This window comes from Tachysurus vachellii, chromosome 7 (genome assembly GCF_030014155.1).
Source record: "Tachysurus vachellii isolate PV-2020 chromosome 7, HZAU_Pvac_v1, whole genome shotgun sequence".
Classification (NCBI taxonomy): Eukaryota; Metazoa; Chordata; class Actinopteri; order Siluriformes; family Bagridae; genus Tachysurus; species Tachysurus vachellii.
The window spans coordinates 5,319,362-5,463,540 of record NC_083466.1 but is presented as its reverse complement, the minus strand read 5'-3'; the positions used below and the strand labels follow the sequence as shown (position 1 = coordinate 5,463,540).

Below are 144,179 nucleotides of genomic sequence, written 5' to 3'. Positions count from 1 at the left end.
ACCACCTGTGGCGCTCCTCCATCTTGGGGTGGTGCTACCTGAACTGCAGCTGGGGCGACCATTACTGCTGCCTGTTTGGTGTATTCTTTATCCTCCTTCTTCTTCTTATCGTGGCTTTCTTGTTTGTTTCTTGTCAGTTCCCCCAGTTGTGCCTTGTGCAGTTGCACCAGCAAGTTCTCTTCAGCCTTCTTTGCCTCCCTTTTCCTTTTCCTGTGAAGTTCTGTATGGTGTATCACATTTGCCTCGAAGGTGGCCCATGGCAAAGTGTTCAAACCCACTACCGTCTCCAGCTGGTCTTGAACTTCTGCTGGAAGTGCCCTTTTCAACATGAGCTTGAACAGAGTCATACTTGCGGGCGTTTCATCCCACGTGGCTCCCATTTCCTCCCTCCAAGACTCCTGGAGTTTCAATATAAACTGGGCAACTCCCTCTTCTTCATCCAGCTTTAGTTTCTCCACTTTGCCCGGATCGGTTTTAGTTGGGTATGCTTCCCTTAGCTGGTCCCACAGACGTTTTCTGAATGGGCCAAAGGTTATTCCATCTGCTCTTGAGTCATTCGCTTCTTTTCCTAGTCCAGCGAGGCCGAACATTTCTATCATTTTGCCTTCCCAACTGTCTGGTTCCCATTGTCTGTTCCTCAAACATTGTGATCCATTTTTGTGCCCCTTCACACACACTTGGCAGTCTTTTTACTAGTCCAGTCACATCCATGAAGGTCCATGGCACATAATGTATTTGCTGTCCTTTGACTATTAGAGGATACTGTGCTGCCATCTTTGGCATTGTGTATTCGTCCGGCTCGGCTGCTGCTGCTCCACGCGACTCAGGCTCATCTATCTCCCCCTCTTCGTCGCTGGAGGTTTCAGTTTCTTCTTTGTCCACCTCCCTCTGTTGGCTTTGAGCCTGTGACCGTGTGATCACACGTCTTCGGCCCTGTAGTAGTTTCCACTTCGCTTCATCTCTTTTGTCTCTCATGGTGGGATTGGCCCTCTTTCCTCGTTTTACTCTTTCGGTTGCTTTGGCTATCTTTTCTTGTTGTTCTTGCAGCCTTTTCTCCAAGCCTTTGCATATTGCTGCTGTGGTTTCTTCTTTTTCATATTGTAGGCCTCTTATCCTTTGCTCGGCACGCTTCTGTTCTTCCTTTAGGTCTCCTCTCAACTCCTCCACCCGCATTTCCAGGTGAGATGTGTGTTCTTTCAGTTCCTGCATTGTCTCATCTGCCATACAACTTTGTTTCAGAGCTGCTTTAATTGCTTCGCCTTGTTCTTTGTCTGGCCATAGGTTTACCTGCTCTAGTGAGGTTAATTGCACTTCTCCATCTATCCTCACTTTCATGCTTCTGTTGCCAGGCTGAGACTTCTCGTCTTCTGGGCCCATCCCTTGGGATAGTTCCTCCTCATTTTCTGTAGCCAGGGAGGTCTGTGACTGCTGTCCAGCATATCTTTTCACCCTTTCGTCCACCGTTTCCGCTCCTCCTTTTTCTTCCTCCTCTCGGTGGTGCTCTCCTTGTCCTCCCTGGCTTGCCCTGAGGGCCTTATTGGTGCGACTTTCCAGCTTTTTTAGGGATTCGTGCATTTTATCCATCAGTGCACTCTGTTCTTCCCACTGTAGGTCCTGCATTCGCCTTCTACTCGCCCAGTAGGCCTCGTCCATCCTCATCCGATATTCTTTTGAGGTTGGTGTGCTGAGTGCATGTATATATTGCGATTGGGGATGCCCTGCCAGCCATTCCGTGTTTATAGCTTCTGTCTGTTGGTGAGATAGGTGAGGATGTTCTTTCCCCCACTGGGTATTAATATCTTCTATCTGATCATCCCAGTGCAACTGGTATCCACCGCCTTCGCCCATTTCCTGTTGATTTTCTTTTCCTTCTTCTTTTGTAGTCCCTTTTGGGTGTTCTGAGCCCCCCTTTTGCTCATCTTTGTGTTTTAGAATCTCATTCTCCTCCCTCTGGCTACCTTCTTCTGAGGAAGGATGATAGGGCCCTTCATACTTGTTCTTAATATCTCCTTTTCCTGCTGACATTTGTCGGATTACTCCTTTGACTTGTCCACCCGTGATTTCCAGTTCTATTTCTTGTGCTTCACCTTCTTGTCCCGTATTTATTACGGGGTATATTCCATGGTAATCGGGCTTCTTTTGTTCGTTGTACGGCGGGGGTTGGAGCTGCTCCACCCATTCACCTGATGCTGTAGCCTTCTCTTTCTCCTGTTCTTTACTCTGTGGCTTTTTTAGCTTCTCTTCCCTTCTTCTCTTTCCTTCCTGTTCAAACCACTCCACTATCTCCCGTTTCCTCATAGTTTTATCTATACTCTCCTTTTTCGCTTGCCCCCAGCACTCTATTCTTTCCTTCATCTTTTTACATTTCCCTTCATCAAATGTCCCACTTTCAGGCCACTGCAATTCTCCCTTTGTCCGGTCTTGCCACTTTTTCATGTACTTTCTGATTTCTTTTTCAGCATCCTTGTGCCTCATTATTATAATTGCAGCTGGGGTAATTAGACTTTTTCCCTTCTCCATCATGCACCCCTATCTCGCCCTTGTGGCACTGTCACGTGGTACTGGATTTCTGTGTACTATTGACTACTTCAGCTGAACGTTTACTCTTTTTCTGGTAAACGTGGTTGTGCAGGATTCCTTCTAGTATGGCTCTCAATAGAAACAAGGCAGATATTAGGATCTCAAAGTATACATACAAAAAGTACAACTTTTAATTCAATAGTTATACTTAAAAATGGATTAAAATCAATCAGCTACATAATCAACCAAGTATTGACCCATCCCATAATTTAATTCACTAATCAATCAGATAAATACCAGTTATTCAATTAATTAATTAATCCAATCCAGATTAAAATTAAATTGTTTCAGTCACTCGGTAATTTCTCCCAACTGGTTTATTATTCCTCATCTAACGCCTCATTTATAACATCATGTAATAGTGTGTCCTCTAGTCGGTTAGAGAATGCCCCAGATTGGAAAGAAAACAATCTCTTGTTTTGGTTACACGTATCAGGGCGATTCAAGGCCTTACTGGCACAGAGTTACAGTGGCTAGAATGGAGGTTTCATTTCCACCAAAATAATTTTGCTGTAATAGAACACTACAGTAAACACAAGCCATGAGCTAATGAAGAACTCAAGATCATAGCCACACGTCTTAACTTCCAAAAAACATTTTTTTTTTTCTAAAGTCACAGAGACCCAAGAGTGGATTTTATACGAATATTTTACACTAAGCAGTAGTATTTGCTCAAGAAAATACTTCTTTTGTAAATACTAGGATTGCGCAATACACCTTAAGAATTGTTATCACTGGCAGCCCCCCCCGCCAGATGGCCCTTATCGCACCTCAACTGCCACACACACACACACACAACTGCCAAACAAACGGAAGGTGTTCTGAATACAATGGAGAACCGTCATTGGCCTTTAAGCTGTCTATCTCTACTCTACGGGCACCTATTGGCTCACGTGGGGCCTTGTTTGATTCCTAGGAGTCTGGACTACAAATCTGACACCGCATTGTAGTTTTCTGATCCTCCAATGAGAAGTGAGAGATGAACTTCTACTTACGGTTTTCGGTCAGAACCGTGATGATTGTGAGGCGAGCAAAGTGATGTGGATAATACGGCTGAGATATTCCAACTCCCATGGATTCTTGGGAATCTAAAAATATGAAAATCTATAATATTTGTTATGAAAGAAATCACTCCAGTGAGGAAAAAAAAGGAAGAGCTTAAAGGCAAGTTAACCAACTGAACTAGCGCCGCCTAGTTCAGGTAACGATCAACTTGATCACACTTGTACGACCACTATAAATCATATTATGCTTTGTGTGTGGGCTTAATAAATAAAACATGACCGTGTATTTAGAGGATCTAATGCACAAAAGTTACAATGAAGTTAATGCAGCCTCATCCCCTAGCGGTGCTCGTAATACTGGGCGAAGCTGTGCGTGTCCGTGACGTTGTTACTAAGAGGAATTATAACTCAAACGCAGGATGATGATGACTGTTCTTGACTATAAAATGCAACAAAATAATTCTCTTTTCTCGTTTTACTCAGGATATTAACTGCTCTTCATGCAATCCTTTGTGTGTGTAGCCGGATGTGCTGAATCGTGCGTATCGTGCCATGTTCTACTGTAACAGAGTACAAGAACTTCTTTACATACGTCCGAATTTTTGAACTTACCCTTTCCACTTTTATTCCGTTATATTTCCACTAAGCATCTTCGTTACTTGTTACTACAGACTAAAACCAGACAAATGCCATAAGGGAGATTACACTGCTCCTAGACTGGATTGCATTACGCACGTCCGCACGCTCCATGGAAAAGCACAAGCGCACGCAGCGTGCACGCGCTGTCAGAGCTGGAAAGAGCGCAAAAACACCCAACCGCGGTGAAATGTCACAATTCTTGTTCCTACAGTTACAGCACAAACAAAACATTAATGCAAACACTCCATGCAATACTTCATAAACATAATAATCATTACTCTGGTCTTTGTCTTGTCGATATTATTATTTGTTCATTTTATTTATTTATTCATTTATTTTTTTGATGACTACATACTGGACACACTGTGGAGACTGCACACATACATGAACTGATCTATTCAAATTTGTCTATTCTGCCCTTTTACATAATACCATAATTTTTTCTGACTATGTAGTCATATAATATAAACCTCTTGTTTAATTTCACACTGAGGCCTAAACCCTGCTCCTAGCTTGCCTAAAATCACTCTCAATCACAATCAAATTCACAATCACTGAATTTTACTTCTTATTTCTACTTCAGCTTTTTAAGTACAGTATATATCAGATACTTTGAGACGTTTTGCTTAATTATCATTATAAAAGGTGTTATATTATAATATATGGTAAAATATTCTACCAAAATCTTTTTCTAGTATGATACTTACACTTTTATTCAAGTATTGTTTTCTACTACTTTATACAATACTGGTGTCGTGCTTACTTACCTCTGTTCTTTACTTACCCACACACCACACTTTTACTACATCAACCATCAATCTGAATCGTCATTCGGTTCAGCAATGTTCATGACCGATCCACACACAGTTTGCACACCACCGCACACCCATCACCGTACACTTATCACGTGTGTACTTGTTTGTTCATGTACACTTATCACGTGTGTACTTATTTTGTGTACTTATCTATGTACACACGTACACTTATCACCGTGTACTTATATTGTGTACTTATCTATGTACACACGTACACTTATCACCGTGTACTTATATTGTGTACTTATATTGTGTACTTTATCTATGTACACACGTACACTTATCACATACACTTATTATCCACTTATTATCATACACAGATTCTCATACACAGATTATCATATACAGATTCTCATACACAGATTATCATATACAGATTCTCATACACAGATTATCATACACTTAATACCGGGGGCCCCCCCTTTTTTTTTTTTTTTTTTCTTTTCACCTTCCCTACCAAGCAGACCTGTCTTGACCAACAGCGTTATCTAGGGTTTAACGCGTTTTCACCACCTGCCGTTCTGACCCGGTCCGTGAGTTTAATAGCACTCACACCGGCGGTACGCTCCAGGAATTTTTACCGTGCACTTTACCACCTGCCGTCCTGCCCCGGTCCGTGAGTTTAATAGCACTCACACCGGCGGTACGCTCCAGGAATTTTATCCAGGCCTAACCACAACATAGTACACTCATGAGATTTTTCCACCCACACACACACACACACAGTCACACATCAAAACTTTATCTAGTTATGGGGCTTTTCCTTTGCTTTTTCTCATCCAGCTCTTTATCTCACCCTTAGGAGTTCTTATCTCGAGGGCGGCTGTCCGTTCTCCTTCCCGGGGCCAATCCCCCCGCTCAGGCCACAGATTCACTATACACAGACATTTGAGTTTAACAGGCGTCTGCTCACCTTGTTATTTATGGCCGGCCTCTGTAGCCTGTCAGAGAGAGCGGTCCCGGTTCTGGAGGCAGTTCACACCGTCCCTACAGAGGTCGCTTCGTGGTCGCCATTAAATATGTGGGAACTTAGAGCCCGTCTCCAAGTCGGCACATATCAGGGTGAATTATACTGATATGCTTTATAATACTTTTATACTATATAATTGTTACTAAAACTTAATTTACTAATAACACTAACATTAATACGAATTAAAACAATGGGAAAGCTCCTCAGACCTGGATGAGAATGAGCAAACTTCTTTATTGTGGTCAATCAGCCAACAATTCTCTAAGAGAAATTGCCAAGTGGAAAGTAACAAAAGAAATCCCAAAAACCCAAAAGAAAAAGCATCTTCATGAAGAGCATCGGCATGCAAAAACAAAACCCTCCGGACGGTCCTGCAAAGTAACGGGATTTTTTTACGCATACACATTTGGCCCCAAAAATTCTCCTCTATATATACGCTTCCACGCGCCTCCTTATCGGTTCCCCCCCTCACAGACCGGTTTTCATATCACCTTTTCATTATGTCACCTTATTTACCGGAATCATCTCATATGTTTTTGTAACGTCCTGTTCCTTGCAATCCCCTTGTTTTTCCTTCACCTTTTGCCCATATGCCCATTTATGGATTTTCCTCCCCTTAGTTCCCCGGGACCCAGGTCCGGGAGCCCAGGCCTGTGACCCTGGGTCTTCTTCATTCGCCATAACAATTATGTCTAAGCAACAATTTTTGTTATTAAAAAGTGTGCTCAAAAAAGAGCTTCACTCCCTGGTCAATGTTACATTTGCCTCTCAGTTTTTCCATGCCAGACGTCCTGAAGATTAATCCTTCATTCAACTACAATGGGTAAGTTTCTTCTTTGCTATTTTCTTCTACACATGATTTTTTAATAATTATAAGTCACTCTATGAGTCTGATTTATGTCAAAAATTATTATGTTAAAAGAAAGCTCTTATCTATTTGTCCTCTTATATTGTCACTATTGCTAAACTCTTGCTAAATTCTTGCTAAACTATTGCTTCTATACTGTTGTCATTATTGTTAAGCTACTGTATTTGCTGCTATAATGTTACTTGTGTACAAAAACAATGGAGTTCTTTGATGACTCCTCAAATCTGCTAACTGCTTGAATTTTGATATGATCTCATGTTATGATCTCATGTTATGATCTCATGCTATGATCTCAGCCTGTCCTTGCTCAGGCTGGGCTTGTTTACACTTATCTCAAGCTCCCGTTCCTCTATCTCCTCTAACTCCCCTTATCTCCCTTCAGATCCTTCGCATCAGCCAGCTCATCCTGGTTGCCCCATCATGTCCTCACCTCACCATCCTCGTCCGTCTCCCTACCCAAGGCCAGTGCCCGCTGATGTCATGGAGAGCTATCGCCGCTTCCAGCTACTTCATATCACCCATGAGCCCATTACGTGTCTGGAACAGCTCTATTCTATGGCCCTGAGTCCCCTGTTTACACTCTTTCTTCTCCTGTCTGCTGAGTTACTATAATAAAGAGTGCCTCTTTTATTCACCCTCTGACCTCTGGTTAATAATATATAATATAATAATAATATAATATAATAATATAAATATATTCTCTTAAGGCTCCAGGATTTTTCACAACAGTACCCTTGGGGGTAAACACCTTTGAGGCAACACAGGTGTCTTTAACACTGGTACAGGTTTCAATAGAACATTTTCCAGCAGGAGTACACTTGTGACATTTAAGGGCAGAACCTGTGGAGACCAGACACGGTAAAGGATTTAGAGATACAATGTTTAATTTACTGAAAAATGTAGTAATTCTTTTCTAGATTTTTAAACTAACATTCTTTCCTAACTTCAAGATCCGTTGAAGTTTTAGTTTGAACCATTTTCAGAGTCAAGACAATAGGCCTTGACTTTAAATGAACTTGAAGCTCAGGTCACTCACCACTGGTCAGCAAAAGGGCAAGAGCCAGAGTCACAAGCAGCATCTTCATGATTCTGGAAATTTATTTCAGCAGCTCCATCAGATGGAAAACTGTGAAAGCTTTGCTAATGTTGCTCATACCTAGCTTTATATTGTTTTATTTGAGAAAAACTAAAAACACATTCTGTCATAACCAATGCAAATGCACGCCAGAAGAACTTACCTTGATCGTTACACACTACAGTATGAAATTAGTCTCTGAGCTTGAACTGTGCACCTGTTCTAAATCCCACAGGTTCATCATTCCCCTTTTAAATAAGCCTCTTGGTCAGGTTCCCACCCTCCTGGTCACATGCTTCTCTAGTCCTGTGAGTTATAATATTTATTATTTCTAATTGTTAAGTTTAGCATGGTGTGATGTACCTGAGGGGCTAAGTGTTAAATAAATGTTAGCAATAGGAAAATGTAAATATTTACAAATCTATATATTTGTTCAGAAATGTGTGCACGCTGAAGATTAGCCTAAGAATATGTAGATAAAACAGAGCTAATCGTGACTGTACTTGTCTTTGAATGCACACCTATTGAAAGTTCCCACCCTCCTAGTCGCGAGTTTCTCTAATGTTAATTATTCATTTCACATCAATTCAACTTTAATTGTGTAGCACTTTTCACACTGGACATTGTCAGGAATCAGCTTTATGGAGAGAAATTAAGCAGATTTAAAATTCTAAATGAGCAAGCTAGAGGTGTTGATGGTAAGGAAAGACTCCCTGAAATGATATTAGGAATAAACACCATGAGGCATAAATAGAAATCTTTACACTCCTATAAATCTATGAAGCAAGTGGAGAGAAATTAGCGTAGCTGCTGTTCATAACATTAGCAAGCACTAGATGATAATGTGCATTTGATCAGATGTACTGGAGCCCAAGGTTATAGGATGTGCTATGTGTATGCCTGGCTAAAAGGATATGTCTGTAACCTAAATTTAAACTGGGACAGTGTGTCTGAACCCCGAACAATGTCCAGAAAGCTGCTGCAAAGTTCAGGAGCTAAATACAAATACGCTCCACTGCCTCAAGTAGACTTTGGTATTCTGGGAACTACCAGAAGTCCAGAGTTTTGTGACCTCAAAGAGCGTGACTGGTTAGGTATATGGGAGATAAACCGATTAGAGCATTGTAATTAAATTGGAATCGTTTGTCATCCATTCTAAACTTAACATGTAGGCAATGCAGGAATGATCAAATTGGTGTTATATATTTTTTTTTCTCTCGACCTGGTAGGAACTCTGACAGCTGCATTTTGCACTAACTGTAGCCTGCTAACTGAAGATCCATAACAAGCACCCACTGATCCATTAGAATATACCAGTCTGGAGCTCATGAATGCATGAACTAGCTTCTCAGCATCAGAAAAAGATAGGATGTTTCAAAGCTTAGCAGTATTTCTAAGGTGGAAGAGGGCTGTCTTTGTAATATGGGCAAAGGGATATTCAAAGTACGAGTTGCTATCTAATATAAGACCCAGGTCTTTCAGTGTCGAGCTAGTGATAACAGCACATCCCTCTAAATGCTAGTTGAATTGTGAAAGCCGTGGACTGGTTTTTGGACCGATAAGTAATATCCCTGTCATATGTACCACTGGGCCACTCCTTCAAAATTAGTTGAAAGAGAAACACTTCAAGTCACTCAAGGTACAAAGATTTATTACAAAACTAGGACATCAAAGGATATACAAAAAACACAGACATAAAATGATTTATGTAAATAACTCATCAAAAAGTGGTCCCAGCTCTCCAAGATGTTAACAGCCAACTCACACTCTAACTATATTAGCTAGTTTCCTAGCATGTGGCAGGCCCTTAAAGCGTAAGGTGGCATCTCCCTGATAATTCACACTGAAAAGCAAAAAACACCACAATTCGAATAAAACTAACAACTCAAAACATAAACCTTCACTCATAACCAGATCAAGAAAACATGGCTAACATAGATCCCATACAAGAAAAGGCCCACACACATACAGAAAGCAAGCACTAAGAATCAAGCTGGTGACATAAGGCTGGGAAGGTGTTACAAAAAAGAAATACAAAAAAACAAAACCCCAGCCAACCGGACTCGTACACAAACAATCCACAAAATACACGTGCTGCCACCATGCAGCACACCCCTCTGAGACCAGCCAGCCAGGGAACCAAACAAAAACGATACAGGAGTAACAGCAAATGACTTAAATCCTTAGAGAGATAAAAGACTGGATGAGCTACAATTTTCTGTTATTAAACTCTGATAAGACAGAAATACTACTTATAGGTCCAAAAACCAGTACATAGAAACTCTCACAATTTAACTTCTATTTAGAGGGATGTACTGTTACTAGTAGCTCAACAGTGAAAGACCTGGGTGTTTATTAGACAGCAACTTGTCTTTTGAAAATCATATCGCCAATATTACAAAAACAGCCTTCTTTCACCTTAGAAATATTGCCAAGCTGAGAAACATCCTGTCTGTATCTGATGCTGAGAAGCTAGTTCATGCTTTCATGACCTCTAGACTGGACTATTGTAATGCGTTACTAGGTGGTTGTCCTGCATCTTTAATAAATAGGCTACAGTTAGTCTAAAATGCAGCTGCCAGAGTTCTCACTAGGACAAGAAAGTATGACCATATAACCCCAATTTTATCATCTCTACACTGGCTACCTGTTAAGTTTAGAATTGATTACAAACTGCTGCTACGTACATACAAGTCTCTTAATGGTTTAGCTCCCATGTATCTAACTAGTCTTCTAACACGTTATAATCCTTCACGCTCTCTGAGATCACAAAATTCAGGACTTCTGGTACTGTAGTTCCCAGAATATCTAAGTCTACTAAAGGTGGTAGAGCGTTTTCTTATTTAGCTCCCAAACTTTGGAATAGACTTCCTGATAGTGTTCGGGGCTCAGACACACTTTCCCAGTTTAAATGTAGGTTAAAAACTCATCTCTTTAATCAGGCGTACACATAATACATAATACATCCCATCATATCGTGCACTATTACACTAGATTTGCACATTTTTTATGAACAGCAGATATGTTAATCCCTCTACACTGCTTCTCTCTTTCTACCCATGCCGAGGCATCCAGACATTGTACCAGCTCCGATCGTCTTCCGCGCGATGAAGATGTTGGACCTCCACTGTGATGAGGCCGACTCTGTAAGAATCCTGAGACATCTACAGATCTACCAGCTCCAGTTGGACTCTGTGACACTAAGAGGAGATCTGAACTCCATGCGATCCTTACACCAACATAACATTTGTTACTATATATTTGTAATCACGCCCTTACACCAATACAACATTTGTTTACTGTTTATTTGTAACCACACCCTCTAATGTCACCCATTTGAGGATGGGTTCTCCTTTGAGTCTGGTTCCTCTCAAGGTTTCTTCCTCTACAAATCTAAGGGAGTTTTTCCTTGCCACTGCTGCCTGAGTCACCTCAGATTTGCTCATTGGGGATAAATACATATACATACATACATACATACATACATACATACACACTGAACTATATACTGTACATCTTGAATTTATTATATTAATTCTTTATACTACTCCTTATGTTTACCTTCTGTTCTATGTTTATGTTCTGTAAAGCTGCTTTGAGACAATGTCCATGGTAAAATCGCTATACAAATAAACTTGAATTGAATTTAATTAAATCTTCTTTGGCAGATAGCAGATATAACCATCAGTCGATGTTTGAGCATTTATTCACATCTATACTAGCAGCTGTCAACATACACAGTCAGCATTACTTAATTAATCTGCATCTCATCTGGGGCAAATTCAGACACAACCAAACAAAGCAGCATTATATCCCATGTGCTTTTAAAACAAGGCCCAAATTTCGAAGCCTCTTCCCAGTGCCTGCTTAAAAAGTCTTGGAATAATTAGTCTACCACCCCACCCCCCCCCCACCCCACCCCCCACTGGTAGGCACTTGCCTGGTTACACATAGATCATCCGATCTTTTTTATCTTTAACACACAATTAACCTAGACAAGTTATGTATTTCATCTGGTTTTGATGGGATATATAACTGGGAGTCGTCAGCATTGCAATGGAAATCAATCACATGGATTTTAATGATGTTTCCCAAGAGAAGCATGTATTCTAAAGAAAGCAGAGGTCCTAAAACTGACCCCTTTGTGACCCCATATTTCACAGGCATTCACCTGGATAGTTCTCCAGTTAAATCTACAAAACGGTATCGATCAGACAGGCAGGACCTAAACCATCTTAATCCCTGTCCTTGAAAACCCATGTAATTTTATAAGCCGTCTAGTAGAATGTCATGAGCTATAGTGCTGAATGCATCACTATGATAAAGTAGAACTTATTTTCAGATGCACTCTTGGTCCCAAGGCTAAGAACAAGTCATTTGTGACATTGTTTCTGTTCTATGATGAGTCCTGAAACCAGACTGGAACTCTTCAAATATATTGTTCTCCTGTAGGAAGGAGCATAACTGAACAGACACAACCTTTCCTAATATGTTGTACATAAACAGCAGGTTAGAAATTGGCCTGTCATTTGATAGTTCATTAGGATCTAGTTTGGTTTCTTAATAAGAGGCTTAATAACCGCCAACATGAAGAGTTTAGGGATGCGACCTAAAGTTAACAAGGAGTTAATAATATTGAGCCAGAGGTTCTCCAGCTGCATGTAATTCTTCTTTCGGTAGATTGTCTGGAATGGGATCTAAGAAACACTGAAATATCTGTAGTGATAAGTTTATATAGCGCTTCCTGTCCTATACTTAAAGCCTTAGAGTTGGACTTGTGGAACTTTAGGCATAGTTGTTTGTGCATTGTGCTGCTGCCATATGATTGGCTGATTAGATATATTCATGAATGTTTAGGTGTACAGGTGTTCCTATTGAAGTGGACAGTGAGTGTATTAACACACTTGTAAAATCTTCATTTTCTCAAATTGCACAGAGTTGTGTTTTTACCAAAATAATTTTATTTCAACAGCACATCACTTTCACACTTATACACTGAACATTTTGACTAATCCCATGTACAGGTAAAGCTGCGGGATACAAAATCAACAGGAAAACTGCATTAATGTAGATCATTAATCATGATACTTCCTATGAGATTTTCATGGAACAACTTTATTGCAAAGGTCCGTCCCACAGCATGCAACAGGAAATTTGTTAGTTTTCTGCAACTGCAAACACTGAGCCCGTGTTGAGCATTTCTTTCCAATAAATGAACCTGAGGGAGTTAAGAGAAGAAAGATATAAGTAGAGATTCTCTAGCAAACCAGTTCAAAACTCATTCATGTAATTAAAAGATTTAAAAAAGCTGGGAGACCTTTATTTTTAAATATTTTCAAACACACACACCTATTACAGAGAACCTGATGGTATGTTGAACGTTAACAGGTCTGGCAAAAAAGAAAACAATAAAATATTTCGGTGCAACATTAGACGTACCCTTGAGGGTAAACACCTTTGAGGCAACACAGGTGTCTTTACCACTGGTACAGGTTTCAATAGAACATTTTCCAGCAGGAGTACACTTGTGACATTTAAGGGCAGAACCTGTGGAAACCAGACACGATAAAGGTTTTAGAGATACAATGTTTATTTTACTGAAAAATGTAGCAATTTTTTTCTAGATTTTTAAACTAACATTCTTTCCTAACTTCAAGATCCGTTGAAGTTTTAGTTTGAACCATTTTCAGAGTCAAGACAATAGGCCTTGACTTTAAATGAACTTGAAGTGCAGGTCACTCACCACTGGTCAGCAAAAGGGCAAGAGCCAGAGTCACAAGCAGCATCTTCATGATTCTGAAATTTATTTCAGCAGCTCCATCAGATGGAAAACTGTGAAAGCTTTGCTAATGTTGCTCATACCTAGCTTTATATTGTTTTATTTGAGAAAAACTAAAAACACATTCTGTCATAACCAATGCAAATGCACGCCAGAAGAACTTACCTTGATCGTTACACACTACAGTATGAAATTAGTCTCTGAGCTTGAACTGTGCACCTGTTCTAAATCCCACAGGTTCATCATTCCCCTTTTAAATAAGCCTCTTGGTCAGGTTCCCACCCTCCTGGTCACATGCTTCTCTAGTCCTGTGAGTTATAATATTTATTATTTCTAATTGTTAAGTTTAGCATGGTGTGATGTACCTGAGGGGGCTAAGTGTTAAATAAATGTTAGCAATAGGAAAATGTAAATATTTACAAATCTATATATTTGTTCAGAAATGTGTGCATGCTGAAGATTAGCCTAAGAATATGTAGATAAAACAGAGCTAATCGTGACTGTACTTGTCTTTGAATGCACACCTATTGAAAGTTCCCACCCTCCTAGTCGCGAGTTTCTCTAATGTTAATTATTCATTTCACATCAATTCAATTTTAATTGTGTAGCACTTTTCACACTGGACATTGTCAGGAATCAGCTTTATGGAGAGAAATTAAGCAGATTTAAAATTCTAAATGAGCAAGCTAGAGGTGTTGATGGTAAGGAAAGACTCCCTGAAATGATATTAGGAATAAACACCATGAGGCATAAATAGAAATCTTTACACTCCTATTAATCTATGAAGCAAGTGGAGAGAAATTAGCGTAGCTGCTGTTCATAACATTAGCAAGCACTAGATGATAATGTGCATTTGATCAGATGTACTGGAGCCCAAGGTTATAGGATGTGCTATGTGTATGCCTGGCTAAAGGGATATGTCTGTAACCTACATTTAAACTGGGACAGTGTGTCTGAACCCCGAACAATGTCCAGAAAGCTGTTGCAAAGTTCAGGAGCTAAGTACAAATACGCTCCACTGCCTCAAGTAGACTTTGGTATTCTGGGAACTACCAGAAGTCCAGAGTTTTGTGACCTCAAAGAGCGTGACTGGTTAGGTATATGGGAGATAAACCGATTAGAGCATTGTAATTAAATTGGAATAGTTTGTCATCCATTCTAAACTTAACAGGTAGGCAATGCAGGAATGATCAAATTGGCGTTATATTTTTTTTTTTTTCTCGACCTGGTAGGAACTCTGACAGCTGCATTTTGCACTAACTGTAGCCTGCTAACTGAAGATCCATTACAAGCACCCACTAATCCATTAGAATATACCAGTCTGGAGCTCATGAATGCATGAACTAGCTTCTCAGCATCAGAAACAGATAGGATGTTTCAAAGCTTAGCAGTATTTCTAAGGTGGAAGAGGGCTGTCTTTGTAATATGGGCAAAGGGATATTCAAAGGACGAGTTGCTATCTAATATAAGACCCAGGTCTTTCAATGTCGAGCTAGTGATAACAGCACATCCCTCTAAATGCAAGTTGAATTGTGAAAGCCGTGGACTGGTTTTTGGACCGATAAGTAATATCCCTGTCATATGTACCACTGGGCCACTCCTTCAAAATTAGTTGAAAGAGAAACACTTCAAGTCACTCAAGGTACAAAGATTTATTACAAAAATAGGGCATCAAAGGATATACACAAAACACAGACATAAAATGATTTATGTAAATAACTCACCAAAACGTGGTCCCAGCTCTCCAAGATGTTAACAGCCAACTCACACTCTAACTATATTAGCTAGTTTCCTAGCATGTGGCAGGCCCTTAAAGCGTAAGGTGGCATCTCCCTGATAATTCACACTGAAAAGCAAAAAACACCACAATTCGAATAAAACTAGCAACTCAAAACATAAACCTTCACTCATAACCAGATCAAGAAAACATGGCTAACATAGATCCCATACAAGAAAAGGCCCACACACATACAGAAAGCAAGCACTAAGAATCAAGCTGGTGACATAAGGCTGGGAAGGTGTTACAAAAAAGAAATACAAAAAACCAAAACCCCAGCCAACCGGACTCGTACACAAACAATCCACAAAATACACGTGCTGCCACCATGCAGCACACCCCTATGAGACCGGCCAGCCAGGGAACCAAACAAAAACAATACAGGAGTAACAGCAAATGACTTAAATCCTTAGAGAGATAAAAGATTGGATGAGCTGCAATTTTCTGTTATTAAACTCTGATAAGACAGAAATACTACTTATAGGTCCAAAAACCAGTACATAGAAACTCTCACAATTTAACTTCTATTTAGAGGGATGTACTGTTACTAGTAGCTCAACAGTGAAAGACCTGGGTGTTTATTAGACAGCAACTTGTCTTTTGAAAATCATATCGCCAATATTACAAAAACAGCCTTCTTTCACCTTAGAAATATTGCCAAGCTGAGAAACATCCTGTCTGTATCTGTAAGGACTCTGCCCGGACTCTGGCCATGTGCATCTGTTTATGTTTCTCGTCACGTGTCTGCCCCGCCTTCGTCTGCTCCTCCCTGTCATCACACCTGATCCTTATTGTGTCATTGTCTTTTTGTATTTAACTGTGCCGCGTTGCTTCGTGCAGCACGGCATCTACTGTGATTTGTCCTGTCTAGTCTGCGTCCTGTTTTATGTTTTCATTTATTAAACCCTATTTTGATTTATGCTATCCTGCGTTTGGGTCCGCTCTGTTTCGCATCCGTTACAGAAGATGCCACCACATGAGGACCCAGCGGGATAGCAGCTACCTGGACCGGCTGACTGGGAGTACTTTTTTCGTGTCTGTGTTTTATTTTTTTCCCCCTCTGGACTTGGTGCGTTTGGCTACGTGGGTCCGCATTTTTTCGGTGAGGGACGCCTCCTCGCTTTTGGTTTTTTCGCGGGGGGCGCCGCCTCACTTCCTGGTTGCGGGCCATGTCGCCAGCCCAAGGTTTGTTTTGTTTTTCAGTGTCCTGTGACATCGCCCCGCACTTTCCTGTCCGCGGGGGGTGTCGCAGGCCTGTGTTTTTTCCTGTTTTTTGGACTTCCCTGTTTTGTGGAGGATTTATTTTTTTTTTTTTCCCTCCCGCCCTCCCTTTCCTGGACTCTGGGGGTGGATCTGGCCGGGGTGCGTCAGGGGTTGTGCTCGGCCCTTCAGCTCGGCTGTGGACGTCGCTCGGCCCTTCAGCTCGGCTGTGGACGTCGCTCGGCCCTTCAGCTCGGCTGTGGACGTCGCTCGGCCCTTCAGCTCGGCTGTGGACGTCGCTCGGCCCTTCAGCTCGGCTGTGGACGTCGCTCGACCCTCTCTGGCTGCGCCGCCGTGTGCCTTGCTCCCCCCACCTGCCTCGCCGTGTGCCTTGCTCCCCCCACCTGCCTCGCCGTGTGCCTTGCTCCCCCCACCTGCCTCGCCGTGTGCCTTGCTCCCCCCACCTGCCTCGCCGTGTGCCTTGCTCCCCCCACCTGCCTCGCCGTGTGCCTTGCTCCCCCCCCACCTGCCTCGCCGTGTGCCTTGCTCCCTCCTCCCGGGCCCGTCGGGACTGCCTGGACGGATTGGCGCGTCGGGAGCCGCGCCTTGGGGGGGGGCTCTGTAAGGACTCTGCCCGGACTCTGGCCACGTGCATCTGTTTATGTTTCTCGTCACGTGTCTGCCCCGCCTTCGTCTGCTCCTCCCTGTCATCACACCTGATCCTTATTGTGTCATTGTCTTTTTGTATTTAACTGTGCCGCGTTGCTTCGTGCAGCGCGGTATCTACTGTGATTTGTCCTGTCTAGTCTGCGTCCTGTTTTATGTTTTCATTTATTAAACCCTATTTTGATTTATGCTATCCTGCGTTTGGGTCCGCTCTGTTTCGCGTCCATTACAGTATCTGAAGCTGAGAAGCTAGTTCATGCTTTCATGACCTCTAGACTGGACTATTGTAATGCGTTACTAGGTGGTTGTCCTGCATCTTTAATAAATAGGCTACAGATAGTCTAAAATGCAGCTGCCAGAGTTCTCACTAGGACGAGAAAGTATGACCATATAACCCCAATTTTATCATCTCTACACTGGCTACCTGTTAAGTTTGCAATTGATTACAAACTGCTGCTACTTACATACAAGGCTCTTAATGGTTTAGCTCCCATGTATCTAACTAGTCTTCTAACACGTTACAATCCTTCACACTCTCTGAGATCACAAAACTCAGGACTTCTGGTAGTTCCCAGAATATCTAAGTCTACTAAAGGTGGTAGAGTGTTTTCTTATTTAGCTCCCAAACTTTGGAATAGTCTTCCTGATAGTGTTTGGGGCTCAGACACACTTTCCCAGTTTAAATGTAGATTAAAAACTCATCTCTTTAGTCAGGCATACACATAATACATAATACATCCCATCATATCGTGCACTATTACACTAGATTTGCACATTTTTTATGAACAGCAGATATGTTAATCCCTCTACACTGCTTCTCTCTTTCTACCCATGCCGAGGCATCCAGACATTGTACCAGCTCCGATGGTCTTCCGCGCGATGAAGATGTTGGACCTCCACTGTGATGAGGCCGACTCTGTAAGAATCCTGAGACATCTACAGATCTACCAGCTCCAGTTGGACTCTGTGACACTAAGATGAGATCTGAACTCCATGCGATCCTTACACCAACATAACATTTGTTACTATATATTTGTAATCACGCCCTTACACCAATACAACATTTATTTACTGTTTATTTGTAACCACACCCTCTAATATCACCCATATGAGGATGGGTTCTCCTTTGAGTCTGGTTTCTTCCTCTACAAATCTAAGGGAGTTTTTCCTTGCCACTGCTGCCTGAGTCACCTCAGACTTGCTCATTGGGATAAATACATATACATACATACATACACACTGAACTATATATATCTTGAATTTATTATATTAATTCTTTATACTACTCCTTATGTTTGCCTTCTGTTCTATGTTTATGTTCTGTAAAGCTGCTTTGAGACAATGTCCATTGTAAAAAGCGCTATACAAATAAACTTGAATTGAATTTAATTAAATCTTCTTTGGCAGATAGCAGATATAACCATTAGTCGATGTTTGAGCATTTATTCACATCTATACCAGCAGCTATCAACATACACAGTCAGCATTACTTAATTTATCTGCATCTCATCTGGGGCAGATTCAGACACAACCAAACAAGGCAGCAATATATCCCATGTGCTTTTAAAACAAGGCCCAAATCTCGAAGCCTCTTCCCAGTGCCTGCTTAAAAAGTCTTGGAATAATTAGTCTACCACACCCCCCTACTGGTAGGCACTTGCCTGGTTACACATAGATCATCCGATCTTTTTTATCTTTAACACACTGTTAACCTAGACAACTTATGTATTTCATCTGGTTTTGATGGGATATATAACTGGGAGATTACAATGGAAATCAATCACATGGATTTTAATGATGTTTCCCAAGAGAAGCATGTATTCTAAAGAAAGCAGAGGTCCTAAAACTGACCCCTTTGTGACCCCATATTTCACAGGCATTCACCTGGATAGTTCTCCAGTTAAATCTACAAAACGGTATTGAACAGACAGGCAGGACCTAAACCATCTTAATCCCTGTCCTTGAAAACCCATGTAATTTTATAAGCCGTCTAGTAGAATGTCATGAGCTATAGTGCTGAATGCATCATTATGATAAAGTAGAACTTATTTTCAGATGCACTCTTGGTCCCAAGGCTAAGAACAAGTCATTTGTGACATTGTTTCTGTGCTATGATGAGTCCTGAAACCAGACTGGAACTCATCAAAGATATTGTTCTCCTGTAGGAAGGAGCATAACTGAACAGACACAACCTTTCCTAATATGTTGTACATAAACAGCAGGTTAGAAATTGGCTTGTCATTTGATAGTTCATTAGGATCTAGTTTGGTTTCTTAATAAGAGGCTTAATAACCGCCAACGTGAAGAGTTTAGGGATGCGACCTAAAGTTAACAAGGAGTTAATAATATTGAGCCAGAGGTTCTCCAGCTGCATGTAATTCTTCTTTCGGTAGATTGTCTGGAATGGGATCTAAGAAACACTGAAATATCTGTAGTGATAAGTTTATATAGCGCTTCCTGTCCTATACTTAAAGCCTTAGAGTTGGACTTGTGGAACTTTAGGCATAGTTGTTTGTGCATTGTGCTGCTGCCATATGATTGGCTGATTAGATATATTCATGAATGTTTAGGTGTACAGGTGTTCCTATTGAAGTGGACAGTGAGTGTATTAACACACTTGTAAAACCTTCATTTTCTCAATTGCACAGAGTTGTGTTTTTGCCAAAATAATTTTATTTCAACAGCACATCACTTTCACACTTATACACTGAACATTTTGACTAATCCCATGTACAGGTAAAGCTGCGGGATACAAAATCAACAGGAAAACTGCATTAATGTAGATCATTAATCATGATACTTCCTATGAGATTTTCATGGAACAACTTTATTGCAAAGGTCCGTCCCACAGCATGCAACAGGAAATTTGTTAGTTTTCTGCAACTGCAAACACTGAGCCCGTGTTGAGCATTTCTTTCCAATAAATGAACCTGAGGGAGTTAAGAGAAGAAAGATATAAGTAGAGATTCTCTAGCAAACCAGTTCAAAACTCATTCATGTAATTAAAAGATTTAAAAAAGCTGGGAGACCTTTATTTTTAAATATTTTCAAACACACACACCTATTACAGACAACCTGATGGTATATTGAACGTTAACAGGTCTGGCAAAAAAGAAAACAATAAAATATTTCGGTGCAACATTAGACGTACCCTTGGGGGTAAACACCTTTGTGGCAACACAGGTGTCTTTACCACTGGTACAGGTTTCAATAGAACATTTTCCATCAGGAGTACACTTGTGACATTTAAGGGCAGAACCTGTGGAGACCAGACACGATAAAGGTTTTAGAGATACAATGTTTATTTTACTGAAAAATGTACAGTGGTAATTTTTTTCTAGATTTTTAAACTAACATTCTTTCCTAACTTCAAGATCCGTTGAAGTTTTAGTTTGAACCATTTTCAGAGTCAAGACAATAGGTCTTGACTTTAAATGAACTTGAAGCTCAGGTCACTCACCACTGGTCAGCAAAAGGGCAAGAGCCAGAGTCACAAGCAGCATCTTCATGATTCTGAAATTTATTTCAGCAGCTCCATCAGATGGAAAACTGTGAAAGCTTTGCTAATGTTGCTCATACCTAGCTTTATATTGTTTTATTTGAGAATAACTAAAAACACATTCTGTCATAACCAATGCAAATGCACGCCAGAAGAACTTACCTTGATCGTTACACACTACAGTATGAAATTAGTCTCTGAGCTTGAACTGTGCACCTGTTCTAAATCCCACAGGTTCATCATTCCCCTTTTAAATAAGCCTCTTGGTCAGGTTCCCACCCTCCTGGTCACATGCTTCTCTAGTCCTGTGAGTTATAATATTTATTATTTCTAATTGTTAAGTTTAGCATGGTGTGATGTACCTGAGGGGGCTAAGTGTTAAATAAATATTAGCAATAGGAAAATGTAAATATTTACAAATCTATATATTTGTTCAGAAATGTGTGCACGCTGAAGATTAGACTAAGAATATGTAGATAAAACAGAGCTAATCGTGACTGTACTTGTCTTTGAATGCACACCTATTGAAAGTTCCCACCCTCCTAGTCGCGAGTTTCTCTAATGTTAATTATTCATTTCACATCAATTCAATTTTAATTGTGTAGCACTTTTCACACTGGACATTGTCAGGAATCAGCTTTATGGAGAGAAATTAAGCAGATTTAAAATTCTAAATGAGCAAGCTAGAGGTGTTGATGGTAAGGAAAGACTCCCTGAAATGATATTAGGAATAAACCCCACGGGGCATAAATAGAAATCTTTACACTCCTATAAATCTATGAAGCAAGTGGAGAGAAATTAGCGTAGCTGCTGTTCATAACATTAGCAAGCACTAGATGATAATGTGCATTTGATCAGATGTACTGGAGCCCAAGGTTATAGGATGTGCTATATGTATGCCTGGCTAAAGGGATATGTCTGTAACCTACATTTAAACTGGGACAGTGTGTCTGAACCCTGAACAATGTCCAGAAAGCTGTTGCAAAGTTCAGGAGCTAAATACAAATACGCTCCACTGCCGCAAGTAGACTTTGGTATTCTGGGAACCACCAGAAGTCCAGAGTTTTGTGACCTCAAAGAGCGTGACTGGTTAGGTATATGGGAGATAAACCGATTAGAGCATTGTAATTAAATTGGAATAGTTTGTCATCCATTCTAAACTTAACAGGTAGGCAATGCAGGAATGATCAAATTGGCGTTATATATATTTTTTTTTTCTCGACCTGGTAGGAACTCTGACAGCTGCATTTTGCACTAACTGTAGCCTGCTAACTGAAGATCCATAACATGCACCCACTAATCCATTAGAATATACCAGTCTGGAGCTCATGAATGCATGAACTAGCTTCTCAGCATCAGAAACAGATAGGATGTTTCAAAGCTTAGCAGTATTTCTAAGGTGGAAGAGGGCTATCTTTGTAATATGGGCAAAGGGATATTCAAAGGACGAGTTGCTATCTAATATAAGACCCAGGTCTTTCAGTGTCGAGCTAGTGATAACAGCACATCCCTCTAAATGCAAGTTGAATTGTGAAAGCCGTGGACTGGTTTTTGGACCGATAAGTAATATCCCTGTCATACAGTATGTACCACTGGGCCACTCCTTCAAAATTAGTTGAAAGAGAAACACTTCAAGTCACTCAAGGTACAAAGATTTATTACAAAAATAGGACATCAAAGGATATACACAAAACACAGACATAAAATGATTTATGTAAATAACTCATCAAAAAGTGGTCCCAGCTCTCCAAGATGTTAACAGCCAATAAACATGACTGACAGAAAATGTATTTTTTTATGCATTTAACATAACAAATAGAAAGAAAAGTTACAAACACAGGTACAATGAACACCTCTACATAAATCATATGCACAAAACACAACCATGATTGGTCTTTTGATGGGACCACTATGTTAAGGCAATTTACATGAAACCACCACAATTCACACTGAATCTGAGAACAAAAAGGACACGTTAGATTTGTTCTTTTTTTAAATTCACTTCCTATTTTGTCACTACTAAAATCATGACGTATTGTTTACCCAAATCTCGTCCTTTTTTGGTTTAGATTTTTGCCCACAGATGGAACAATATTCTTCCCTTAAGACTGAAATAATTAAAATGAAGATAGGGATATGCTTTTAATAAATGGTCTGTCAAACAAATAAACAGGACATAAAGCTATAATACCTGATGCTGGTAGAATGTCTTTTGCCATATTTCTCCTGCAGTTCCACATCCAGTCCTTGCTGGGATCTATGTCAATGCTTTCCGGAATTTTTGGAAAGTCTTCCACAACCTGTGTGGCCATCTACACAAAAAGCATTACATATTAATATTAGAAACACAGTCTGATGTGGAAAAAGCTGAAAACAAAGTTCAAGTATACAACTCTTTATTACCTGCATCACAAACACACTACAGCTGTAACCATCATCCTGCCATGTATGGTCTATTGTGCCAGGCTGCCATTTGGTGCCTACCCAGTCTTCTCTTCCATGCCGATTTCTCCTCATTTTGAAGAATTCCCTGTTGTTGCACAAAAACAATGCACTGTGATTTTGGTGTTCTTCTGCAAACGTCCAAATATACCAACAACAGTGTTTTGACCGAGCAGAAGTTACAGGTTGTTTGAAAAGAAAGCTAATGTACCCAATTTTTTTACAGGCCCGTGTGGCTGCCTCCTTTTTATTATTTTCACATTGAGAGTCAAGCGCACAAATTTGTTTTGATACAGCATGGACATACTAAAAAGACAAAAGTATACGTAATTAATTAAAATGTGCAGAAACATTAATACTGTAATGTCTTAATGTGTAATACTGTATGTATTTTTAACAAGATATTTAATTTCTACTTACCACAAACCTCCAGTGTACATTGCTGACATTCACAGCAGCAATTATGCCATCATATTGCTCAAAGTTGACCTGTATAACATTCAAAAATATAATCAATGTTGTATGTATGACCTAAATACTCAGAATCTTAATAAAAGTTTCACTCACATTTTAATCCTTGTTGGGCCAACTGCTCTCTTGTACTATTTAAAATTACACCTGTAGTGTAATGACTCAGTTGGTAGAGTTTAGCAGATGCACCCTTTTCAATAGTCTGAAAATGCACACATACAAATTGTAATTTAACAACTTAATTCAGTTAGTAAATTGAACATACATTTACACTGAGTGTATTTGCCAAAAGGTGCACTATTTGCCATTCATACTTTATTCCCGATAGACATACCTCTCCAAAATACCAGTCATGGGGCCTCAATCTTTGGAATGCACCATGATGAAAGAGGTACTCCTGTTTGTGATCAGGAGACCTCAGATTGGCAACAACCTGAACTGTGGAGGGCTCATCTTCATTAATTAAATGTAGTACACAGTTTTAAATATTTACATTAATGACAGTATTTCCTCATCTTCTACGGATATGATCTCTGCACGTAGAGAATGCTGGTCCAGATTTGAACCTGTTGCCTGGCTCTTTGCCAGGTCCTTTCTACACTTCTGGGTCCTTTTTTTTTGTGGAACTGGTATGTTGTGTGGTGCTGAAAAGTATTTGGATTTCCTCCCTGATAATTGTTTTCCTTCACTTCATCCATGTTTCCTGGGAATGAATGACTGTCCATTGTTGGCCGAGGCTTTAGCAAAGAGGGGAGGTTGTGCTGAATGATGTGTTCGGTGTATCTTGATTGCAGGGAGCAATGCATTTTTCTGAGCTTTTTCTTTGAATTCATAATGGTATGTTTTACAATTCCAAACCACCTTTCCACAAGGCAATTAGTGTCTCTTGTTTTGTGTGAGTTTGTTTTTCTGTCCTTCTGATCATGTGATGCACATTCTAGATGTCTTAACAGCAAACCACTCCACATAGAAGGTGCCTGTGGAGGTGTGGAAGTGTATAAAAAAGACAGTAGTGAAGTTTCTATCTTGATTGTTCAACAGGATTTTAGAAAGTGAGAAGATGCCTGAAAAATGGAGGTGTTCTAGTGCCGATCTTTAAGAACAAGGGTGACGTACAGAGGCAAAAAGTTGATGAGCCACACAATGATGCTGTGGGAAAGAGTAGTGGAAGCTAGCCTAAGAAAGAAAGAAGTGGATATTTGTGGGCAGCAGTATGGCTTCATGCCCAGAAAGAGCACTGATGATGCAATATTTTGATGTTAATGGTGAAGTACAGAGATGGTGAGAAGGAGCTGCACTGCGTTTTTGTGGACTTCGAGAAAGCCTATGACAAGGTGCCGAGAGAGGAGCTATGGTACTGTATGAGGATATCAGGAGTGGCAGAGAAGTACATCAGAGTAGTTCAGGATATGTATGAGAAGAGTATGACAGCAGTGAGATGTGCTGTAGGTCAGACAGTGGAGTTCAAGGCGGAGGTGGGGCTACATCAGGGATCGGCTTTGAGAACCTTCTTGTTTGCTATGGTGATGGACAGGTTGACCGAAGAAGTCAGACAGGAATCTCCATGTACAATGATGTTTGCAGATGATATTCTGATCTGTAGTGAGAGTAGGGAGCAGGTGGAAGAACACCTGGAAATGTGGAGATCTGCTTTAGAAAGAATAGGAATGAAAGTCGGTGGTAGCAAGACAGAATACATGCGTATGAACGAGACGGAGGGAAATAGAACAGTGAGGTTACAGTGGGCTGAGGTCAAGAAGGTGCAGGAGTTTAAGTACTTTGGGTCAACTGTCCAGTGTGATGAGGAGTTGGAAAACAGGTAAAAAGGTGAGTACAGGTCGGTTGGAGTGGGGGAGAAAAGTGTCAGGAGTGTTGTGTGATAGAAGTACACTACAAGACAGTAGTGAGAGCAGCTCTGCTGTATGGGTTAGAGATTGTAGCAGTAAGAAAAAGACATGAGGCCAAGATGTAGGTAGCAGAGATGAGGGTATTAAGGTTCTCTTTAGGAGTGATGAGGATGGACAGGAACCAGCACATCAGAGGGACAGCTCAGGTTGGCTGTTTTGGGAACAAGGTCAGAGAGACTATATTGAGATAGTTTGGACATGTACAGAGGAGGAAGATGGTTATATTGGTAAAAGGATGTTGTAGATGGAACTGCCAGGTAAGAGGTCAAGAGGAAGGATTTAATTTCATCAGCTGAACTTTCTGTTGTGGTTAAGAATATAAAAAAAAGTTACATAAATATCAAAACATTCTAAACACTTTCAGAAAGTGTTTGTGTAATAGTCAAAACATTGACCTAATTATTCAAATATAAATCAATTAATTGCATAACACATTTAATTAGTTAATATCATTAATAAACTGCTGAAAGTTAATGACCTGTAATTACAGTGAGAATCAATGGTGTGTATCTCACTATGTACAGTAAGTTGTATAGTTGAGCCATTTCTGAACACAGCTCTGTGACGATTCTGTATAATAGTGCTGTATGTGCTGAACTTTACACGTCTCTAGAAGACCACACCCAGGAAGTGACACTGTTGTAGTGTAATTGTCTGTCTGAACTATAAATTAAGCACCTTTTTTTGCATCTGTCTCTGATCTCCATCACCTCTGTTACATTACAGAGATATTAGTGTCCATTAGTCTGATAATGTTTCATTTTAATGCAAAGTCATAAGTTCTGTCACTGATATATTATGTTATAGATTCAGATGAATCTGATTTTTTAACAGCTGGATAATAGATGTCTGTAGGCTGTAGGTACTAGATACTCAGAGTCCTAATGCTGTGTGCTTTTTATTGGGACATAGTACTGTTTTCTTCTCTAAATGTTTAAATATTTGACTAAAAAGAAAAATCTATTTATCTATCTATATACATTTTAGCTTCTACACTCAGAGGTGGTGTGTGTATTCTCTGAAAGTGTCTAGACCAAAGTATCCTATACCAATATTTACTGTGACACGACTACATCAAATCCAATTTTTGCTTATCCTGTATGGCCTATAAATAAATAATAGAAGACCTGGGAATATCCACATTAACACATTAAATCATCAGACACAATAAACAAAGACAATTTGATCAGAAGAGTTTACTCTAATTAATCTACTCTTAATATATTTACACGTTTTGCACATAGGTGAGTTTCAGACATGTGAACGTTACACCCTCATTTAACTAGCTACCTGTTACCTCACTTATACTGTTGAGACTGAAGGTGTCAGGACTTTTGCTTGGACATTCTCTGCCGTAACATTAGGGGGCAGTGTGTTTTGTGTCACATGTCTCGTCAATACTCACCTGTTCGTAATGGACTCATTATTATGTCTATTTATCCTCGTCTTTTGTGTGTCGGTTTAGGTATCATGTTTTGTTGGTTCTTGTGCTCCTGAATTTGTTCCCTGTCTCGTTCTTTTGTTAATAAATTGTTTTGTTTTTTTAAACTTGTTATCCCTGTGTTTGGGTCTGCTTTTATCCCTGCTTTCCTGACAGAAGGATTCTCTACCTTGAGGTTTTACTGAGCTCGCTATCATGTTATCTGTTAGCTTGCTCCATCAAATTTTGTCTGTATTCTGATCTGAACTAATACACAACACAAACAGACCTCTGAGAAAGAACACTGTAACAAAATACTGTAAACATAGATGATGACTATGTGGATGAAGAACTTTGCTACTAGATGCTATATAGCTGAGTACTTGTGATAATTCACCAAAAACCGAACACATAATTGCTTTCTGAGCTTATTACTATGTCCTATATAGTTACCTTCCCATATAGAAATGCTGATATTAGGACTGTTTTCAGAGTTATGTTACCTACTGACGCTACTAAAATCGTTGTAAAGGAGTAAACATGCACCTCATACACTTATTCATATATACATTAATTATGACCTTAAAGTTAAGTTTTTTTCTTGCAGAACCAGGGAAAGTCCAGTGCTAACATCTGACAGTGTTTTATACACACAATGTTTCATGGTGAAACCTGTCGAATGTCATCAGTAAACTGTGTGCACATTTAACTGTCTACACTTTATGTTACTGTATTACATCTTTGTTACATCAGGGGAATTAACAGCATGAACCTTAACCAGGAATTAAGTCAGTAATCATTTAATACAGTTTGTTTTTCATGAATTGTTCAAACATTAAGCTTTATCACTTTGGGTAAGAAGATGATCAAAATATAGAAACTGGTAAATGACTCAAGCTTGACTTTTTGTACAGTCTGTTAGAGTTTTGTGTCACTGTGGGCTCCATGGCACAGTAGTACAGTGCAGAGTCTGATACTGCAGCAGGAAAGATCTCCAGATCTACTTTCTTCTCATTTTTACGAAGTTTGGTGGATAGTCGTGGGTCAAGCTCATGTTTAGTTCTAGTGTCTGTGGATTTAAAAATCTGCAGCAGAAACTCTGGTTCTGATTGAGGTTTTTGTCGATACCAGTAGAGATAGAGAGCTGATTGATCATATGTGCAGGTCAGTGTGATGTTGCTGCCTTCACTTGAAGATATGATGGTTTGGTCTGGTGTAATTCTGCTGTCAACAGCACCTGCTGTAAAGACAATGCAACAACACAAACATTTCTTTCTTTGCTTAAGGACATTCATATATAAATGTTTTTGCTAAATGAATCATGTTTAGGTAGCAGTACAAATCCACCTAAAGGTTATGTATAATATAAATGACTTACCAATATTTTTGACAATTATCAATACAAAGAAGAATAACATGATTGTTCTGTGTGTCTCTTGCAGTAGATATAAATGTCAGTATCTCTGTGAAACTGTCTAAACTGTATCTCACCACATCTAGCTCCACCTACTGAGGTGTAGTCATGTCAATTCTGACATCAGTCTCTCAGCCTAGAATTGACTCCTCATGGCATGATCTCATTGATTAATTTAATGATTCATGATGTCTTTTTCTTCTTAATGTTTCCACATTTCGAGGGATCTTCTAATAATATTACACAGTTCAGAACTATAAGGACTTTCTTAGATTAATGTGATATTAGCAGTGTGATAATCTTACTGTATAATGCTCTCTGACAGCACGTCCTCTGGGTCTAGGGACGTGCCCAGTGCTACCCCTAACGTCTGTCGTAAATTTCCAACATACTGTATGAACGTGAAATTCAGTTTCGTGAATTTCAAAGAAAATGACATCCGCTGTTGCAGATACACTATTAGATCTACTGAAAACACCTTTTTCAAGGCATACTTTTGCAGCCAAAAGAGAAATAGTTGAGAAAGGAAGACTTACACCCAAACTGGATTCACTAACAAAGGCCGGCAAAGGTTTTGTGCGCCATTTTAAAGATTGCCATTATGAGTGCTATGAGTGGCTAACAGCTAGCACCCAGCACAACAAGTTATTTTGTTGGCCGTGTTTACTTTTTAATATGAGTAAAGGGACATAGAATGATTCTGGCTTTGACAGTGTGAACAGACATTTCCAGAGGCAGAGCTCAGGAGACTGATGGAGAACTACGGTGCACAGTTTGACCTGTACAGGCTCAAGGCTGAGCTCAATATCATGTATAGCATGTCAAACTTTCGTGGTAAAAGTATAAGCGATCTCCTAAATTTTCTGAGGACGACAGGCCTTGCAGACAGTAGGACAGAACTTTACACACTCACATGCCTGATCCTAACAATACCAGTGCCTACAGCCTCTGTGGAATGCTCGTTTTCGGCTCTCAAACGGATTAAAACCTACACAAGGAGCACAACTGGATAATCAAGGCTGACATCTTTGTCAGCCTTGAGAAAGAATCTCTCTCTCCCTTGAGAAAGAATTGCTCAATCAGCTGAAGCAAAAAGGACAACTGCACAATGAAGACAGACGCATGAATTTTATTTACAAGTGATGGATGAGTGCTTTACTATTTGATGAGTATTGTATCATGCAGATTGTGTTTCGCATCTGATAATAAGCATTATTAATGGCTTATGCACATTGTTATTGAGCGGTTCGTGTGGCATTGATATTAGCCTACTGTGGCATGTGGATGTGAATGTGACACTGTGCACACTGTGTGCATAGGGGAATTACATTTATTGGTACATGCAGGGAAATTTAGTCTGAATTCAACCCACCCTTACCTAGCCTACTGTTTTACGCTAATTGTTGATCAGCTGTCATGTTGCTGAGTGCCTGTATGTGCAGCCGAATATGCACATTATTTGCATATGGCCGCGTTAGTTGTAACAGATGAGTATGTATGTGGTTTACATACTTACTGAAGGCCCTTACTGAAACCCCACGGCACGCCACTGAGTATGACTGTCTGTATTATATATTTACAGATTGCATATAATAATGTCTAAGTGTGTGTATAAATATATGTATAGTGCAGTGATGCCCAAAACAAGCAGAAGCAGCTCCTGTTTGTCTGGAAAGAAAAGCTGCAGCCACACACAGAACTGAGAGCTGTAGGAGAACAGATCAGGATTCTGCAGTAATACAAATAATAAGTTTATACAAGTGTACTGTTAATATGTAATTAAGCTAAAATTAAGTAAGTATGCTTATACTGACAAATACACAGACAAGGTTAAGTATATCTGGCCTATACTTGGTACTTATACTTAAGTACACTTGGCTTGTACTGACAAAAAAGTGTATTTTTTCAAACTTGATGGATATTTGTATACTTTTAACTGAGTAGCCCTTGTTTTTCCACACATTAACATATCTGATGTAGTATTCCAGCTTAACCTTAACACACTATCTTGTAAACTTACTTATTGAAAGTATTATTAGTAGTACTTAGCAATAAGTAGTACTTATTGCTGCTTCTCCTGAATAGAGAAATGTTTCTCTGTGTTTTTGACACAGTCACCCACAATCTCACGATATTTGACCACAAATACAGGATAAAACCAAAAACTAGGGATAAGACAATATAAAAAAAAATACAGAAGTCTGAGGCATCGCAAAACACAGAAACACAAAATTGTGAAAAAACACAACAGAAACATCAAACAGAGACACAAAATAGATTCTTTAACAAAGACTCAGCAAAGACTAACACAAAACAACATTGTAACAACAGGTTTAAACAGGCAAGCAATCAGAGGAACAAGTGTGCAAATGTGGGGAAACAGGACAAAGGAATGAGTGGGCAAACACACATGAAAACACAAAATATAAACAAAATCACATGGCACAAAAATAGCAGTGACAAAGTAAAAGGGCTGCTCTGGTGGTCTGACAGGGAACTGTCCAAGCAGTCTTTATTATTTCAAGTTAAAGATGTGGAAATTGATTGGATGAATACTGAAGAACAGATAAGAATAATAAGATAGATGGATAAATGTAAAGTGGGATAAAGTCAGAAAAAGAAAGATGGTCCAGCTTATTTTCCTGCAAAAGTTTTAATATTCAGTGATAACACTAATGTGAAGTCTGTTCCATAACTGCAGGGCTTTGTAAGAGAAAGCTCCACCACCTGCTGTAGACTTTACTACTTTAGTTACTACCAAATAACCTGCACGTTTTGATCGAAGTAGGTGTGGTTTTATAGGTCAGTACTAGTATTTTATAATCAATGTGAAATTTGACTGGGAGACAATGCAGTGTGGATAAGATAGGTGTGAATCAACTGATTATTCTTTTGAGATACAGCATTGATGCTGTTCTGTGCAGGACATGTGGACTGTGTGTGCTATAGCATGATGGATCTAGATAACCAGGTTGTACAGAAATATTGAATAATATAATTCAATAATATAAACTCTTTTAAAATCATGAAAAAGAAAGACTTTCCCAAAAAATGCATGTAAATGTATTTAGAATTTATCTAAAGCACTGACAGAATTGCTTCCAATATAACAAAACTGTGTGTTAGTTTTTGTACAGTGCAGCTGGATTTCCTGTCACTGTGGGCTGCAGAGCACAGTAGTATAGAGCAGAGTCTGATACAGCAGCAGAGGAGATGATCAGATCCACTTTCTTACTCTTTTTGTCTTGATCATTTTCAAGTTTTATGGACAATCGTGGATGAGGTGGTTGAGCTGGTGTGACATGTTTACTGCTTTCAGCAATGAGCAGCAGAAACTCAGGTCTTGATCGAGGTTTGTGTCGATACCAGAGGAGACTGTAAACTGATCCAGTATACGTGCAGGACAGTGAGATGTTGCTGCCTTCCGTTAAAAATACATTGGTTTGTTCTGGTTTAATGCTATTGTCAGCAGCCTCTGCTATAAAAACATAACAATATTGAGATATTTTAATCATAAATGACACATTTCACATGGAGAATTGTGTGTCTTAATTAGAAGTAAGAATCCTTTTGTGTGCAGTGTATATGACTTACCAACAGCAAGAGTGAAAAACACCATGTAGAGGAATAACATTGTTTTCCTGAGTGTTTACTTCAAACCTCTAGCTTTAGAAATGAATGTCAGTGTTACTATTTGATGTACATCTCCACCTCGAGCTCCACCTACTTGTATTTATGCATATTCATGACAACTGTGCTGTTCTGTATACATTTTTTAAGTAATAACTGTAGAAATATGAGAAGAATATAAGAAGCCGTGGATTCACCCATACCATAGACCACAGATTTATTGTGATATTCTGAGATATTTTAACATTTTGACAGGTACATCCCTTGTTTTTGGGTCTCTCTCTCTCTCTCTCTCTCTCTCTCTCTCTCACACACACACACACACACACATTACAATACTTTGCACTTGCAATACTTGCCCTTTATGTGTTATATTCTAACAGAATATAGCTAGATTTGTTAGCTGTTAGCTTGCTAGCTATTCTCACTGTTATGTCAGAAAACAAGAGAGTGTTAATAGAAAAACAGAAGGAATAAACTCATAAACAACATAATCATGGTCCTTGCAAGCTGCTAATCTGATAAATTTGTTATAGTTCTGTTTATAATTAAAATTTTGCTTGTGTTTATTTTAGACAGTTTTGTGTTTAATTCTGTCATAGCATTGATTTTTTTATTAAGTTAAATTTAAAGAACTTTTCAAGAACAATTAATATAAGTTAATGCTGTTTATGAATTTGCTTAGTAGACCAACACCAACCCGCTCTGGCTAGTCAGTGTTATCATCTCAGCTAGTTAAATTGTTAAACATTAGTTAGCATTAAAAGCTAACTGTGCTTTACCTTTGAAGACTGTATCATAAGCATAAGAAAATATGATATGCTTTTATTTATAACTGTAATGTTACCAGAAGTGACTGAACCAGCATTGTATAAATAACTAAGTGCTAGTGAACTAACAGCTGTGAGAGATTCACAGAGACAGAAGGATTAGATTATATATGAGGAGGTTTTAATGAAGAAAAGCCAACAAACAAATACAAAAAAAACAGGCAATAAATCAAGATGTCAAAAAAAATAACTAAAAAAACACAAAACAACAAAAAAAAAACAGTACAATAATATCCCAAAACAGGAAAATCCAAAATACACAGTAACACAATTCGCATGGTACTCCCACCTAAAATGCAAATATATTTTACCTCATTTCCGGGGTAATTGAAATGGAACACCCTTTGCTGTATGCGGTTGCTACAAAAAACAGCATTTACTGTTTGCTGCATTTTCGCTGGCGGAAGCAGTGCATTTTAAGACCAAACGAGACACCTGGGTGAAAGATCGGAGCCAGCAATGGTGGGAAAACATATTTGTTTCTGGCGCGATGCACGACTCGTGAGTCACCTGCGAGTGGCGTACTTCCGTTTGGGAGGAGTATAATGCTGACGTATGTGGCTTGAACAACCATATGCATTTACACCTGTCCAGTTTCATCTGAAATGCGTCCCAGACCACCTCCTGAAGTGGTTTGAACGATTGGATTTATATCCGTCTCGGAGGGCACCTGGTCTTTTTACGATTGGATAGGATCACAGAAAACACATGAAGTGACCAGGTGTAAAAAACCCTTAAAGAACTGACTGTTAAATACCAGCAGTGGTGGGAGAAAAACCGGAAGTGCTTCAATATTCCGGTGAGGGTTCCCTCTGGTGGCTTGAGAGGAGAACTGCAGGTGGTGTTGTTACAATAGCGAGCTAACATTAGGGATAATCTTAAAGGTTGAATTTAGCCTCCTCTCCATTTTAATGACCTGTAGAAGAGTCCATTATTACTGACTGTAATAATGTCATAGATAATTATAGTGTAAATGTCTTATAGTAGTTCTGCAGATTTAGTGGACATTCTTATTATTCAGGACTCAAGACCTGAAAAGAAACACGTGTTAAATCTCAATTACAATAAACAATAGGTGCTCATCAAATAATTAACTTTTAATATCATTATTCATTTAATGATATGGCACATTGGGGTATTTCTGTCATGATACCTGAGAATTTAAGAAAAGCCTAAAGTTTAGATGTAAAAAATTGCTCTTTCATGAGCCACAGACAGGAAGAAGCAATGACTTACTACTATTTTTCATATCAACTGCAAACAAAGAAAAAACAAACAAACTTATAGATAAATGAATAGAAGAAAGAGGAAAACATGCAAAAATATGCAATTTTATAGAAATGTAAATAAATATGTGTGAAATAAATGTGTGAAAACAAAGAAATAATAGAAAAAACACCAATAAATAAATAAATGATTTTACATAAATCTTAACAAAAATCTTAGTATTTTTTGTCACTGTTTTTTTTTCTCTTTTTTCAAAAACAAAAGGATACATCTACATTAATAATGAATAAATGTACAGATTCATCTATATATGTATTCATGTATTAATATGATTATAAATAACCCTGATTAATGATTAATATGATTAAAGATTATGATTAATAAACACTTCAAAACAATCCAAATAAATAAAAACATTCACACACAAGAAAAATCGTGGCTACGAAGCTATAAGAGATCGAGAGACCTTTGAAGATGTTAAACTTTTACAAAACCTGTCACTTGCTCTTACTTTACTTTCAACAACAGCTGCTGAGCGGATATAATAACAGCCTCTTTCAGAGTCATGCACGGGTTTTGATCCCGAGTGTCTATGGGCCAGAACTCATAGACGAACACGCTAACCATTAGGCTATGGGCCAGAGATACAGTATGCAAACCCTGTGTAAAAACGGAGCTTGTTCACAAATAACAACATCATTGACACACGAGTCCTGTCACTATGTTGACCTACAATTTACTACACAGCAGGAATTAACTTTCTGATTGTCATTTTCTCTTGTTTCACTCTGATTGGATAAATCCAAGCGCGCGCTTATTCAATAGTTTTGAATGACGATGAATAGTTAAAGATAGTTTAATTATCAGTCAATATAATTCTATTATATATCGTACAAATACAATGTGCTTGCCTGAGCTGTCTAGCATCTATTGTAGTACAAAACACAAAGAATGTAAAAATCACATGAACCTGTACACTGTATTGGATGCAGAAGATGAAATGCAGGTCAGGTTATACAGAAAGTATTATTCTACAGTTAAGTCAGATTAGATGATTCCCCATCATTAACACCACCTGTGCTAATAGTGTGTGTGTGTGTGTGTTTTCTATTTATTCAGGCTGCTACTTTCTTCACTCTGCCCACCAATGACATCGTGAAGACAATTAATTATCAAATTAATTATTCTTGTTTTTTTAATCATTTCTTTAATAAAAAGGTCATAAATACACCAAAAGCTCTTGCAGAGACATTTACTGTATTAAATGCAATGTGATATTTTTATGAATTTAACATTTGTACATCAGTCTAGTCATAACTATTGATATTTAAGAATAACTATTTAAGAAAAACATTGTATGTACTGATCATTATTTTTAGATTTTCTTCTTTTTAGAAAGTTAGTGGTACTTTGACAAGTAATATTTTAAGGCAAATTTGTCTTAGCAATAAATTCTAACCATATCTTAAAGGTGTATGTATGAAACAATGCACAGAAATGTGAACCCTGATGCATGAAATATACTAAATGATTTATTCAACAAAGTAATTTATTTTTTGTAGCTTCTATCCACTCATGTGGTGAAGTATTGGAAATAAGATATGAACAACATTCTAATTTTTACATCTTTTAAAAGCAGTCTAGAGTGTTTTGAAAAGCTTTAAATATACTTCAACGAGAAGTGTATTGGAAAAAAAAATACAAAAAAAAATTACATTTCGAGTTAAATTACATTTGCAAGTTTGCAAATTAATGTAAGAACAAAAGAAAAGAACTACCACAGTAAGAAGCAACAACTCCACTTATAACCTTTCAGAAAACCTTAAACAGACATCCGTTGGGCATTCTTGATGCCCTCTGTCCTCCTCTGTCTCTTGCCCCGGTGAACCATTTTGACAGTGCCTTCTCTGCTTCTTGCTGGTTGACCTTCAACATCAGGGCATTGATCTCTGCAAAAACAAATACATTTTTAAGATAAAATATATTACAAACAGCACATTTGTGCTTTGTACAAAGACAGTCCATGGTACAAGTAAATGCTTGTGTTACACCTTATTCTTCCCCCACTCAGACACCCTAACAGACATTAGGTGTGTTCATCTTGAGGTGGCGCTGTCAACACTGATATGTATATGACAGCAAAGTACTGTGAGAGCGATTATACAGTCGATCAAACTGTCTGCTCACGTGGTATACCAATATACCAATTACCTAGAATGAAATTTTACTTTCAGGTAAGCTCCCATCTCATTACTCAGCAGAGGCAGCAGAACTTACTGCCCTTATAGAAGCCTGCAAGTTGGCAGAGGTTGAGACTGTGACTGTATACACTAGCAGGTACGCCTTCAATATCACACATGACTTTGGTACATTGTGGCAATGGGGTTTTTGGCCTCCTTTCACTCACTATGGCCTGATAGCTGACCTCCAGGATGCAGTCCTACTTCCAAAAGCAATTGTAGTCTGTAAATGCGAAACGCATATGAATAATAATGATCCTTTTCCATAGGTAATGCCAATCCTATCATCCAGGTGTTGTGCAGTCGAGTGTGTAAAGCCTCAGTCAGGCTGTCTCTATTTATCCTTCTCTTAATTTGCATGCTCTAGCCGATTTCCCTTTATTATCAAGTTTAATATTTTGTCTCCACCTATCTATTCTACATAGCTCCTCCTAATTTCCTATTATTTTTGTTTTCAGCTCGTACCTCCTATTTATTTATTCCTTTTATGGATTTACGATTTCCCAATATTTTAGACCTTGTTTCTGTGTTTTTATATATATATACTTAAGCCTGACACTTCCTGAAACCTGCACATTCCTCTCTGGACTCCAAGAGAACACGTGTGTGGATTTTAACAACAGTCTCCGTGGATTATTTGTCCTCAACCTTCTCATCTTTTTGCTTCTATATAAAGTAGTTCTGTCATCCCAAGCTTCCCAGCACTCCTGGCACATTCACCATTTTAGGCAGCTTTCCTTATGCCTCCTCGTCTCCCACCTACTTCTCCCTCTCCAGGATGTTCTTATACTTATATTGACTAGGCCTTTCATCAATAAACCTCTTTTGATCCATGTTTCTCTGAGTGATTATTTCATTTTGATTAGCTTATCTACTACAGCTAAGGCATTTAGGCTTAATTGATTATGTGCTATAAAGTCTGATTTTAGTACAATTTAGATTCAGGTAGTTAGATTGAGTTATTATATTTTTACACTTTATCACACACTCTCCTTCTCTCAGATTTTTCTCAACACTTCACATTACAAAAATAAGTTTTTATTTTGTTGCATTAATTGGAGATTAACATTATTCAGGGAAAAAAAAAAGTATAAAAATTGTCTGAATTATCCCTTACATTATTACTATTATTAAATAAACAGTCATTAATATTTTAATTCAAAGTTTTTAATTAAAATAAAAATTTAAATTACATATAAATTAACATCAAATATAATGTACAGTATTTACAATATATACAGTTTATTGAAAATATTAGATGTTCTTCTTTCTCCTCGTCCTCTTCTTCTTCTTGAGTGAAGGAAAATGCTGAAAAAAGAAATGTATTCTATTCAGCAGATTTCTATTGAGCAGATTGAAGAAATTCAATCATTGCAAAGTGTGTGTAATGACTGCAGAATACAATTGTGTAGAATTTGTCTAAGAATTATTGTGTGCATCAGAGTACTTACCACGTCCTGGCCAGCTTCCCTCGCCTGAAGCACAGCAGCAATCTGCTCGACCTGCACACACGCATGAATATGATAGATGAAAGACTGCAATTTACTATCTGATTTGTGTATGAAGATTGTCATTTGGCTGCTCCCTGTTCGGGGTCACCACAGCGGATCGCCCTATCCACATGTTTTGATTTGGCACAGGTTTTATGTCTGATGCCCCTTTTTGACTCAACCTTCCAATTTTATCTGTGCTCGGGACTGGAACCGAGCGTTAACTGCTCATTGGCTGGCTTCGTTTTGGTATGATTGAATAAGCAAGTGATATACATGAATGTGACTATCTGTAAATAAGTCATTATTAGTAGGTGTGGCTTTGTTTCCACACAAGTAAAGCTAACTCATGTCAACTGCATGAATCAGACAGAACACAATTTATATATTGCTAAACATCTAGACAATTTACTAAAACATACAAAAAGAAAAAAGAAAGAGTAACCCCCTCTATGTGTGTGTTTATGTACGAGTGTGTGTATGTGTACACGTACATGGGCACGCAGACGGTTGGGCTCTGCAATCAAGTTGACCAGGTCGTAGTTGTTCTCTCCTTCGATAACCAACCTGGTTATGTGTTTGGCCCCAGTCGGGTGGATTTTCTCCACTAGGGGAAAGATGTACTCATCTGCAGAGAGAGAGAGAGAGAGAGAGAGAGAGAGAGAGATAGATGAGTGAGATGCTGCGTTGTCTTTTGTTTGGTTTTGTTTGGCTCCATATTCCAAAAGCAAGAGGAGTGTAAAGTAGACTGTATACACTGTTGTATTTAAGGAAACACTTAACATGCTGTGAGGAAGTGTATTTGAGCTGTATGTGTGTGTAAGTTTGTATATGACTGTGAGACTCACACAGCATCCTGATCTGTTCGTCCAGATCAGCTGACTCCAACATGTAGATAGTCAGGGGCTTCTGAGCTGGTGCAGGAACAGCAGACTGGGAAAGTAAAAGATTATTATTATTATTAACGTTGTTGTTGTAATTCGAAGTAGAATTAGTAGTAGAAAAAAAATAGAATTAATTAAACATCATAGATGTAGTTAATATATTATAATATATTGCAATATTAAGCAAAAATGTTGTGTTATTGGTGTGTGTGTGTGTGTGTGTGTTTAAATCTGTTTAGCTGCAGCACTGTTCAGTACCTCAGACTGGGAGATGAAGGAGCCTGTAGACAGAAAAACATAATACAATTTAAGTTAAAATACATTTAATTTTGGGGAGAGAGAGAGAGAGAGAGAGAGAGAGAGAGAGAGAGAGAGAGAGAATAATAATAAACTATAATTAAATAAAAGTCTGTAATGTTTCCTATTAACCCTTAAATACAATATGACCCTCACTGTGCTGTTGTGTAAATGAAATGATTAGCTACATTCTACAGGTAGAAAACACATTGTAACTAAAAGTCCGGAGCTAATCATGTATGTGTCTAATCACTATGTTACACCTGCTTTACTGTAAAACCTGTAGTGAGGATTGTGAAAAGTCACCAAACAACAGAGGAAATATTTTATTGTGAAATTAAAATCGATTCTTAAGTCAAGCTCATCGATTCGATTTTTACTGTCATTTATACCTGTGTCCAAGTTCGCTAGCACAGTAAGTAGCATTGTGCTAATTCACGTCAAAAGAGGATCTCGTTTAGATAGAAAACATTAGACTGTAACACGGTGTAATTTAAACCTGCTTTATTGTAAAAACACTATGACATTAAAGTCACATTCTCTTACCGTGAGCTGACTGAGTTTGGTCGGAAGGAGCGCGGAAATCCATGGAGTTTTCTTCTAAAATCTCTTTATTTTAGTGCAGATATTCAATGTTGCTCCGTTCAGCTCAGTGTTGTGTTTGGATTTAAAATGATTCGATGGAACGCGGCATCATAATAGAGGCAGTTTAAACATAAATAAACACGACGGATATGACGTGTGCACAGGTTCATAATTGTTGATAACAAGCATTAATAAAATATATCAAAAGGAAAAATAATAAAGCTATAATTATTAGTGAATTAAAAATATATTATTATTATTATTATTATTATTATTATTATTATTATTATTATTATTATTTCATTGCGAAGCTACAACCTACTGTATTCATGCTCTATGTCAGTGTATGTTCATGATCTAAAAGGCACACAGGAGATATTACAGTCTGTAGCCTACTGCAGAAGCTTTGTGAAAGTTTTAACTGAAATGAAAAATCTCATTTAATTAACAAACTTTATCTGATCATGTTACGTGCTGTTTGTAGGTTCTGTTTTTTTTTTTTGTTCGTTCCCTCTCTACCTTTTCTCCGCTGTCTCCTCAGATCCCTGCCATTGGACATCTTTCCTGTCAATCTTGATTATCCTGTGTGACATCACTCGTCGATCCACCAATCAACACCCGATCCCGCCTATTTAAACCCACCACCATTTATTCATGGAGTTCGCGCGTGTTTCTGTTGAACTTGAGCCGCGTTTGATAACCTGTGTGCTGATTTGCTTGTTGTGGTGTTTTTCCGTTTGTATATCAGACTGTTCGTTAACCCAGTTTGTTAGTCACTCGTTCTGCGTCTGTACGTTAGTGTTCATTCGCCCTGTGTTTGTGACTTTGTTTATATTGGGGAAAATGGACAGGTAAGTACGTCACGTGACCTACATTGTGCAACACGTAGGAAATCATTACTGTATTAGACACACTAGGTTAGGAGCGCGTGCCACCCTCTGTACGTTTTGTAGTGATGGTGAAGTGAAGCTTTCTTAAAGCAGTGAAGCTTTCAACCCAATTGTATCGGAATAAGGTTCATTACTCGAAGCTTTTCAAATCAGAGCTCGATGAGGACCTCTGCTGGTGAAAGCGCTATCACAGAATGTTCCACAACCAAACAACGTATTAATTTTAGAAGCAAAAATCAGTGGATTAACAAATTAAGGATAGATTTAATAAATAAATGAATCAATATATTAAATACATGACCAAAGCATGTTCCATTGCATATGTATGCTAACTCCAAACAAAAATGTAATAAAGATCACTTTTTCTATGGTGAATGTGGACATTTTTACTGTTTTTATAAAAGAATCAAACTCATGAATGTTGAAGGTACATAAGTGCAGAGACACTTTTACACGATTATAAATCTCCCTTACAGACTACTGTACTGTAGGCTAGATGGATGCTTTGTGCTTAATTATGTTTTATTAAAGATAAGCAGTCAGCAATCAGGTGTCCACCTGTTCAGCGTGACTATACAGACACACAGTCTTAGTTGTAAGTGTGAGCTCGTGACATGGACATTGTAAGTGTTTTGAATGGGTGATGCTTAAAGTGTAAATAACCAATGAAAGTGAGTGAGATATTGCTTAAAGAAATGCATACATAGTGGGATGGAAATGAATGTTGCTATAAGCTTGGGGGGAATTAATTGTAGTGATTTATGGGTAGCTTATGTGGTTTGATTTTTATTTAGGAACAGGATTTTCTCCACAATGCTGGGGCTGAGCTTATTTCTCTTCTTGCTAACCACTTCGCCAGCCTTAGAAAATACCCGTTCACAGGGTACAGAAGAGGCAGGAGAACACAAAAAGCTCAGGGCCAGCATGTATACATGGAGGTAAATTTGCTTGTGCCAAAACTGAAGTGGATTTTCAGAGCGGGGGATGTTGGGTTCACTCAGGTAATGCTGAACCTCAATGGTCGCATTGGCAGTGGCACTCTTCACCTTTCTTGTTTCCATCACCCATTGATCAAGATGATCCCACAGTCCTGTCCCTGAAAAGTGGAAAAATTTACAAGATTTTATATGTGCAGTAAAATACAATGGGCCAATTATAGACTTTATGTCCTACCTGAGGTGCCTGCAGCTGTTCAGATGATGTTTCCCTTACCTTTGTTGCACACTCAGCTGTAAGCCTTTTGATAGCATTCTGGGCATTGGATGGATTGCAAAACCCAATGGTTTTAAAACATGGATCCAGGAGAGTGGCAAGGGTCATTTGGCTTGCTGTTTCATAATGAGCCAACCTCTCAGACATTAGTGTGATGATGTTGGTGCCAAGCTGTGCTGCCTTCTCATTAGTCACATTTTTCACACCAGGAGAAAATGGGAATTGGTTTAAAAAGTGAGGAATTCATAAACAAACTCCACTACACCACCATTATGTAGCATATAGAATATTATTATTATTATTATTATTATTATACAGTCCTGCAGTAGCACCTCTACTTTCTGTGTGATTGATTCTAGGTTTTTAACAGAAAATTCTAAGTGTCCATATCCTCATTTTCTATTTATTCTGTTGCACATAAGGACAGGAGATTTCTTGATAAATACAAATCAGCATGTACTGAGCATTACCATAGTGTAGGTATTCCACTAGACCAAAGCCACAATGTCTCAGTATAGAGCACTGTAATGTTAGCTGGATCATAAAGTCACCTTTAACATCATACTATTGTCTGATTTCTGTTAAACCCTAACACTTTATTCATTGCTGGCTATAAGGGCTGAATTAGTGCTACTGTTTGTTGGAAATTGGTGAACTGTGTCATGGTAAGCAAAGAAAACTGTCAAAAGACATAAAAGTATTTTCCCTAATGTAAGTTACTTTATCTTAAACATATTAGATGTGTAGCCTCATTTCTATCAGTGTGTCTGTGACATTACTAAAACTACAATGTATTATATAATCACATCCAAACCCACTTTACCTTCTAAACATCATAAACAAGTGCTTAGTGCCCTGCAGCTGCAACCTAACAAATGCTGGCAGATAAAAATGTGTTGATGAAATCCTGAATGTCACAGTTCTAGTGGGAACAGAATAGAGTTAACTCAAACGTCAGAGACATCCGTAATCTCACAGTCATGTTTTAGAATAGATTCAGTAACAGAAACATTGACATTTAGCAATCAAATGTACATGCAGTTAAAGTGACAACAAACTTTCTACTGAACTTTCTACTCTCTAGAGTAGTTTCTTTATTTATTTATTTCATTTTCTGTACAATCTGTACAATATTATATGTACAATCAAACTTACATCTGTTCTGAGAGGTTTATAAAAGGACATTTCTCTAGTTCACATCCTACAAAGTAACATGCAGCTGTACATACATGCATAACATAACTAGTGTATCATGGACAAAACTGTCAAGAAACAATACAGTTCAATTAACTTAATTTCATTTCCTGTGCACCTGTAACACACTGTGGAGTGTTTGCTTGTTTTCTGCTTGTTTTCATTTATACCACAAAATTACCACAATTATCTTTTGTGTCTGTGGTTAACTGATAACAGGTTGGTAAAGGGAAGATCTTTAATGTGGTTTTATAAGTTTTTGTAAAGCCTTTAACTGACTCTGTAGCACTGTGCTCCAACCCATAGAGCACAATGATAGAGAGCAGAATCTGAGAGCTTTAGACCTCTGATAGTAAGTTCAGTAGAGTCTCTGCTTGTTTTTGACTCTAATTGATGATCATCAGGAGTGCTACCATCACTACTATATGACCTTCCGCCTTTATACAATAAAAACTGTGGTGCGCTGTTAGGATATTGTTTGTACCAGTAAAGCCAAACATGTTCACTGTTTGTCTCATATGAACATTTCAGAGTAACAGTGTCTGTTTCTTTCCCCACAATGTTGGCATCTTCATCCTTTGGTCCAATTTTATCTGCAAAACTGCCTGGAGTGAAAAAGAATATAAAGAAATAAATCTGCAAAGAATTTTTCAAAAGCAAATATTAACCTGGTAAATTAGGAAATTACTATATGCTTTAAAAACAAACATAAATATTATATAATACAATAAATGACCTGTAACTAGAGTGAGAATCAGTGGTGTGTATCTCACTATGTACAGTAAGTTGTATAGTTGAGCCATTTCTGAACACAGCTCTGTGACGATTCTGTATAATAGTGCTGTATGTGCTGAACTTTACACGTCTCTAGAAGGCCACACCCAGGAAGTGACACTGTTCAGGATGAAATCTTTGCTCACTAATAACAATAAATAGAACTTGAATTAAATATAACTTCTGGATAATGAATCATTTTAGTCCTAGAATGAATGAAACTGAGCTACAAACAGAGCTCAAAACATGGAAATTAATTCAGTTTCTACATCATTTTAAACTTACATATCTGCCTATACTGTATACAGTACACTTACTGTACACTAATATTGCCTAAAAACCCTGTAGATATTTACATGTGAATAATTATTTTCTGATTATAAATACCATTATTATTTTTAAAATGAGTGCATAATGATGGGCTTGAAGTTTTATTAGATTTTGTTTCATTTATGTTAGTTCAGTTACTGAGCCTGACTGTCTGGGGGAAATAGAAGCTGGTACAGAGTTTGGCAGATGTTCTGTCCAGACGTTCTCATTCCTTCTTCCAGTCTAGGGAGGTGATGTTCACAAAACTGGTGGCTTTATAAATGTAGACTTTCTGGTAAGAATCCTTTACTGAACTAAGAGAGAACCTGATGATATTTTCAGCATCATTATCTGTTGTAGTGTCTTGTGCTGCGAGACATCATGTACTTTTCATATTAAACAGTGCTACAGCTGCACAGGATACTCTTTATATCGCCACTAAGCCACTAACCACTAAGTGACTAACCACTAAGCCACCGTGCTTTAGTTGTATCCGAACTACCTCGGGTCACGGGGAGCCTGTGCCTATCTCAGGCGTCATCGGGCATCAAGGCAGGATACACCCTGGATGGAGTGCCAACCCATCGCAGGGCACACACACACTCTCATTCACTCACGCAATCACACACTATGGACAATTTTCCAGAGATGCCAATCAACCTAACATGCATGTCTTTGGACTGGGGGAAGAAACCGGAGTACCCGGAGGAAACCCCCGAGGCACGGGGAGAACATGCAAACTCCACACACACACAAGGTGGAGGCGGGAATCGAACCCCAACCCTGGAGGTGTGAGGCGAACGTGCTAACCACTAAGCCACCGTGCCCCCCAAATATTTAAATTATTAAATATATTTTTTAAAGTGATGTCACTGTATTAGGGGCTTCAGCGTCATCAGAAAAAGATAAATATTTATATAAACAAATGAATAAATAAATAAACAAATCCTGTTCTTTTAATAATTTTTAATACATATGGTGGCCCAGAAAGACCAGGCACAAAAAAATAGATGTCATTTGTAAACCATACAAACCATACAAACAACAGCAACAAAATAAGGAGCAACTTTAAATTTACCACACTGATCGGCCTCATCCAGGATGGTGACGAGTCTGCTTACAGACTGGAGGTGGAACGGCTGGCTGTCTGGTGCAGCCTTAACAACCTGGAGCTGAACACGCTCAAGACAGTGGAGATGATCGTGGACTTTAGGAGAAACCCCCCTGCTCTCCCCCCACTCACCATCATGGACAGCATTGTGACAGCAGTGGAGTCATTCAGATTCCTGGGAACCACAATCTCCCAGGACCTGAAGTGGGACATTCACATTGACTCCATTGTGAAAAAGGCTCAGCAGAGGTTGTACTTCCTTCGCCAGCTGAAGAAGTTCAACCTGCCACAGGTTCTGCTGAAACAGTTCTACACTGCAATAATTGAATCCATCCTCTGCACTTCAGTGACTGTTTGGTTTAGCTCAGCCACCCAATCCGACCTCAGGAGACTACAGAGGGTAGTCCGGACTGCTGAGCGAATCATTGGCACAACTCTCCCTACACTCCAAGACCTGTACTTCTCCAGAGTGAGCAAAAGGGCAAAGAAAATCACTCTGGACCCCTCACATCCAGCACACTTACTATTTGAACTGTTGCCATCTGGCCGACGCTACAGAGCCCTGTGTACCAAAATGACCAGATATAGGAACAGTTTCTTCCCTCAGGCAATACATCTGATGAACACTTAACATTCATCTGATGAACACCTAACATACACAGAACAATACCTATTCTTACATTGTCTGCAAGTACGCATTTATATTTTATTTTGCACATCTACATTTGAATTTGCACATCTTTACTTTAATTTGCACACTTATATTACAATTGCACATACAACTGTCTATTATTTATATGTTCATGTCTTACCATTGCTACATGTTTACACTGTGGAGCTCCTGTACTAGGAAAAATTCCTCGTATGTGGAAACATACTTGGCAATAAAGACCTTTCTGATTCTGATTCTGATTCTGATTCTAAATGAAATCTACCAAAGGAGAGAATTAAACTTCTGGGCCACTATAATAAACCCTTAAAGGGGTGTGTTAAATATATTTTATACAGAATTACTGGTATTAATATAGACAGCTCAAATACTTTGGTATTTAGAACACAATGAATTATACTTTCATTGATTAATTCTTAATAAATGGATAAATAAATAAACCCTTAGAGCGAATATGTTTACATCTTCAGTAACATTCTTGGTTGGTCTTTGTTCAGAGAAATACTTTTATATATTATAAAGATTATAAAGGACCGGTTCACAAATAACAGTGTACCATTTAAACATGTTATAGAATAATTTATAGCATTTTTTTTTACTTACCAGTTCACTGTTTTTTTTTATGAATGAACAATATTTTTGTAGTGATGTCAGTAAGTTGGGCTTTACTGTACTCAAACAACAACAGTAGCATTTATTATTGGTCCAGAAATTATGGATGATCTTCAAAAACAAATTGACATCATAGACAGATGACTAAAAAAGTGAGTGTAAACATGTAAATAGCTCCATCTTGTGAGAAAAGCATGGCTTTGCTCCAGTCATGTGTAGTGCTTTTTGTACAGTGTGGTTGGGTTTCCTCCTGAGTTTTAGCTGTTGAGTTTATCTCTGGGGTTTTCTACAGGTACACAAAATGTGTCTATAAAGTCCTGCTTCATTGTTCTTTGTGAGAAACACTGTTAGTGATTAAAGATTATATATATATATATATATATATATATATATATATATATATATATATATATATATATATATATATATATTATTGTTTTTTCTCACTGTTTTATTTCTCACTATTTGTTTACAATGCAGATTTCAGTAGGTCCGAATAGGATTATTATGTTGGCTTTGTAGAAGCCAACATTCTGTTTTCCTGTTTAAGCTTAGACAAAAATTTATCAAGAGTAACTCCTCCTAGGGCTTTCGAGCCACATGCACCAAATGCGGATATGTTGTAGTACCCGGTCTGAAGTTTGTTGCTGTTACTTTTTTAAGCGATCCGAGTTCCGGTACTTCTGGTACCGGGTCTCAAATGGCCTTTTTTCCCATAGACTCCCATTATAAACTTTGGAGGTTTATAACGTGGCAAACTTTCAAACTATGTACACCAAACTTGGCTAGCTCCTTTAGGGTGATACACTAAACAAAGTTTTAAATTGGTGTACCGACTGGCCTTTCGGTTGTCCCGCAGCCCCGCCCCCAAAATATGCAAAATCAAAAAACTTTTTACAACATGGACATGTGACATATCAAAACACTCAGAACAATCAGGGGAAGTAATTCACGGGTATTCTGATGATGTCTCATGCTCGTCTCTACTACGTCTCTACAAATGTTTTGGCACCCTAGCTTTCTGTCTACTTCCAAAAGTAACACTGACCCTTATGTCCACTCACCTCCAAAAAGCACCGGCCTTTGCGAATACTTGCATCGTCAAAGCCAACATCAAAGTTTGTCACGACGAACTTTACAAATCTAGTTTCGGTTTTATTTTCATTTAAGTATAAAAAATTATTAAAGAGCCAGATGTTACGTTCCTTCAAGCAAGCCAAAAGTGATTGTAAGCTGTTTCAGTCATTTTTATAGGGAAATAAAGCTGTGTGTCGTCAGCATATAAATGAACACACACTCCATACTTATTGAAAATAGAGGCAAGTGGAAACATATATAGAGTAAACAAAACTGGTCCAAGGATTGATCCTTGAGGAACTCCAGAGTTAACGGTATGGCAGAAGAGGACTACTGACCTATGTGAACATTGAACCATCTATTTGTAAGATAAGAGCAAAACCATTGTAGAATAGTCCCACAAATGCCCACAGCTTTCTCTAAGTGTGTAAGGAGTATCTCATGATCAACTAAATCAAAAGCAGAGCTAAGATCTAATAAAACTAAGGCCACAGATCGTCCAGAGTCAGTTTCCGTAAGAATGTCACTTAAAACTCTCAACAGAGCAGATTCAGTACTGTGTAATGCTTTAAATCAAGACTGTAATGTTTCCTGTACCGAGTTCATGGTTAGATAAATTAGCAGTTGAGTTATAAGATTTTTTTTTCATTTATCTTGGAAATAAAAGGCAAATTTGAAATGGGACAAAATGTGAAAATACAGCAGAATCAAGATTAGGTTTCTTTAGATAAGGTGTTAGCACAGCATTTTTGAGATCTTTTGGGAAAAAGCCAGTAGACAAGCATTTATTAATAAAAGTAAGATAAATAAGAGACCTGGACCAGGACCATTGTAAATTTGTCTGAGAAATAGGGGTGGAATCATGTCCTGGGGACAGATAGTTGGTTTTAATTTACTGACTATATCCATAAGTGAAGCCAGGTACATGGGCTCAAACTCAGACCAGGTCGAAAAACACACTGGAGCATCATGAAATGTTATCACTGAATTTGATATCTGAGATCTTAGAACTGTCTACAAAATATTTCCCAAAAATTTCACCGAGGGTTAGAGAAGGCTTTAAAAAAGTATGCACAGGATGGTTTAAAACAGAATTAACAATAGAAAACAGAGCTTGAGGTTTATGACGATTTTTTGCAACAAGTTCTGATAAATACGTACATTTTGCAGCCTTTGCCGCTTTCTGAAAAGTATGATAATAGTCTCTTAAAATTTCAAAGGAGATCTGTAGTTTGTCTTTTTTACCATTTACACAGCACGTCTGCAAACCTGCCGAAGAGAGCGTGTAGTGTCATTATGCAAGGGCACTGGGGCTGGTTTATGATTTTTATGCCGCAACAGAGTTCATACATTTATAGAGTTAAATAGTGAGGTGTGAATCAGTATCTAAGGTGTCCAGGATGCTATCAGTCTCCAGAGAGTTCCGTACATTAAGATAGGCTTTGGAGAAATCCTGACTGGATCGTTGAGTAAAACAGCAAGTTAAACATACTGATGTTGAGTTTCTAGTACTATGGGCAAGGGTAGTAAGGGGAAGGTAAAAACTATGGGCTTGTGCTCAGAAAAAACAGCAATACTAAGATCAAAGCTTGTAATAGATAAGCCATGAGTTAAAACCAAGTCGAGAGTACGGCCATCGCCATACAGTGACATCGCTTCTTTGCTGCTTCTTCTCTACCTCTTGCCACCCACAGCTGGACGGAAGAGGACACAAAATAAGTCCAAGTGATGCAGTGGACAAAATGGTGCACTTTCATAAGGTACACTATTATGCCTCATTTGTAAATTACACGAGACATTTTTTTAGATATTTGCACTTGCTAGATTTTCCTGTCTATATGTTGCTTTTAAGTGCATTCCTTCTAGGGATGTGACAGTGAGGAAATTTTCCCACTGGTTAATAGATGTGTGACAACATCGGTAATACCGGTATCACCAGGGGGTGAAGCGGAGTTTTTCCCTCTTTTGCTCCTCGCTTTTAAATCGCTAACTTGAAAGTGAAAGTAAAATGAGCAATGCACAGGCATGCATAACAGTGCCCATTTCTCTTGCGTGTGAGCGTGAAGCTCAACTTTCATAAGGATGAAGAGCCCGATCTCATGAAAGTGCGTATCAATAGCACGATTTTCTGTTTCTATGTGGCGTTCTATTGAAACTCAGAAATTAATTTTCTTGCACTTCTGAATGCACTTCTGAATGCACTTCTGGCGTACATATAATATGTCCCTACCCCACACCACTACCCATTGCGTATCATATGCATGCAAAAAGTAATTTAAGTGTATAGATAGCACGCCAAATACAAACAAAAACTTGTGGTAAAGATACGCATTAGTAGGAGATCGTGTTGGAGCAAACTGAAAACGCTTGCTCCACGCCAGTGTTCACGCACCGTTATGAATGGCCGTGACCATTTTACTTTCACTTTTAAATTAGTGCCAATTAGGGGGTGGCAATTGCTTGAATGTTGGGTTAATTATTATTCTTAAAGTATAAAGACAAACTCGCTTAAATATGCGCTTTAATGTTTCGCTTTAAAACCAAATCTTCCACCATCATCTTGTCAGACTGTGAGGTGAAATCTGACTCCTGCTGTTGATCTGTGCTGTGACTCTTGCTTAGCTTACACTGCATGGAGCAGACACGTACAGTTTTTTATTGCAGTGTAAATTCTAACTGAACTGAATGATTTTTATTACTATACAAAATCAAAACGATGGTGGGGGCCGCGGTGGTCAAGTGCACTTAAGTGGTGTTGCGGCTAGTTCCTTTCAAATGAATGGGTATTACTAACCAGTATGTCCCAATTATTTGGGAGGAATGTTTTTTTCCAGTGAAGCAAATCTTAAATCACAGGGGCAGTTTACAAATTCTATTACATTAACATGGACCAGCAAGTACCAGATTCACTTGAAGGTGTACACATTTATAATATTTTTTTTTTCTTCTTTTAGTCATGCTGCAGCATCAGTGAATATGTGCAGGAAAGAGAGGGTAAACAACCATACTTCCTTGCAGTTGGCCGAACCCAGAAGACGATTGATACCTTCTACATCGCCGTTGACAAACAGCTCATCCTCTGCCAAGCCACCAGCTCATTGGGTGCTTTTGATGAACTGTTTAAATCCCACTACGTGTTCAACTTGTCTTATGATAAGTCCCTGGTCCATTTCTACACTTTTCTGCAGACAACTGTCTACAACATTGGTGTCACCACAACAGATGAGTCTCCAAGAGTTTGTGAGTTGCAGGCAAAACTTTTGAATGACATATGAATATGTTCATATGTTTCATTTGTCAAGCAGTGCATGCTACCAGCCAGGGCCTAATAACTCATTTGCAAATTGGCCACAGTTTCTATCCAGGCACCAAGTTTAAGTTAGTTTGTGCACAAGATCATTGTAGGCGTCAGTTTTCAACATTTTCAGGTTTAAATGTACGAAGTGTTTGAAAGTGATGAAAAAGATGAGATAAAAGTAGACTCTTAAAATTTACAAGCCTTTTGACTTACAAAGTGCTTATGGTGGAGATGACAGCCTTTATATTCTACCATCGTTTTCTCTGTAAATGTGCATTGAGTTGTATGGTGCTTGGATATTATTGTCTTTATTAAAAAAGTTGAATTCCTCATATGTTTCTTTTTTTCTTGTAGTGAAAAAGCATTTTCAGAACATTGAATGTAACACAACTGTCATGAATACATGGTAAAGTGTTAACACTGAATGATCTAAATGAACACTTTAAGAGTAAGGGAATAACATGATATAGAGTTGAAAATACACTTTAAAGTGTCATAAAATAACACTGTGAATGTTAGGAATTAACACCCCCAGTGAAAAGGAATAACATGTTTAGTGTAAAAAAAATACTCTTAAATGTGTTAAGAAACAACACTCTGAGTGTTACATTTTAACACTATTATGGAGTTAAAATATTAACACTATCCAAAGTGTTAATTTAACTCTGAACTGGTGTCGATTATATAAACTCTGGGAAAGTGTTAAATTTAACACTATGGGAGTTGAAATAACACTGATGTTTTTGCTGTGTACTGTGCAACAAAATTTTACCATTGTAAATACAAATACACTGACTGAACAGGTGAGATAATAAATAACTGTCTAAAAAGACTATGCGGTGCCTTCAAAAGTTTCTCTGACAGCAGTGGGATTTAAACCCATGCCTCCAAAGAGCGGCAACAGGATGCAAGCTAGTGTGAGCGTGTAAGTTTACCAGCACAGAAATATGGACCTATGGAAATATGGACAGAATAAAGTTAAGATGCAGACCCAGTGCTAGGTTATCATGCCCCACTCTAGCAGACACTCACAGAAGAGGCAGGACACTAAAACATTGGACAGGACACTTGAAACATTTCCCTGGCAGCGGTGGGATTTGAACCCACACCTCCAAAGAGACTGGAGCCTAAAACCAGCACCTTAGACCACTCGGCCACGCTACCCACAGTCATGCGGGCCTTTATAGTCTTCTGCTTTCTGCCAAGAAGGAACATTCTGTCATGAACTTGCTTATGTCAACTAACAAGCATCTGTGTCCAACCAGCACAGAAATACAGCCCAGAGTTGTGAAAGATGCAGATCCAGTGCTAGCTTATCACACTCCACTCTAGCACAGACTCAGTGAACAGTTAGGAAGCTTAATCAGTGCATTAAAAAGTTCCACTGGCATTTGTACACACACCTCCAAAGAGGCTGAAGCCTAAACCCAGCACCTTAGACCACTCAGCCACACTGCCTGCAAGCCTCAGGACACGAAGGGCCTGTGTGCAAAGACGCTTGCACGCTCGTCCCATGCAAGCTTCTTAAAAGAAATGCGTTTAAACAGGGTCTAGCTCATTACACCCTTTAGAAACACCTAGAACTAGGGCTAGATTTTTACATCCCACTCTAGTACAGACCAGGTGGAAAATATTCAGTGTGCAACAATTGAAGGTGTTGAGGTTAAGAGGTGGTCAGCGATGAGGATGGATTAACAGTCCATTGCCTTAACCTCTCAGCCACCACATCAAGCAAAAAAAAAGCTTCCCAAACACACTATGATAAGCATGGGGTCTTTAAATGTAGCAAAAATAAGTCTAGCACTAAAAAACTTACTTTATTTGATTAGTTTTAAAAGCTCTCCAACACAGAAGGAGTCAACATTTAGAATATTGTGCCATTTCACTTTATTTGCACAAATGATTTACACAAATCACTAAAACTAACAATGGAGTAAAACAAATTCACTCCGCTGCCTCGCCATGTTTCCTTTATGTAAATGTCTACATTGTTTAGCAGTTATAATCTGCTGAGTACTTCTCAAAACATTTAAAATAATAATTAAGTGTATTCTGTTTTGGTGTATACTACTATATTGTTTTATATCATATGTATTGTAATGCTTGTGTTTGTGTTTATAAGACGTGCATTTGAGGGGAACAAGCGGGATTACCCGGCGTGATATATGGACTCGTTCAGTCTTACGATATTCTAAAGATGCCCTTCTACTCACTCTATTACTACAAGAGAGCTCACCAGCTTAGGTGTGTAATGTGAGTGTATAGTGTGTTTTGTTTTGTTAAATATAAAGTTAATTGCAATAAAATCACTATGAAACATGTGTATAAATAGAGCATTTACATAGATAATAAATGGATAAAGAAATGAACATAAATGGAACATATTAACTATATAAATAGAACATTATTTGCCTCAGTGTTTTCCCACTGGTTCTCTGGTTTTGTCACGAACGCAGGGATAAAAGACCCAAATGCAGGTTAGCATTTAAAAAAAAACAAGGATTTATTAACAAAAACACGAAACATAACACGGACTAGAGACAGGACAAAACAACCAAAGACACCAGAGGATTCAACTAAATTAGAGCTCAACTAAATACTAAATCATGATTAGACACATAAGGAACAGGTGTGCAGAAGCGGGTAGGAAGAGACAAGGGCGGGGCAGACATGTAACACAAAACATAAACAAATGCACGTGGCCAAAGTCCGGGTTGAGTCCTGACAGGTTTCCTCCCTTAGGCCAAAGACATGCGTTGTAGACTGATTAGCATCTCTAAATTGTCTGTAGTGTATGAAAGAGTGTGTACTGTAAGTGCTTGTGTGATTGTGCCCTGTGATAGACTGGCATTGTGTACAGGTTGTATCTACTGGGATAGAGACTCAGACAGGGTACACTGCTTCACCATGTATCCCAGAAAAACTTCAAACCATAACAAATCAGCAATAACTAACCAGCCGTTAGCAGCAATTAGCATTGTTTAGCAACAGTTATAACCTCTTGCCAAAGAGGAGGTATATGGATGTAATTAATGAGGATTTGAAGCTAGTGGGTGCAAGTGTTGAGGATGCAGAAGATAGGTAGTAGTAGTAGTAGCCTTTATTGTAGGGGGATAGGGATAGGTGGAGGGATAGGTGGAGAGAGATGATTCGCTGTGGCGACCCCTGAAGGGAAAAGCCGAAAGAAGAAGAAGAGCAACAGTTATAACAATTAACTGAAACTAGCAGCATTTAACTGAAATAACAGTGATGAACTGAAACTATCAGAGTTTGGCAGCAATTACAGCGATTAACTGAAACTAGCAGCGTTTAGCAGCAATTACAGTGATTAATTGAAACTATTTGCTTTTAGCCACAGTTACAGTGATTTACAACAACTAGCAGTGTTTAGCAGCAGTTACGGTGATTTACAACAACTAGCAGTGTTTAGCAGCAGTTACAGTGATTTACAACAACTAGCAGTGTTTAGCAGCAGTTACAGTGATTTATAATAACTAGCAGTGTTTAGCAGCAGTTAGTGATTTATAATAACTAGCAGTGTTTAGCAGCAGTTAGTGATTTATAATAACTAGCAGTGTTTAGCAGCAGTTACAGTGATTTACAACTAGCAGTGTTTAGCAGAAGTTACAGTGATTTATAACAACTAGCAGCGTTTGCTAACAGTGATCCTAACAGAAATGAGGATCACCAATATTGAATTTTGCTTTGTATTTTGCTTTATATTTTTTAACACTAATATTACACATACAATATTGTGACTGTTTATCATTTCTTTTTCTTTTTTTATTATCATATGCATAAGTTTAAGAACTTGGGTTATATTGTTTCATGATTTCCCCAATGTCCATGTAGACTGGCTTCTCCCTCGGCTATGCCTTCGTCAACTTCAAGCATCGAGCTGACGGTAAACACCATACAGAACACAGGAGAACTCTGTTTTTTACACTATTTCTGCATTTTAATGCCAGTTTATAGCCTACTTAAGCCTACATGTGTAGTTTCTCTATTAAGCTCAGTTTTGAACCCCTTATGGATCAGCCCATGCTCATCATGTGGTCTCTGAGAGATCCAGCTCAGAGGAACAGCTGCGTAGGAAAACTGATCATTAAAAACCTGTGCAGGTCCGTGGACAACGTGACCCTTTTTGAAACCTTCTCCGGCTTTGGGAAGGTCCTGTCATGCAAGGTTCAGTATTTGAACTGTTTGGATCTGAAAGGCATCTGTGTAGCATGATTAGCATGTTGTTTTTAAATAGTAAAGTCCTGTATTAATTTTGTGTGTTGACATGGCCTGTCTCTCCTGAAGGTTACAAGGAAGAGAGATGAATCGGTAAGTTTTAAATTTGACATTTTAACAGATAACAATGTTAACAGATTCTAAGTAGAGAAAGGTCATTCACACACAGTTATAATTCACTGCCTAACAGGTAGTAAAGAGCTGTTGCAGATCACAGCTTGTAATAAAGCCTGTTTACGAAGCCCTCACAAATCTGAAAAGAGAAAAACAGACCAAGAAACAAAAAATAAGTCCTATAAATAAGTGCAAAAGAGTATTAAATAACACCAGTGATTATATATTTTTTGTAAATAAATTCAGTATATAACAGTTTCAACGTTGTCTTACAGAACTTAGAGATACCTGCACCATATATATACACACAAGAACTGCCTGGCAACAGCACACACATTCTATAAAATGTAAATTATAGGAAGAGGAACATTTTCTTTGCATACTAGTTTTGCATACTAGTTTTGCTTATTTGCTTTGACATATAAAATATAACAAAACTGTGAGTTAGTTTCCAGTGCAGTGCAGCTGGATTTCCTGTCACTGTGGGCTTCAGAGCACAGTAGTATAGAGCAGAGTCTGATACAGCAGCAGAGGAGATGATCAGATCCACTTGTTTATTTTTATCATCAACTTCAGCAGACAGACGTGGTGGCATTGGGTCACTTTTCAATCCAGTTCGAGTGATAAAAAAAGGAACTCAGCTTTAGATTTTGGAGTTTGTTTGTACCACTGCAGGTTATTTACTGAACCACTGTTTTTGTAGCTGCAGGACAGAGTAACATTATCACCTTCATCTACAGCTTTATAAGTGAAAAGTGTCTCTATTTGTTCTGCCATTGGGTCACCTGTCATAGAAAAGAGAGCATAATGTTTTTCTTTTTGAGTTACATAACTAAGACTCATATTCTGATTTTTCTTACATCACACAGACTAATCAGTCATTACCACTGTTCCTTTCTGAAAAGATCAATGTTAACTTACCTAATGAAACCCACAGACACATGAATATAAGAGTGAACATGATGACTGATGTCTTTCTCTAAACCATTACATTAATATCAACAGAACCGATAAATACACTGTAGTGTCTTCTTCGAGGAAAAAATTAAAATCCACATTTTGTGTACAGTTTCTTAAACTTTTTTTGAAAGAGACATGGTTGTACAGTGAAAGTAGCACATTTTTATCTGAGGCCGGCTTTATTGCTGTATCCTGCCCCGTTGTGGAATAACAGATTATAACTTTTTCAGAATATTTTCATTAATTCCTTCCAAAAGATGATTTTCAAAGTTAATTTCTAAATGTATTTCTTAAGCCAGATTAGTCAGTATTCTATTGGATAAATAGATACATGTTTAATTCTAAATTTTACAAAGCTAAATTCTAAATTTTATTTTAGAGACTATCCACTTAAAATACTACATAAAACCTTATAAAAGCATGCGTATAACATCTGCACAGTCCTTTTTGTAAATTTACATCAATGATTTTTACAGATGACATCATAAAACGGTAAAGTTGATCTCCCTAATGTGTATTCATGGGGACCACAGGAGCCTGTGTCAGCTTCACACAACATTTTTTCTTTTTTCCCCTTATTTTGTGTGCTATACCATTTTCTAAATTTATTTTCTCCCTTTTTTGTTAGATTTTTTTTTTTTTTTTTTTACAAACCATTTAGTTGGATTCCTTGTGTTTTTCCTGTTGCTCTCTGGATCATCTGGATTTAAGGACATTAGTTAATTAGTTATTCATTTTTAACATAAAACTAATCCTTTTTTTCATCCCCTGTTGTTGTTTATGGTCAACTGTCTTCAAATGAAAGAATGACTTGGGGTTAGGGTTCATTTTACAACTTGTCTAGAATCATTTCCTTACAATTTAATCTAAAGTTCCTCTTCGGCTCTTAGAGAAGTTTATTAACATGAGTAATGAGCTTAATCTACCTCAAATTAGACAAGTGGAGGGATGTAGTGAGTGTATTTCACCATCAACAAAAGCTGACTTATCTAAAATATAAAAGCTGATTTTTTTTTTTACTTAAGCTAAAATCAATATTTAATTTAACTATTAACTTAACTATTAATAAAGACAGGAATGTGATGTCTTTTTAAAATATGCATTACCTTTTACATTATGTGGTAAATAATATTAAAAAATGTTACTCTTTTTTTAGTATGTTTTTAAATCCTCTGCATCCTTGCTGTAGCCTTCCACATAACTGGAACATGTAATACTGTAGTTGTCTTCATCTCCAACACAGTTTGAGATATTACCAGCCATTAGGAAATGTAAAATAAAATTTCTATCAGCATTAAAACTTGGCCTAAACTTGGCTTCACAAGGGGTTAAAAGGGAATTCTACGTTTGTGCCTTTTAAACAAAAGGCACAAACGTAGAATTCCCCTTTAACCCCTTGTGAAATCAAACTGGGAAATGAAGACATAAGCATAGTATACACTAATTTAACAAAATCTTTTTCTTCACTGCACCACTACACTTCACCTGCCAAAAATCCCATGTCAATCACTGCGGCAACACACTACATTAAAAAACTATTAACCGACTGGCTCATTAATAAATTAGAAGACCATGATGTCAGTTGTCAGGGATCAGCGTGGACTTTAGGACACGTGCTAATGTTTTTGTTATTGTCACGTGTCTGCCCCGCCTTCGTCTGCTCCTCCCTGTTTCCACACCTGTTTCCCGTCGTGTGATTGACTGTGTGTGTATATATGTGAGCCGCGTTGCCGATGGCAGCGCGGATTCATTAGTGTAATTTACGTTAGTTCCCCGTGTCGTGTGGATGTATGTTTGTTTCCCTTATGTATTAAACCCCTTTCATTTGAAGCTATCCTGCCTACAGGTCTGTCTCCTTCCCACCGTATCCGGGGGCCTGACAGAATGAATCCGCCTTTAGACCCAGCAGACCCAGCAGGATAGCTTCTAGCTCGGACCGGCCTTTTTTTTCTTTTTTTTTCCCCTGGGGAAGGACGCCGCTCCGTTTCCTGTGAATCCCGAGGAGGACGTCGCTTCCCTTCCCCCCTGGACTGTTCCGTCAGTCCTTCCAGCCCTAATTCCAGTGACATCGCTCCGCATTTCTCCGGTGAGGGACGCCGCTCCGTTTCCGGTAAATCCTGAGGAGGACGTCGCCTCACCACGTTCGCGGAGAATGTCGCCATCCTGGTTATCCCCCCCCCCCCCCCCCCCCGCGCCCTTTTTTTTTGGTGCCCTGCGGCATCGCCCCGCATGTTTCCGGTGAAGGACGCCGCTCCGTTTCCGGTAAAAAATCCCGAGGAGGACGTCGCTTCACTTTTTCCGTGGGGGGTGCTGCAGGTCCGAGGCGGAGGATCCTTCCCGCCCTCCCGCCCTTTTTCTCAGTTCACCGAGGCGGGGGTTTGGCCGCGGTGCGTCGGGGATGCTGCTCGGCCCTACAGCTCGGCGGTGGATGTCACTTGGTTCCCCGTGTCGTGTGGATGTATGTTTGTTTCCCTTATGTATTAAACCCCTTTCATTTGAAGCTATCCTGCCTACGGGTCTGTCTCCTTCCCACCGTATCCGGGGGCCTGACATCAGTAGAGTAACATGATTGCACCAGTTACATATGCTAAACAATATAGCAGAGCTTGGCATAATCTTATCTTTCATAGTTATCTTTAAATGTATGTTACTTCATTTGTAGCAGACATTAAAAATTCAGGATGATTGTTATATCAATTCTAGTTTTAGTCTAGGAGGCAGTTTTTTTATGCTGGCTACTTGTGTAACAATTTAAAAATATTTTTATAGATCCATAATGTTCAAAAGGAAGACCAGAACATGGCCCATTGATGATGCAACATCATATATTCTGTCATCGAGGGACAAGCCATGGCTTATGGAAAAATTAATTGTTGCCATCAAAGGTACAGGGATGTCAGGCTCTTTAAGGGGCAACATATTACAGCAGCACAAAAGGTTCTGCTGTAATTGTGGTAAACCACTAGATATGCAGCTGCATTGTTTTTAGAGCCAGCAGAACAAAACATTGTTTTGACATAATGTGGTAATGCCATATTTAATTTACGAGCTGTTGGTCATGCTGTATGTGAAAGCTTAAGATGCCCCAATGATTCTTCTAATTAAATCTATATTGAATTACATGTCCTTATAGGAAGGGGAGTTTTTACTACCCGGCCGATCGAACAAGGTGCTTTTGTTTTCGAGTACAGGGGTGAACTCATTTCATTGGAGAAAGGCCAGTCAAGACACTACTCTAAGACTCAGAGTACATTTCTTTATGAATTTGAATGGAAAAACCAAAAATGGTGGTAAGCAATATGCTTGTTTTTTTAGAGATTAAAGCACCTTTGATTAAGATATCAAAAAATCGTGTTGACTAGCTGATGAATAAATGAAAACAGTAACTTTTAATCGTATATGGATCGTTTTAAACATATTTCAACATATTTTACTGGTTAAAAAATCAATTATTACCAGATAAAAGAAACTCAGTTTTGAATGATGTATACACTTCAATTATGCAATAACATTTTAATGAGAGTTTTTTTTTTTTATTATTCCACTTTTATTTAGTATTGATACATTTAAAAAAGATGGATCTCCTGGAAGACTAGTAAATGGCAACCATAAATCCCCAAATTGTGTAAAGGAAAAAAGTCATTGTAAGTGACAGGGCACATTTGTGTCTATTCGCTGTGAGGCATATAGAAGCAGGAACTGAACTTGATTAAAACTATGGAGATTCTAAATGGCCGTGACATCGACACAGAGAAGCGTCTCCGGAGTACTAGACACTTCCGGACTGCAGTTCCCACAATGCCCGCACCAGGGCTAATTACGCAGCCAGCTGTATCCAATTTCCCACGCTACTTAAGCGCACTTGAACTTGACCCCGGTGCGAAGTCTCGATTTGCTTATGCAGTCAGTCTGAGCGTTTCCTTATTTGTTTTCTTTCTGGTTTCCTGACTCTGTTCCTGTCTTTTTGATTGTTTGCTGCCTGTCCTGACCTTTTTGCCTGTTTCCCGATTACGATTTTGCCTGTGCTACGTTGTTGTTGTTGTTGTTGTTGTTTGCCTGCCCTGACCGTGCCTGTTTTATCTACGATTAATAAAAACTGCAAATGGATCACCAGCTTTATTAGACCGTGGCACATAAAAGTGAGTTGGTTATCAGTCAAGGTGAATAATTTTATTGATGGGAATTATTCTGACAAACACACTTTCAGTCCAGCCATGATGTCTATAGTCATACTTACACACATACTTACATTTCTAGTTTTGTCCTGGTGGGGTGCGCCTGAACAGATTTGTAGAAAGAATCTACTCCAAATTTTGTGTTTCTAACTGTTGCAGAAAAAAATTTGTGGAGATTTACCTTAAACAGCTATTTTTAATAGTTGGTCAAGAATGGGCTAACTTTCTTTTTCTTACTATCTACGTAAACAAACTGCTGAAAAAAGAAGCTGGGCACCAGAAGAATGCTCTGCAGTAGAAAGGCATTTGAGAAGGTATTTAGTGATGAAGTACCAGGTAAGAAAGACTGTCAGCAGTGCATTGCTTCAGAACCTGAAGCCCTTGGAAGCAGAGACTGGAAAGCGGTAAAATATTTCATTAAAAACCGTATTGCTTCCCACAGGAGAAAATGACAATGAAGGATTGTAAGTTTTGTCTAAACTTACAATCTATACAAGAACACTATTTTGCATTAGTGTTCTTGTAGATTTCTCATTGTTGTTCTGGAAGCTGTATGATTTTTTTTTTTTCTTCAATGGGTGCACACAATGTTCTGGACCTGAATTTATGTGATCCTTACATTTATTATTTGGTCAGGTCCTGTGATCAGGAGCACACCAGTGAAAGCTCATAAGTTTTGTCAAAGCACACTCTGATAGTGGTGTTTTTCTATTATTTTGTATTAGTATAGTTTTCACAGGGTTGATCTGAATTTTTTTTTTTTTGTACTGAAACTGCGTGCACACTACGTTCTAATTTATGTGGAACTGCCCTTTTTCAAATATAAATACATGCTTCTTGAGAGACTCTTAACTTTTTGTTAGAGACTATTTTAGGGAATGTTTGATGTAAAATATTACTTTTGGTTAGCCTGGCAAAGCCTGATTTTAACGCGGTTTGGGGTTTGAGAAGTTTGATTTGGAAATTCACCATGAATTTTGACCAGGGTCATTATCATACCGTTCATACCAGAGATGGGGGACTCGAGTCATATGACTTGACTCGAGTCAGACTTAAGTCTCAAATTTGAGACTTGCTTGACAAATATTAAAAAAAAGACTCAACTTGACTTTGACTTGACATTCATGACTTGAGACTTACTTTTTTTTTTTTAAATCTGTTTTTGAACGCATGCAAGAGCGTAATAAAACTACGTGATGCAGCAGGCAAGCAGAGCAGTGGCGGAGCCAGAGGGTTGTCCCTGACATCTGATTGGCCACACCAGGTGCCACCACGAATTTTTATTTGATAGCATTGGAAGTTTGATGCTGATCGACATCTCATTTCACCTATCAAAAGAAGTCTTCGTTTGAAGTTTGGTCGTGGTGCCGCTTAACATTTCAAATCCATCAATCAATGACAAGAAAGAATTGAGAGGTAGAGAAGTATTCTAAAACAGACTAATACTAAAACATGAAATTTCGGTAAGTTTTGAGATTAAACATCAGGATTTAGTTTTCCAGAAAAATATTTCTAAAGTTACGCCGCTATATAAATTGACGTTAGACGCTATTAACAGATTAATCAGACAAGAGAGTTCGGTTCGTTCCACATTTTAGCCATAATATACATAATATTCCTAAAATTGCCTTGGCCACCCCCTGGCCACCCCATGTATAAAACTCTAGTTCCACCACTGAAGCAGAGGGAGAGCGCGCACTAACTAATAAACCTCAACAGTTGTGACGAAACATGGAAGGCGCTACAATAATTAACCAAAAATAATCACGTTCAGGTACCGGGATTTGTGATGGACAGGACTCCCAAAACTGCAGGGAGTCCTGTCCATCACAAAATCCCGATTCATAACGTTATGAAATCTGTTACATATATGATGAATGTATTTCTTCCATGAAAACAGCAACATAGAAAAAACCCAAAATGAACAGCTTCTACAATTAACCAGCTGACCTGAATTACTTTTTTTTATTTGTGGTTGTATGTGTTTCACCTGAACTCTGTGGCATCATACTGTATATGTATTCTTGCTGTTTTCTGCAATGTAATTTTCTTTGATTTATTTTAACTTAATTCCATTGTGCCACTGGCCCTATACAAACTCATCTCGAAATGGGCCAATTATAGTCTTTACAGCTCAATCTGGGTCGGGGAAACATGTTTTATAGTTTTTCCCATTGGATTAGTTAAAGTCATTTCAGTCATTCCATCCAGGATTCCTCTTGTCCTTAGATCACCTATATGAGTTCATTAACGTTATTTGCTGAAACGAATAAAGCAATATTTTTCCAAAAGACTTTTTCAAGTATGGTGTTTAAGTTTGCAATAAAACTTTTTTTTTTATTTGGTTTTATCCATGAAGACTCCCGTTTTCTGACAATCATGGCATAAAGATTAGTTTGCCATCTCTAAAAACACACGTGAAGAGTACAGGTATGTTTTTAAAGACAAAACTATCACAGATTAAACAATGTCAGGAATGTTATAAGAGCAGAACTGCATGGACCAGGAGAGTTGTTCAGTTACTGGACATTGTGGTTAGTTTCATGTAAAACATTATGTGGGAAAGGGACAGCACATAGGACACTTAGTAGATTGGTTTGTCGTTCTTATAACTCCATGGGACAAACTGTCTGTGGCATGTGGATGGTTACAGTACATTAATGCCATTTGGTTTTGCTATATCAGGATGCATTGACGGTTTTTCGAGACACGTCCTGTGGCTAATTTGTGGACCAACACACACATACATAACTATAAACACACATACACACACACACATTTACACACACACATTTAAACACACACACCCATTTATACACACACACACATATATCTGGAGCATCAGCTGATTGCCAGTTTGGATCCTGCCCAGTGTACAGGAGGTGGCTAAATGAGTAGTCCTGGACAATAAGTGGTAAAATTCTGTGTTACAGCACACATTAAGGTTTTATGTTTACATTCCTACCAAACCTTATTGTACCTACACAGGCTATAATAATTGCACTGACAATTCCTTTTGATTAGTACATATACATAAAGGAAAGTCATGTTCTCTGAAAATGTTAATATTTATAATATATTTGATATTACTGTAATATTTTTACATTCTTTGTGCTTTATACTACACTAGATGCTAGACAGATCAGGCAAGCACATTGTATTTGTGTACAGTATATAATAGAATTAGATTGACTGATATTATGATATGTCATCTTAATTTATATTTCCTAGAAATCTATATTTGGGGAAAAAAATAGATAGATAAAGTGATATGGAGGTTGGACAAATACCTGTTACCTATTATCTGTCAACACTGAAATTGTGTAACAATGGACTGGGCTACATCCCAAATTGCATGCAAGCATACATCATACTAATGACCAGTACTGTTGTATTTGCTACAGCAGCATGCAACCGGGCTGTATAGTAGGCTTAGAGTAATTAAACTATTATATCTTTCACTATTCATCACCTGGTGCATAAAAACTGCACGGTGAGTAATGAGGTATGAAGGCACTGAAATTCCCATCATGCACTGCACAATGTGAGACCTGTTGCATTGGACTGGATGGATGTGCACACGGAAAATTTCTGTCTGTATGTACTGCCTGCTGCTTAATGTACTTAGATTTCGTACCTCCTACATCCTCCCCCTTACATGCCAGGAAATTAATTCGTTATGGCAATAAATAGCACAGAAGTGTGAATATGTGTGATGGGCTGGCGTCTTAATCAGAGCAGCCAGTTTTATTTTGATAGGCTCTGTTGCCACCTTGAAACTAACCAGAGTAAAGCGGTAACTAACAATGAATAAATATATAAATGAAAGAATAAATTATAGTTTGTTTTGAATATCTACTGACTGACCACAGCAGAGTTTTCAGGAGAATTCAGCATCGGATAATGGAAAGGACATGATTGCTTGGACAGTCCTGGTCCAGCAGCAAGCTTGGCTTTGTTGGAAGGTGTGAGTCCCTTTAGCTTGACCAGAAGCTCTGGTTTAGCCCATTTGATGTTCGGGTTGTAAAAGTGCTGTATGAAGCTGACTTGCTCCATTGAGTCTCTTTAGGTTGACCAGAAGCTCTGGGTTAGCCTAATTGAAGTTCGGGTTGTAAAAGCGCTGTATGAAGCTGACTTGCTCCAATGAGATCATATAGTCCGGGCACACTTTTCTGAAAACTGATGAAATTTGTCTGCTTGTTGGTTGTGACAGATCAGTATTCCTTCCCCAGTATCATCCCAGCAGATTGAACAAATTTGAGGATCAGTCACCAAATGCCACAAGTTGATGGGAAAGTTTCTGCGGTTGATCCAGACTTCCATCCCAGCTAAATGATCTGTAACCAACAGATAGAAGCTCAGTGTTATTGAACTATAGATTTTTATCCATCTAGACAATTGCTAACTGGATTGTGACAGTTGATATCTAGAGCTAACTAGTTAGCAGGGCGGCTATCTATAAATATAATATTAGGGGGCACGGTGGCTTAGTGGTTAGCACGCTCGCCTCACACCTCTAAGGTTGGGGGTTCGATTCCCGCCTCCGCCTTGTGTGTGTGGAGTTTGCATGTTCTCCCCGTGCCTCGGGGGTTTCCTCCGGGTACTCCGGTTTCCTCCCCCTGTCCAAAGACATGCATGGTAGGTTGACTGGCATCTCTGGAAAATTGTCCCTAGTGTGTGATTGCGTGAGTGAATGAGAGTGTGTGTGTGTGCCCTGCGATGGGTTGGCACTCCGTCCAGGGTGTATCCTGCCTTGATGCCCGATGACGCCTGAGATACACTGTAGGCACAGGCTCCCCGTGACCCGAGGTAGTTCAGATAAGCGGTAGAAAATGAGTGAGAAAATGAGTGAGAGTGAGTGAAATATAATATTAATTAAGAACTCAAAAAATATCCATCAACAACACACTATCAACAGCTCTCCTGAGTTTTCTGGCCTCCTGAGTGGAAAATAAATTAAAAAACAAAAGAAACACAGTGGGATTATATCTGCAGGACTCTCAAGTTTTGAAGACAGGCAAGAGTGACATATTTTATATTAAATATTTAAACATTCTCTAACAGCAGTCAAAATGTCATGGTTTGTGTCAAACAAGTGAATTTGTTGTAACATTAAAACAGGAGATCATGATTTTCTCTGTGCTCAAAGTGATGCTCACAGCTCCAGTGGTTTCTCTGTGCGAGGATGATTGTGAACAATTCCAGGATATGTTTTTGCTATGACACTTGATAGCCCTGAATATATGCATAAGCCCTGAATATATGAATAATTAGCAGCAGAATCCAGTCTTGGTCCAGTGCTCACTGTCTTGTTGATGCAAAGATAGTGATTAATCTGTGCTCATAGACAGATGACTAAAGAATGAGTGTAAACATGTAAATAGCTCCATCTTGTGAGAAAAGCATGGCTCTGTTCCAGTCATGTGTAGTGCATTTTGTACAGTGTGGTTGGGTTTCCTGTATTGAAACTTTAAACTATCAATATGAATATATTTCTTTTTATAGACTAGGTCAAAACTGAAATACTTATGAAACACTACAATTTGAATACAAAACTAAAAGGATCAGAGTGTCTATTTTCCTTTGAGCCATTAACCATCACTGTGGAGTGTAACATGACAAAGAAATTAAATGCTGAACATGGACACAACAAAACAGGCAGAAATTCCATTTCATGTTAGTGATTAATGACTCTGATTAATGACATTAACTGGTGACCCAAAAGAGAACCAAAAGAGGTGGACTATCAGTTTAAAAGCAGCACACTGGTCACTTGGTTCACTGTTAGCATGTTAGTCTGTTGTTTGTTTGTTGCTTGTTCTCCCTTCCACACTTATACTAGCTCCTTGGTTTGAGAACAGGTAAGACTGTGTGTGCACCTGTATTCCACCTAGGAATGTATTCCTTTTAGGAATTTTTTAATGTACATTAAAGTAGATTTAATCCCTCATGAGTAAACCAGAGACAACAGTTACATGGAAGAAACCTTTGAGATGTCATGAGGAAGAAAGATTAAGAGGAGCTGGACTCAAAATCATTACAGTATCCAGGTGTATAACAAAGCATATCAAGCTCATCTTTAATAAATACATCAAATACAAGAATCTGAGCTGTGGAATGTAAAGATCTGCCAGTGGTGATCCAGATGTTCTGATACCTTCTGTCAGATATCAGAAGTGTGAGGGTGAAACCCACAAAATGGGTGGCTTTATAAATGTATGATTTCTTGTAAAGATCGTCATTAAAGGTAAGAGAGCCCATGATGTTTCCAGTGGTTTTTACAATCTGCTGTAGGTTCTTGTGCTCTGAGACTCAGTGCAGTTTCACATATTAAACAGTGGTACAGCTGTTCAGGTTGCTATCAATGATCTCAGTTATCAGACCAGCAGAGGAGCACAGGCTGATCACTGAGGATCACTAGTGATAGATTTGTCTCTAACTGAATGAGCTGTCTCAAATAAACCAACAAAAATATAAACTCTTTATAAGTCACAAGACAGACAGAATTTCCAAATATGGCATGTAATAACTGCTTTCAATATAACAAAACTGTGTTAGTTTTTGTACTAGTTTAACTAGTTAGTTTTGTAAGAAATGAACACATCTGGGGAATATATTGGAGTCCCAGTACATCTTTATTCCTCCTCATTTGTTTAAAGAGAGACCCTGATGATACAAAAACTGTGTGTTAGTTTTTGTACAGTGCAGCTGGATTTCCTGTCACTGTGGGCGCCAGAGCACAGTAGTATAGAGCAGAGTCTGATACAGCAGCAGAGGAGATGATCAGATCCACTTGTTTATCTTCACCTTCATGAAGTTTAGCAGTCATTCTTTGGGGAGGGTTGAGACTTAGTTCTCCACGTTGAGAAATATAAAGAAGGAACTCAGGTTTAGATTTTGGATATTGTCTGTACCACTGCAGGTAGATGTTTGTTGTACCACTGGTTATTTTGTATCTGCAGGACAGAGTAACATCATCACCTTCATCTACAACTTTATGAGTGTTAAGTGGCTCTACTGAATTTGCCAAGGAGTCACCTGTCATAGAGAAGAGAACATACTTTTGTTAAACTTATTCTTCTACAGTCATATTCTTCTACAACACAGACTAAATAATCACCAATTCAAAACATAATACTTTTGAAATAACAAAAATTGAAAACTCACCTGGTAAAAGCCACAGACACATGAATATAACAGTGAACATGATGACTGGTTTTAGCTGAATGAAAATATTCTGAGGTCTTTATGAAGACTAATATGTTAAGATTATAAAGGTTCATGAAGCTCCACCCCACAGCATCACATGACAGTGTCACCAGTGTGTGGCTTTACATTCAGGAGTGAGGTGGACTGGAAGACTCTAACAACACAAGGTTAGAGGTAGTTACATATGAAAAATACAACATTAGTACAACTGCACTCGAGGTGTCACCAGAAGAAAATCTATAATTTGATGTGTGTTTATTCTTCTGACAGTTTAAAGTGTTCAGTTGTTTTATCTGAACTGGTTTATCTGTAATGATCTTATCTACTGAGATTAACCATGACAGGAGTTAAGATCATATTTGTGCAGTATGTATGATACATGAACAGGTAGAGTCTAGATCACAGAGGGATTATTGTCAAAAGAATGTAATGGTGTTCAGTTGTGGCTCAACTGGTTAAGGCTCTGGGTTGTTAATTGGAGGATTGGGGTTCAAGCCCCAACACTACCAAGCTGTTTTTGTTGGGCCTTTGAGAAAGGTCTTTAACCATTTCTGCTCCAGGTTTGCTGTATCATGACTGACCATAGATTTTATTCTCTCTCTGTAATACTGTAAACCTTCACACCTCTGAGATTCTGTCCAGCTATAACCTTGTCATTTCTCATGAGCAGGCCCTAAACAGTCCATATCTACATACACACTTCACTGGAATTGCTGGGAAATATATTTAATGTCCTTTAAACCTCTGGAGTCGATAAACGCGGATACGCGTTTTGTGGCATAATCTCCTGATAAGGCCAAAAAGAACTTAAATTACACTTTCAGATTTGATTGTACAGATAAGAGCAATACATCAATCGAATCTGTAAAGGGTCTACTTTTATTTGTATACACACATAATAACAACAAAACACTGCTTTTGTAGAATAAAGAAAATAACCAGAGTGCGTTTTCTGCCATCTCGGTCTTGGTCACCACTCTTCACAGACACATAAATAAAACAACCCGAATCTCAGCGAATACTTGCCTCAAATACAAGATAAATATATGCATAGAAAGCTTGAAATGTCTACTTTTAAATGAACAAATTCAAGTCAAGTGTGCTGGATCAAGTGCTATTCTATAAGCTGTAATTAATAAAGAGAGGTCTTCTGATAACTAGTGTTGAACATTATCATCTTAAATTATTTACATGCATTTTGTTATTGATCTTTGTGTTACATTTTTTATTACATAAGGGGAAAAACAACATAACAGCATGGAGGTTAAGAGAAATAATTCTCTTTGATTAAAGATGAACATTTATATTTAAAAGATTTATTCTCAGATTATTCAATCGCTAAACATTACCAACAGATTGCCAAAACAAATATACATCAAAGTTTGAGAATTAAGTAAGAAAACTGTATTTGAATGAAAATGGTAAACAGCTCCCCCTGCTGAGAAAAAAATATCAAGCTTGACTTTTTGTACAGTCTGTTAGAGTTTTGTGTCATTGTGGGCTGCATGGCACAGTAGTACAGTGCAGAGTCTGATACTGCAGCAGGAAAGATCTCCAGATCTACTTTGTTCTGCTTCTTACGAAGTTTGATGGATAGTCGTGGGTCAAGTTGTTCAGCTTTATTGACACTATCTGTGGATTTAAGAATCTGCAGCAGAAACTCTGGTTCTGATTGAGGTTTTTGTCGATACCAGTAGAGATAGTAAGCTGATTGATCATATGTGCAGGTCAGTGTGATGTTGCTGCCTTCACTTGAAGATATGATATTTTGGTCTGGTGTAATGCTGCTGTCAACAGCACCTGCTGTAAAGATATTGTAAGATCATAAACATTTCTTTCATTGCTTAAGGACCTGTTTAGGTAACAGTACAAATCTCCAGCATCCACCTAAAGGTTATGTATAATATAAATGACTTACCAATATTTTTGACAACTATCAATACAAAGAAGAATAACATGATTGTTCTGTGTGTCTCTTGCAGTAGATATAAATGTCAGTATCTCTGTGAAACTGTCTAAACTGTATCTCACCACATCTAGCTCCACCTACTGAGGTGTAGTCATGTCAATTCTGACATTAGTCCTGACATTGTGCAGCGACCTCTAGTGGTAGAAAATTACAATTTCAGGTAAAGCGATTCACAGGAGCTATTATCCCCCCTACTGTTACTTATAAAAGCAATTGTAATAATTGAGAAATTAGCAATTTTGTTGGTCACAAGGTGCAGCCAGATGGAATGTAATTCTAAAAAGTGCAGGAAACTCTTTACTGAGATGAGAGGGATTCGAGACAAAGCACTGGCGTTGCTGATATTTCCTTCCTTAGATATTTTGGCATGGTTCCTGTTGTCCATATGAGGCAGCACCATAAGTAGTGTAATGGGCTATTTTAAAGGGAAGTTTACCATATATGGTCATTTGTGGGCAGTTCTTCGTGTAAATTAGCATGAGCAGATCAAATGAAAACATCAGGGATTCATTAGATTCCATTGTGTACAGTTGTGGCTATAAACATGTTTCATAAAGTCACCATTAACATCATACTATTGTCTGACTTTTGTTAAACCCTCAGACTTTATTCATTGCTGGCTATAAGAGCTGAATTAGTGCTACTGTTTGGTGGATATTTCAAATCTGCGTAACTCTTTCATGGCAAGCAAAGAAAAATCGCCAAAAATACAAATGCATTTTACCCAAACTTTATCTTAAACATATTAGATGTGTAGTGTGTCTATGACATTAGTAAAACTACAATGTGTTATATAATCACATCCAAACCACTTTACCTTCTAAACATCATAAAAAAGTGCTTAGTGCCCTGCAGCTGCAACCTAACAAATGCTGGCAGATAAAAATGTGTTGATGAAATCCTGAATGTCACAGTTCTAGTGGGAACAGAATAGAGTTAACTCAAACGTCAGAGACATCCGTAATCTCACAGTCATGTTTTAGAATAGATTCAGTAACAGAAACATTGACATTTAGCAATCAAATGTACACACAGTTAAAGTGACAACAAACTTTCTACTGAACTTTCTACTCTCTAGAGGAGTTTCTTTATTTATCCATTTCATCTTCTGTACAATCTGTACAATTGTATCTGTACAATCAAACTCACATCTGTTCTGATAGGTCTGTAAAAGGACATTGCTCTAGTTCACATCCTACAAAGTAACATGCAGCTGTACATACTGTACATGCATAACACACACAAGACTGTATGACTAAATGAATGTACCATTTAATTAATCAGTACATTATAAATGACTATTGATTACAGGGTATCATGTACAAAACTGTCAGGAAAAGTACAATAAACTTACTTTCATGTCCTGTGCACCTGTAACACATTGTGGAGTGTTTGTTGTTTGCTTCTTTATTCATTTATACCACAAAATTACCACAATTATCGCTTGTGTATGTGGTTAACTGATAACAGGTTAGTAAAGGGAGGATCTTTGATGTGGTTTTATAAGTTTTTGTAAAGCCTTTCTGTGACTCTGTATCACTGTGTTCCAACTCTTAGAGCACAATGATAGAGAGCAGAATCTGAGAGCTTTAGACCTCTGATAGTAAGTTCAGTAGAGTCTCTGCTTGTTTTTGACTCTAATCGATGATCATCAGGAGTGCTCCCATAAGCACTATATGACCTTGCACCTTTATACAGTAAAAACTGTGGTGCGCTGTTAGGATATTGTTTGTACCAATAAAGCCAAACATATTCACTGCTTGACTCATATGAACATTTCAGAGTAACAGTGTCTGTTTCTTTCCCCACAATGTTGGCATCTTCATCCTTTGGTCCAATTTTATCAGCAAAACTGCCTGCAGTGAAAAATAATATAAAGAAATAAATCTGCAAAGAATTTTTCAAAAGCAAATATTTACCTGGTAAATTAGGAAATTACTATATGCTTTAAAAACAAACATAAATATTATATAATACAATGAATGACCTGTAACTAGAGTGAGAATCAGTGGTGTGTATCTCACTATGTACAGTAAGTTGTATAGTTGAGCCATTTCTGAACACAGCTCTGTGATGATTCTGTATAATAGTGCTGTATGTGCTGAACTTTACACGTCTCTAGAAGACCACACCCAGGAAGTGACTTTTTTATTTATTTTAAAACATTTAAGAGACGATTCTGTCTTTGCTTCACACTTACCCTTTTTTCTTTTCCATACTTTTGCCAGAGTCTCATGACAAGTTCATACCTAATAATCTGTAGTCTTGTTGTTTGTAACAGTGTTCAGTGTTAAAAGTGAATTCAATTTACCTTTCTCACACTGAACATTTGTGCACAAGAGCAGAAAACAAATGATGCACTAATAAATAAGTCAGTTCTAGTCACTTGTGTATAAATACCAGGAATTGGTCTGTAGTGGTTATACCATCTGTAGAGATAATGCTATGTGGAGAGAAGGTTTCCTGTGTAAAACTGTAACACAAACATATTAAAGTACACATATCATATAAAATGAAGCAACAACACTTTAACTCACACACATTGCAGTGGTAAATTACAGAGACTTGCAATCCATCTTAACAGAAGTGACAAAGCATGTGAGGTCTAATTCTTATCTCCTGCAAAGCCTAAAACTCTTTCCTTAGTTCTGTACTCATTGCTGATCTGAGTGAATGGTCTTAGATACTTTATATAGTTCAGTGTTATATATGTGGAGTCACGGCTTGTCTTTAGTGAACTTCTAATTTAATTACAAATTGCTCCGATCTACATCTGGAACCAATATTCGATTAAATCCAATCTAGTTTCTACAGTAACCAAATGTTTCTCTTAAAACTAGTTAATTTGACCTAGTCAGGTTGTTTATATCTGTTTTTCTGACTCCATCAAACTAGAATAGAAATTATAAATGAAATAAATAAAGTGTAGCATTAATGTTCTAACTGTAATAGTAGAAGATGCACAGAATAGAGCATTTACTGAGTTTCTGATCGTCATTGTTTACTGGGTCCAGTAATAACCAGTCACAGTAACTTGTATTCTGCCTTTTCATAACATCACAAATTCAATATATATTTTTGAAATAAAATAAATAAATAAATAAATTCACCTACTGTAGTGAAAGCCACAGACACATCAATATAACAGTGAACATGATAACTGGTTTTTGCTGAATAAAAATATTCGGAGGTCTTTATGAAGACTAATAGGTTAAAGTCATAAAGGTTTATGTCACCAGTGTGTGGCTTTACGTTCAGGAGTGAGATGAACTGGAAGACTCTAACAACACAAGGTTAGAGATAATTACATATGAAACATGCAAAATTAGTACAACTGCACTCAGGGTTATTATAATAAAAGAAAATAGATGAAAATAGATCTTGTGTTCATCAAGGAGAAAAACCTTAAGACACAAATAAATGTTTACCCCAAATATAGTCCTACAATACAGACAAAAAGAGGTTTGAGCTGTCAAAAAGAATAACTAAATTTTGATATATTTGTAAAATATTATTTTTCACTCTGTAATACTGTAATATGTTCTCTGTCTGCTTTTACCTCTTCAAGTCAGGGGTGGAGGACCTGCTGTTGTTCACTGCAACAAACTGTATTAAATTTCACAGAGTAACCAGCTTGGGATTCAGGGAACTGGTATCTTTTATGGGACCAGGAATGACAGACACACAAAAAGGTTCTCACAAAAGAGTGTTGGTATATTGTAAACTTCTGCTATGAGGATTGAGCTGAGCCTTTAATCTTTATTGTACTGGTTATCAGGAATATGGAATAGTGTCATCAGTGTATAAAGATTTCTTTATTATAAAAATTATACAGCAAACACTACAGAAAACACTTCATGCAGAAGAATGGTAGATATTTTATAAGACCTTTAACATTGTAAACATTGCTGGACATCTTAACAGGTGATACAACTTATTTTACACAAAGGTTGTATGACATCAATTACAGGTTGTTATTACTGAATATAAATTAAGATGTCTAACTGATTAAATGGTGTTTTGTTTATATTGTTTAGTTACTGAGCCTGACTGTCTGAGTAAAGTGTCTGGTAGAAGTAGGGAGGCAACATCCACAAGGTTGTTGGCATTATACTTGTATATTTTCTGGTAAGGATCCTCACTGGTGATCAGATAGACCCTGGTGAAGTTTCCAGTGGTTTTCATTATCTTCCATAGAATCTTCTGCTCTGACACAGTGCAGTTTCATATTAAACAGCAGTATCGTTATACATGATGCTCTCAATATTTCCCTGAATGTAGTGATGAGGCTGGGAGAGAGTGTTCCCAAGAAAAGCTCTAAATCTATGATCTTTTCCTATTAGGGGTTGCCACAACGAATCATCTGTTTCTACCTAACTTTATCCTCAGCATCCTCTACTCTCACACCAATTAACTTCATGTCCTCTTTCAACACACCCATATATATGTAAAGGTAAATGTAAATATAGTATCTCCTCTTTGGCCTTCCTCTTGACCTCTTACCTGGCAGCTCCATCTCCGACATCCTTCTACCAGTATAATATAACTCTATAATATGTTAACTCTAAATTGTAAGCAAGACAGAATTATTCTAAAACAACATGTAAGTTACTTAAAATTATTTTTAGAACTGCTTTTATTAAAACAAAACTGTGTTAGTTTTTGTACAGTGCAGCTGGATTTCCTGTCACTGTGGGCTGCAGAGCACAGTAGTATAGAGCAGAGTCTGATACAGCAGCAGAGGAGATGATCAGATCCACTTGTTTAGCTTTATCATCAACTTTAGCAGACATTCTTGGGGGAGTGTTGGATTTTGGATATCCACTTTGATAAATATAAAGAAGGATCTCAGGTTTAGATTTTGGATATTGTCTGTACCAGTACAGGTAGATATTTGCTGTGACCTGCTGGTTTTATATCTACAGGACAGAGTAACATCATCACCTTCATCTAAATCTTTATGAGTGAAAAGTGTCTCTATTGAATCTGCCATGGAGTCACCTGTCATAGAGAAGAGAACATAATGTTTTTACACCTTACACAATCAAATCAGAATTACATAAAACACCCATAATCTGATGCTTCTTAACACCACAACAACTAATTAATCAGTAATTCAACAATTAATATTTCTGTATGAACAAAAACAGTGTTAACTCACCTAGTGAAAACCACAGACACATGAATATAACAGTGAACATGATGAATGATTTTAGCTGAATGAAAATATTCCTTCTTTACTTGATGTTAACATCATTAATGATCATGAAGCTCCACCCACAGCATCACATGACAGTGTTACTAATGTTACTGATTCTTACTGAAACATCCTGATTTTACATTCAGTTTCAAATGAGAAACCTGTATATATCTAATTTGTATAAAACTAATAATTTAAGTATTATATATTGTAGTATTTTTTATGAGCATTTTTTGGATAATCCTGTTATAAATAGGAGAGCTTGAGGTTATTTCACTGATTGTCTATTTTATTTGTTATTTGACTCATTTGGTTTTAATGTTTTTGCTTAATGAAGCCACTCATAATCAAAGAAAGTTAAATCTCTGTACACCCAATATTGTACTTAAACTAACTGACGTTGCCATCTTGTGGAAAAAGGAGAATGACTATACAACAGGGTATTACATACATATCTCAGCAATTTGTTCTGATAGCTTCTACTAGATGGCATAAGAGCAGAGGTGGGAGTAAGTCACACATGTGCAAGTCACAAGCAAGTCTCAAGTCTTAACCTTCAAGTCTCAAGCAAGTCCGAGTCAATTTTTGTGAGTGTCAAGTCAAGTCAAGTCACTGCTTTATGTCAAGCAAGTCACTGGCAAGTCATACAGATGTTTGATTTAACTAAATGTATATATTAAACAAAGTTAAATCTACAGTATTTATGGTATTTACAGTATTTAAAACTCTGAGCTTTATTTACAACAAAAATGATTATATGCATTTATTTTTAAAAGGTGTCCACATACAGGTGAGTTGTAAATACAATAAAAATCAAAACTACAAAGCCTAAGGTGTAAATGTAACTGAAATAAGGCACCATAAAAGCATAAAAAGTTTCAATATGCCTCAAACATGGCAGAAGACCATGGAAAAGTATATATAAAGAAGTACAATGGTTTCTATGTAACCAAATGGCATTTTTTGAACAGGCATTCCCTTTTAATGGGACATGAACACATACATAAATTAGATCCTTCCTTTTTAACAACAGAATAACAACAACAATCAATCACGTCAATCAAAAAATGTAAATTATTGAATCACACAAACCTTGAAGTGAATTAACTATTGGAGAGAGAGAGAAAGAGATGATTGGAGTGAGTGTAATGAACACAAGTGAGTGTTTTGATGAACACACATGTAGATATTTTGAGGAATGTTTGTAACCTAACCATTCATGAGCCCTATTCACTTCCATAGTATTCTTATTTCCCACTATGGAAGTGAATGGGGCTCATGAATGGTTTGGTTACAAACATTCCTTAAAATATCTTCCTCTGTTTTCATCAAAACAAAGAAATTTATACAGGTTTGTAACATCATGAGGGTGAGAAAATTATGACAGAATTTTCATTTTTGGGTGAACTATCCCTTTAAATTGAATGTGTGTGCGTATGCATGCGAGGCAAGAATATGGCTGTGCTTGTAACTCTGAGTTTTTTATTTTTATATTTAGGTTTATATGTATGTATGTATGTATGTATGTATGTATGTATACTCAAAGCCTAACACTGAAGACCAATTATAAGTGCTATTGCAAAACAGCTGACATTTCCACATAAACAGTGACCAACCATTTACACTACATTGCACTTGCAAAAAACTTAATTTGATAGAACTTTGTCACTCAATTGTGAGCGATATGGTTGCATTATCACACCACCATGGCTGAATACACGTTCAGCAGGTGCACTTGATGCAGGGATGGTTGTAACTCTTACTGCTACCTTGAACAAAGAGGGGAGGGTGTGCTTGTTCACAGCCCAAAACTGCAGGGAGTCCTGTCCATCACATAATCCTGGTACCCGAACTTAATTATTTTTGGTTAATTATTGTAGCGTCTTCCATGTTTCGTCACGACTGTTAAGGTTTATTAGTTAGTGTGCGCTCTCCCTCTGCTTCAGTGGCGGAACTAGAGTTTTATACATGGGGTGGCCAAGGCAACTTTAGGTATATTATGTATATTATGGCTAAACTGGGGAACGAACCGATCTCTCTTGTCTGATTAATCTGTTAATAGCGTCTAACTTCAATTTATATAGCGACGTAACTTTCAAAATATTTTTATGGAAAACTAAATCCTGATGTTTAATCTCAAAACTTACAGAAATTTGATGTTTTAGTATTAGTCTGTTTTAGTATACTTCTCTACCTCTCAACTCTTTATTGTCATTGACTGATGGATTTGAAATGTTGAGCGGCGAGATGTCAATCAGCATCAAACATCCAATGCTATCAAATAAAAATTCGGGGTGGCACCTGGTGTGGCCAATCAGATGTCAGGGACACCCCTCTGGCTCCGCCACTGCTCTGCTTGCATGTTGGTAAAATGCTGGTTCTTTCCCTTAGTTTTTTAAGAAGGTGAGGTAGAAACTGTAGTCATGGACACACCTAGTGGTGAAATATACTATACATTTATCTCAAATTGAAGCAGAGATCCTCGCTTTGCATGTGATTCACCTATACAGGTGATAGCGTACATGAATTCCAAGGTCACCTATAAATTGGAACTTGTATTATATATACACATACATTACAATACATACAGAGATTTATTTGGGGAAAAATTGCCAAGCATTTCTCACATTCCTTCCTCATTCCCAGTGCTCCTAATTAAAATTATAGATCTCTGACCAGGATAAAGTGGTTACTAAAACAAAAATTAATTAGCTGCCTCTTAATAATCTAACACTTGTCAGTATATATTTGTGATTTTTATTTAATAAATTGCAAGAGAGACAGGATTACTCAAAAATGGCATGCAATTTCAAAATTCAGTAGAACTGCTTTCAATATAACAAAACTGTGTTTTAGTTTTTGTACAGTGCAGCTGGATTTCCTGTCACTGTGGGCTGCAGAGCACAGTAGTATAGAGCAGAGTCTGATACAGCAGCAGAGGAGATGATCAGATCCACTTGTTTATCATCAACTTTAACAGACATTCTTGGCTGAGTGTTGGAAAGTAGAGTTCCACTTGGAAGAATATTAAGAATGAACTCAGGTTTAGATTTTGGATATTGTCTGTACCACTGAAGGTTGTTGTTTGTACCACTGCTGAATTTGTATCTGCAGGACAGAGTAACATCACCTTCATCTACAACTTTCTGAGTGAAAAGTGGCTCTATTGAATCTGCCATGGAGTCACCTGTCATAGAGAAGAGAACATAATGTTTTTAACCTTTAAATAATCAACAGGAGATACTTGTCAGACCCACACTCTGCATTTTCACACTGCATCACCACACAGACTAATATTTAATATAGTCTAGTTAATATTTCTGCAATAACAAAAAGTCAATGTTAACTCACCTAGTGAAAGCCACAGATACATGAATATAACAGTGAACATGATGACTGGTCTTAGCTCAGTGAAAATAGTCCAGATCTTTCTGTAATCTAATATGTTAACACCATAAAGCTTTAAAGAGCTCCACCCCACAGCATCACATGACAGTGTCACCAATGTTGTTGTCAGATTGTTGATTCTTACTGAAACATCCTGGCTTTACATTCAGATTTCCAGAGAAGTTTCCAGTTTTCAGTGTTTCTGACACAGCAGGTGCTTTTGTTTGTCAGAGAAATGACATTAGATGAGTATTTATTCTTATGACAGTTTAGTCTGAAGTGGACAGTTGTGTTGTTTAATCAGAATGGTATCTCTGAAATGAGCTTAGGCACTAACAGTAACCAGGGCAGGGGTTAGGATATTATATCAGCAGTATGTATGATAGAAGAACAAGTATACTCTATGTCACAAAAGTTTTAGTGTGAAAAGTAGAATCCATCATCTCAGAATGTGAGCAGGTTGTGTGGTGCTCTAGTACTTGACCCACTATAAGATAAGTGACTGCGCCATCTTGTGTTCACTGAAGAGAAAAACCTTAACACACTAATAAATAAAACCCTGCAAACAGGTCATACAGCCACACATGTATGCTCTGGATTAATCATTTTATATTAGACCTTATAATTAAATTGTATTTACAACTCCAGGTAGTTTGTGGTGTCTTTATAACACTCATGTATTTCTCTCTCTAAAGGAAACAGATGTTAAAATCGCTTGTAAAACTCAGCAATTAAACTGTTTACATGCACTGTGCATTCCTCCATAACATAACACAGATCATTTCTTGAATCCTGCACACAAATTATTGTAAATAAATGTCCATCTTGGTGAGTATTTACACAAAGTATTTAAAAATTACATGAAGTTATATTTAAAACTCCATTATGCTTTGTGTAAGATATTGTGCAACAAAATTATACAATTGTAAATACAAATGCACTGACTGAGCACACATTTAGGTGACAATAAAAAACTGTCTAGAAGGAATATGCAGTGTCTATGGCAGCAGTGGGATTTGAACCAACACCTCCAAAGAGACTGAAGCCTAAATCTAGCAGCTTAGACCACTCGGCCATGCTACCCAAGGAATCGGAATCCTTTATGCTGTCCCAAATGTGTTGATGGAAGAAAGACATGATCTTGATTAGGGATGAGCGAGTACAGCATTATCTGTATCTGTATCTACATCTGTTAACCATATGAATTATCTGTACTCGGAGTGGGTGGGGCCTAACCCGGAAGTAGGCTTGGGTTGTCTTGAAATGAGCGGGGCTTTAACCGGTATGTTATTTTAAGCATGCAATTGATATGGGTTAATCAGAAATTGTTATATTTATTGCTGATTAGAAAAATATTTACAGGAGAGCATCAGGATTGAGCTTCAGATCAATGGTTTTGATCACGATAGCAAACAAACTATATTACAGAACAAGTTTTGCAACAATGAAAACAAAACAATGCAGTGCAATTATGAAGTAAAATGTAATGAACAACATAACTTTCTTTTTTAACTTTTAATTTTTTTATGATCAGTGTGATTTTTTTTATTTTTTTTGGGTTCTTTTTTATTTTTTTTATTTCCACACCAGGTGTGTGTGTGTGTGTGTGTGTGTGTGTGTGTGTAGCTTAATAATTAATTTGTAATATTTATAACAATAGCTTACTACCTTTATGTTTTTATGAAATACAGCAAAAACATGTCAGACACTCAGTGTCTGGTTACTGGTTAGAGACAGCTGAAGGTTTAAAAAAGAAAAAAATCTCCGACAGGCAGAGACGCAATGCGAGTCGCATTCTACCAAGCAAGCACCACGTCTGAACGAACCCACGTTTACCAGAACTCTTCTGGTTAGTAAGTACGTATTATTAACGTTACAACCCGAAGTAAAAAGCTGAAAAAACCCTAAACGTTAACGGAAAAGACCCGCGAACCCGAGTGACTGAGGGAGAGACAGAGAGCTGTTCTGTGTGTGACTGTGAGTGAGCAGAGCGAGACACAGCAACATCTGTATGTGTGTAGGGGAGGGGCGCTGTGACTAGCCTATCACAGAACGCTGACACAATCAGCTACCCAATGATGATTTTCATTCAATCCGAGCACAGATTTTGACTCATATTACTCGTATAATACTCGTACTCGGCAGAAGTGCTTTATCCGTACTGGATACTCATTTCAGCCGAGTATCCGGCTCATCTCTAGCATTTAACTTGCACTGGGGCAGGCGCAGTCTAGTCCCAAATGCTGGCCTTGAGAAATTCCCCAGTGGATTTCAGTGTTTTAGCCACAGTTTGTGTGCCACCCAGCCTGCTTGCCTTTGGCTGGTCTCTGCTTCAACCAAACCTCATATTGAAAATCATCTGATTTACAAAAAAAAATTAATTGTGCTTTTTTGTGTTAAAATAGGAAACAGACTGAACTCTTGAAGCCAGCTGATCGTCTTCAATAAAATGCACTGTATCTCTGCCTGTCAATCGGAAAACTGTGATCGCTCACACTTCTCTGACAAAAGCAGCAAACTGATCCTAATTAGTATAATGGAACAGGTTTGACAAAAGCAGCACTGCCATGCCCCAAGACTCAATCAGAGAGCAAGATGCCACACAGTTTGATTTGATCCCTAAACCTGGCACCCTATTTGCGGCATGTAACTTGCACTCGATTGGGAGGTTGCTTTGTAGTTCCAACTGTAACATAGCCAAGAATTATCTGACAAAAGCAGCAAATTGATCCTAGTTAATATAATGGAACAGGTTTGACTAAAGCAGCACTGCCAAGCCCCAAGACTCAATCAGAGAGCAAGATGCCACACAGTTTGATTTGATCACTGAACCTGGCACCCTATTTTCGGCAGTTAACTTGCACTGGGGCAGGCGCAGTCTAGTCCCAAATGCTGGCCTTGAGAAATTCCCCAGTGGATTTCAGTGTTTTAGCCACAGTTTATGTGCCACCCAACCTGCTTGCTTTTGACTGGTCTCTGCTTCAACCAAACCTCATAGAGAAAATCATCTGGTTTACAAAAAAAAAAAAAGAATAGTGCTGTTTTTGTGTAAAAATAGGAAACAGACAGAACGCTTGAAGCCAGCTGATCATCTTCAATAAAATGAAATGCTGGCTTGAGAAATTCCCCAGTGGATTTCAGTGTTTTAGCCACAGTTTGTGTGCCACCCAGCCTGCTTGCCTTTGGCTGGTCTCTGCTTCAACCAAACCTCATATTGAAAATCATCTGATTTACAAAAAAAATTAATTGTGCTGTTTTTGTGTTAAAATATGAAAGGTTGGGGAATTTCTAAAGGCCAGCATTTGGGACTAGACTGTGCCTGCCCCATTTCAAGTTAAATGGCAAAAATAGGATGCCAGGTTCAGTGATCAAATCAAACTGTGTGGCATCTTGCTCTCTGATTGAGTCTTGGGGCTTGGCAGTGCTGCTTTAGTCAAACCTGACACATCTGAACGCACAGTTTCACAGTCCTGACCTGTTTGGAACTAAACGGCAGAAGCTGATCAGAGCCCGGATAGCTCAGTCGGTAGAGCCTCAGACTTTTAATCTGAGGGTCCAGGGTTCAAGTCCCTGTTCGGGTGTTTGTACATGTGGGTGGCTGAAAAGTGAAAAGCATGCTTTAGGTTGCTGCTGGTGTCTGAATGCTTCAATGATCCAGAGGGGAGAAAATGCTTGGCTTGCTGCTGCTTTATTGTACAAATCATGTGCTCGGAGCAGATAAGATAAACCGAGATCAGTGTGTTTTCCATCTTAATTGCTGCTACCTGTGCAACAAAAGCATGACCATCGCAGAAATCCGATGGCATGTAAGTCATCGCATTTGACTGTGCATAAAAAGCCCTGGCACACTAATGTGTATGAAAGAGAAAGGCATGACCCCGACGTGATTTGAACACGCAACCTTCTGATCTGGAGTCAGACGCGCTACCGTTGCGCCACGAGGTCCCGAAACCAAGACAAAACTGCAGCATAACGCAAACATAGACTCACACATACTTCTCCATCGACGAGGACAAAAAAATATGCGGTTGAAAGTCAGAGACAAGCAGTGGGCCGTGACCGCTGCGACTAGTTTAGTAGTAGTTTTTGTGTTAAAATAGGAAACAGACAGAACGCTTGAAGTCAGCTGATCATCTTCAATAAAATGAAATTTTGAAATTCTTGAAATGCTGGCCTTGAGAAATTCCCCAGTGGATTTCAGTGTTTTAGCCACAGTTTGTGTGCCACCCAGCCTGCTTGCCTTTGGCTGGTCTCTGCTTCAACCAAACCTCATATTGAAAATCATCTGATTTACAAAAAAGAATTAATTGTGCTGTTTTTGTGTTAAAATAGGAAACAGACTGAACTCTTGAAGCCAGCTGATCGTCTTCAATAAAATGCACCGTATCTCTGCCTGTCAATCGGAAAACTGTGATCGCTCACACTTCTCTGACAAAAGCAGCAAACTGATCCTAATTAGTATAATGGAACAGGTTTGACAAAAGCAGCACTGCCATGCCCCAAGACTCAATCAGAGAGCAAGATGCCACACAGTTTGATTTGATCCCTAAACCTGGCACCCTATTTGCGGCATGTAACTTGCACTCGATTGGGAGGTTGCTTTGTAGTTCCAACTGTAACATAGCCAAGAATTATCTGACAAAAGCAGCAAATTGATCCTAGTTAATATAATGGAACAGGTTTGACTAAAGCAGCACTGCCAAGCCCCAAGACTCAATCAGAGAGCAAGATGCCACAGTTTGATTTGATCACTGAACCTGGCACCCTATTTTCAGCATTTAACTTGCACTGGGGCAGGCGCAGTCCAGTCCCAGTTGCCGGCAGCCTTCAACTTTCAGGACAGGTGTTCCTCGTTAGTATAGTGGACAGTATCTCCGCCTGTCACGTGGAAGACCGGGGTTTGATTCCCCGACGGGGAGGCTGCTTTTCCGCCCAGTTCAAACTCTAAGAAGTCCAAGACATCTTGGAAAAAAGCGGCACTGCTCTAAACGTGCGTGTGGAAGACAGAGTTTCGATTCCTTGATGGGGAGGTTGCTTTGTAGTTCCAACTGTAACAAAGCCAAGAATTATCTGACAAAAGCAGCAAATTGATCCTAGTTAATATAATGGAACAGGTTTGACTAAAGCAGCACTGCCAAGCCCCAAGACTCAATCAGAGAGCAAGATGCCACACAGTTTGATTTGATCACTGAACCTGGCACCCTATTTTCGGCATTTAACTTGCACTGGGGCAGGCACAGTCTAGTCCCAAATGCTGGCCTTGAGAAATTCCCCAGTGGATTTCAGTGTTTTAGCCACAGTTTATGTGCCACCCAACCTGCTTGCTTTTGACTGGTCTCTGCTTCAACCAAACCTCATAGAGAAAATCATCTGGTTTACAAAAAAAAAAAGAATAGTGCTGTTTTTGTCTTAAAATAGGAAACAGACAGAACGCTTGAAGCCAGCTGATCATCTTCAATAAAATGAAATGCTGGCCTTGAGAAATTCCCCAGTGGATTTCAGTGTTTTAGCCACAGTTTGTGTGCCACCCAGCCTGCTTGCCTTTGGCTGGTCTCTGCTTCAACCAAACCTCATATTGAAAATCATCTGATTTACAAAAAAAATTAATTGTGCTGTTTTTGTGTTAAAATAGGAAAGGTTGGGGAATTTCTAAAGGCCAGCATTTGGGACTAGTCTGTGCCTGCCCCATTTCAAGTTAAATAAGTCATCGCATTTGACTGTGCATAAAAAGCCCTGGCACACTAATATGTATGAAAGAGAAAGGCATGACCCCGACGTGATTTGAACACGCAACCTTCTGATCTGGAGTCAGACGCGCTACCGTTGCGCCACGAGGTCCCGAAACCAAGACAAAACTGCAGCATAACGCAAACATAGACTCACACATACTTCTCCATCGACGAGGACAAAAAAATATGCGGTTGAAAGTCAGAGACAAGCAGTGGGCCGTGACCGCTGCGACTAGTTTAGTAGTAGTTTTTGTGTTAAAATAGGAAACAGACAGAACGCTTGAAGTCAGCTGATCATCTTCAATAAAATGAAATTTTGAAATTCTTGAAATGCTGGCCTTGAGAAATTCCCCAGTGGATTTCAGTGTTTTAGCCACAGTTTGTGTGCCACCCAGCCTGCTTGCCTTTGGCTGGTCTCTGCTTCAACCAAACCTCATATTGAAAATCATCTGATTTACAAAAAAAAATTAATTGTGCTGTTTTTGTGTTAAAATAGGAAACAGACTGAACTCTTGAAGCCGGCTGATCGTCTTCAATAAAATGCACTGTATCTCTGCCTGTCAATCGGAAAACTGTGATCGCTCACACTTCTCTGACAAAAGCAGCAAACTGATCCTAATTAGTATAATGGAACAGGTTTGACAAAAGCAGCACTGCCATGCCCCAAGACTCAATCAGAGAGCAAGATGCCACACAGTTTGATTTGATCCCTAAACCTGGCACCCTATTTGCGGCATGTAACTTGCACTCGATTGGGAGGTTGCTTTGTAGTTCCAACTGTAACATAGCCAAGAATTATCTGACAAAAGCAGCAAATTGATCCTAGTTAATATAATGGAACAGGTTTGACTAAAGCAGCACTGCCAAGCCCCAAGACTCAATCAGAGAGCAAGATGCCACAGTTTGATTTGATCACTGAACCTGGCACCCTATTTTCAGCATTTAACTTGCACTGGGGCAGGCGCAGTCCAGTCCCAGTTGCCGGCAGCCTTCAACTTTCAGGACAGGTGTTCCTCGTTAGTATAGTGGACAGTATCTCTGCCTGTCACGTGGAAGACCGGGGTTCGATTCCCCGAAGGGGAGGCTGCTTTTCCGCCCAGTTCAAACTCTAAGAAGTCCAAGACATCTTGGAAAAAAGCGGCACTGCTCTAAACGTGCGTGTGGAAGACAGAGTTTCGATTCCTTGATGGGGAGGTTGCTTTGTAGTTCCAAATGTAACAAAGCCAAGAATTGTCTGACAAAAGCAGCAAATTGATCCTAGTTAATATAATGGAACAGGTTTGACTAAAGCAGCACTGCCAAGCCCCAAGACTCAATCAGAGAGCAAGATGCCACACAGTTTGATTTGATCACTGAACCTGGCACCCTATTTTCGGCAGTTAACTTGCACTGGGGCAGGCGCAGTCTAGTCCCAAATGCTGGCCTTGAGAAATTCCCCAGTGGATTTCAGTGTTTTAGCCACAGTTTATGTGCCACCCAACCTGCTTGCTTTTGACTGGTCTCTGCTTCAACCAAACCTCATAGAGAAAATCATCTGGTTTACAAAAAAAAAAAAGAATAGTGCTGTTTTTGTGTAAAAATAGGAAACAGACAGAACGATTGAAGCCAGCTGATCATCTTCAATAAAATGAAATGCTGGCCTTGAGAAATTCCCCAGTGGATTTCAGTGTTTTAGCCACAGTTTGTGTGCCACCCAGCCTGCTTGCCTTTGGCTGGTCTCTGCTTCAACCAAACCTCATATTGAAAATCATCTGATTTACAAAAAAAATTAATTGTGCTGTTTTTGTGTTAAAATAGGAAAGGTTGGGGAATTTCTAAAGGCCAGCATTTGGGACTAGACTGTGCCTGCCCCATTTCAAGTTAAATGGCAAAAATAGGATGCCAGGTTCAGTGATCAAATCAAACTGTGTGGCATCTTGCTCTCTGATTGAGTCTTGGGGCTTGGCAGTGCTGCTTTAGTCAAACCTGACACATCTGAACGCACAGTTTCACAGTCCTGACCCGTTTGGAACTAAACGGCACAAGCTGATCAGAGCCCGGATAGCTCAGTCGGTAGAGCCTCAGACTTTTAATCTGAGGGTCCAGGGTTCAAGTCCCTGTTCGGGTGTTTGTACATGTGGGTTGCTGAAAAGTGAAAAGCATGCTTTAGGTTGCTGCTGATGTCTGAATGCTTCAATGATCCAGAGGGGAGAAAATGCTTGGCTTGCTGCTGCTTTATTGTACAAATCATGTGCTCGGAGCAGATAAGATAAACTGAGATCAGTGTGTTTTCCATCTTAATTGCTGCTACCTGTGCAACAAAAGCATGACCATCGCAGAAATCCGATGGCATGTAAGTCATCGCATTTGACTGTGCATAAAAAGCCCTGGCACACTAATGTGTATGAAAGAGAAAGGCATGACCCCGACGTGATTTGAACACGCAACCTTCTGATCTGGAGTCAGACGCGCTACCGTTGCGCCACGAGGTCCCGAAACCAAGACAAAACTGCAGCATAACGCAAACATAGACTCACACATACTTCTCCATCGACGAGGACAAAAAAATATGCGGTTGAAAGTCAGAGACAAGCAGTGGGCCGTGACCGCTGCGACTAGTTTAGTAGTAGTTTTTGTGTTAAAATAGGAAACAGACAGAACGCTTGAAGTCAGCTGATCATCTTCAATAAAATGAAATTTTGAAATTCTTGAAATGCTGGCCTTGAGAAATTCCCCAGTGGATTTCAGTGTTTTAGCCACAGTTTGTGTGCCACCCAGCCTGCTTGCCTTTGGCTGGTCTCTGCTTCAACCAAACCTCATATTGAAAATCATCTGATTTACAAAAAAAAATTAATTGTGCTGTTTTTGTGTTAAAATAGGAAACAGACTGAACTCTTGAAGCCAGCTGATCGTCTTCAATAAAATGCATTGTATCTCTGCCTGTCAATCGGAAAACTGTGATCGCTCACACTTCTCTGACAAAAGCAGCAAACTGATCCTAATTAGTATAATGGAACAGGTTTGACAAAAGCAGCACTGCCATGCCCCAAGACTCAATCAGAGAGCAAGATGCCACACAGTTTGATTTGATCCCTAAACCTGGCACCCTATTTGCGGCATGTAACTTGCACTCGATTGGGAGGTTGCTTTGTAGTTCCAACTGTAACATAGCCAAGAATTATCTGACAAAAGCAGCAAATTGATCCTAGTTAATATAATGGAACAGGTTTGACTAAAGCAGCACTGCCAAGCCCCAAGACTCAATCAGAGAGCAAGATGCCACAGTTTGATTTGATCACTGAACCTGGTACCCTATTTTCAGCATTTAACTTGCACTGGGGCAGGCGCAGTCCAGTCCCAGTTGCCGGCAGCCTTCAACTTTCATTACAGGTGTTCCTCGTTATTATAGTGGACAGTATCTCTGCCTGTCACGCGGAAGACCGGGGTTCGATTCCCCGACGGGGAGGCTGCTTTTCCGCCCAGTTCAAACTCTAAGAAGTCCAAGACATCTTGGAAAAAAGCGGCACTGCTCTAAACGTGTGTGTGGAAGACAGAGTTTCGATTCCTCGATGGGGAGGTTGCTTTGTAGTTCCAACTGTAAGAAAGCCAAGAATTATCTGACAAAAGCAGAAAATTGATCCTAGTTAATATAATGGAACAGGTTTGACTAAAGCAGCACTGCCAAGCCCCAAGACTCAATCAGAGAGCAAGATGCCACACAGTTTGATTTGATCACTGAACCTGGCACCCTATTTTCGACATTTAACTTGCACTGGGGCAGGCGCAGTCTAGTCCCAAATGCTGGCCTTGAGAAATTCCCCAGTGGATTTCAGTGTTTTAGCCACAGTTTATGTGCCACCCAACCTGCTTGCTTTTGACTGGTCTCTGCTTCAACCAAACCTCATAGAGAAAATCATCTGGTTTACAAAAAAAAAAAAGAATAGTGCTGTTTTTGTGTAAAAATAGGAAACAGACAGAACGCTTGAAGCCAGCTGATCATCTTCAATAAAATGAAATGCTGGCCTTGAGAAATTCCCCAGTGGATTTCAGTGTTTTAGCCACAGTTTGTGTGCCACCCAGCCTGCTTGCCTTTGGCTGGTCTCTGCTTCAACCAAACCTCATATTGAAAATCATCTGATTTACAAAAAAAATTAATTGTGCTGTTTTTGTGTTAAAATAGGAAAGGTTGGGGAATTTCTAAAGGCCAGCATTTGGGACTAGACTGTGCCTGCCCCATTTCAAGTTAAATGGCAAAAATAGGATGCCAGGTTCAGTGATCAAATCAAACTGTGTGGCATCTTGCTCTCTGATTGAGTCTTGGGGCTTGGCAGTGCTGCTTTAGTCAAACCTGTTCCATTATATTAACTAGGATCAATTTGCTGCTTTTGTCAGATAATTCTTGGCTTTGTTACAGTTGGAACTACAAAGCAACCTCCCCAACAAGGAATCGAAGATTAGTAGCACGACACTGGAGATAAGAGGAAAGGGCTGTGTTTTTTCGCAAACGCTGCTGCTACAAATCCCGCCTTCCGGTTAAGGGTCGGCTAGATTCAATCCATAGGCCTAAAAGACAAATGTGCCAACCAATAGGGTGACAGGGAGGCAGGACAATACCAATTCTCGGGTTGGAAATGAAGATCAGTACGATAGCCCCAGCCTTCATGAAAATCTGCCAAAAATGTCCATGAAATTCCACCATTTCAGGTTTCAATCTCTTTGACTTCTAAAAGTTCTACACACTAGCTGGCCTGCCACAATTGCTTCTTTATATTTGGTGCTTAGGGTTGGCGCAGACAAAATAGCTTAAGAGAGGTGGGGAAAAAAAAATAAAAAATCTCTAACAGTCAGTGCAACAGAGACCGTCATGTGAAGGGCGTGGTGTTTTTAACCGGCGTGTTGGGAAATTTATGGGAGTTTTTGCTCTTAGACTGCATCAGATCAAAGAAATCTCAGTCGTTAGAGCATGAGACTCTTAATCTCAGGGTCGTGGGTTCGAGCCCCACGTTGGGCGAGCAGTGCTTTTGCGGGAGCCGGGACGAGCCCAAAGGCCGTCTTTACCGCCTCAGGAAAAGAAAATGATAGCAAATTAAATAAATACCACGGAAAACCATAGATGGATGAAGTGCACTCTGCGGGTGAAAGTTTCATCCAGAGATCCCTCCACGCTGGCAGTGTGGTTCTACCAGTCACTATTGACGATCGCTGAGCCTGGCACCAAAGGCTCTCTGAAGACGCCTTTGCAGGTCATGTCAGCCAAGCCGCCGCTCTCTCACGCGATTGCGTTCTGCGAGGCTACTAGGTGACCGCCTACGCATTTTGCAAGCTGGGCTGTGAGTTTAAGAGCCTCTTGCTCTGTATGACAATCAGCAAAACAACAGGTGAGCCCCACGTTAGGCAAGAGGTTTCCAGGTCGCACCAGCCAACAAGCACCCGCCTCCGGTCGCGGTCTGTGAGGTCCGCTACGCGTTATGGGAAAGCTTGTGTGGCACCTAGCGGCCTAAGAAAAGCCTTGCCGTCCCTGGGTGGGCTTGAACCACCAACCTTTCGGTTAACAGCCGAACGCGCTAACCAATTGCGCCACAGAGACCCGCCTGCTCCGTGTGGAAAGAGGATCGTGGGCCCTGTTGCACACACCCACCCTGAATTTACCTTTCAAATACCATATCTCTCCCTACATGTATAACACCTAATGATTCTTTGATCATAGCTATGGTGGTTTCTCCTGATGCACCAATCAAAGAGGCATCCTACTATGTCAAGATTTGCAAAGGTTTTAGAGCAGGAAAGTAGTCAGTATTTAACAATGTCAAATGGTTATACAGCCAGCTTTCCCTTCAATGGTGAATCACCAGACATATCGCTTTTCAAGCTATCTGTACTGGATCACATCCACTGGAGCAAAGCAACTGAGGTCATAACCTTTCATCGGTGTAAATGGTTTAAGGATTTTGACTACATTGTTCGATTGGATTTATTTTTACCAGAGGCCTACAAACAAAAATGGAGGAGCAACAGTACACCACTGCAGAAAACATACCAGCTTTCACTGTATTTTTCCAAAATTCCCAGCAACTACACATCTGATTTTACTTTGTCAAATTCAGCTTTTTTCCGGAATAAAAAAGCTGAATTTGACAAAGTAAGAGTAAAACTAAACCTTGATTACGAATGAATCTTTCAAGACCCCACCCCCAAGACCACCACCCCCTTCCCACCACCTTGCACCACCCACATTGCATCCCCCTAAAAGTGTTTAAAAACAGTTTGCATTTGTGTAAAGAAGCATCGTCTATTTGAGCAATGACGAAAGAAATGGCTCAGGAATTCTTACCTTACTTTTACAACTCACTTGCTACCTTGGATAAAGATGATGAAACATGTTCTGGTTTTAAAGATGAAGAAAAAAACTGTGAATTCTTCAGAAAGAGAAATCTGACCTTTCTGCCTTCAAATGGGGATTCCACCACTGCTTTAGCCATCATCCGGGGTGTAATGGGGGAGCTGATGGACAAAATTATTGACAACGATCTCAGAGACAATTGCGCGATTGATCATCCGAGTCAGTTCCAGCATGCGTGTTTGTTTGATCCTGAAGAGTACTATCTACACATGAAAGCCTTCAGATTGTTAAAAAAAACTGTTTAAACCTTGGTTAAAATACACTCTGGTAAAGGCTCTGAAATTGTGTAGAATAAATCACACCCCTTCTCTGGAAAAAATTCAAGGTAATGCTGAAGTTGTCGTATGTGACTGGCGAGATGAGCCTAACATCAAATATGTTCTGAACGAAGTTAAAGAAAAAAAAACAAAGAAATTTGCAGCGACCAAATGTATGAAGACGTTGTGGACTACTGGACCATTCACTCATCTCTGGAACCCCCTAACCAGCCACACACATGGGAAACTTCAGAGCGCACCACGTCTATTCTGTCTCCGAGAAAGTTCTGAAGATCAAGCTCTCCTTTACTCTTTAACAAATCATTGAACTAAGAGTTAACGACCCGAGTATTTTCACTAATCCTCTCTCAATTCAAAGGTGTTTATCGACTAGAAAAGCTCATGAACATCAAGCGAGATTTTAATAAAAATTAAAAAAAAAAACTTTGTGCACTGCGACGAGGATGGGATTTGAACCCACGCGTGCAGAGCACAATGGATTAGCAATCCATCGCCTTAACCTCTCGGCCACCTCGTCCTGCCAAAAACACCCAAAGCATGCTAAAAAAATGATGTTTTTTTTTTTTTTAAATGGAGCTCTCCAGCAGTCTTACTTTACCAAATGGGCTTAAGAAAGGTCTTGTTATATTAACAAAACCGAATACACATTAACAAAACCCAAACCAAATTAACAAAACCCAAACCAAATTAACAAAACCCAAACCAAATTAACAAAACTGAAAACACATTAACAAAACCCAAACCAAATTAACAAAACCCAAACCAAATTAACAAAACCGAAAACACATTAACAAGTCAGACAACCCGGAAGCGGTTGGTATAATTTGTGAATGGAAACTTACCATCATCGGACGAGACACCTTTCATTCACCTTTATATCTTTAATGACAGTCGTCTTGTCCAATGATCGGTAAGTTTCCATTCACAAACTATACCTACCGCTTCCGGGTTGTCTAAACCGATGCATGAAACACATTAACAAATCAGAAAACAAATTAACAAATCAGAAAACAAATGAACAAATCAGAAAACACATTAACAAATCAGAAAACACAACAACATTTCAGACAACCCGGAAGCGGTTGGTATAGTTTGTGATTCGACAAGACACCTGTCACTCAAAGTATACATGAAGTTCAACAGTCTGCCACAGGGAAAAGTTGGAATGGATTAATGGAATGGATTACTGTGGATTAATTCTGTTATTTTCTTGAACAGAGAACTTTATTTAAACGGAGAACTTTACACATTACACATAAGATTCCATACCTGTATATCTTGAGTGACAGGTGTCTTGTCCAATGATCGGTAAGTTTCCATTCAAAAACGATACACTACCGTTTCTGGGTTGTCTGACTTGTTGTGTTTTCGGATTTGTTAATGTGTTTTGGGTTTTGTTAATTTGGTTTGGGTTTTGTTAATTTGGTTTGGGTTTTGTTAATGTGTTTTCGGTTTTGTTAATTTGGTTTGGGTTTTGTTAATGTGTTTTCGGTTTTGTTAATTTGGTTTTCATTTTGTAAATGTGTTTTCGGTTTTGTTAATTTGTTTTGCACTTCCCGGCCACCGTACTTTAGCGTTGTGTATTAATTATTCAGAAATGTGTGTTAAATGTCTGTTTTTGTGCTTATAGTGGTGTGTGAGTTTCAGAGTTGCACTGAATGGGATTTGGACCCTGGTCCAGACAATTGTTTTTATGAATGTGATTTGACTGGAAAATAAATTTATCAACTTGGACAGAAACAGAAATGCTTCAGATTGGCTGGAGCACAGGATCCTACCTATAGAACTAGCAGAGACATACTAGCAGTTCCAAATTACACTCTTGGAAGCTTCTACTTAAAGTGTAGAAGCTGTGCCTTCTGCATATTTGTCCTATGTGTTTATTATTTTTATAGGAATAATTATGTCTTAAAAAAAGTAAAGATTACTTCAACATTAACTCTTAATTCAAATGATAGATCCATCTAAATATTCTAAGATCTTGATCTCAAATTGCAAAAAGGGGATATTTTCTATAAATATTCCAAACTCATGAAATTCCTCAGAAATTATATTTTCCTTTCAACGCTGCAAGATCTTGAGTTCAAGTTCAAAGAAAAAAGAAATACTTTCCCATGGATCTTCCAAGATCTTGTTCCAAATTTTAACACTTAAGATCATATATTTCTATATTGTAAGTTCTATATTACATGTATCCTTCACTGGGAGCCATTCTGGATTTTATGGAAATGTTTTTAATGCTGAAACATTTTAAACAGACAGAGAAATATTTATTTATTGGAATTTTATTTGTAGTTAAGTGTGTGTATGTGTAGTGAGTGTTGTGTGGAGGTTCCTGTGAATAATGTAGTTTGTGGTTTTTCCACACACTAACATATCTAATGTAGTATTTCAGTTTAACTTTAACATACTATCTTATAAACTTACTTATTAAAAGTTTGCTGCTTCTCCTGAATACTGAAATGTTTCTCTGTGTTTTTGACACAGTCACACACAATCTCACGATATTTGACCACAAATACAGGATAAAAACAAACACTAGTAATAAGACTCATTCATTCATTCATCTTCTACCGCTTATCCGAACTACCTCGGGTCACGGGGAGCCTGTGCCTATCTCAGGCGTCATTGGGCATCAAGGCAGGATACACCCTGGACGGAGTGCCAACCCATCGCAGGGCACACAAACACACTAGTAATAAGACAATATAACAGAAAATACAGAAGTCTGAGGCATCGCAAAACACAGAACCACAAAACTGCAAAAAACACAACAGAAACATTGAAAACAGAGACATAGACATGAAACGGGTTCTAATAACTAAGACTCAGCAAAGACTAACATGAAACAACAGGTTTAACTAGGCAAGCAATCAGAGGAACAAGTGTACAAATGTGGGGAAACAGTGACAAAATAAAAGCGCTGCCAGATCGCCATCTAGTGGTCTGACAGGGAACTGTCCAATCAATCTTTATTATTTCAAATGGAAGTTGGGAAAATTGATTGGATGAATACTGAAGAACAGCAATATACAACTTCAAGAATGATAAGATAGATGGATAAATGTAAAGTGGGATAAAGGAGGAAAAAGGAAGTCTAGCTTTTTTTCCTGCAAAAGTTTTAATATTCAGTTATAACACTAAAGTGAAGTCTGTTCCATATTTGCAGGGCTTTGTAAGAGAAAGCTACGCCCCCTGCTGTAGACTTTACTACTTTAGTTATTACCAAATAGCCTGCACATTTTGATCGAAGTAGGTGTGGCAGATTATTAAAAAGTTTCCTCAGTGGCATGAGATCATTCAGTGTATTATAGGTCAGTACTAGTATTTTATAATCAATGTGAAATTTGACTGTGAACCAATGCAGTATGGATAAGACAGGAGTGAATCAACTGTTTATTCTTTTGAGATCCAGCAGAGTGATGCTGTTCTGTGCAGGACATGTGGACTGTGTGAGCTGTAGCATGATGGATCTAGATAACCAGTTTGTACAGAAATAATCAATTTTGAGCTCAGGTTAATGTATGGAGTGTTTGGCATGCAACTTTCTCTAAAGCACTGACAGAATGGCTTTCAAAAACTAACAGCAGCAGTGTGTTAGTTTTTGTACAGTGCAGCTGGATTTCCTGTCACTGTGGGCCTCAGAGCACAGTAGTATAGAGCAGAGTCTGATACAGCAGCAGAGGAGATGATCAGATCCACTTGTTTATTATCTCTATTAACTTTGACAGACATTCTTTGCAGAGGGTTGGGACTTTGATCTCCAGTTTCAAAAATATAAAGAAGGAACTCAGGTTTAGATTTTGGATATTGTCTGTACCAGTGCAGGTAGTTTCCTGAAGGGTAGCTTGTTTCATATTTGCAAGACAGAGTAACATCATCACCGTCATCTACAACTTTATGAGTGAAAAGTGTATCTATAGAATCTGCCATGGAGTCACCTGTCATAGAGAAGAGAACAGTATTTTGATTTTTTATAAACTTTTAACGGGGGGCACGGTGGCTTAGTGGTTAGCACGTTCGCCTCACACCTCCAGGGTCAGGGTTCAATTCCCGCCTCCACCTTGTGTGTGTGGAGTTTGCATGTTCTCCCCGTGCCTCTGGGGTTTCCTCTGGTTACTCCGGTTTCCTCCCCCGGTCCAAAGACATGCATGGTAGGTTGATTGGCATCTCTGGTAAATTGTCCCTAGTGTGTGATTGCGTGAGTGAATGAGTGTGTGTGTGTGTGTGTGTGTGCCCTGCAATGGGTTGGCACTCCATCCAGGGTGTATCCTGCCTTGATGCCCGATGACGCCTGAGATAGGCACAGGCTCCCCGTGACCCGAGGTAGTTCAGATAAGCGGTAGAAAATGAATGAATGAACTTTTAACTTCAATCAAGCAAAAACTACATAAATCAGGCATTTATTAACACCACAGATACTAATCACCAATGTAATCTATAATGTTTAAACTAATAAAATACAATGTTAACTCACCTAGTGAAAGCCACAGACACGTGAATATAACAGTGAACATGATGACTGGTTTTAGCTGAATGAAAATATTCTGAGGTCTTTATGAAGACTAATATGTTAAGATCATAAAGGTTCATGAAGCTCCACCCAACAGCATCACATGACAGTGTCACCAGTGTTGTTTGCAGATGACTGATTTTTACTGAAGCATACCAGCACAAAGCATAATCAATAACAAAGGACAAAGGACATTGATAATCAAGAAATATTTATGACATTAATGCAAGAGACCAAAATAAATGTAACAGGTTGTTGTGCATGAAAATCCAGGTGAGTAACAGCTTCTGAAATACTCAAACAGCTGTCACATATGAATAATAACTGAAGCACCAGACCTATATTTGACTGTATGCATTGCACTGCTGCTGTTTATTATTCATCCATTTCATCATGTTTTATCTGGATGATCAAACTCACATCTGCTCTGATTGTTTGTAAAAGTCATCGTCTTAGCACATATCCAGCACAGTAACATGCATTTCCAGTATGTACATGTATAAATAACACATGAACAAAAAACATTAATGAATGAAAATTCAACAGAACAGAAAATGTCAATAATGTTCATTCACAATAACACTGCAACAATGCCTGACCCATTTGAACCTAAAACATGTAGATTTGTGAATTTTGAAAATGTGTAGTTTGTCATGTTTGAACCCTCTTTATTTTTATTTACTATTTCTTGCAGCTGCATCTGTTACCACAGCTTTTTTATGTCTGTGGTTAACTGATAAAAAGTTCATGTGGTTTTTAGAAACCTCTTGTAGGTGTATTTGCCATTATAATGTTTTTGTAAAGCCTTTCACTACATCATATTAAACGTACATAGCTGTCTATATACTGTACACTTACTGTACACTAACATTGTCCAAAAAAACCTGTAGATATTCACATGTGAATAATTATTTTCTGTCTACAAATACCATTATTATTTTAAAAATAAGTTTATAATGATGAGCTTGAAGTTTTTGATTAGATATTGTTTCATTTTTATTAGTTCAGTTACTGAGCCTGACTGTCTGAGGGAAGAAGCTGTTACAGAGTTTGGCAGATGTTCTGTCCAGACGTTCTCATCCCTTCTTCCAGTCTGGTAAAAGAGGTGATGTTCACAAAACTGGTGGTTTTATAAATGTAGACTTTCTGGTAAGAATCCTTTATTGAACTAAGAGAGACCCTGATGATGTTTCCAGTGGTGTTCATTATTGGTTGTAGTGTCTTGTGTTCTGAGACAGCATGTACTTTTCATATTAAACAGTGCTACAGCTGCACAGGATGCTGTTTATGTCTCCCATGAATCAGTGGCACCCCCAGAAACTTTTAATAGGGGTGGCACCAAAAAAAAATAAATCAGTGTAGTAACGACGAGATGGAGAGGGGCAGAGAAACAGCTACTCTGGTGGCGCCAATCAATCTACAACCTTTTTTGGTGGCTGCAGTGTGTGCTTCATTTTATTTATTTATTTATTTATTTATTTTTCACTTCATGAACTATTGTGAATTTTCATCATACATTAAAATTCATACTAGGGGTTGCCACAGGGGTGGCCAGAGTTCTGCAGGAAATGAAGATAAAGCTGAGATGTTCTGTCTCAGACTTCAATCCTGTCTCAGCAGAGCAGCACAGGTTGATCACTGTAGTCCTGAGAACAAGAGTCATATCGTACATCAAATACAATACACATCATATAAAGCAGAAATCTTCACTTCAGTAACACACAAACCTTTCTAGTTTATTTCTGTCTACTGTAGATGTTGAATTTGATGCTTATGGCTGTTCACAGTGTTTTTAGATTTATATATAAGTAGACAAAAGCTATCAAAAAAACAGTTTTGTCATGTTTTAATTATAAACCACAAACCCTTCGGACACATTGCACTGGACCTTATAAATAATATAAACAGCTACTTAGTGTCTTGCAGCCACAGCCTAATGAATGGTCATTCAATCAGATTACATTATCCTGGTCACACTTCTACAACTGTCTACATACACCTACATTCATTCATCTTCAGTAAGTGCTTTATCCTGCTCAGGGTTACAGTGGATCTGGAGCTTCTCTGATCAACACTAGTCATGAAGTAGGATACACCCTGGGTGAGACACCAGTCCAACACAGGACACCATGCACAGACACGTGTACACTCTTATTTAGACTTAGAGTACACCTTACTGTATGTTTGAATCACAGTACAAATACTGTATGAAAAAAGAGTGCTAGCTCAAAAGGCTAGAATCATCATCCCTCAATCACATAATTCTGTAATAGATCATAGACATGACCCTTATTCTTCAACATTGTGTGCAATCAAATCTTGTCATGAAACATGATCTTTTTTTGTGTGTATGATCAAACTTATGTCTGTTTGTATGAATAAACCTACATGCATAATAAACACATGAACAAATGAAAGAGTTAATAAATTAATGAACAAATAAAAATTGATTACAGTGGGTTATGGGGTGATTATTAGTTTAATTACACAGTGTACGCATCAGTAACACCTGAAACATGGAGACTTGTGAATTAATGTGTAGTTGTGTTCATCCTTCATTATACTTTTTTGCTGTTTCCTCCAGCTACAAATGTTTCACAGATGTTGTTTGTGTCTGTGGTGAACTGATAAGTTGATAAAGCGAGTCTCTATCATCCTCTGTGGTTTAAGAAACTTTAAAGAAACCATGCTGAAGTTTTTGTAAAGCCTTTCACTGACTCTGTATCACTGTGTTACTCTAAAAGCACAGTGATAAAAAGCAGAATCTGAGAGCTTTAGACCGCTGATAGTAAGTTCAGTAGAGTCTCTGCTTGTTTTTGACTCTAATCGATGATCATCAGGAGTGCTCTTTCTATCAGATCTTGACCTTGCACCCTTATACAGTAAAAACTGTGGTGCGCTGTTAGGATATTGTTTGTACCAGTAAAGATAAATGTGTTCAATGCTTGACTCATATGAACATTTTAGTGTAACAGTGTCTGTTTCTTTCCCCACAATGTTTGCATCGATCGGCCCAATTTTATCTGCAAAACTGCCTGAAAAGAACATTACAGAGACATTAGTGTCCATTAGTCTGATAATGTTTGATTTCAATGCAGAGTCAGAAGTTCTGTTAAAGATATGTTATAGATTTTGAATCAGAATTTTTATGCTAGATTTGTATATATGTGTCATGTCTAAAAGCTGGAAAATAAATGTCTGTAGGTTGTAGGTACTGGATACTCAGAGTCCTAATGTTGTGTGTTGTTTATTGGGACATAGTACTGTTTTCTTCTGTTTTTAGTAGAAAAGTGCTGACATTATATTTTGTATTTTCTTTAGAATAATTTTGTCCATTCATTTTTACATGTTTCTCTCTAAATGTTTAAATATTTTACTAGAAAGAAAAACCTATTTATCTATCTCTTACAACTGTGAGCATATTGTAAGTATTTATGTTGTTTTAGTTGCAACTTGAAATGAACAGTACATGAACAATATGGTGATGTTACTCACTGCCTCCTGAGGGGATTTTACAGGTCCATAACATTTAAGCATGTAGGTAATGAAATATTATGTGATTAAGTATAGATCTGTTTGTAATTTTAAATAAAATGTCTGGTGACATCCTTCCTTATCTGGCGTGGTTTCTGTGGCTTTTTAGCTTTAGCACTCAGAGTGTGTATTCTCTGAAAGTGTCTAGACCAAAGTATCCTATACCAATATTTACTGTGACATAACTACATCAAATCCAATTTTCACTTATCTTGTATGACCTATATATAAACAATAAAAGACCTGGAAATAACCACATGAACACATTAAAGCATCAGACACAATAAACAAAGAAACTTGGATAAGAAGAGTTTACTCTAATTAATCTACAACTTTACTACAGTTACTAATGGAATATATTTGCACTAAGGTGTGATTCAGACATGTGAACTTTACACCCTCATTTGTCTAGCTACCTGTTATCTTACTTATACTGCTGAGACTGAAGGTGTCAGGACTGTTGCTTGGACATTCTCTGCTGGAACATTAGGGGGCAGTGTGTTTTGTGTTACTTGTCCCATCAATATTCACCTGTTCGTAATGGACTCATTATGTCTATTTATTTCCCCCGTGCTGTGTGTAGCTTCGCAGAGTCCGCGTCTTTTGCATGTCGGTTTATGTATCATGTTGTGCCGGTTCCTGTGCTCCTGGATTTATATTCCCTGTCTGTTTCTTTTGTTAATTAATTGTTTGGTTTTTTTTAAACTTGTTATCCCTGCATTTGGGTCTGCTATTATCCCCGCATTTCCTGACAGAAGGATTCTCTACCTTAAGGTTTTACTGAGCTCGCTATCACGTTATCTGTTAGCTTGCTCCATCAACTCTTGGCTGTATTCTGATCTGAACTAATTCACAACACAAACAGACCTCTGAGAAAGAACACTGTAACAACAGACTGTAAACATACATGATGACTATGTGGAGGAAGACCTTGCTACTAGATGCATTTAACATGCGTCTCATACACTTATTCATTTATACATGATTCTGACCTTAAAGTTAAATTGTTTTTTCTTTCAGAATAAGGGAAAGTCCAGTGCTAACATCTCTCAGTGTTCTAAACACACAATGTGTCATGGTGAAACATGTCGAATGTCATCAGTAAACTGTGTGCACATTTAACTGTCTACACATTGTGTTACTGTTACATCTTTGTTACATCAGGGGAATTAACAGCATGAACCTTAACCAGGAATTAAGTCAATAATCATTTAATACAAACAGTTTGTTTTTCATGAATTGTTCAAACATTAAGCTTTATCAATTTGGGTAAGAAGATGATCAAAATACAGGAACTAGTAAATGACTCTGTTTGAATGAAACAGATAAACAGCTCCACCTGCTGAGAAACAAATATCAAGCTTGACTTTTTGTACAGTCTGTTAGAGTTTTGTGTCACTGTGGGCTCCATGGCACAGTAGTACAGTGCAGAGTCTGATACTGCAGCAGGAAAGATCTCCAGATCTACTTTATTCTCATTTTTACGAAGTTTGGTGGATAGTCGTGGGTCAAGCACATGTTTAGTTCTAGTGTCTGTGGATTTAAAAAACTGCAGCAGAAACTCTGGTTCTGATTGAGGTTTTTGTCGATACCAGTAGAGATAATCAGCTGATTGATCATATGTGCAGGTCAGTGTGATGTTGCTGCCTTCACTTGAAGATATGATGGTTTGGTCTGGTGTAATGCTGCTGTCAACAGCACCTGCTGTAAAGACAATGCAACAACATAAACATTTCTTTCTTTGCTTAAGGACATTCATATATAAATGTTTTTGCTAAATGAATCATGTTTAGGTAGCAGTACAAATCCACCTAAAGGTTATGTATAATATAAATGACTTACCAATATTTTTGACAATTATCAATACAAAGGAGAATAACATGATTGATCTGTGTGTCCCTTGCAGTAGATATAAATGTCAGTATCTCTGTGAAACTGTCTAAACTGTATCTCACCACATCTAGCTCCACCTACTGAGGTGTAGTCATGTCAATTCTGACATCAGTCTCTCCGCCTAGAATTGACTCCTCATGGCATGATCTCATTGATTAATTTAATGATTCATGATGTTTCCAGATTTTGATGGATCTTCTAATAATATTACACAGTTCAGAACTATAGGGACTTTCTTAGATTAATTTGATATTAGCAGTGTGATAATCTTACAATGCTCTCTAACAGCACGTCCTCTGGATCTAGGGACGTGCCCAGTGCTACCCCTAATGTCTGTCGTAAATTTCCAACATATGGACGTGAAATTCAGTTTCGTGAATTTCAAAGAAAATGACATCCGCTGTTGCAGATACACCTGATCTTGTTGCTGATCTACTGAAAACACCTTTTTCAAGGCGCACTTTTGCAGACAAAAGAGAAATAGTTGAGAAAGTAAGACCTACACCCAAACTGGATTCACTAACAAAGGCTGGCAAAGGTTTTGTGCGCCATTTTAAAGATTGCAGTTATGAGCGCTATGAGTGGCTAACAGCTAGCACCCAGCACAACAAGTTATTTTGTTGGCCGTGTTTACTTTTTAATATGAGTAAAGGGACATGGAATTGTGGCTTTGACAGTGTGGACAGACATTTCCAGACGCAGAGCTCAGGAGACTGATGGAGAACTACGGTGCACAGTTTGACCTGTACAGGTTCAAAGCTGAGCTCAATATCATGTATAGCATGTCAAACTCAAGCAGAAAAAGTATAAGCGATCTCCTAAATTTTCTGAGGACGACAGGCCTTGCAGACAGTATGACAGAACTTTATACACTCACATGCCTGATCCTAACAATACCAGTGTCTACAGCCTCTGTGGAATGCTCATTTTCGGCTCTCAAATGGATTAAACCCTACACAAGGACCACAACTGGATAATCAAGGCTGTCTTCTTTGGCCTCTCTCTCCATTGAGAAAGAATTGCTCAATCAGCTGAAGCAAAAAGGACAACTGCACAATGACGTTATTGAACGCTTTATCAAAAAAGAAAGACGCATGGATTTTATTTACAAGTGACTGGTGAGTGCTTTACTATTTAACGAGTATTGTATCATGCAGATTGTGGTTTGCATCTGATAATAAGCATTATTAATGGCTTATGCACATTGTTATTGAGTGGTTCGTGTGGCATTGATATTAGCCTACTGTGGCATGTGGATGTGAATGTGACACTATTTACACAGTGTGAATAGGGGGATTACATTTATTGGTACATGCAGGGAAATTTAGTCTGAATTCAACCCACCCTTACCTAGCATACTGTTTTAGGCTAATTGTTGATCAGCTGTCATGTTGCTGAGTGCCTGTATGTGCAGCCGAATATGCACATTATTTGCATATGGCCACGTTAGTTGTAACAGATGAGTATGTGGTTTACATGCTTACTGAAGGCCCTTACTGAAACCCCACGGCACGCCACTGAGTATGACTGTCTGTATTATATATTTACAGATTGCATATAATAATGTCTAAGTGTGTGTATAAATATATGTATAGCGCAGTGATGCCCAAAACAAGCAGAAGCAGCTCCTGTTTGTCTGGAAAGAAAAGCTGCAGCCACACACAGAACTGCGAGCTGTAGGAGAGCAGATCAGGATTCTGCAGTAATACAAATAATAAGCTTATTCAAGTGTACTGTTAATATGTAATTATGCTAAAATTAAGTAAGTATGCTTATACTGACAAATACACAGACAAGGTTAAGTATATCTGACATATACTTGGTACTTGAGTACACTTGGCTTGTACTGACAAAAAGAAAGTGTATTTGACAAACTTGATAGAGATTTGTATACTTTTGACAGAGTAGCCCATGTTTTTTCCACACATTAACATATCTGATGTAGTATTTCAGCTTAACTTTAACACACTATCTTATAAACTTACTTATTGAAAGTTTGCTGCTTCTCCTGAATACTGAAATGTTTCTCTTTGTTTTTGACGCAGTTACACACAATCTCACGATATTTGACCACAAATGCAGGATAAAAACAAACACTAGTGATAAGACTATATAACAGAGAATACTTGTCTGAGGCATCGCAAAACACAGAAAAACAAAATTGTGAAAAAACACAACAGAAACATCGAAAACAGAGACACAAAATAGATTCTTTAACAAAGACTCAGCAAAGACTAACACAAAACAACAGGTTTAAATAGGCAAGCAATCAGAGGAACAAGTGTGCAAATGTGGGGACACAGGACAAAGGAATGAGTGGGCAAACACACGTGAAAACACAAAATATAAACAAAATCACATGGCACAAAAATAACACTGACAAAGTAAAAGGGCTGCTCTGGTGGTCTGACAGGGAACTGTCCAAGCAGTCTTTATTATTTCAAGTTAAAGATGTGGAAATTGATTGGATGAATACTGAAGAACAGATAAGAATAATAAGATAGATGGATAAATATAAAGTGGGATAAAGGCAGAAAAAGGAAGACAGTCCAGCTTATTTTCCTGCAAAAGTTTTAATATTCAGTGATAACACTAATATAAAGTCTGTTCCATAACTGCAGGGATTTTTAAGATAAACCTCTGACCCCTGCTGTAGACTTTACTACTTTAGTTACTACCAAATAACCTGGCAGATTATTAAAAAGTTTCCTCAGGTTCTGTGGCATGAGATAATTCAGTGTTTTATAGGTCAGTACTAGTATTTTATAATCAATGTGAAATTTGACTGGGAGACAATGCAGTGTGGATGAGGTGGTTGAGCTGGTGTGACATGTTTACTGCTTTCAGCAATGAGCAGCAGAAACTCAGGTCTTGATCGAGGTTTGTGTCGATACCAGTGAAGACTGTAAACTGATCCAGTATACGTGCAGGACAGTGAGATGTTGCTGCCTTCCGTTAAAAATACATTGGTTTGTTCTGGTTTAATGCTATTGTCAGCAGCCTCTGCTAAAAAAAAAACACAACAATATTGAGATATTTTTATCATAAATGACACATTTCACATGGAGAATTGTGTGTCTTAATTAGAAAAAAGAATCATTTTGTGTGCAGTGTATATGACTTACCAACATCAGCAAGAGTGAAAAACACCATGAAGAGGAACAACATTGTTTTCCTGAGTGTTTAGTTCAAACCTCTAGCTTTAGAAATGAATGTCAGTGTTACTATTTGATGTTCATCTCCACCTCGAGCTCCACCTACTTGTATTTATGCATATTCATGACAACTGTGCTGTTCTGTATACTCTTTATAGTAATCTCTGTAGAAATATTTTATGTTGATAATAAAATGTGGTCCTAAGAAGCCTTGGATTCCCCCATACCTTCGACCACAGTTTTAATGTGATATTCTGAGGTATTTTGACAGTTATCCCTTATTTTTGAGTCTCTCTCTCTCTCTCTCTCTCTCTCTCTCTCTCTCTCACACACACACACACACAATACAATCCTTTGCATTTGCAATACTTGCCCTTTATGTGTTATATTCTAACAGAATATAGCTAGTTTTGTTAGCTGTTTGCATGCTAGCTATTCTCACAGTTATATCAGAGAACAAGAGAGTGTTAATAGAAAGACAGAAGGAATAAACTCAAACAGAACATAACATTAATCTAGTTAGTTTACACTACAACATGGTCCTTGCAAGCTGTTGATCTGATAAATGAGCATGCAGTCAAAGTTTGTTATAGTTCTGCTTGTGATTTAAGTTTAGCTTGTGTTTATTTCAGACAGTTTTGTGTTGTTTTCTGTCACCGCATTGATGTTTTTCAGTTAAATTCAAAGAATGTTTCAAGAACAATTAATATGTCATGTAATAATGTGATGTTTATGAGTTTGCTTAGTAGACCAACATCAACCTGTTCTGTCTAGTCATTATCATCTCAGCTAGTTAAATTGTCCCCTCATGGTAACTAGCTAAATATTAGTTAGCATTAAAAGCTAACCGTGCTTTACCTTTGAAGACTGTTATCATAAGAAAATATGATATGCTTTTATTAATAACTGTAATGTTAACAGAAGTGACTGAACCAGTATTGTATAAATAACTAATTGCTAGTGAACTAACAGCTGTGAGAGATTCACAGAGACAGAAGGATTAGATTATATATGAGGAGGTTTTAATGAAGAAAAGACACAAACAAATCCAAAAACACGCAATAAATCAAGAAGTACAAAAAACAGTACAATAACTATATCCCAAAACAGTAAAATCCAAAATACACAGTGACACAATTCGCATGGTGTCTAAGGGGGTTTTTACACCTGGTCACTTCATGTGTTTTCTCTGATCTGATAGCTATCTGATTTGTTAAAACTGTTCCATTTAAATTAGGCCACATAAATGCGTCTTGGCGAATCGGATATCAATCCGATCTTTTTACTCCCACCTAAAATGCAAATATATTTTACCTCATTTCCGGGGTAATTGAAATGGAACACCCTTTGGTGTATGCGGTTGCTACAAAAAACAGCATTTACTGTTTGCTGCATTTTCGCTGGCAGAAGCAGTGCATTTTAAGACCAAACGAGACACTGGGTGAAAGATCGGAGCCAGCAATGGTGGGAAAACATATTTGTTTCTGGCGCGATGCACGACTCGTGAGTCACCTGCGAGTGGCGTACTTCCGTTTGGGAGGAGTATAGCGCTGACGTATGTGGCTTGAACAACCACATGCATTTACACCTGTCCAGTTTCATCTGAAATGCGTCCCAGACCACCTCCTGAAGTGGTTTGAACGATCGGATTTATATCCGTCACAAAACCGTTTCGGAGGGCATTTACACCTGGTCTTTTTACGATCATATAGCTATCGGATCACAGAAAACGGACGAAGTGACCAGGTGTAAAAAACCCTTAAAGAACTGACTGTTAAATACCAGCAGTGGTGGGAGAAGAACCGGAAGTGCTTCAAAATTCCGGTGAGGGTTCCCTCTGGTGGCTGGAGAGGAGAAGTGCAGGTGGCGTTGTTACAATAGCGAGCTAACATTAGGGATAATCTTAAAGGTTGAATTTAGCCTCCTCTCCATTTTAAAGAAACACGTATTAAATCTCAATTACAATAAACAATAGGTGCTCATCAAATAATTAACTTTTAATATCATTATTCATTTAATGATATGGCACATTGGGGTATTTCTGTCATGATACCCGAGAATGGTGTGCACTTTGTTTTTTGTAACGTTGAGCATGGCTCTGCATCCGAAAATGACAGACCTATTAGTTGTCCATTATTCACCCATCCCCCCATCGGATGTGCCACCACAAATATACCATTTACCCAGAATGAAATTTTATTTTCAGGTAAGCTCTCATCTCATTACTCAGCAGAGGCAGCAGAACTTACTGCCCTTATAGAAGCCTGCAAGTTGGCAGAGGTTGAGACTGTGACTGTATACACTGATAGCAGGTACGCCTTCAACGTCACACATGACTTTGGTACATTGTGGCAACATCAGGGGTTTTTGGCCTCCTTTCACTCGTTAAAATGTATTAAAATACATTTTATTTTGGAGAGACAGAGAGAGAGAGAGAGAGAGAGAGAGAGAGAGAGAGAAGAATAATAAACTATAATTAAATAAAAGTCTGTAATGTTTCCTATTAACCCTTAAATACAATATGACCCTCACTGTGCTGTTGTGTAAATGAAATGATTAGCTACATTCTACAGGTAGAAAACACATTGTAACTAAAAGTCCGGAGCTAATCATGTATGTGTCTAATCACTATGTTACACCTGCTTTACTGTAAAACCTGTAGTGAGGATTGTGAAAAGTCACCAAACAACAGAGGAAATATTTTATTGTGAAATTAAAATCGATTCTTAAGTCAAGCTCATCGATTCGGTTCAGTATTTTTACTGTCATTTATACCTGTGTCCAAGTTCGCTAGCACAGTAAGTAGCATTGTGCTAATTCACGTCAAAAGAGGATCTCGTTTAGATAGAAAACATTAGACTGTAACACGGTGTAATTTAAACCTGCTTTATTGTAAAAACACTATGACATTAAAGTCACATTCTCTTACCGTGAGCTGACTGAGTTTGGTCGGGAGGAGCGCGGAAATCCATGGAGTTTTCTTCTAAAATCTCTTTATTTTAGTGCAGATATTCAATGTTGCTCCGTTCAGCTCAGTGTTGTGTTTGGATTTAAAATGATTCGATGGAACGCGGCATCATAACAGAGGCAGTTTAAACATAAATAAACACGACGGATATGACGTGTGCACAGGTTCATAATTGTTAACAAGCATTAATAAAATATATCAAAAGGAAAAATAATAAAGCTATTATTATTAATGAATTATTAAAAATGATTATTATTATTATTATTATTATTATTATTATTATTAGTAGTAGTAGTAGTAGTATTTCATTGCGAAGCTACAACCTACTGTATTCATGCTCTATGTCAGTGTATGTTCATGATCTAAAAGGCACACAGGAGATATTACAGTCTGTAGCCTACTGCAGAAGATTTGTGAAAGTTTTAACTGAAATGAAAAATCTCATTTAATTAACAAACTTTATCTGATCATGTTACGTGCTGTTTGTAGGTTCTGTTTTTTTTTTTTTTTGTTCTTTCCCTCTCCCTTTTCTCCGCTGTCTCCTCAGATCCCTGCCATTGGACATCGTTCCTGTCAATCTTGATTATCCTGTGTGACATCACTCGTCGAACCCAATCAACACCCGATCCCGCCTATTTAAACCCACCGCCATTCATTCATGGAGTTCGCTCGTGTTTCTGTTGAACTTGAGCCGTGTTTGATAACCTGTGTGCTGATTTGCTTGTTGTGGTGTTTTTCCGTTTGTATATCAGACTGTTCGTTAACCCAGTTTGTTAGTCACTCGTTCTGCGTCTGTACGTTAGTGTTCATTCGCCCTGTGTTTGTGACTTTGTTTATATTGGGGAAAATGGACAGGTAAGTACGTCACGTGACCTACATTGTGCAACACGTAGGAAATCATTACTGTATTAGACACACTAGGTTAGGAGCGCGTGCCACCCTCTGTACGTTTTGTAGTGATGGTGAAGTGAAGCTTTCTTAAAGCAGTGAAGCTTTCAACCCAATTGTATCGGAAAAAGGTTCATTACTCGAAGCTTTTCAAATCAGAGCTCGATGAGGACCTCTGCTGGTGAAAGCGCTATCACAGAATGTTCCACAACCAAACAACGTGTTAATTTTAGAAGCAAAAATCAATGGATTGACAAATTAAGGATAGATTAATAAATAAATGAATCAATATATTAAATACATGACCAAAGCATGTTCCATTGCATATGTATGGTAACTCCAAACAAAAATGTAATAAAGATCACTTTTTGTATGGTGAATGTGGACATTTTTGTTTTTAGAAAAAAAAAATCAAACTCATGATTGTTGAAGGTACATAAGTGCAGACACTTTTACATGATTATAAATCTCCCTTACAGACTACTGTACTGTAGGCTAGATGGATGCTTTGTGCTTAATTATGTTTTATTAACAATCAGCAATCAGGTGTCCACCTGTTCATTTGGCTTGCTGTTTCATAATGAGCCAATCTCTGACATTAGTGTGATGAGGTTGGTGCAGAGCTTTGCTGCCTTCTCATCAGTCACCACTTGATGAATTCCTGCTGTCTTGAAGCCCTGGGAAGTCAATAGCTTTTTTAACAACAAGGTTTAGAGAATGAGCTATGCAAATGGTACTCCTTAGCTGTAATTGTTGGCACATGCTATAATATTAGCAGCTGTATCAGTCTAATTTTAGACTGAATCCCCATTCCTCAATGAGAGATGTCTTCACTGCAGCAATGTTTGCTGCTGTATGTGAAGCAGGAAATTTTCCTACTCCTAGCAACACCATAGCAAGTTGTTCTTTACTGTCAATGAAATGGCAAGTAACAGCTAAATAAGAATCTATATGAATTGATGTCCACATATCCGAAGTTAAGGTCACAGCTGTAGCCCTAACCACTTCTTTACCTCTCTCTTTCTCTTCTGTAAACCTTTTCTCCACCTTTGTCTTCAGTGTTTGCCTTGATGGGAGTATGTACGTATGTAGGATCCAAGAGGCTGACAATTTCTGAAGCCAACATCCTCCACAATGGTAAAAGGCTGCAAGTCTTGGACAATCATGTTCACAAGAGCCTCATCAATCTTGACTTTTTTTGTTTCCTGCAACACAAACAGAGAGAGAGAGAGAGACATTTCTTGGACAGAGGATCTGGCACTGTCATGCTTTGCACGAAAATGCCTCAACATGGATGATGTATTATTATTATAGACCAGCTGCTGGGAGCAAATCAAACACTGGACCTAAAAACAGATTAAGGATAGACCTTGTCTAAAAAGTATAAAGTGTGAACCATTTAAAAAAGATCATGTTATAAAGCGGTGCACAAAAGGCTTTTCTTGCATTCCTTTTCATTTTTCAACTTATTACTACTATCCATTAAATATATATATATGACAAAATGTATGACATGAAATGTTACATTGAATCGTATAATTGCCCAATGATGAGTGAGATTTAAGTTATAAATATAGGCTTTACTACAAAACCATATATATCCACCTTATTGGGCAAAATCAAATGAAAGTGTTCCCACATTTCAGAACGCGATCTTTTTGTAACAGGCTTTATTGACAACTCGCACCAATAAGCTCTCCTAAACTCGCTACAGTAATAGATTGTGTCGTGTAAGGCTTCGTGCAATGCTCATGTTATTGTGTTTCTTTCACATGTAGAGTAAAATTGCTAACGTATAAAATGTAACTGTGCTAATTTAAATGATGTAATAGTGTGTTAGTGCTCAAACTGTCAAAGATGGATAAAACAAGAGTTTGTTTTGCAAACGTTTCCAAAGAAGGGATGTTTAAGTGTTATAATGTGTTGATTTAATCATTTTAAAATGTATGTTGTGCAGACTGGTGTTTGTTTCCTGGACAAATTGTTGGATGATATGATTGGAACATGGATAATCTGAGTGGATTCTTCTGGATAAACTCTTTGTCACCTTGTCGTCATGTATCGACTTTTCAGCTCTTGGTTCTTCTGTTCTTGATAACCTGGATGTTATTTCTGGGGAAGTGGTAGGACTGAGACTTTACTTCATTCACATTGCCCTGGACTGAGACATTTTTCTTACATATTTTTTTTTTGCATCCTTAGAAAAGGAAAGAGACTGAACATTTACACATTGGGGAAATCCTTTTTAAAATGCTTGGCTTATAATTGTTTTGTTTATATTTGTTTCAAGTTAATTGTCAGTTTATTTTAATTACTTGGGTTTTCTGAAGTGCCAGAACAGAAAAAAAAGCATTCACATATACTGCCACAATATACATTCCTGGTTAACCGTTTCTGTGTGTGGCACTGATTCATTTGTTTTAATATTTCCCCTTTATGATGCTTTCAGTTGTTATTTCAAACTCGAGTATTTAAATGACACATGCCCTAAAAGGTCCTTAAACAAATTTAGAGGAACAGACATTTAAAATTGGATAAGCCCTGAGACAGGGGCTACACAAGCACATTGTATTTGTGTACGATATATAATAGAATTATATTGACTATTATGATATATGTCATCTTAATTTATATTTCCTAGAAATCTATATTTGGGGGGAAAAATTAGATAGATAAAGTGATACTCATGCAGGTTGGACAAATACCTGTTACCTATTATCTGTCAACACAGAGACTGTGAAACAATAGACTGGGCTACATCCCAAATTGCATGCAAGCATACATCATACTAATGACCAGTACTGTTGTATTTGCTACAGCAGCATGAAACCAAGCTGAATGGTAGACTTAGAGTAATTAAACTATTATATCTTTAACTATTCATCACCTGGTGCATACAAACTGCACAGTGAGTAATGAGGTATGAAGGCACTGAAATTCCCATCATGCACTGCACAATGTGAGACCTGTTGCATTGGACTGGATGGATGTGCACACGGAAAATTTCTGTCTGTATGTACTGTCTGCTGCTTAATGTACTTAGATTTCATACCTCCTACATCCTCCCCATTACATGCCAGAAAATGAATTAGTTATGCCAATAAATAGCACATCATAAGTGTGAATATGTGTGATGGGCTGCCGTCTTAATCAGAGCACCCAGTTTTATTTTGATAGGCTCTGAAGCCACCTTGAAACTGACCAGAGTAAAAAAAAAAAAAAAGTGACATGACATACAGCTAAGTACGGTGACCCATACTCAGAATTCATTCTCTGCATTTAACCCATCCAAAGTGCACACACACACAGCAGTGAACACACACACCCGGAGCAGTGGGCAGCCATTTATGCTGCGGTGCCCGGGGAGCAGTTGGGGGGGTTCGGTGCCTTGCTCAAGGGCACCTCAGTCGTGGTATTGCCAGCCCGAGACTCGAACCCACAACCTTAGGGTTAGGAGTCAAACTCTCTGACCATTAGGCGATGACCAACAATGAATGAATATATAGATAAAAGAATAAATTATAGTTTATTCTGCCTATCTACTGACCGACCACAGCAGAGTTCTCAGGTGTATTCAGCATTGGATGGAAAGGTCTTTACTGCTTGGACACTCCTGGTCCTGCGGCAAGCTTGGCCTTGTTGAAGGCATGAGTCTCTTTAGGTTGACCAGAAGCTCTGGGTTAGCCCGTTTGAAGTTCTGGTTGTAAAAGTGCTGTATGAAGCTGACTTGCTCCAATGAGGGCATATAGTCTGGGCTCACTTTCCTGAAGCCGTACAGGTTTAGCTGGCAAGCAAAACTGATTAAATTTGTCATTCTGAAGTACCTGTTCATCTGCTTGTTGGCTGTAGACAGCACCTCAGCTTTGAAGGCCTCTGGACAGATCAGTATACCTTCCCCAGTATCATCCCAGCCGATTGAACTAATCTGAGGATCAGTCACCAAATGCCACAAGTTGATGGGAAAGTTTCTGCTGTTGATCCAGACTTCCATCCCAGCTAAATGATCTGTAACCAACAGATAGAAGCTCAGTGTTATTGAAAACTTTTAAAAGTGCTGTATGAAGCTGATATAGTCCGGGCAGACTTTTCTGAAGCCATACAGGTTTAGCTGGCGAGCAAAACTGACGAAATTTGTCATTCTGAAGTACTTGTTCGTCTGCTTGTTGGCTGTAGACAGCACTTCTACAAGTATTTCTAGAACGTTATGACATCATTCAAAACTATTGAATAAGTGCGCACTTGGATTTATCCAATCAGAGTGAAACAAGAGACTGCGACAATCAGAAAGTGAATTCCTGCTGAGTAGTAAATTGTACGTCAACATAGTGAAGACGCTATTTGAGAAAATTTTGTTTGGACATTTCAGACTTGTATAGTTTTTACTTGTATATTTGGTTTATCAAGATCCAGTGTGTAATTTTTCAGCAGTGTATATAAGTGATAAGTTTTAAAGTTCGAGGTTATTTAAGTTAAATCATGCATTAATGTGACCGTGCTTCCTATTGGCTGCGCCCTCAAAAGAGGATCTCGTTTAGATAGAAAACATTAGACTGTAACACGGTGTAATTTAAACCTGCTTTATTGTAAAAACACTATGAAATTAAAGTCACATTCTCTTACCGTGAGCTGACTGAGTTTGGTCGGGAGGACCGCGGAAATCCATGGAGTTTTCTTTCTTTCTTTAAAGTCGCTTTCTGTAATGTAGGATGTTGCTCCATTCAGCTCAGTGTTGTGTTTGGATTTAAAATGATTCGATGGAACGCAGCATCATAATAGAGGCAGTTTAAACAAAAATAAACAAGTTAAAGAAAAACATCAAACATGACAGATATGACAGGTTGTAACAGGGCTCGCGAGATGTGGATAAAAAATATATTTAATAATAGATTACGAAAAAAAAGTTTTCATAATCGTTGTTAACAAGCATTAATAAAATATAAAAATAATTTTATATATATATATATATATATAAAAAGGCACACAGGAGATATTACAGTCTGTAGCCTACTGCAGAAGCTTTGTGAAAGTTTTAACTGAAATACCGCATCATATACAATGGAAATGCATGTTTAGAATGTTGATATTTATTTATTAAACTAGTGGGGAAAAAGCACAGTACCGCATGCTCCATGTCCAGAAGAGAGCAGGCTGAATTACTTTTGGTGCAAAATTAGTTTTATGCTTCTAAAAATATAACATGATGTGCAATATGTGACCCAGACAAAAATAAAATATTTACAAAAAATAAAGTCCTACAAAGCAGGCTACGCTTAGCAGAGGATGGTTTCGATCCATCGACCTCTGGGTTATGGGCCCAGCACGGTTCCGCTGCGCCACACCTTTCAAAAGGGTCTCAAACCTTCAATCCCTGGCTTAGGAGGCCACTGGAGCTAGGGTGTATTAAGTCACTGCTGTTTTGATTTTCTGGCATTTTGGGTTTTTGCTGTAGGCATCTAAGAGCTAAACTGCAACAAATATTAAGCCATTTCATTTTTATTGGAAAGTAGGCTACTCTTAGCAGAGAATGGTTTCGATCCATTGACCTCTGGGTTATGGGCCCAACACGCTTCAGCTGCGCCACTCTGCTTCAACACACCTGCCACATAGGACTCAAACCTACAATACGTGGCCAGTGCCTTAGCCATTAGGTCACTGCTGTTTTAAGTTTCTGGCGTTTTGGGTTTCTGCTGGAGGCATCTAAGAGCTAAACTGAAAAGTTATTGGACAAAACCCATTGTCTTTGATGCAAGAGGCCAAAGCTTCATCCAGTAGGCCAAAGCTTCATCCAGTAGGCCACCAGGATTGTGGCGATGACCTGCAACGATTAGGGTTGATAGCAACCATTCTGAAATTTATGCCCTTTTCTTCTTAGTTAAAATGTAGGCTGTTCCTAGGAGAGGAGGGTTGCAATTTACTGATCATTTGTTTTCGCTACAAGCATGCTTTTCCTGCAGCACACTACTTAAGCACACCCCAGATGGGACTCAAACCCACAATCCCTGGCTTAGGAGGCCAGTGCCTTATCCATTAGGCCACTGCTGTTTTGGGTTTCTGCTGGAAGCATCTAATGCCCCTTTTCCACCAAAAAGAACCGGGTGCTGGTTCAGAGCTAGCACTGGTGCTGGTTCAAAGTTGGTTCCACTGGCGAACCTTCTAAGAACCGGTATGCCTTTCCACCGGCTAGAGAGCCGTCACAGAGCCGAGTCTGACGTCACTGTATACGTGTCACGTGTCCCAGCAACTTTAGCGCAGCAGCGGCAAACACAAACACATCAACAATGGCGGATGTTGCTTTACTGTTAATACTCATGGCTTTGTGAACCTACATTGGCATCCAAAAGTAGCGAATCCAACGGATACGTGCAGCTCCATAATCTGTATAAACGGAGGTTGTTATCGAGAAAGTACATAACGTTATTTTATCATTAACACAGAAAAAAGTTAGCCTTAGCATGTAGCTACCTACTATCATGTGTGCTGATAATGTATCATATCGCGGTAAAGTAAAAGTGTATTACATTATCAAATGCGCTAACAGTAGCCCCGCCCACAGCCCCTGACACAAGCGGTTCTTAAGTGTAGACCAGCAACGTTTTGGTGCTACTTAAGAACCACTTTTCCTGGTTCAGAGCCGGTGCTTTGGCGGTCGAAAAAGAAAGAACTGGTTCCAAATTAGGCTCTGGCTCCGAACCAGCACTCAAACTGCCTCGTGGAAAAGGGGCATAAGAGCTAAACTGCAACAAATACGAACAGCAAGCCATTTCATTCTTAGAAAGCAGGCTGCTCTTAGCAGAGAATGGCTTCGATCCATCGACCTCTGGGTTATGGGCCTAGCACGCTTCCGCTGCGCCACTCTGCTTCAGCACACCTTTCAAAAGGGACTCAAACCTACAATCCCTGGCTTAGGAGGCCACTGGCGAAAAGCTGTATTAAATCACTGCTGTTTTGATTTTCTGGCGTTTTGGGTTTCTGCTAGAGGCATCTAAGAGCTAAACTGCAACAAATACGAACATTAAGCCATTTCATTTTTATTAAAAAGTAGGCTGCTCTTAGCAGAGGATGGTTTCAATCCCCCAACTGCTGGGTTATGGGCCCAGCACGCTTCCGCTGCGCCACTCTGCTTCAGCAATGAAAATGGGTAGAAAAGAGAAAAATAAGTAGAGGGGTTGTAGTACAGGATAATTGTGCTGCAATGGGGGCACATGATTGCATCTTTTAAAAAATATAACAAAACTAGTTTTTGTACAGTGCATGATTTTTGTAAAGTGAACGATTAACACACAATGCTTATTTATCCAAACAAATTTTATTTACTAATACACTTTATTTCAACATAAACAATTTATGTTTTATATATTATATTATTATATTATATTATATTATATTAACAAGACAAGCATTAATAACAACTATATATATATATATATATATATATTATAACAATTATTACTATTTAATCGCAATTATTATATTATACCTACAATAATTATTATATAAATACTATCATTATAGAGCCTTTCACCTATTACAAAGGTTATAACATAAAAAATGTTCGCATAAAAAATTGCTAGAAAAAATAAAAAGTGTTTGAAGTTAAATAAATGTTTTTTGATTGAATACAAAGAGTCTTTCCACTGTTCAATGGCCTTCCCAGATGCTGGACAGTACCATTTACCTTTAATTTGAGTATGGCCAGTAAGTTTGTTCTTTGACTGACCACATAATTTACACTGGTAGTGGTAGCCTTCTTTTGACAGACGCTTTTTTTGGTGGCTCCCCTCTTGCCACAAGCTCTGATTTTTGGAGTCTCCATGCACGTTGTCAGTTCTGGGACTGTGAGACTGGAGACTGGGGACCTGGCAAAATGATAAAGAACCCTGTAACAAAGGTGCTGGCACTGATGGGTGATTACCTGGCAGAAAGGATGTATATCCCAGAGATATATATACATCTCTGGTGCTGATGGGTGATGACCCTGCTGATTTGAAAATCCAGGCCAGTAAACCACACAGGATCATGCTTGACACTGGGCCAGAAAGGAGATACACATGCCACATGAGTCAGGCTCATGCCAGGTGCAGCTAAATCTGCATGTGATACCACAGTCTCAGTTCTAGCATGTTTGCGGTGGCGAATTACTGCCTCACCCTTAAAATTTTCAGGTTCCTGGAACTCGATAACAGCATGTACATGTTCCACGTGTGCTGTCGGAAGCCCTCTTGGGTTTGGCAGTAAATGCTTTGCCACACTGATCTGCTTGGGAAGCTCCACTCCTTGCAGAAAAGTGTCCCAGTATATGTGTGTATCTTTATAATACACCTATATTTACAATAAAGTGTTCAATAAGTATATATTACATATTTATTTATTTTTATTATTGAAGTAAATGTGGGGAACAGAAACCCAACTCACCAAGAAGAGACTTTAGTGTTGTTTATTGTTAATAATACCATCTTGGTCCTGTCCAGCAGTTCTCTGCAGTCTTCATGCAGCTGATTGATGTGACTGTATGTCATCACAATTGACATTGAGTTATAAACAGTCTGTGGATAAACACATGCATTGTTTGTATAATGAATGATCAGTAGTCTCTACAATCATATTCAATAACAGCATCAACAAAAATATTCTAAATATTAATTCAGAAAATGAGAATCACATACTAACTTTTTTATTTATGTTTTCACAAACATACAACGTTTGTTAATTCTCAAATAAAAATTCAGTTATAATAAAATAATATAAAGGTGTAATTACAGTTACAATCTGTAATATTTATATACTTACACTTATACACCATCTCCTATGAAATCACAAATCCCTCTGCATTAGAATTTTTGTACAAGGACAAAAATTTGTCACAATCTTAATCAGTAGTGAAATATTGTTTTTTTTTTGTTTTTTGTTTTTTTTGTTTTTTTTTCCATTTACAACCGATTGTGTGTGACTAAGACTATGTTGACTAAGACTAATTGATTGTTTTGTCAAAAAATCAAAGCTGAAGGCCAATCAGGTAAAGCTTCAGCTTCACATGGTGATTGTGGGTTGGAGTAGCATCTGGGTGCACTTCTAGTTAGCTCTTAAGAAGGCACCCTGAAGTTCAAGAATCCTGCAGGTCCTGAACAACAAATGCTAGGATAACTAACAAAAGAGCCTGATGCACAGTGCACCAGTGGTGTAGTGGTATCATACAAGATTCCCATTCTTGCGAACCGGGTTCAATTCCCGGCTGGTGCAGGTTTGTCTTCTCCTTTGTTTCAAACTGTGCCAAAAAAGGCTTCCTAAGTGCTGTAACTCCTGAGGCAATTTGAGCTACTTAATAAAACTTTCCGTCATATGTTACAAGCTGATTCTATTCCAAGTCAAGCTCTTCAATATGTAGTGGTATCAGCAAGATTTACACTTTTTTGAGCTTCCTAATAGAACTTTCTGTCAAATGTTACAAGCTGGTGGTATTCCATGTCAAGCTCTAAAAAGGTAGTGGTATAAGCAAGGTTAATTTTTTCCAAAGCAGCCATTAATTCCTGCCTGCCGTTTATTCCGATTCCCGGGTGGTGCAGGTTTGTGCTTTGCTGCCTTTCAGACTGTGCCGTAAAAGTCTTCATAAGTGCTGTACCCGCCGAGTCAATTTGAGCCTTTAAATGGAACTTTCTGTCATATGTTACAAGCTGATTCTATTCCAAGTCATGCTCTCCAAAATGTAGTGGTAGCAGCAAGATTTGGATTTTGCCAAGCTGCCTTTTATTCTTGCATTAAACAGAATGTTTTGGGGATGTGTTTCTTTAAACATCTTATTTGAAGAAGGCTCAATTGTTGCTTTCCAGAGCTTTTCAGATCTATCTGGACAATGGTGAAGGATTGGAGTGAATGCGGATAATAAACTCATGCGACAGCAGTAGAAAATGATATATGGTTGAAATTTTTTTTTTTTTCTGAAACCTTTGTCTGCAGGCCCAGTGGCCTAATGGATAAGGCATCAGCCTTCTGAGCTGAGGATTGTGGGTTTGAGTCCCATCTGGGTCAGCTTATAAGGTGTTCTTTAGGAACTGCCAAGCACTTCTGGTCACTGCTGCTCATTATCACCTTCACAATCTGGTCTGTCACATGTGTGGACCGGATGAAAAAACATTGAAATGGACTTTGAAAATCAAAGGTGAAGGCCTAACAGGTAAAGCTTCAGCTTCTTAAGAAGGCACCCTGAACAATTAATGCTTGGATAACTAGCAAAAGAGCCTGGTGCAGAGTGCACCAGTAGTGTACTGGGGTTCGATTCCCGGCTGGTGCAGGTTTGTCTTCTGCTTCCTTTCAAGCTGTGCTGAAAAAGGCTTCCTAAGTGCTGTAACTCCTGAGTCAATTTGAGCTTCTTAATAGAACTTTCTGTCAAATGTTACAAGCTGATTCTATTCCAAGTCATGCTCTTCAATATGTAGTGGTATCAGCAAGATTTGATTTTTTTTGAGCTTCCTAATAGAACTTTCTGTCAAATGTTACAAGCTGGTGGTATTCCATGTCAAGCTCTAAAAAAATCTATGCCGATCCAAGCATTTTGAGTGGATCGGGTATCGGTGGTGCGTGACCGGGCCTAATCCGATACCCGTGGTCATGGGCGTCGGAACCATTATATGTGGGTGGGACAGGACCCACCCACTTTTTAAGAGCAATAATATTGGACCCACCCACTTTTACCGTCTCTATTCAGCGCATATGTCCTTTTTATATTACTTTTCAGAGCGCCAACAGTCGAATCCATTCTGCTTGAGGAATTCCCTAATAAATTAAACTCCATTCCGTGTTTTACCTACAGCATTGACCACGCTCCTGCTTTCTGAAATCCAGGGGCTTCGGAACCATTATATGTGTGTGGGACAGGACACACCCATAAGAAAAATACACTTATATATTAAATTGCATTAATGAAAATAAATAAAATAAATTTTATAGGAAATATGTTTAACAAGCACCCTTTCCATTTACCTCATGGAAAACGTTAAACATGTCAAACATGTTTACATACATTAATTACAGTTACATATGGGTGGAAAATGTGCAAAATGCTCAATGCTCAAGGTGAAATGTGCAAATGTGAAAAGATGCAATATACTCGTACATGGTCAGTACACACAGTGTACTATTCAACATATTTAAAATAGCAAAGACTTCACACTGTATATTATTTATTATTGATATAATCAATATATCATATAAAAAATTAGTGTATAAGTTAGAGCTGTACCGATACCACTTTTTCTCTTCCGATCCGATTCCTGCGATTCATCCGATTCCATTTGAAGTCTCCAACTTTAAAATATGTCGCTCATCTGGGTGCAAGCTTTACTGTTTAATACATTTTGCAATGTGTTTCAATAGTTCTTATTTAAAATTCACTTTAAAATATTGCCTTTTCTTCAGAAAATAATTTAATTTAAAAATTGCAGTATATATAGTTTATATTGTTATACCACTAACTGTTAAAAGTACTGTTTGCTACTTCATTAATACTTTTTTAAGGTTTCTTGTGTTTTCATTTTTCATCCAGTAATGGGCATTTTTGTATTTCTTTACCAGAAACAAATAAATCTTAATAACTAAACGAGTTGTATACATTCTTTAGTTTTAAAGGTAGAAAAGAACACAGATATAGTGGGGTTTGAAAGTTTGGGCACCCCAGGTAAAGATTTGTACTAATGTGCATAAAGAAGCCAAGAAAAGATGGAAAAATCTCCAAAAGGCATCAAATTACAGATTAAACATTCTTGTAATTTGTCAAAAAAAAAAGTTAGATTTTATTTCCATCATTTACACTTTCAAAGTAACAGAAAATAAAAAAAAATGGTGTCCGCAAAAGTTTGGGCACCCTGCAGAGTTTATAGCATGCACCACCCCCTTTGAAAAGCTGAGACCTGACAGTGTCATGGATTGTTCTCAATCATCGTCTGGAAAGACCAGGTGATGTCAATCTCAAAGGTTTTAAATGCCCAGAGTCATCTGACCTTTGCCCCAACAATCAGCACCATGGGTTCTTCTAAGCAGTTGTCTAGAAAACTGAAACTGAAAATAGTTGATACTCACAAAGCAGGAGAAGGCTATAAGAAGATAGCAAAGCATTTTCAGATGCCAATATCATCTGTTCGGAATGTAATTAAGAAATGGCAGTCATCAGGAACAGTAGAAGTTAAAGCAAGATCTGGAAGACCAAAAAAAAAAAAACAGACAGAACCGCTCACAGTATTGTGTGAAAAGCAAGTCAAAACCCATCGTTTGACTGCACAATCCCTCCAGAAAGATCTGGCAGACACTGGAGTTGTGGTACACCATTCCACTATAAAGAGATACTTGTACAAATATGGTCTTCATGGAAGAGTCATCAGAAGAAAACATCTTCCACGTCCTCACCACAAAAATCAGTGTTTGCAGTGTGCAAATGAACATATAGACAAGCCTGATGCATTTTGGAAACAAGTTCTGTGGACTGATGAAGTTAAAATAGAACTTTTTGCCCGGAATGAGCAAAGGTATGTTTGGAGAAGAAACGGCACAGAATTTAATGAAAAGATCCTCTGTCTAACTGTTTCACATGGGGGTGGATCAATCATGCTTTGGGGTTGTATTGCAGCCAGTGGCACAGGGAACATTTCACAAGTAGAAGGAAAAATGGATTCAATAAAATTCCAGCAAATTTTGGATGCTAACTTGATGCCATCTGTGAAGAAGCTGAAGTTAAAGAGAGGATGGTTTCTACAAATGGATAATACTCCTAAACACACCTCGACACAAATCCACGGTGGATTACATCAAGAGGTGTAAACTGAAGGTTTTGCCATGGCCTTCACAATCTCCTGATCTCAACATAATTGAAAATTAATGGATAGACCTTAAAAGAGCACTGCGTGACAGACAGCCCACAAATCTCAAAACTGGAAGACTTTTGTAAGGAAGAATGGGCGAAGATACCGCAAACAGGAATTGAAAGGTTTGGCTGGCTACAAAAAGCGTTTACAAGCTGTAATACTTTCCAAAGGGGGCGGTCCATGCTATTAACTCTGCAGGGTGCTCAAACTTTTGCAGATGCCATATTTTTGTTTTCTGTTATTTTGAAAGTGTAAATGATGGAAATAAAACTTTTTTTTGACAAATTATAAGAATGTCTAATCTGTAATTTGAAGCCTTTTGGAGATTTTCTTGGCTTTTTTATGCACATTAATACAAATTTTTACCTGGGGTGCCCAAAACTTTCGAGCCCCACTGTAGTTTATTTGTGACTAGGGTTGCAAAATTCCAGGAATGATCACAGCTGGAAACTTTCCATGGGATTTAATGGGAAAATATGGGAATTAACAGGAATAAATGGGAATTCATAGGAGTTAATGAAATTAACTGGAAAATTATAAAATTGCTGGTTAGCCTATAACAGGGAACTTAAAAGTTTCAGCTGAATTTCTACCCTGCACATTCATCAATCCCATGCACACAACACTTCACCTACTGCAGGATTATTAAGGCCAAACCCCCTAATGCACTGTGCATTCTTCCATAACATAACACAGATCATTTTTTGAATACTGCACACAAAATAATATCAAAAAATGTCCAGTATTTACATATTACATAAAGTTTTATTTAAAACTCCATTTTGCTCTAAGTTATTGTGTGTATGTAACATAATTTTACAATTTTAAATACAAATATACCGATTAAGCAGACATTTAGGTGAGATAATAAAAAACTGTCTAAAAAGACTATGCAGTGCCTTGAAAAGTTTCACTGACAACAATGGGATTTAAATCCATAACTCCAAAGAGCACCAACAGGATGCAAGCTGGTGAGCTTACCCAGTGCAAGGAAGCTTAATCAGTGCCTTAAAAGGTTTTCATGGCAGTGGTGGGATTTGAACCCACACCTCTATAGAGACTGAAGCCTAAATCCAGCACCTTCAACCACTTGGCAATGCTACCAGAGGACCTGTGAATGTTGTTAGTGAGAAGTATTCTGCTGTCTCACCTGAACTAAAAAGCATCTGTGTGTAACCAGCACGGAGATATGGCTCAAAGTTGCAGACACAGTGCTAGGGAACAGTTAGAAAGCTTAATCAGTTGGATTTAGTTGCTAGAATTCAAGTGCCTTGAAAAGTTTCCCTGACAACAATGGGATTTAAATCCATAACTCTAAAGAGCACCAACAGGATGCATGCTAGTGTGAGCTTACCCAGTGCTAGGTTTTATCACCCCACTCTAGAAAAGACAGGAAGCTTAATCAGCGCCTTGAAAGGTTTTCACAGAAGCAGTGGGACTTGAACCCACAGCTCCAAAGAGACCAGAGCCTTTGCTAGGACCTTAGACCATTCAGCCACACTAGCTGCATGTAAGGCTAGGGTCATGATGGGCCTGTCTATAAAGCATATGCACTTAAGCAGGGCCTAACACAGTAAACCCATACACCACAGGTGAAAAGCATTTGGTGTGCATCAATCAAAGGTGTTAATGTAAAGTAGGGGCATCGATGAGGGTGGGACTCAAACCCACGCATGCAGAGCACAATGGATTAGCAATCCATCGCCTTAACCACTCGGCCACCTCATCTGGCAAAAAGATGCCAAATCACACTATGAAAAGCACAGGGTCTTTAAATGTAGCGCTGATGCATGCTTGAATGGGCTTAAAACAGTCTTGTCAAGATTCAATGCCACAAGGGCTGTGCATAGTTCACTGGCACTCCCTAGACGATATAGCTTGATGATATGAACTTACACCACCTGTCTCTAAACAAACCAATTGCCAAAAGCCAGGATCAAACAAGGAACCTTTAGATCTTCAGCCCAGCACCCACCTACTGTATAGATACTCATTTCTATCAGTATGTCTATGACATTGCTAAAACTACAATGTATTATATAATAACATCCAAACCCACTTTACCTTCTAAACATCATAAACAAGTGCTTAGTGCCCTGCAGCTGCAACCTAACAAATGCTGGCAGATAAAAATGTGTTGAGGAAATCCTGAATGTCACAGTTCTAGTGGGAACAGAATAGAGTTAACTCAAACGTCAGAGACATCCGTAATCTCACAGTCATGTTTTAGAATAGATTCAGTAACAGAAACATTGACATTTAGCAATCAAATGTACATGCAGTTAAAGTGACAACAAACTTTCTACTGAACTTTCTACTCTCTAGAGGAGTTTCTTTATTTATTTATTTCATTTTCTGTACAATCTGTACAATTGTATCTGTACAATCAAACTCACATCTGTTCTGAGAGGTTTGTAAAAGGACATTGTTCTAATTCACATCCTACAAAGTAACATGCAGCTGTACATACATGCAGGGGCGGTTCTAGGATTTCATCTTTAGGGGGTTTAGCCATCAGTGAGAATTTAAAACAAGAAGAGTTTTATATTATATATTATATGACTACATAGTAAGCCAAAAGTTATGGTATTATTTAAAATGGCAAAAGTGGACACCAAAATTTTATGCATGATGTAATGATGCCAGTCTTGAATCAAATCAGTTCATGTATGTGTGCATTCTCTACAAACAGTGTGTCATTGATGTATTTCCTGTTGATTGAATGCAGTCATTGATAAAAAATATTCACAAGACAAAGAACAAATCAATAAATGTTATTTTTATTTATTTATTTATTTATTTATTTATTCATTTATTCCTTTTAATAATTCTCTAAAATCTTTATTTCCTTTAACTTTAGCAAATAGAGTATTTACTGTTTACCTTAATTCCAGCAGCTGGAACATCAGCAGTCCTTGAGAACTGTGTATATAGAGAGCTGTATGGGATTAAAGAGAGAATACTGTCAGACTAATAGTGTGTGGACTTTCAAACATTTTGCCAGAAGGTCTTGTTATTAATTAAAACTTTAAGGTAATGTCTCAATTTTGATATATCTTGAAAATATTGATATATCTTGAGTTATTCAGTCAAAAATGTGTAATATTGTTGATGGATTCAAAATCATAATCTAAAATATAATTTGATATAATAGTACTTTAATGCCTAAAAAGTCTTTTAATTTCCTTTAATATTTCAAAGTGTAAAGAGTTTTATAGAATTTTTTTCTATTCAAGCTTTCTAAAATGCTTTAAAATGTTTTCATACTGGTGTCTTCCTGGATTAATCATAACAAACCCATAAGTGATGAGTGTAAGTCAGGATTAGCTGACATTGAAGAACAACAGTGACTTCACTGGGTTTCTACCTGTGCTGGATTCAATCATAATGATGTTACTACAGTAAAGGAGAATTAATCAAAGCAATTCTATAATAAAGCTGAAACAATTTCCTACATACTATATGAAGAATTCTTGTTCACCTTCCACAGGCCTCATAACAAACATCATTAGCAATAATCTGGTACATGTCGAGAGCTGCTGTCTTTTCTGACTGCTATCAACCTTACTGCTTGACCTGTCTAAAATAAACAATATCTGAAATATATATGAAAAACATAAATAAACATGTTACAATATAAAGAATGGTTGATTTATTTCACGGCATGGATAACCTTCATTTTATTTAAGTGCAATAACTCATCAGTTTACTTCCTAAACTAAACAGTATTTTATACAATTCTTAATAGAATATTTGACTGGATCCACCTATGCTCATGAAACTTCGCCACAATAACCTAGATTAAAATAAATGACAGGAGGAGCATCCAAACACAAACAAAACTGGAACTCAGTTTTCCAAAAGGAATTTCTCACAGAGAAAATCTGTTTTTTTTTAAAGTAAGTTGTAGATACCTTCCATGTTATTTGTACAAATAAGTAATAAAAAATGGACTATTGCTCCTTTAAGTTGGTGTTGTGTATGTGTTCCAATGTAAATGATGACTGTAACAGATCATAACGTGTCTTTGAAAAACTCCTCCTATGAAGGAAGTGTTGAGTTTGAGACGTCTGCAGTCCTTTATAAACAGCCTGCAGTCTCCTGCTCTGGTATGTTTAGGTTTGTTTTCAGTTTATTGAGAAATCCGAGTCTCATTCAGCACTGTGAAAGAAAGTGATTATTAACTGGACCTACAAAGTCGTCTGTTTAACTGAAAAGAAACCTGAAATTACAGTGTTGTTACTTTTCCAAAACTGAAAGTGAAACTCTGAGCATTTGGACTGGAGAGAACAACAACTGCAGTAAAATAAAATGGCTTCTAGGTTTTCAGAGGAGGGTTTCTCCTGTCCTGTGTGCTGTGAAATATTCAAGGATCCTGTTGTTCTGAGCTGCAGTCACAGTGTGTGTAAAGTGTGTTTGCAGCAGTTCTGGGAACCCAAAGCATCAAGAGAATGTCCTGTTTGTAGGACAAAGTCATCACTAGAAAATCCTCCCTTAAATCTGGCCTTAAAGAACCTGTGTGAGACTTTCTTACAGTCAGAGAGAAGTCAGAGATCATCATCAGGATCTGAAACAGTCTGCAGTCTGCACAGTGAGAAACTCAAACTCTTCTGTCTGGACGATCAACAGCCGGTGTGTGTGGTGTGTCGGGATTCAAGAAAACACACCAACCACAAATTCTGTCCGATTGATGAGGCAGTAACAGACTGTAAGGTAAATAAAATGTACATCTGAGGTCATGTGTCACTACAGAAACATGGTGTAATAAAAATTGAAAAGCAATTTGATAAGTTTATTTTAGTCTTGGTGCATTTTAAAAGCTCATCTGAATGCTTTTGCAAGAAAATCTAACAAATCTGTCTCATGGTCATTAAAAACACGTGTTTAAATTTCTACAGTTCAATCCCCTTAATAAATAGTGATTTTAGTTAACAATGTGTGCAATAACAGCTGAAACACAGAGTCTTCATGCAGTGTTAATTTATTTCAGGAGGAGCTCAGAACTGCACTGAAGCCCATACAGGAAAAACTGAAGATCTTTACAGACTGCAAACTGAACTGGAGTCAGACTGCAGAACATATAAAGGTGTGGTGTAAATTCTATTCTAATAATCAGAGATAATAGTTCAAGTGAACTTTTCCTAAGTTGCAGAGAAGAATGCAGCAGAGTCCTGTGGAATATCAAACTTCTATATTCAATACACTTGCAAGTGTGAACTCAGTCTGTCCTGACCTAAGTCGGATGTAAGGTCAGAGTCTTTTTATACATCGAGGTAGACAAAAGGTTCGTGTGTATCTTCCACTGTGCGTGATTTCCTCTAATCTTGTCTTTGCACAAGCAGTGCAACGGTCACTCCGTTAGTCTCCATTATTTCCACACACCTGCAGCCTGCAATGTTCTTGTTTCTTCAGCCTAGTGTGCAATTGGAAACAGTTCAGTTCCCCTCTGTTACTTTTTTGCTGTTCCTCGTTTTTTGGTGTGTGAGTGTCTTGGTACAGAATGTTTAATGTTCATTTTTGTTATTCACAACTGTTTCTATTACAAAGGTTACAATCAATAACATGGTTTTGATTGAATTATATTCTCTATAATTGTAAAATCAGTTAAATTTCATTTAATTTCCTCTTCACTGCAGATTCAGGCCCAACAAACAGAGCGTCAGATTAAGGAACAGTTTGAGAAGCTTCACCAGTTTCTACGAGATGAAGAGGCGGTCAGGATCGCTGCACTGAGAGAGGAAAAGGAGCAGAAGTGTCAGATGATGAAGGAGAAGATTGAGAAGCTGAGCAGAGACATATCATCTCTTTCAGACACAATCAGAGCCATAGAAGAGGGGATGAGAGCTGAAGACGTCCTGTTCTTACAAGTGAGGATCATTTAGTCACTATTATATACTTTGAGAAAGTAAAACTTCTTTCCATCATCAGAAACGTCACATTTCAGTGGTGTAAAAATGTAAATGATATCCACTGATATGTGCTTTGTTGTTTTTCAGAACTACAAGGCCACAGTGAAAAGGTGAGTGATGTGGTTCCTGTCTCTCTGCTTCTCTGTGTTTCTGAATCCAAAGCCACAGCAACACTGACTCCTGAATGTTTTTGCAGAGCCCAGTGCACACTGCAGCATCCAGAGGAGCTTTCAGGAGCACTGATCTATGTGGCAAAACATCTGGCCAACCTGAAGTTCAGAGTCTGGGAGAAGATGCAGGACACTGTCCAATACAGTAAGAGTCTTTCTTTCTTTCTTTCTTTTTTTCTTTTTCTGTGAGTTTGTTAAATAAAACACAACTGATAATAATTAGAAAAACAAACAATAATATCTATTCTTCTTCTTCTTCTTCTTCTTCTTCTTCTTCTTCTTATTATTATTATTATTATTATCATTTTCATTTTGTACTCAAGTAACATAAGGGAACTCTTATTCTGAAAGCCTTCTATTAGGTGTCAGACTGATTGCGCTCTCTCTCTCTCTCTCTCTCTCTCTCTGTGTCTCTCTTTCAGATGTTTATATGGAGCCTGATAAAGGCAAAATGATTTTAAATAACAAATCAAGATAACACACATATTCACCCCAGTAACATCCGTCAAAATCCCTAGCAAATACAATTAACTAATGTTATATATTTATTAATAGATACTGATGTCAGAAACACAAATAGATTTTATTTCACTTTTTATTTGCTGACATACTATATCACAAAATAACAATGTAAAACAAAACTAATAATAATAAGAAATAAAAACAATATATCTTATTATTATTATTATTATTATTATTATTATTATTATTATTATTATTATTATTATTATTATTTTGTACTCATGTAACATAAGGGAACTCTTATTCTGAAAGGCGTCGATTAGGTGTCAGACTGATCAGTGTTTCAGTGTAAGCAGAGAAACCGAGTGAAAACATGGAGAGTTGTAGCGGCTTACAGATGTTTTAGAGTTATTATAGAATTTAAATTATTATAACGATTGGTTACATTTCTAATTGAAGCAAATTATTGCAGTTTTCATTGCTATGAAAATTGCAGTTATATTTGTTTATTAATGATTTTTGTAATGTTAGCTAGCTCCATGTTAATGTAATGTTATCCTAGAACGTGTGTGTGTGTGTGTGTGTGTGTGTGTGTGTGTGTGTGTGTGTGTGTGTGTGTGTGTGTGTGTTTTCAGCACCTGTAACTCTGGACCCCAACACTGTTCATCCTAAACTCATTGTATCTGATGATCTGACCAGTGTGAGACGCAGTGACGGGAGACAGAAACTTCCTGATAATCCAGAGAGATTTGATGAATATTGCTTTATTCTGGGCTATGAGGGCTTTAACTCAGGGACACACTGCTGGGATGTTGATGTTGGAGACTGTAGATACTGGGTTGTGGGTGTGATGACAGAATCTGCTCAGAGGAAGGGGGAGATATACTCCAGAAGTGGAATCTGGGATGTGTGGTATTATGATGGTGAATATAGAGCACGTTCTACACCACAGAAACCCACTCCCCTCTCAGTAAAACAGAAACTCCTGAGGATCAGAGTGAAACTGGACTGGGACAGAGGAAAACTGTCATTCTCCGACCCTCTCACTAACACACACATACACACTTTCAAACACACATTTACTGATAAATTACTGCCATTAATATATGTTTTTGATAAAGAATCTTCACTAAAGATCCTCCCACTTCAGTGCTCTGTAAGAGTGAATCAGATCAGTTAGAGCTCATATTGTTTTATTTCAGGTTATTAATGAAATATTCCAGATTAAAAGATTCAGATTCTGTATGACAGTTTGTTAAACGTTGAAGGCACTGAACAGTTCATTGTGAAAAGTTTATTAAAGTCCTGTGGCGTTATTTCAACTTTGTTACACACACACACACACACACACACACACATAAAAATACACAAGAGATTTTGATTAGGAAGAAATAATTGAACAAAGACAGGATGTATTTCTGTAAGTCTAGAAACTAAATCCACAAATTAAAAAGACATTGTACCTGTAACTGAGAGTAAACAGCATACAGTTTATCTAAACAGAAAACATTCAAAGTCCATAATGTTTTTTCTTCTTCTTTTTTTTTCTTTTTTTTAAAGCCCATAATCGAGCTACCATTTAAGTAGCTTTTTAAAAGCAAAGAAAAAGTTTGACATGTTCCTAAAGATCTTTATAAGTTTAACCCAGTTAGGATTAGTAATTAAGTTGTACTTGATTTTAACCCAGATAAGGATACTAATAAAGTTTTGTGTGAATATTTTCTAGAAGAATCTGTTCGTTTGTTGGTTGCTTTTTTTGTTGTTGTTGCAAACAAAACAAGTACAACACAATTCAAAACAATTCAATTCGAAACAACTTAGTCAGGGAGGATAATAGTAGCAAATAACAACAGATAACAAACACACACACACACACACGCTCACCAACCCCCCCAACACACACAGAGACAGAAAAAAAAATGCAAAGGAGAGCACCAGAAGAAAAACTAAAAATCTATATAAATAACGTAAATGTAAAATTCTCACAGCTTTTGATAAAAAACGAAAAATAACTCAATAAAATATCTTCTTTCACAATATTTTCCAATGTCATTTTTAAATACAAGAAAGAAGGGTATACTATTATTACATTTATTTTTTATAAATAAGAAACTTAGCAATTATGAATTATAAATGAATTATAAAGATTCACTTTATTTTAAGATATTAAGTACTTTCTATCTTGTAGTTGGTAGGAGTTACTGGGACAGTTCCCTGCTAGACCACCAAAGGGAGGTGGCTGATGTTTATTCATAGCCAGCTTTGTGATTGTGTTGTTCCCACATGTGTTGTGCCATGTCCTTCTTATTGTTCTGCTTTCCCTTTACCCTGATATTCTGCCCTCTATATACCTGTCTAGTTGTATCTGTTTTTGTCAGTCGTTGTTTTATCTTTGTTCTGTATGGTCTGGTGCCGGTGTGTTTTTAGGTTCCCACGTTATAGTTGTGTATTTTTCCAATGTAAGTCTTGTTCTAGTCTTGGGATTGTTTGTTAATAAAGTAGCAGTTTTATCCTGCATATTGGACTTATTCTCTGTATGCTGGTGATCGAGACTAGCACAGAGATCTGGGTTCGAGCTCCACTTCAGGCAGCATCTCCTGTGTATTTGAAAGAAAAGCAAAACTCAGGAATGAAACTTTGGATGAAAACAAGAATATCTGACCAAAACGTTTTTTAAAAGTCCAAAACAAATGCACAATTGTTTCTGGAGCAGAGTTAAAGAAACAGCAGCTGGTGTCCTTTTTGAAATAAAGGATTTGACAGGAGAATATTTATACAGCAATGTAAATGAAATTTCACTCAGCTTGTTAATTAAAATATATTTAGAAGTCCAGATTTTTTTTACACAGTACTAGGTATGAGTTAAAGTGACAGAGTTGTTGAAAATGTGCTCTGACTCTTTTATTGAGGAACTTCTTTTAAATAGTTAATTATCAGTAGTTATGACTAGACTGATGTACAAATGTTAAATTCATACAAATATGACATTGCATTTAATATAATAAATGCCTCTGCAAGAGCTTTTGGTTAATTCATGTCTTTTTTATTAAAGAAATGATTCAGAAAAAAACAAGAGATGGCTTTGATAATTAATTGTCTTCACAATAAGAAGTCATTGGTGAGCAGAGTAACGAAAGCAGCAGTCTGACTAAGGAGAAAACACACACGCATGCACACACACACACACACACTATTAGCACAGGGGGTGTTAATGATGGGGGATCATCTAATCTGACTTAACTGTAGAATAATACTTTCTGTATAACCTGACCTGCATTTCATCTTCTGCATCGAATACAGTGTACAGGTTCATGTGACTCTTCCTGGGATCTGGACATCAGCTGATTGCCAGTTTGGATCCTGGCCAGTGTACATAATTTGGCTAAATGAGTAGTCCTTGACAGTAAGTGGTAAAATTCTGTTCTCAGGTGTATTCAACATTGGATAATGGAAAGGACTTGACTGCTTGGACACTCCTGGTCCAGCAACAAGCTTGGCATTGTTGGAAGGCGTGAGTCTCTTTAGGTTGACCAGAAGCTCTGGGTTGTAAAAGTGCTGAATGAAGCTGTCTTGCTCCAATAAGTCTCTTTAGGTTGACCAGAAGCTCTGGGTTAGCCCGTTTGAAGTTCTGGTTGTAAAATTGCTGTATGAAGCTGACTTGCTCCAATGAGATCATATAGGCTGGGCACACTTTTCTGAAGCTGTACAGGTTTAGCTGGTGAACAAAACTGATGAAATTTGTCGTTCTGAAGTACCTGTTTATCTCCTTGTTGGCTGTGGACAGCACTTCAGCTTTGAAGGCCTCCAGACAGATCAGTATTCCTTCCCCAGTATCATCCCAGCAGATTGAACAAATCTGAGGATCAGTCACCAAATGCCACAAGTTGATGGGAAAGTTTCTGTGGTTAATCCAGACTTCCATCCCAGCTAAATGATCTGTAACTAACAGATAGAAGCTTAGTGTTATTGAACTATAGATTTTTATCCATCTAGATTTTTATCCATCTTTTATCCATAATTGATAACTAGATGACAGTGACAGTTGATCTCTAGAGCTAACTAGTTAGCAGGGTGGCTATCTTACATATTCATCCATCTTCATAAACAAATGATTTGTTAAATAAATAAATAAATAAAAATTAAATTAATAAATTAATATAAATTAATAAAATAAATATTAAGAACTCAAAAAAATATCCATCAACAACACATCAACAGCTCTCCTGAGTTTTCTGGCCTCCTGAGTGGAAAATAAATTAAAAAACAAAAGAAACATATCTGACTATATCATATACAAATACCCGATATCTCGGCTCCTTCTGTAGAATCCTCGTTTCCACTCATGATCAGAAGCGTTTTAACTCTTAAGCTCTCGCGGTCCTCGGGAGTTTAAATTTAAATGGAAACAAGTGGAGGCGCAGTTTTTCTACAACGTTCTGACGTCATTCAAAACTATTGAATAAGCGCGCGCTTGGATTTATCCAATCAGAGTGAAACAAGAGACTGCGACAATCAGAAAGTGAATTACTGCTGTGTAGTAAATTGTAGGTCAACATAGTAAAGATGCTATTGGAGAAGATTTGTTTTGAGATTTCAGACTTGTATAGTTCTTACTTGTATATTTGGTTTATCGAGATCCAGTGTGTAATGTTTCAGCAGTATATATAAGTGATAAGTTTTAACGTTCGAGGTTCTTTAAGTTAAATCCTGCGTTAATGTGACCGCGCTTCCTATTGGCTGCATCCTCAAAAGAGGATCTCGTTTAGATAGAAAACATTAGACTGTAACACGGTGTAATTTAAACCTGCTTTATTGTAAAAACACTATGAAATTAAAGTCACATTCTCTTACCGTGAGCTGACTGAGTTTGGTCGGGAGGAGCGCGGAAATCCATGTTTTTTCTTTCTTTCTTTAAAGTCGCTTTCTGTAGTATACAGTAGGATGTAGGATGTAGGATGTTGCTCCATTCAGCTCAGTGTTGTGTTTGGATTTAAAATGATTCGATGGAACGCGGCATCATAATAAAGGCAGTTTAAACAAAAATAAACAAGTTAAAGAAAAACATCAAACACGACGGATATGACGTGTGCACAGGTTCTAACAGGGCTCGCGACCCCACGTGGGATTGTCTGAGATGTGGAGAAAAATATTTAATAATATATTTAGAAAAAGAAAGTTTTCATAATCGTTGTTAACAAGCATTAATAAAATATATAAAAAGGATAAATAAAGCTATTATTAATAATGAATATTCATTCATTCATTATTAAACAAAATTTAAAATATATGATTATTATTATTATTATTATTATTATTAATAATAATAATAATAATAATAATAATAATAATAATAATAATATTTATTTATTTTTTATTTTATTGCAAAGCTACAATCTAACTTCAGTTCAGTATGTATTCATGCTCTATATCAGTGTATGTTCATGATCTAAAAGGCACACAGGAGATATTACAGTCTGTAGCCTACTGCAGAAGCTTTGTGAAAGTTTTAACTAAAGTGAAAAATCTCATTTAATTAACAAACTTTATCTGATCATATACAATGGAAATGCATGTTGTAGCATCTACTGTAGAAATGTGACCATACTGACAAAACTGTATTATTATTATTATTATTATTATTATTATTATTATTATTATTATTATTATTATTATTATTATTATAAAGATCTGCAGTAGCACCTCTACTTTCTGTGTGATTGATTCTAGGTGTTTAACTGAAGATTCTGATTGTTCATATCCTCATTTACTATTCATTCTGTTGCACAAAAGGACAGGAGATTTCTTGATAAATACAAATCAGCATGTACTGAGCATTACCATAGTGTAGGTATTCCACTAAACCAAAGCCACAATGTCTCAGTATAGAGCACTGTAATGTTAGCTGGAATTTCTGTTAAACCCTAACACTTTATTCATTACTGGCTATAAGAGCTGAATTAGTGTTACTGTTTGTTGAAAATTGGTGAACTGTGTCATGGTAAACAAAGAAAGTTGTCAAAAGACATACAAGTATATTTTCTAAAGTAAGTTACTTTATCTTAAACATATTATATGTGTAGCCTCATTGCTATCAGTGTGTCTATGACATTAGTAAAACTACAATGTATTATATAATCACATTAAAACCCACTTTACCTTCTAAACATCATAAACAAGTGCTTAGTGCCCTGAGAGACATCCGTAATCTCATAGTCATGTTTTAGAATAGATTCAGTAACAGAAACATTGACCTTTAGAAATCAAATGTACATGCAGTTAAAGTGACGACAAACTTTCTGTACAATCTGTACACTGTATATGTGTATAAACAAAGATTCCCATTCTTGTGAACCGGGTTTGATTCCTGGCTGGTGCAGGTTTGTCTTCTGTTACTTTTCAATTTGTGCCGAAAAAAGGCTTCCTAAGTGCTGCACCTGCCAAGTCAATTTGAGCCTCTAAATGGAACTTTCTGTCATATGTTACAAGCTGATTCTATTCCAAGTCATGCTCTCCAAAATGTAGTGGTAGCAGCAAGATTTTGATTTTTCCAAGCTTACTTTTATTCTTGCATTATACAGAATGTTTTGGGGATGTGTTTCTTTAAACATCTTATTTGAAGAAGGCTCAATTGTTGCTTTCCAGAGCTTTTCAGATCTATCTGGACAATGGTGAAGGAATGGAATGCGGATAATAAACTCATGCGATAGCAGTAGTAATATATGGTTTTAAAAAAAAGTTTTTTTCTGAAACCTTTGTCTGCAGGCCCAGTGGCCTAATGGATAAGGCATCAGCCTTCGGAGCTGAGGATTGTGGGTTCAAGTCCCATCTGGGTCAACCTATAAGGTGTTCTTTAGGAACTGCCAAGTGCTTCTGTTCACTGCTGCTCATTATCACCTTCACAATCTGGGGTCTCATTTATAAAGCGTGCGTACACACAAAACGGGGCTGGAAAGGTATGTACGCCAGTTCCCACGCAAAGGTTGTGATCTATAAAAAACAAACTTGATGGGAAAATGTGCGCACCTTTAAGCAAACTTTGAGACGTGCGTACGCACATTCTGGAGACAAAGGGAATTGCCGACACAGATGGTGAGGTCGTGAACTGAAGTTAGATTGTAGAAAATAAATGTGAGAAGAACGATTATAAGAATTAATGACATTTAATTTTCACTCCATTTCATACGTTACTGTATATCCACATTATCATGAAGATTAAATCCAACATTGTTGTTCGTGCCGATTGTTTTAGGCTATATACATCTAGTAAAATCCAAATGTAATTCAAAATGTATTCAAACAAAAATAATAAAAATAATAATCAGCGCTGCCTTACAGTCACATTGTCCACAACGGGAGCGCAGGAGGAGATGACGAGACTACATGTGATACAGAATAGCATGAAATACCCTTTTATTAGAGAACTGCAGAGCACAGTGTAAAAACAAAATATTTTCCTTAATAAACATATATAATAAAATGTCAAAGCCTGCAAAAACAGTCATGAAGCACAATCGCTACTCATCATCGGTCCTATTACGGTGTTCATTACAAAACCGTCATGAAGAAGTATATGTTCACTATAACATTTTGTCTTAAATGTTTGCCCACAAATTAATTCTGTGATTTTGTCAAGGTGTTAACGATCAGTCTAATTGCTAGAAACATATAAATCCTCCGGTGACCCGGGTATGTAATGCTTCATGATGGCACTGCTGGCACTGTTGGAGGATTACGCCAATGGCAGAATAAGGAGAGAACGAGTTTTCAGGGACCATGACGATTTCCTGGCCCATGATGATGACTGGCTAATAAGCCGATTTAGATTCCCTAGAGCTGTGCTCTTGGATCTATGAGCTGATATGGGTCCAGTATTAGAGAGGGCAACATGCCAGAACCATGCCATCCCAGTCCAAATACAAGTCCTCACCACTCTGGGGTTCTTGGCAACCGGCTGTTTCCAGCGGGAATTAGCAGACAGGTATTTATATTAAAAAAACTATAAGTAATCCTCAACTTTGTGTCTAAGACCTTTCTGTATATGAAATAATTTTATTGGAATCTATCATCTCACCCTATAGGTCTGGTATATCACAGCCGTCCCTGAGTGCCATAATATCTGTCGTTTTGAATGGTATACTTAATATGGGTAGTCGATACATCAGGTTCCCCTACACTGTGCGAGAACAGGCCGAAATTAAAATGCAATTTGCAGCAATGTCTGGTTTCCCAAATGTAATCGGCGCAATTGACTGCGCTCATGTTGCTATAAGTTCACATCTGAAAATGAATTTGCTTATGTTAATAGAAAGCATGTGCATTCTATTAATGTGCAAATCATATGTGACTCCAACATGACCCTCACAAACATTGTGGCACGCTGGCCTGGTTCAACACATGATTCCTTTATCTTGACACATAGCAGTGTAGGGAACAGACTAAATGCACGCGCAGTACGTGATGGCTGGCTTCTTGGTGAGTTTAACAATATTAAAAAGTAGAAACTGTAACAATTTTGTTTTTAATATAATTATAACAATGTTGCTTTTAATATAATTATAACCTGCAGGCGACAGTGGCTACGCCCTGAGACGCTGACTCCTCACCCCATTTTTAAACCTGCAGAGCGCAGAGAAAACTCATTATAACGAGGTCCACTCTCGTGCCCGCGCAGTGATTTGCATTGACTATTTATGGTTAAAAATGGGTGTGTACAGGGCGGGATTTGAGGCTGGTTCACGTACGCACATCTGTGGGTGATCTGTGATTTATAAAGGGAACATTGCTTAGAGGAGTGCGTACGCACGGTTTTATAAATCGAATTTTTTTTTGGCGTACGCCATTTTTGGCTTTTGGGCGTACGTAAACTTTTAGTAGGGATCCTACGCACAGTTTTATAAATGAGACCCCTGGTCTGTCACATGTGTGAGCCGGATGAAAAAACATTGAAATGGACTTTGAAAATCAAAGCTGAAGACCTAACAGGTAAAGCTTCAGCTTCTTAAGAAGGCACCCTGTGTCAGGGAGCTACCTGACTCTTCTCCCGTGCGTGCCCCGCCCGCACGGAGCGGCTCGCCGGCTTACTAATCACACACACCGGACTCGCGTTTCAACCTCAACACCCACCATATATAATCCCCCTCTCACTCTAACCTCCGTCCGTTATTATCTATGGTTCGGCTGTGCTTTTCACTACACGCCTGTGTAAATGCCCAGCTTCGCGCTTCGGCTAAAGCGCTCCCTAGGATTTGGACACAGACTGCTTTTTGCATTCACTTCCGGACTTCGTGGGCCGCGCTCCCTAGCGCACCACCGGATATATCATTGTCTCTGCTAACCAGTGTGTTTATGGCATTAAAACTCTGTTTGCCTTCACTTCGGCTTCCACCTCTGTGTCTAGCATAACAGAATAACGGACCTCAAAAAAAAAAAAGAAAGAAAAGAAAAAAGAGGGGATTTTTCTTACCGGAACATGGAGAACCGACCCAGCACATCCTCCGATCCGGTTCAGGATCTGGTCGCCGCGCTTCGAGCCGCCTTTCCCCCCCACAGCCGCTCGTCCGGAACCCCCCGCTATCACCGGCAGTCCCATGGCGCTCCCGGGAACTTTTTCGGGAGAAGCTTCAGCGTGCCGCGGCTTCCTACTCCAGGTGAACCTCTACATGGAGATGCAGCCTCAGCGCTTTCCTTCCGAGCACTCCAAGGTGGCGTTCCTCATTTCGCTCTTGTCCGGAAGAGCGCTAGCTTGGGCTCAAGCCTTATGGGACTCTGCCAGCCCCATGATGGACGTATACGCTCATTTCGCGGCACACTTTCGCGAAGTTTTCAGTGCCGCTTCCGGGGTCCTATCCACGGCTGACCGGCTGCTTAGCTTGCACCAGGGGAATGATGACATCACGGCGTACAGCTTGCGTTTCCGCACCTTGGCAGCATCTAGTGGCTGGAACGAGGCGGCGCTACTGGGGGTATATCGTCTGGGTCTTTCTCCCGAGATTAAACAGGCCATGGCGGTGTTTGATGACGCTACGGGGTTGGAGGACTTCATTGGGAAATCCATCGGCCTTTCTCAGTGACTGTCCGCATGCCACCCCATGTCACCAACCTCGGGGGAACAGCCTGGACTGGCGACCACCCCTGACGCTGAACCCATGCAGCTGGGTTCTCAGAGGCTTCCCCGGTGGGGGAGGAACAGACGCCGGGCTTCGGGCAAGTGCCTGTATGGTGGGAGCCCTGGCCACTCCAGCGCCAGATGCCCCACGTGTCCTGCTCCGGCAGCGGTGAGTATGGTAGAGTTTCCATCTGACATTTCTACTCTGTCCACACTCCCGGTGACGCTTCTAACTCCCTCTCTCTCTCTCTCTCTCTCTGTGGATGCGCTGGTGGACTCCGGCTCGGCAGGGAACTTCATCTCTCAAGCCTGCCTCAACAGCTTGCAGCTCCCCCGGGAGAGGGGTTCCCAGGACTTAGCCGTCCAGACCATCCAGGGACGCCCACTGGGTCGGGGCTGGGTGAAGTACTGTGCGCCCATAGTGACTCTACGCGTGGGGCTGTTCCATAGGGAGGAAATAAGGTTCATGGTGCTCGACGAGTCCACTGTCAGCGTGATCCTGGGTAGGCCCTGGCTGAAACAGCACACCCCTGCATGCTCCTGGGACCCCTGCTATATCCTGCAATGGAGTGACCACTGCCGGGAACACTGCCTCTCCCGGCTTCCATCCAGGGTCCCCAATGCCCTGGTAGGCGCCACCAGGGAGGAGGAAGCCACGACATCCCAGCAGGCAGAGATCCCCACGGAGTACCAGGCCTTCAAGGACGTGTTCTGTGCCCAGGCGGCTACTCATCTCCCCCTCACCGGCTCGGGGACTGCTGCATCGACCTGCTTTCCGGGGCTAAGCTGCCAAGGCGCTGAGTCTACCCCCTTTTCCGCTCCAGAACATCAGGCTATGGAGGAGTACGTCCAGCAGGCTCTCCGGCAGGGGTTTATCACTAAGTCATCCTCCCCGGCTGCGTCGAGCTTTTTCTTTGTGGGGAAGAAGGACGGGGGGCTATGTCCATGCATTGATTACCGACAGCTTAACGCCCAGATCTCTCCTCTCCCTTACCCTCTCCCGCTTGTCCCAGCAGCTCTGGAAGCCCTAAGGGAGGCACGGGTGTTCACTAAACTTGATTTCCGGAGCGCGTATAACCTGGTACGCATCAAGAAGGGGGACGAGTGGAAGAACGCCTTCATAATGCCCTCCGGACACTACGAATACCGGGTCATGCCGTACGGCCTATCTATCGCCCCAGCTGTGTTCCAGGGGTTCATGAACGAGGTGCTCCGACCCTTCCTACAAAGGTACGTCATGGTTTACATCGATGACATCCTGATATACTCAAGGAACCTGGAGGAGCACCATCACCACGTCCGTGAGGTCCTAGGGGCACTTCGTTCCCAACAGCTCTACCTTAACCTCTCCAAGTGTGAGTTTCACCGTGAGGAGGTGCAGTTTCTGGGCTACGTCATCAGTGCACGGGGGATACAGATGAACGACAGGAAGGTTAAAGCAGTGAGGAACTGGCCCGTTTCGGAGACGATTAAGGAACTCCAACGCTTCTTGGGCTTCGCTAACTTCTACCGTCGGTTCATTCAGGGTTACAGCCAGATCACCGCTCCCCTCACTTCTCTCCTCAGGGGTAAGGCGCGGACCCTGAGGTGGACCAAGGAGGCCCAGGGGGCGTTTGAGGAGCTCCGCCAGCGCTTTTGCTCCGCTCCTGTGTTATGTCATCCAGACCCCCGGAGGCCCTTTGTGGTGGAGGTGGACGCCTCCTCAACGGGGGTGGGGGCCGCTCTCTCTCAGCGATCAGGCACCCCACCACAGCTCCACCCGTGTGCTTTCTTCTCACACAAGCTCTCGGCGGCAGAGCAGAACTACGACATCGGCAACCGTGAGCTTCTGGCTATTAAGCTCGCCCTGGATGAGTGGAGGCACTGGTTGGAGGGTGCAGAGCACCCATTTACTGTGGTCACAGACCACAAGAATCTCCAGTACCTGCGGGAGGCCCGGAGACTCAATGCCAGCCAGGCTCGCTGGGCCCTCTTCTTCACTCGGTTCCAATTTCACGTCACCTACCGAGCTGGGGCACTTAACGGAAAGGCCGACGCCCCGTCCCGGATGTTCGGGCCTGAGGAACCCAGACATCCGGACCCCATTCTTCCTCCTTCGATCGTCGTGGGGCCTATTGTCTGGGACATGGACAGCGAGATCCGTGCTGCCTCCATCCAGGAGCCCGCCCCCGGAGGTTGCCCTGAGGGAAGGGTCTTTGTTCCCACATCCTGCCGTGGTGGGCTAATCCAGTCGGTCCATGAGGGACCGGGCACGGGCCACCCAGGAGAGAGGAGGACAGTCCAGCTCCTTCAGGCTCGCTACTGGTGGCCAAGGATGGCAGAAGAGGTTACCCGCTATGTCCAGGAGTGTTCCACCTGCGCCATGGCCAAGGTACCTCGCCACCTGCCCGTCGGCAAGTTGGTGCCGCTCCCCGTCCCTCAGCGCCCCTGGTCACACCTAGGGATCGACTTCTTGACCGACTTGCCACGGTCAGGGGGTAACACGTGTATCCTGGTAGCGGTGGACCGCTTCTCTAAAGTCTGCCGACTTGTGCCTCTGAAGGAGCTGCCCACGGCCCTCGAAACAGCCGAGGCCCTGTTTCATCATGTGTTCAGGAACTTCGGTCTCCCGGAGGAGATAGTTTCGGACCGTGGGCCCCAGTTCTCATCTCGGGTTTGGCGTGCCTTCTTCCAGCTCCTGGGGGTGTCAGTAAATCTGACGTCAGGTTACCACCCTCAGTCCAACGGCCAGGCGGAACGCAAGATTCAGGAGCTGAACAGGTACTTGAGGACTTACTGCAGCCAAGATCAGGGAGATTGGGCACGTTTCTTGCCCTGGGCGGAGTATGCTCAGAACTCGCTTCGCCAGGACTCCACGGGCCTCACCCCTTTCCAATGCGTGCTGGGGTTCCAGCCGCCCTTGTTCCAATGGTCGGACCAGCCCAGCGACGTGCCTTCGGTGGACGCCTGGTTCCGGGAGAGCAACCGGGTCTGGGAATCGGCGCACACCCAGTTGTGTCGGGCCCTCCGCAACACCCGCCGCACGGAGCGGCTCGCCGGCTTACTAATTACACACACCGGACTCGCGTTTCAACCTCATCACCCACCATATATAATCCCCTCTCTCACTCTAACCTCTGTCCGTTATTATCTATGGTTCGGCTGTGCTTTTCACTACACGCCTGTGTAAATGCCCAGCTTCGCGCTTCGGCTAAAGCGCTCCCTAGGATTTGGACACAGACTGCTTTTTGCATTCACTTCCGGACTTCGTGGGCCGCGCTCCCTAGCGCACCACCGGATATATCATTGTCTCTGCTAACCAGTGTGTTTTGGCATTAAAACTCTGTTTGCCTTCACTTCGGCTTCCACCTCTGTGTCTAGCATAACACCCTGAACAATCAATGCTCGGATAGCTAGCAAAAGAGCCTGGTGCAGAGTGCACCAGTAGTGTACTGGGGTTCGATTCCCGGCTGGTGCAGGTTTGTCTTCTGCTTCCTTTCAAGCTGTGCTGAAAAAGGCTTCCTAAGTGCTGTAACTCCTGAGTCAATGTGAGCTTCTTAATAGAACTTTCTGTCATATGTTACAAGCTGATTCTATTCCGAGTCATGGTATCAGCAAGATTTGGATATGTAGTGGTATCAGCAAGATTTGGATTTTTTTGAGCTTCCTAATAGAACTTTCTGTCAAATGTTACAAGCTGGTGGTATTCCATGTCAAGCTCTAAAAAGGTTGCTATTTTTTCTAGCAATTTATTCTAACATTTTTATGTTATAACATTTACATTTACAGCATTTGGCAGACGCCCTTATCCAGAGCGACGTACATAAGTGCTCTGTATTGTATCTATGCCGATCCAAGCATTTTGAGTGGATCGGGTATCGGTGGTGCGTGACCAATCCTAATCCGATACCCGTGGTCATGGGCGTCGGAACCATTATATGTGGGTGGGACAGGACCCACCCACTTTTTAAGACCAATAATATTGGACCCACCCACTTTTACCGTCTCTATTCAGCGCATATGTCCTTTTTATATTACTTTTCAGAGTGCCGCAAGTCGAATCCATTCTGCTTGAGGAATGCCCTAAGAAAATTAAACTCCATTCCGTGTTTTACCTACAGCATTGACCACGCTCCTGCTTTCTGAAATCCATGGGTGTCGGAACCATTATATGTGTGTGGGACAGGACACGCCCATAAGAAAAATACACTTATATATTAAATTGCATTAATGAAAATAAGTAAAATAAATTTTATAGGAAATATGTTTAGCAGGCACCCTTTCCATTTACCTCATGGAAAGCGTTAAACATGTCAAGTCACTTTTATTGTTACATCACATTTACAGCATTTAGTAGACACCCTTATCCAGAGTGACTTACAACTGAGCAACTGAGGTTTAAGGGCCTTGCTCAGGGGCCCAGCAGTGGCAACTTGGTGGACCTGGGGTTCGAACCCATGATATTCCGATCAGTAGCCCGCCACCTTAACCACTGAGCTACCACATCCCCAGCACAGCACATGTGCCTTGGTGAGTGAAATTCTTGGGAGCGAACTCCAGAAATTGCAGAGCAGTTTCTTCTTCTTCTTCTTTCGGCTTTTCCCTTCAGGGGTCGCCACAGCGAATCATCTCTCTCCACCTATCCCTATCTTCTGCATCCTCAACACTTGCACCCACTAGCTTCAAATCCTCATTAATTACATCCATATACCTCCTCTTTGGCCTTCCTCTTTGCCTCCTGCCTGGCAGCTCCATGTCCAACATTCTCCTACCGATATACTCACTCTCCCTCCTCTGAACATGTCCAAACCATCTTAATCTTGCCTCCCTATCTTTGTCCCCCAAACGTCCAACATGGGCTGTCCATCTGATGTACTCGTTCCTAATCCTGTCCAATCTTGTCACTCCCAAAGAAAACCTCAACATCTTCAGTTCGGCTACCTCTAGCTCCGACTCCTGTCTCTTCTTCAGTGACACTGTCTCTAAACCATACAGCATGGCTGGTCTCACCACTGTCCTGTACACCTTCCCCTTGATTCTTGCTGACACTTTCCTATCACACAGAACTCCTGACACCTTTCTCCACCCACTCCAACCTGCCTGCACTCGCTTCTTTACTTCTTTCCCACTCTCTCCATTACTCTGGACTGTTGACCCCAAGTACTTAAACTCCTGTACCTTCTTCACCTCTTCACCCTGTAACCTTACTGTTCCACTTCCCTCCCTTTCATTCACACACATGTACTCAGTCTTACTACGACTGACTTTCATTCCTCTTCTCTCCAGCGCAAACCTCCACCTCTCCAGATTTTCCTCCACCTGCTCCCTGCTCTCACTACAGATCACAATGTCATCTGCAAACATCATCGTCCAAGGAGACTCCTGTCTGACCTCCTCTGACAACTGGTCCATCACTATAGCAAACAGGAAGGGGCTCAGAGCCGAACCCTGATGCAGTCCCACCTCCACTGTGAACTCCTCTGTCTGACCTACAGCACACCTCACCACTGTCCTGCTCCTCTCATACATGTCCTGCACCACTCTGACATACTTCTCTGCTACTCCTGACTTCCTCATACAGTACCACAGCTCTTCTCTTGACACCCTGTCATACGCTTTCTCTAAGTCTACAAACACACAGTGCAACTCCCTCTGACCATCCCTTTACTTCTCCATCAACATTCTCAGAGCAAAAATTGCATCTGTTGTGCTCTTTCTGGGCATGAAGCCATACTGCTGCTCACAAATTTCCACCACCTTCCTTAACCTAGCTTCCACTACTCTTTCCCACAACTTCATTGTATGGCTCATCAACTTTATCCCCCTATAGTTGCTGCAAGTCTGCACGTCACCCTTATTCTTAAAGATCGGCACTAACACACTCCTTCTCCATTCCTCAGGCATCCTCTCACTTTCTAAAACCCTGTTGAACAAACTAGTTAAAAATTCCACTGCTGCCTCTCCTAGACACTTCCAGACCTCTACCGGGATGTCGTCAGGACCAACTGCCTTTCCACTTTTCATCCTCTTCAAAGCAGTTTACATATAGTTATTAAAACGAAATTAAGAACAGTTACATATGGGTGAAAAATGTGCAAAATGCTCAATATCAGGTGAAATGTGCAAATGTGAAAAGATGCCATATACTCGTACCTGGTCAGTAAACACAGTGTACTATTGAACATATTGTCGCTGTCGGGCGGAATCCTCGTATCTCCAAAACCATTATTTTTCAGGAAATTAAAAAAAGTTATTAAACATTGTATCGTTAAAGTTGTTATTATACCTTATATTGCTATCATATACTGTTGTGTACCAACATTAACACATCATTTTCCCAAAGTCACGTTTTATCGGAGATACAAGCTTTATGACTTGGGAGCAGGGAGATACGAGATTATGCTGTCATTGATAAGAACGGTACGGACACAGACGTCGCTGCTGCCAGCAGTGTTCAATAAAGTCTGCGGTCACGTTGAGCCTTTTGACAAGAGACAAGGCTTCAATAGTTAACCAAAGCTAATGACTGTAGTTACATACATCTTCCTAAACTCTATTTTAAAGGTTTAAGAGCTATAAGTGATGCAATACAAAACACGATAAGCTGACTAGGCTGTCTAATAGGTAGAAATTAGTCTAATCTGCTCGCAAACTTACCTTCGTGGCTCACAGGTTTCTTTCTGCACAGAAGCATTACAACTATCGATTTTTAACAAAACAGGCCTACTCAAATGTATCTAACCTAACTATTTTCACTTGTTAGTGTCCAAAAAACAGTGTTTTACATGCACAGTGCCAAGAGAGGCATTGTCTATAAGTAGGCTGACTTAAAGTCAGTAAAATAATAATAAAAACAATAATTTAATAGTGGTATCCAAAACATTCAATTTAATTCAAATATTAAATTATAAAAAACATTTTAAAACGTCAATGAACATGTATAATAAGCAGTAATAAATAGTAATAACTAGATATTTAAAATACATCAATAACACAGATAAACATAGATAAAATCATAGTTAAAGGAATAGTTCACCCAAAAAATAAAATTAATAAAGGTCAAATTATCGTTTCACTACGTTATACGGCATGTTTACCTATAATAACGAGGCAAAAAGCCAGCCAGCTTGCTTAAAGTGATGAGCATGACGGCAAAGGCAGCTACTTGTTGAACATAACGGTTTGCCTTGACATTGTAAGATACAATCCTATCTTATCTGCAATGCACAGGGTTTAGTCCGCGTTGCAGTGGATTGTCTTGCG

The 144,179-nt window shown here is 38.9% G+C and overlaps 2 protein-coding genes, 12 non-coding genes, 1 pseudogene and 2 gene segments (V, D, J or C); 6 read left to right on the top strand and 11 right to left on the bottom strand.

The window, feature by feature from the left end:
* Positions 1-37,692: 37,692 nt before the first annotated feature.
* On the bottom strand, positions 37,693-39,859 carry LOC132847914 (polyadenylate-binding protein 1-like). Its single transcript, XM_060873408.1, has 6 exons — positions 39,671-39,859; positions 39,086-39,108; positions 38,792-38,876; positions 38,438-38,571; positions 37,905-37,955; positions 37,693-37,761 (listed from the first exon to the last, which is right to left on the bottom strand). Exons 1-6 carry the CDS (start codon positions 39,711-39,713, stop codon positions 37,708-37,710), a joined length of 390 nt encoding a protein of 129 aa, XP_060729391.1. The 5' UTR covers positions 39,714-39,859; the 3' UTR covers positions 37,693-37,707.
* Positions 39,860-51,938: 12,079 nt separating this feature from the next.
* On the bottom strand, positions 51,939-52,020 carry trnal-uag (transfer RNA leucine (anticodon UAG)). Its single transcript has one exon. It is a non-coding gene; the product is annotated as a tRNA-Leu (tRNA).
* A 3,283-nt stretch (positions 52,021-55,303) lies between these two features.
* Positions 55,304-56,167, bottom strand: LOC132848106 (T cell receptor alpha variable 17-like). The segment is given in 3 exon segments: positions 55,304-55,345; positions 55,688-55,991; positions 56,128-56,167. Coding segments are annotated over 3 exon segments (386 nt in total).
* An 18,007-nt stretch (positions 56,168-74,174) lies between these two features.
* LOC132847897 (T cell receptor alpha variable 12-3-like) lies at positions 74,175-74,720 on the bottom strand (annotated as a pseudogene).
* A 2,851-nt stretch (positions 74,721-77,571) lies between these two features.
* LOC132847896 (T cell receptor alpha variable 26-2-like) lies at positions 77,572-78,110 on the bottom strand. The segment is given in 2 exon segments: positions 77,572-77,906; positions 78,071-78,110. Coding segments are annotated over 2 exon segments (375 nt in total).
* A 3,504-nt stretch (positions 78,111-81,614) lies between these two features.
* trnak-uuu (transfer RNA lysine (anticodon UUU)) lies at positions 81,615-81,687 on the top strand. The gene has a single exon. It is a non-coding gene; the product is annotated as a tRNA-Lys (tRNA).
* A 292-nt stretch (positions 81,688-81,979) lies between these two features.
* Positions 81,980-82,051, bottom strand: trnaw-cca (transfer RNA tryptophan (anticodon CCA)). Its single transcript has one exon. It is a non-coding gene; the product is annotated as a tRNA-Trp (tRNA).
* Positions 82,052-83,872: 1,821 nt separating this feature from the next.
* Positions 83,873-83,944, bottom strand: trnaw-cca (transfer RNA tryptophan (anticodon CCA)). Its single transcript has one exon. It is a non-coding gene; the product is annotated as a tRNA-Trp (tRNA).
* A 1,925-nt stretch (positions 83,945-85,869) lies between these two features.
* Positions 85,870-85,942, top strand: trnak-uuu (transfer RNA lysine (anticodon UUU)). The gene has a single exon. It is a non-coding gene; the product is annotated as a tRNA-Lys (tRNA).
* A 292-nt stretch (positions 85,943-86,234) lies between these two features.
* On the bottom strand, positions 86,235-86,306 carry trnaw-cca (transfer RNA tryptophan (anticodon CCA)). The gene has a single exon. It is a non-coding gene; the product is annotated as a tRNA-Trp (tRNA).
* A 3,021-nt stretch (positions 86,307-89,327) lies between these two features.
* trnan-guu (transfer RNA asparagine (anticodon GUU)) lies at positions 89,328-89,401 on the bottom strand. Its single transcript has one exon. It is a non-coding gene; the product is annotated as a tRNA-Asn (tRNA).
* A 1,526-nt stretch (positions 89,402-90,927) lies between these two features.
* trnas-gcu (transfer RNA serine (anticodon GCU)) lies at positions 90,928-91,009 on the bottom strand. Its single transcript has one exon. It is a non-coding gene; the product is annotated as a tRNA-Ser (tRNA).
* A 25,600-nt stretch (positions 91,010-116,609) lies between these two features.
* On the top strand, positions 116,610-116,680 carry trnag-ccc (transfer RNA glycine (anticodon CCC)). Its single transcript has one exon. It is a non-coding gene; the product is annotated as a tRNA-Gly (tRNA).
* Positions 116,681-117,393: 713 nt separating this feature from the next.
* Positions 117,394-117,466, top strand: trnar-ucu (transfer RNA arginine (anticodon UCU)). The gene has a single exon. It is a non-coding gene; the product is annotated as a tRNA-Arg (tRNA).
* A 4,471-nt stretch (positions 117,467-121,937) lies between these two features.
* On the bottom strand, positions 121,938-122,019 carry trnas-gcu (transfer RNA serine (anticodon GCU)). Its single transcript has one exon. It is a non-coding gene; the product is annotated as a tRNA-Ser (tRNA).
* A 2,332-nt stretch (positions 122,020-124,351) lies between these two features.
* Positions 124,352-128,563, top strand: LOC132848331 (nuclear factor 7, brain-like). Its single transcript, XM_060873937.1, has 6 exons — positions 124,352-125,004; positions 125,282-125,377; positions 125,928-126,158; positions 126,288-126,310; positions 126,397-126,515; positions 127,468-128,563. Exons 1-6 carry the CDS (start codon positions 124,603-124,605, stop codon positions 128,010-128,012), a joined length of 1,416 nt encoding a protein of 471 aa, XP_060729920.1. The 5' UTR covers positions 124,352-124,602; the 3' UTR covers positions 128,013-128,563.
* A 5,030-nt stretch (positions 128,564-133,593) lies between these two features.
* trnar-ucg (transfer RNA arginine (anticodon UCG)) lies at positions 133,594-133,666 on the top strand. Its single transcript has one exon. It is a non-coding gene; the product is annotated as a tRNA-Arg (tRNA).
* Positions 133,667-144,179: the final 10,513 nt, after the last annotated feature.

Excerpts from the sequence above, each read along its gene's own strand:
- LOC132847914 (XM_060873408.1), bottom strand. The coding sequence starts at position 39,713 with ATGGATTTCCGCGCTCCTTCCGACCAAACTCAGTCAGCTCACG. Across the intron at positions 38,877-39,085 it reads CCTTCATCTCCCAGTCTGAG|TCTGCTGTTCCTGCACCAGC; the intron begins GTACTGAACAGT and ends TTACTTTCCCAG. Across the intron at positions 38,572-38,791 it reads CGAACAGATCAGGATGCTGT|ATGAGTACATCTTTCCCCTA; the intron begins GTGAGTCTCACA and ends CTCTCTCTGCAG.
- LOC132848331 (XM_060873937.1), top strand. The coding sequence starts at position 124,603 with ATGGCTTCTAGGTTTTCAGAGGAGGGTTTCTCCTGTCCTGTGTGCTGT. Across the intron at positions 125,378-125,927 it reads AGACTGCAGAACATATAAAG|ATTCAGGCCCAACAAACAGA; the intron begins GTGTGGTGTAAA and ends TCTTCACTGCAG. Across the intron at positions 126,159-126,287 it reads AAGACGTCCTGTTCTTACAA|AACTACAAGGCCACAGTGAA; the intron begins GTGAGGATCATT and ends GTTGTTTTTCAG.